This window comes from Melozone crissalis, unplaced genomic scaffold (assembly GCF_028551555.1).
Source record: "Melozone crissalis strain CALT ecotype California unplaced genomic scaffold, PUWL_Pcris_2 ptg000005l_1, whole genome shotgun sequence".
In the NCBI taxonomy this organism is placed as follows: Eukaryota; Metazoa; Chordata; class Aves; order Passeriformes; family Passerellidae; genus Melozone; species Melozone crissalis.
Genome location: NW_026535783.1, coordinates 15,826,004 through 15,970,182, shown reverse-complemented (window position 1 = coordinate 15,970,182; position 144,179 = coordinate 15,826,004). Strand labels below are relative to the sequence as shown.

Here is a 144,179-nt window from a genome sequence, read left to right as displayed (position 1 = left end):
TTAACCCTAACATTGTTTGTCATCTGAACTCTTTATAGTATTGTACCATTGTTGCATCAACTGCCTAAAATAAGAATGAGCTATTATTTTTAAGTAAATGTCTTAGAACTTGTCACTGCTTTGAAATGTTTTTAATATTTTAATCTTTTTAATCTCGATCAAAGACTTATGGCTTGATCTGACTTTTATTGTGTCTTTCTTATGGCATATTTTAAACTGACATTGCACATTGTCCCTCTCAATTCCTTATACACACAGTGAACATATAAATCTCAAAGTTGTGGAAGCACTGCTTTTCACATTACAGCAAACTAAAAGTTGCCTCCCTTTCCTCCAGATGCACAGCCATGCCACAGAGATCCACACTGATTGTCCCACAGGTTTGCAATGCCTTGCACCTGGAAATGAGCCTGCTGGATGGTGTGCTGGGCAGCACACTTTGATTCCAGCCCCTGGGAGCAACACGGGAATGTCAGCCAGGTGCTCAGATTTCTCAGGCTCTTTAAAAGTAAAGCCCAAACGTAGATTCCCAAGGCCTGTGAGGTTTGCCTTGAGATGTTGAGGGGGCTGATACTGACAATGCCAATATCCAGTCTCCTGGGTTTGGATAACAACTTTCCTATAGCTCTTGGCCAGCAGGCACACCTTATTCTTTTAGGAAAGAACATTCCCATAAAACAGTTTCTGATTCCTGCTTGCTTAGGGGAGCCAAAGTAACTGAGCAATCTGGTGACTGGTTGTGAGATAGCATTGGTATCACGGGGTTTGCCCCGTGACACAGCCTGGCTGTGGCTGCAGGTTCCATCATGCTGGGACAAACTGAAAAGCAAGAGGATCCAAATCTCCCAAAGGCACTGATTCCCTCCCAGATACTGCAAAATGCATCTCTCCTGCTAGACCTTTCTGCTGTGTGTTTAGCAGAGTGAGACCTTTTTTTGCTACCTACCTATGCAATGAATTTCAGAAAAAACTGGCAGCCTAGAAGCACAGTATATCAATCAATCAGTCAATCAATCAATCAATTAAAATGAAATAAATAAATAAATATGCATGCATGTCTCTGTTACTGCTTTAGAAGAGCTCTGGGACCACATTAGCCTGGGTGAAGTAGGAAAGAATTAACAATAAAGGTGAAAAGCAAGGTGATGTATGTAGGTGGCTAAATGGAATTAAATGTGTAATTATGTGACAGGATTCATACTCCTATGAATCACAAGTGGTGCTACCATTTTTTAAATGGGTGCTGTGGTGAAATAGACCACACTATTTTAAATTATGTAAGTGGGACTGAACCTTATTTGTTTCTATCAATCTTGGTTGACTATAACTTTTTTTTTAAGAAGTACGTAACTGTTAGGAATGCATTATGCTCTGTTTTTCAGAGGACTCTACTGCTGAAGTGTATGATGAGTCACCTAATTGAACAGAGACGTGTGTCATTACATAAGGAGAAAAATAGATTAAAAGTACCACTCAAATGCCAATGTGTACTCTGATTTTGATTAAATAGACCTGGAAATAGTTTTTTTATTTATTTTAAAAAATTAAATATGTTGAAAATTGGTTAGGGGTGGAAGTTTAGGGGATATTAGCTTAAAAATAAAAAAAAAAAAATCCCAGAAACAATATTCTTGCATCTACTGATCAACTGAAAATTTCAACGTCTTCTGGCATTTAAGAAAAAGAAGAAAATTCTCCTCTTTCTCAGCCACAAAAGAATCTGATCTTTTCATAACACAGAGAGCAGGTGATGTTTCCAGTACAAGTTAGAGACACAAGGCTGAGGATGATGTAAAAAGAATGGACTGTAGCCCAAAGGTAAAGATGGAGGCTGTGTAATTGCTTAGTTATATGACTGTGTGTGCCCATTAACACCACGGGGCTAATGCTAGAGGCAGTGACAAACAACAGCCCATTATCCTTTTGGTAAATCCATGACTGACAATGATGTCAGAGCCATTAAAAATAATGAGCTGCTCCTATCTCACAAAGAACTTTGGGTAGATGTAAATCCCTTATGCAACATTACCTGGGGGGATGGGAGGGGCAAGAAAACCTTTCTCCATGTGGGAATGGCTGGCACAGGGACTCAGCCCTGCCTGCCCCCATCCTCCAAGCATGGCCTTACAGCCTCACCACGGGCTGTAGGAAAGCCACCACCACGGTTAACAGTTTCCTTCAATGAAGCTGTCCCAGCAGAAAGCTCAGCCTGACATTACTTGAAGCCTGAATTTTCCATGCTGGACCACAGTGCCTTGGCATTGCCCAGATGCTGCATGCCTGATGCAGGTGGAAAGCATCCAGAGGTTTGGGACAGGCAGTCTATGTATGGCTCAGCTGGGAGCTATGGTGGGCTCAAACCACTGCTCATGGTCACCTGCCTAGCCATTCCTTGCTTGGGATAGGTCTCAGGATAAAAAACTTTGTAAAGCCCACAGTTTTTATTCTAAAATTGATTGTCCCTGCTTCCCACTCCTCAAACCAGTATTAGTGGCATTTGTAGGCTTACAAGGATGCTTTACACCCCGGTGGCACTGGAAACCCCAAAGTCATTTCAGGACCCAGCTGGAACACAGCTGAGTAAGCAGTGGCACGGTGCCCTGACAGCAGAGTGGAGTCTGCATGTCAGATGGGGTGAGCAGGCAGGGCACACATGAGGGTAGGCAGGCAAGAAGAGGTTATTGGGAAAGGAGATGACTCTATTTTTCAGCTGCCATTCCTCTCCTTTGGCTGGTCCTTGGAGTCTGGAGGAGAGCCTGCCCCAGCCTTGCAGCACCGCAGAGCACTCTGCAGGCCACAGGTGCCTTCCTCCCACGGTGACATGGACCCATCTCCCTCAGCCTCAGGAGACATCCACACTGCAAAAGGCTGGAGAAAGAAAAAGCAAATGGTAGACAGGGCTGGTGTGTGACTCTGGTTTTTGCTTCTTATGCCTGTTTCTCTAGAATTCATTTTCCTTCCAGTGAAGGAACCAGTGCTGCTCCTCTAACTGCTCTTTCCTGCACAGGAATATATCCCTCAGAACATTTCCACTTCCTGGGTTTCAGGTGGACTTGATCTTGTCTAATACAACTTGGCTGCTGTAGACCACTCCACTATTAATAACTCTTCAGTTGCTCGAGGTCTCTCATACTTCTCAGTAAGTTATATTTATATGGTACTTATGTGACGCAGCAAGTTTGTAAAGCAGCACAGCTGCAAAAACAGAGTGTGTTAGGATCAACAGATTGAATTCAGTCAAGATCCTCACTCTGCTTTCAACTCAGACTGCACCTGTTGACACAGATTACTGCTCATCTGCTATAAAGCAAACCTTACCTTAGAGAGTTTCACATTTAATAAACGTGAAGGAGAACATACAGACATTCCTGGGCATAACTATAGACATTCGGCTGATTTATACCTACATAGGTACTGAACCACATGAAGAAAACATTCAGAATATACATGAGCTGAAAACCATGCTGAAAAATGCATGTATGAGCCTGTGTGTGTGTGTTGTGTGCAGATCAGCATGTGTCAGTGTGAGGGCATTTGCGCACAAACACAGATGGATGGTCTGTGGTGCGCAGGCCTCGTACAGCTCTGGAGGGCTTGCCTTTTATGTTAGCTGGGCTAATATATAAATGTCAGGATCTAACTTTTGTATTAATGACAAAGAGTTACTTGTTTCACAATGAGCCTTGGTGGATGATTTAATTAAAAATAATAACAGTTTGCCAGCTGCTAATTAGGAAATTAATTAGTCATACAGTAGAGTGTTACTTCTGCATGTGAACGAGCTGACTTCAAGTTGTCTCAGAGGAGACTGGCTTTCAACCAGCACCATTAAGTATATTCACAGAAAAAAATAAAAGCTGACTATTGATGAGTATTTTCCTTTGAATAAGAGGAGATCCGTTCCCTCAACAAAATAAAACCCTCTTCATAGAAGAGATGTATGTTATCTCTTTTGGCAGAAAAGAGCTTCTGCAAGCTTCCAATGATCAAAATGGGAAAGGAAATGCATTTATGTAAGGTTAGTTTAATCTGCTTGGTACCGTGGTGTAAAAAGCATTTTCATTAAACCACTGCTCTTTGAATGGTAAATGAAACATTAAAATTGGAGATTCTATCAGTAACTTCTCACCTTTAGCAGCACAACAGCAAGTTGCATTTAAGGTCAACACCCTTAGAGCCTCCTCCTTGAAGGAGGAGGAAGGAATCTCTAAGGGTGTTCTCTAAGTCCACCATGGTACTCACAGTGTAAGGAAAGCGGACACTGAGCTTGTGGGTTACAAATTCTGTCTGGAGATGTAATAATTGGGAAAAGACTACCTCAATAACAGTTTCACTCCAGGCAGTCCAATTGAATTTCCTACCTAGGAGCCAACACAGTCTCGTGAAATGCCATGCTACCATGAAAATAACAATTGACACCTGTGAGGTGCAAGATAAAAAGTACAGCCTGTGCGTGAGGACAGGTGTGTTAATTATAACACCAAGAACAAAAATAAAAACACCAGCATGTTGAAGGCCCAGGAAAACAAGTGTCCCATGTACGAAGAGCTGAAGTTATTTTAGATTTATGAGATCTGATGCCAGTGCACCTGGGTGGGCAGCAAGCATACTTGCATTGTGCAGGGGAATGCCTCAGAGGAGCTGCTGTGCCCATGGCTTCCTCTGATTTCTGTAGGGAAATGCTGCAACTCTGTCCCTGGGGACAGTGGACCCAGCTCAACTACTGGGACAGGAGAAGGAATATAGTATCTGACTAGAACTGTGGAGGCCAGGATTTGGGCAGGATGTTGCCCTTAGTCCAAGATTACAGATAACAAAGACAGTTCATCCTCCATCTTTGTGGAGAGTCCCAGGGGACAGGGATGTGGCCAGCATCTCCACACCAGCTCTGAAGGGGAAGCTTGTGGTGGGTGCAGAGCTGGGACTGTCTGGGAGGGGAAACACACTCAAGCAGTGGCAGGGGATTTTCCAAGTATTTTAGTCACTAGGACGATAACAAAAAAATGTTACATAATGACATTTTAATGACATTTCAATTGGAGGTGGTAAAAAGGTTGTATCCTCTGATTTTAATATAAGAAGAGAGATACTGTCAAACAAAATAAAATTAAACTCTCAATAAATTCTCTTTAATGTAATATCTTCTGTAAGGTAATCTTTGTGGACAAAAACATAGCCACATGTGTTATTGCAGCTGAAAGGAAATATTTAATTTCCAAGGTCTTACCCAATGCTGGCACCAGGTCATCAGGAGATAGAGTGATTTCTTGCCCTCAATATTCAAGTTGTCCTACCTTTTATGCTCTAGTAAAAGAGGAAGAGAACCTGTATTAAAAATAAAAGGAGATCAGATTTCCAGCTATCACAAGCCAGAAACAGCAGTAGTGGATTGGTGAAGAGTCACAGAGACTTTGCCATGATAGGTGTGGATTTGCACTAGCCTGGCACATCGCTGCTGTGCAAGGCTCACCCCTCCTCGTAGTGGCAGAAGCTTAATACATTTCTTTCAATAAGTGGCTATTTTAGGATGAGCAGTTTTCTGTCCCTGGACTGATAAACATTCAGATCACCATACTTGTCAGTGGGATGGCAGCAGTTGTTTGTTTGCACCCATCAAGCAAAATGACAAAATTATATGTCAGAGCCCCTGGGTAGAAATTGAACCTTTTGTGACAGCTTTGCCAAGCAGACACTGCACGAACTGCTCTAGTAACACAGTAACAAGAGAAAGCACGTCTGAAAGTTGGTGATGGAAGATGGAAATGAGGAAACACAAGGTAATAGCAGTCTCAAAGGTGAGAGGGTTATGAGATTATGTTTTGTTTATGTAACACATAATTTTTTCATTCTCTGTTGTGACTGAGTCCTGGGAGGCTGTTGAACAGAGCTCAGAGAAGTTTCTTCCATGAACAGGCCTCATCTTCCTTACGGACAGCATGGTGTCTTCATGAGTATATCTGCTTTGGAGGGTATACTAATTTTGTGTGGACAAAAGTGATGCTAAAGATCTTCCAACATCCTTGCCAAAGCAGAGAGAAAAGTTGTGCTTGCCTCATTAATACTGTCAGGCTTACTTGGAAGCTTATGTGGGTAAAGTCTTGAGATATTTCTTTTCTAGTCCATCCTCATAGGTAAAGCTTCACTTGATCAATCTCGACTCTGCAGCATTTTACACCCCTGTGAGCTCTCTGCCCAGACCCAAGAGGGAAAGGAAGGGCCTGTGCACTCTGCAGTGGGGCCTTGGGAGGGGCTATGGAGAGCACAGTATCTTTCTGTTGATAGACTTTGTGATCCCTTTGGGGTTACAGTATCTTAGCAAATATTCCTTTAACCGTGTAGCTCTCCAGTTCTGTCCCCAAAACAAGGGAGCCCTAACTAAGACTGCTGCCCAAAGCCAGGTGTAGAACAAGAAAAACATCCCAAGGCAGACTTGTGTGTCAGTACTGAGACTCCAGGTAAATTAGCAGTGCTATTTTCAGCTGAAACATGGTTTCAACCAGCTTTGAGTGGTATGCTGACTTTTTGTTTTCCCTGTATGCAAATAAATTTTTCCCTAAAATCACATGCTAGCTAGACAAAGACAACTTTATTCTAATGTGCTTCCAATGCCTTTTGTGCAGGTTCTTAGGAGATTATGCTGAATAAGTGATTTCTGCTTATGCAAAATCTCTTACCATGCAGAAACCCTAGATAATTTCCTCATCATTCCCTTTGTAACAAAGAAATGGTGACAGAAGACAAGAACATCTCCCACATATTAGAAAAAAAAAATAGAAGAAGAAAAAGAAAAGAAAAAGAAAAAATTAAAGAAAATTAATATGTAGTGGAACTAAGAGAGATAGACAGGATCTTCTCAGACATGCAGCAGCTTCAAGAACCCCACGCCCCAGCTGCAATGCAGGTGCAGGCAGGGTCTGTTCCCAGTGGAACAGCAAGAGCAGCCTCTGGAAAAAGTAAGGGATGAAATCTGGTGACTTCTGCTCTATCCAAAGGTCTGTAACTATGCTATAAGTTCATGAAGTCATAGAACTGTAGTGCAGAAGAGTGATATGGGCTGAGAAGGGACCTTGAAGACTTTCTAGTTCAAACTCCCCTGCCACAGGCAGGGACACCTTCCACTAGATCAGGTTTTTCTGAGCCCCATCCAGCCTGAACCTTCAACAATTCCAGGGATGGGGTATCCACAAGTTCTCTGAGGAATCTGGTCACTGTCCTCAAGGCTGAGGAAACTGGCCGTGCTTTCAGGTGAGGTTTGGGCCAGCTGACCCTGCCCTCCGTGAGCCCCCCGGGGCAGCAGTGCCAGCAGCAGGGGACTCCCTGCACCAGGGGACAGTGGCACTGCCAGCCTGGCCTGGGGCTGCAGAAGTTCACAGCGTGCTGGGTACCTGGATCTGGGTGTTGGGGGCGCTGCCAGGGCCTGCCTGAGCCCCTGAACTACTAGTCCATGATGTTCTTAAGTGCAGACACCAATAACAGTGCTGGGAAAGCTGGAGAGCACCCAAAGGGACTACAGAGCTCTGGGGCAGTGGCAGTCGGGGACCCAGGTGATGCTCTAATTCCTGTCAGAGGGGGTTGAAAGTGTAAGAAGGGGGAAGGCAACTGGCAGGTTGACTGCCTGTCAACAAATATTTGAGCAGCAGGGTGTAGTTTTGGATCATGGGAGCCTGTTTGAAGGTCATCACCTGTTTGGGAAAGACACAATCTAGCCCAATAAATGGAGCAAACACATCTTTACAAGGAGTATGGTTGCCTTAGTAAGGAGAATATATACATGCATACATATGCATATATAAAAGTGCAATTAAAATCTTTGTTGAAAGGCATAAATATCTATTTAAACTCACACACATAATTTCAGAGAAAGAAGAGGAATATTTTTTGCAGTACAGAAGGCTGAATGCTAAACTAAACACCAAGAAAAACAAAGTCCACTGTCTCCGCAGACACACCAGAGTATATATTCCATGGTGTGACATGGGAGGACTGATTTGATCTTGAGGGCTGGGGTCTGTGTGCATGCAGCTCCTGGCGCCCCCTGCTCAGTGCCTGGGGCAGTGCCCTTCTCTCCAGGCACAAGACCTCTCACTGCCTGACCAGTCTGTGCCAAAAGAGGTCTGTCTCTGTGTCCTTCTCCATTGCACTCGTCCTGCAACTGGGGCTCTCAGCTTGCCAAAAAAAGCCAGGAGCAGGCCAGCCAAGGAGTCTCCAGCATCTCTGTCCTGTCCATCACACTGCAGCAAGTGCACCTGAGGGGCCAGGCACTCCAGCTGGAGCCCTCCTCCCAGTGTGAAAGGATTCCAGCCCAGCAGCACCACCCTCTCCAGGTGAATTGGCTGATTCCTTAATAAAGAAGGCAACAGTTAGTGCAAGCACTTCTGTTTTTCAGGGGTCAGCAGCAAACAATTGTACTTCCAAACTGGCATCTTTGAGAAAGCACCAGCTCCTGTGCTCAGCTTTCCAGCCAGTGTGGGGTTCTCACCTGGCAACTCAATTCCTGACAGAATTTCTGCTCCTTCCTGCTCCTCTAGCATGAGTACATTTACACCTTCACATATAAGAGGTAAAATTACGGGGGAAAAATATTTACATGACAAATTATTGTTTGATGAAATTGTGATCTAGTGATAACGAAAAAAAAAAAGATGATGACACAACCAATATCTTGTATTTTTCATAGTACTAATAACTTAGCATAACCCAAGTGGTTCTATTATTACTCCCAAGTGTGACTAATTAGATACGTAAAATTAGCTTTTCTCGTCTCTAGAATATTTTTGTCTTTCTAAAATACCCGTTTTATTTAAGATTTTTAATTTTGAGTGCCGAACATGTGAGGCAGAGCTTGACAGCTCAGAGGACTGCTTGTCAGTGAAAACTAGATAATTTTTGCAGAGTGGTGGGTATGACAGAGAAGGTTATTTTGCAACTTGAGTCCCAGTCCATGTTTGTGCAATGCCTAGGGTGTTGAAGCCTCCTGGCTTAAGGTTTGCTAGTGCTGCCAAAATGCAAGTACAAAGTCTTTAATTCTCATGAGCCCCTCAGGAGCAACAGCCTCAGGGCCCCATGCACAAGGGCACTGCACAAGCAGGCAGTGACACAAAAAGCAATGGGCTTGAGGGTTAATCTTTGCCAATGGGAGCTCTCTCTTGTTGTGCCTCTGTTTGCAGGGTCTCCCAGAACAAACCCAAAAATCTCTGCCTGATTTCACTTACTGTGGTAGGTATGAAATGAGAGGGTGATTTCTAGAGAAGGAAAAGGCTCAGAACTGAAGCAAGTCCATTGGTTTAAACAGAGCTGTGCCAGTTTGTACCAGCAGAACATCTCATCCAATTTAGCCCTGTTGGGCTGATGTTGCTAGCAGTGTTGTTGAAATGTCTGACAACAGACAGAAAAAAGTGCATGTTTTAAAATATGTGCCTATATGGCTATAAAGTGATGGGGGAGGTGTGGGAGGCGGGGGTGTAAAAAAGAAAGAAGACCTAACAAAAACTCTCAGCTTCAAATTCCCTTGCCTTTTTTTGCTCACTTCTATTGACAACGATTTTCTGATGCCCTTTTTTTTAAGTGGCACTAAGTTTATTACGGCTGCCACCACAACAGGTACTTGGCGTGCTTGTGTGCACTGAGGGAAGTGGTGGCTGACAAAATTTCACTACTGTGGATAAGTGTGGACAAAATTTCACTACTGTGGATAACTGTGGACTGGAGCAGAGCACACTGCTGGAGAGACACATTGAGTCTGAAAACACCCTGCCCTCTCCTACAGTCTTCTCCTAGTCCTCATGTTATTTTGGGGGTGATTCAGAATTTTCCAAACCCCTCACCAAAGCTCTGTCTAAAAAGCCACTTTCACATCATATTCTTTGCAGCATAAAAATGAAAACTGTCCTAAACCATGTGATAACAGGGGCAATTATTTCCTTGGGGCATCATAGTAATTATTAATGGTTAAACCCTCTCAGCTTTGGACAAGCTGAGCACAGGTATCAATTTCTGTTCCTTTCCCATTGCATCTATTAATTTTGTTCAGGGGAGCTATGACAAGTTGTGGCAGAGTAAAAAATCAACAGGGGCTTTTTTCGCCCCTTCCTTCCTGTTTTTTCAATATGGGTTAAAAGTTATCTTCCCCAAACACACAACATAGTGCTATTTGCTGACTCAGCCATAACTGACTGCGGAAAGCTGTCAGAAAACTTTTAATCCTTTAGATTTCAAAATTATGTCAAAAGCATTCAGTGTAATTAAATTTGCTGCATTTTTGTGTAACGGCTAGGAGCCTGTTTTGTGTATTTCATGAACATGCAATATTGCCTCTCATCTTCCTCTCCTCTTAGTGTACAAATATTGTTTTATTGAATGAGAGGTAGGAAAAGATTATCTAAACTTTAACTTCTGTCAGCCAGTCTCTTCCTGTACAAGGGTAAAGTTTATTCTGAAGTCATGCTGACTTCAATAATGTTTATTTGCCTGGGCAAAAAGCACCCAGGTCAGTAAGGGTGATCAGAACTATGTCCCTGGGTTGCAGCCTCTTTACATCTTCTGGATATTTGAAAGATATACTGCAGGATCAGGAGTAGACATTTAATTATTAACCTTTTAAATTTTTTTTCCACAACCCTGAGCAAAGTAATAGGACTTATTTTCCTTTGGCATATTGGAAAAAATTAAGGTCCACCCATGATTTGCCAGTGCTGACTTTTCCACATGTGCTGCACTAAAAGAAACAGATTTTGGCTTTATTTAGTGCTTTTCTTCTGCTCTCTTCACAAAATGTTAACAAATAAATTAAGTGCAGTGGGTCTCAAGGTGAAAAGGAGGAAGACACAGTGTACTCAACACTGTTTACACTCATCAGGATGTTGCAGGCTCTTTCATTTAACAGGGGAGATTTGGATGACAAGCAGCATCCTCTTGTAACAAAATCAAGAATTATTTGCCTTCATGTTGCTTCCCACTGTGGGCTTCTTTCAGTAGTGCCACAGAGATCACACATTCAGGAGTGCTGTGTGCCTAAGTGAGGCACCCAGCCTCACTCTCCTTTCACATGGGCAGCCTAAATCCAGAGGAAAAGAGAAGGTTTTCTGTTTCTTAGAAATAAGAATATAAGGGCAATAAAGAAGCTGCACTACCTTCTTTATTGCCCTTAAGCCAGGCTGGACTCCTCCCTGGGCTTGGAACTGGACCTGGAGATGAGGACAGCACATCCCCACCCCACAGAGGGTCTCTGGCATCAGCTCCAGGTGCCTCTGGCATCCCTCTGAAGCTCTGCCCTGTTCCATGGGCTGCCAGTGGGCCAGGCCAGAGCTGCTGAGCTGGAATGCCTGCCTGGGACACAACAGGCATGGGGAAAAAACAGCTTGTTATTTTTCTTTCTATCACACTAACGAGTGTGATATCTATCACACACTATCCTTTTCCTGCCTTCAGCAGGATGATCCTCAGCAGTGCCAAAAGCTTCCCATTCTATAAATTCTCTGTTGTCAAAGCTGCCTGAACAAGTCTAAATTGTCAGCTGAAAAGAGCCATTCTTGCATCCACAATGCCACATTTTAGCACAGAATTGGAAGACCCTCTTGCTTAGAATGCTCTCATCAGCACCAAACCCTGCATCTGTGTTAAGTCCCCATCCTGTGACACTTCTCATCACAGCCACCACTGCTCTAAAACTTTCAGCATAACTTGTTGTCAAGCAGGAACAGAATACATACATTTCTCTTTGGCCCACAAACTTCTTTGTCAGATTCAGTAATGCCAGCTTACAAGGCCAGCAGTGTCAGTAAAACCTGCATTTCTTTCCCTGGACCACCACAATACATTGCATCAGTGCCCCCTGCAACACTCATTCTGCAGTGGAGTGTCCCCAGTAAATATTACAGAGCAATTCAAAAGCCTAAAAAATGATTATTTCAGTGCAATCCTTTAGGACTTCCCTATACATATAATTCCTGGTGTGCTTGATATGCCTCAGTATGGTCCCCAAACTAAAGGACAGATGACATCATGGAGAGGAATATGTTGTAGCTTTATATTTAGTGATCTTAATCACAACCACTTTAAATATCTTGAGCAGCATATAAGGATGATGTTTATAAGGGATGTGCAGTCCTCTAACTCTGAGAGCACATTTACCTTGCTACACATCCTATTTGGATGTCCTGTAATGGCAGTGAAGCCCTGGTGGAAAAGGTCAGCAAATGACTGCACAGCTCAAAAAATTCACACATTATAATCCAGTGTTTCAGCTTCCCTCTTCCTCATGCTGTGCATTATTCATTGCCAGACAGGAGCATTTTCGGCTCTCTGCCTCCTGTTCTCTTCCTGCTGTTCTCAAATCAAGAGAAACAGACTCCCTTTTAATTAATTAAACTTGGTTCCTGTGATGCTGAACATGTAACATTTTATCAGAGAGCTTATATTTATAGAAATTAATTTTCTTAGGAAGAAACCTTCAAACTAAAATCAATACATTGCTCATGCAAGAAATAGTTAAGTCTATTTGGACAGTGGGGTGTTTTTGTCTGCAGCCCACACATCTTTCCAGCTGTGAAACATCATTTGGATGCTGAAGAATCTAGAAGGTGTAGTCAGTGAGGAGTGGGAAGAGAGAGGAAGGAAAAAGCCTCTGCAGAAAGAGTCTGGGTGTCCTGGTCAATGGCAAGCTGAACATGAGCCAGCAGTGCCCTGGCAGCCAGGAGGGCCTCCATGTCCTGGGGTGCATCAGGCACAGCATCACCTCGAGTGCTGGGGGCAGGTCTGGGTGCCACAACACAAAAAAGACACTGAGCTGTTAGAGAGGGTCCAAAAGAGGCCACAAGGATGGTGAAGGGCCTTGGGGTGAAGCCGTGTGAGGAGTGGCTGAGGTCACTTGGTCTGTTCAGCCTGGAGAAGGGGACACTGAGGAGAGACCTCACTGCAGGTACAGCTTCCTTGTGAGGGAAAGAGGAGGGGCAGGCACTGATCTCTTGTTTGTAGTGATCAGTGACATCCCAAGGGAATGGCCTGAAGTTGAGTCAGGGGATGTAAAGGTTGGATATCAGGAAAAGTTCTTCACCCAGAGGATGGTTGGGCACCAGAACAGGCTCCCCAAGAAAGCTGTCACAGCATCAGCCTGGGATAGTTCAAGAAATGTTTGGAAAAGACTCTCAGGTACATTGTGTGACTCTTCATATGTCCTGTGTTAGGTAAGGAGTTGGTCTCTGATGATTCTTCTGGATTCCTTCCAGCCTGGGACATTCTACAACTCTGTGATCTACAGCCTGACCTGTCAGCCTGCCCTCAGGGCCTGGCAAGGTTATGGAGCAGATCATCTTGAGTTGATCAAACAGAACTTACAGGACAGCCAGGAGAGCAGACCCAGCCAGCATGGGTTTGGGAAGGGCAGGTCCTGCCTGACCACCCTGATCTCCTTTTATGACCATGTGATTCACCTGGTGGATGCAGGAAAGGCCGTGGATGTGTCTGCCTGGACATCAGCAGAGCCTTTGATATCATCTCCCACAGCACACTCCTGGAAAAGCTGGCAGCCCACGGCTTGTACAGGAGCACTCTTTGCAGGGTTAGGAACTGGCTGCATGGCTGGGCCCAGAGGGTGGTGGTGAACGATACTGCATCCAGCTGGTGGCTGCTCACCCTGAGGGGTGTCCCTCAGGGGCCTGTGCTGGGGCTGGTCCTGTTTAACATCTTCATTGGTGATCTGGGTGAGGGGATGGAGTCCGCCAGCAGCAAATTTGCAGATGATACCAAGTCAAGAGCATGTGTGGATCTGCTGGAGGGTAGGAGGGCTCTGCAGAGGGAGCTGGACAGAGATCCCTCAGCTGGGTAGATGGGCTGAGTCCAGCAATATGAAATTTAACAAGACTGAGTTCTACACTTTGGCCACGATAACCCCCTGCAGCACTACAGGCTGGTACAGAGTAGCTGGATAATGAGTGCCCAGGCAGAGAAGGACCTGGGGTTTCTCTTTGACAGCAGATTGAAGAGCCAGCAGTGAGCTCACATGGCCAAGAAGGCCAAGGGCCTCCTGGCCTGTATCAGGAACAGTGTGGCCAGCAGGAACAGGGAGGTCATCCTTCCCCTGTACTCAGCACTGGTGAGGCCACATCCTGAGTGCTGTGTCCAGGTCTGGGCCCTCAGCTTGGGAAGGACGTTGAGTCACTTGAGCGTGTCCAGAGGAGAGCAACAAGGCTGGTGAGGGGCTTGGAACACAAGCCCTGTGAGGAATGGCTGAGGGAGCTGGGGTTGTCAAGCCTGGAGAAAAGGAGACTCAGAGGCGACCTTATCACTCTCTACAAGTCTCTGAAAGGAGGGCATACCCAAGTGGGGTTTGGTCTCTTCTCCCAGGCCACCAGTGACAGGATGAGAGGACAGAGTCTCTTAAGCTGTGCCAGAGGAGGTTTAGGCTGGGTGTAAGAAAAAAATTCTGTGTAGAAAGAGGGGTGTGGCGCTGGGATGGACTGCCCAGGGGGGTGGTAGAGTCACTATCCCTGGAGGTGTTTAAAAAAAGGCTGGACATGGCACTCAGTGCCATGGTTTAGTTGACAAGATGGTGTTAAGTCACAGGTTGGAGCTGATGATCTCCAAGGTCTTTTCCAACCTAATTGATTCTGTGATTCTATGATTCTGTGATCATATAAGACGATAAATGATCACATAAGATGATAAATGATCATATAAGATGATAAATGCTTCTCTTCTATTCTGCGGATTGCCCATCATCCCAGTTCCTGAGACCACAGTGTGCGGGCTTTCGGGGTCCTAGCTGCTAGCTCATCCGCACAGTCCCGGATGACTAAAGACTGCACAGCCAGGCAGAAGGAGGGCTCGGAGGCTCAGGTGCTGTTCCAACTGGCTTCAATGTCGGGAAGTCTGAGGGCACAGGGAGGGACGGAAAGCAGGGTACAGCCTCCGTTGAAGGGTACCGGAGCCAGGGTGCCGAGTCCCGGGCGGGACTGGGGTTTTTAAGGGGGAAGGGGTAGGCAGGATCAGGGTACACCTCGACCACTAAGGAGAGGGTACAGAGGGGGGCTTAGAGTGGGGTGACTGGGGGCACACCAATAGGAAAACGGGGAGAGGGTGTTCTTAGGAAGGGAGCCAATGGAAAAGTGGGAAGCAGGGAATTTTCTGGAAGGAAGGGGGTGGGTTACGGATGATTGATTGAATCGTCCCATGGTGTCCCAGCGTCATCCTCTCTGTCCCCTCCTCCCACAATAGTGCCTGGCTATTTATTCGGAAACATGAGGAACAGTAGGAGGAGAGTGAGAGCACAGGCAACCATGCTCTGCTGCAAGGGTGGCCTGCAGGTATGTCAGGTCACAAGGGCATTTCCTATCCCTCTCAGAATTTGACCCTGAATCACATCTTGTTCATGATGAAGCAGGGGCCTAAACAATGTAGATATAGCAAACTCTGTAGTAGTTTGCTTCCTTTTTTTTTTTTTAAGCGGAAAATACATGCATATTTTTACTTGTCAGAGACGTGGGTAAAGCTGGAAAATACAACATAAATGCTGCTCTAAATGTCAAAAAAACACCCAAACAAAAACCAGCAACTAAAAAGACCCCAAGCTTTATTTTAATCTCCTGATAATTTTTCTAGGTAGTTGTATTATTCTTCTCAGTTCTGTAATTTATAAACATCTGTAATCAGCATCAGTCACATCACTACAATACCATTCATCCGCTATGAGCTCCCATAAAGATGCTCATGTCAGGATGGAAAGTGACACAACCCAGTTCACATAGAGCTTCTCCATCTGCTCATATCTCTTGGGGCAACAGGTGAGGAGAGATGTGTTGAGAAGGATGACGCAGAAGGAATCTTGACTCCCTGGCTTCTTGTCAGATGTAATAAAGGATAAATGAAGGCATAGCTGAGACCACCCCTGATTCATTTGTCCTTTCTCCTGTCTACAGAAAGGAGCAGCTGAACAAAGTCAAGAAATAGTTGAAAGAGCCCTGAAAATGAGGGAAATCATCTTGAATAGAGGTAAGGCCTCTCACCATATCAGTTAAAATTGTTCAGGGACACACAAAGCCACCCCTCAGTGAAATCACTCATCTGGAGATGGGTGCCAGAACGGTCGGTTCTAGAATGAGCTCTTGTTGGCCACATCAGGTTGAATCTGATACTCTTCTCAGAAATGAACAACCTCTTCTCTGCAACACAGTAAACATTAACAGGAATTTCTCAGTCACACCATTCCCTGGCTATTATTGTTTTAAGAGCAGAGCTTACCCAGGAGGCAAATTTGCCCCAGTACAGGCTATAAAGTGCATCTTCACAACAGGTAATTTCTGACTCTTTGATATAGGATTAAGCCAAGCAAATTACACGGGTTAGCTATTAATTTGTTTTGTTTAATTGCACATTTTGGTGTAGCTGTAGGGTGTCAGTGTCCACAGCTGCTGGAGTTGGTTGCTGGCTTGAATACTGACCAAGTATGCAAGGTGTGGAGAGCAGATTTGCTCTTTTGCAAGTTCAACCTATCTCAGATCAGCAAACAAACAACCAGTTAGACACCTCCCCCTCCCAGAATAGTTGGATTCACTTTGAAGGCCTTAAAATTGCAATTTTTATTCTATCTCCTTTTGAATTTCCACACCTCTGTAGAGCTAAGGTTTTCATCACCACAGGGACATCTAGCAAGTAATTGTTTTAATGTGCAAGCAGAGAGTCAGACTGCTAGCTCATCACAGCTGTGGTTTCTCTGTAGGCCTGCAGCTTTCTTAGGGTCTGCATGTCAGTCAGATGGACTGTGCACTGTTCCAGCACCATTGTTAGAAGGTTTTGACCTTCCTCCCACTGAAACAAGTTAAATTTTTATGCTTCATAGAGACTACATTTATATTCAGACGCATTTAGCCTTGTCTTCTCTCTGCTTGAGGAGCGTATGCTTATAGGTGCATACACAGGTATGTGTGTGCATTTAGACTGGCTGGGACTGTCTAGACCCAGGATTGGGCAGCTCTACCCTGTCTGCTTTTTACCTCATAGATGGTACGACAAAAAGCCATGATGTACTTGAACTCCCAGTAGACTTTAGTCTCTATCGTGGATCTGAAAATCCATGGCAAATGTGAACTCTCCCTCAGGCAGATCATCAGGCTCAGGAGTGTGTGTGCTGTGGGGAAACACCAAAGCACAACACTTTAAACCCAGGAATACACCTCTCTCTTGCACAGATTATCATGGAGATCTTACATTTCCTTTGATCCCTAACTCTAAAAATAAGCATGGAAATTTGCACTCAGTATCTGTGCCCCATCTTGGCCCCTTTCCATTACCCCTGAGGGTTTGTCCACACCTGGTTATTCATTGAAAGAGCAACTCTGGATAATGACACTGGCTTTATATCTCTGTATCTGTCTAAAAGCAAGCAACAGAACTGAAAAGCATTAGATGGCTTTTGCCTGGATACAAAAGCAGATCAAAAGATCAAAAGATCAAATCTTGCCTAAAAACTTCTTCTCCTTTTCACTCATATTGTGAGTTCCCTCCTGCAATGGAAAGCTCCAGAGAGAACCATTTTTTTTCTAGCACTCCAGCAGCTCTCATTTCCGGGCAGCAGTAGTGAATATATGAGGGGACATTTTCCTTTTGTGATTCTTTTGAGATTACTGGATAGTGGTTTAGTATTTTCCGTCTAGTACATCTCAGTTTTTGCTTAATCACCTCATTACTACATCCTTCTTTTCACAGGCAGGCATAAACTAGCAAGCTGTGGGAAAATATGTCCAGTTTCAAGCTGTCTGCAATCAGCATCTCATCTTTAGAGAAGATCCAGGGTTTGGAGACAAATAATAATCTGTGATTCATCTTTGTGATTTTAATAGCCCAAAATTACACCCAAGGATGAAAACTCTGTTAAGAAGTAGGGTGCTTGGGACTAGGATCTATATTTTGCAATGCAAGTTCCACTTTGACATTTAAAATATTTTTACACTTGCTCATCTGAGTGAGATATTAAGTCCCTTGGAGAAGTAAAATGATACAGATAATTTGGTTTAATTTTTCACAAAAGGAGTTGCTCATGTGTTTTCTCTGTTTCCTTGGATACTAGAGATTTCATATCACAGTTCAGCAACACATACATTTATATTCCATTCCAGCACCTGGAATATGTATGAAAAATCCCCATAAATTGTTAAGACATGAACAAGACCTCAGGAGTAACCTCAAGCAGGAACATCATGATCAGGGTCAGATAGAAGTGGACAGGGAAAACAGAAAGTTCATCATCTGCATAGGCTTCCTAATGATGTTCTTGCTTTTTGTAGGTCAGGACTTACATGGGAATATTCTCTTCCCATTTTGCTTTTGCTTTGGCATTCATCTGAGTAGGCTCAAGAAATAATGAATTAGACCATGTACATAGCTTGGACTGAAAACCAGCCCAGTGCATTTTAAAACCAGTTTTCATAAGCATTTGCACAATCGTGTTTGACACTGATCAGAACCTCCACCCTCAAGGGTAAACTTAGGCGTGCAGATTGATTTACTAATCTTACTAACCATTTCCCATAGAAATTAAAATTCTTTCCATTTACTTCTGAATATTTGCCTAGCATTTTAAAGTATTTTGCAAGTCATAAATATTTTCACAGAAAAGGACAGATTACTGACTAGCTCCAAGGACACTGATATTACTAACAGAAAAGCTGGTTTAAATAGCCTTATAAAATATGACCAGAACACTTTCAATGACAGTCCTTTAATCTGGATAAAAGGGCAGGGAAGAACGAGAAAACATGGTAAGTTATTCTAATTTAAGGTGATGGGGAGTTTTTCTATTTGTTTTGGGGTTTTTTTTGCTTTGGTTTGGAGTTTTTTTGTTTTGTTTTGGGTTTTTGTTTTGTTTTGTTTTCTTAGTAAAAGCAGATGGACCTATCAATGTTTTGAGTTATTTTGAAAATCCAAACTTTTATCATTTTCATAAAAAAGCCCTTTTTATCATTTACAATGTCTTGGAGCAATGAGTGATTCAAGTTAACTGGTTTTTGTGAAGACCTACCTCTTGGGCTTGTCTGGAACCTCCTATGTTTATTTCAGTCAGTGTTGTTGAGGTAATGTCTTGGAAGAGCCCATGAAAAACAGCCACCTCCTTCAAATCACTCAATATATATCCTACAGTGAATAAAGTTGGGGGTTTTCTAAGTTTTTTTTCTTTTTTTTCTAGTGAGTATGGTTGAGTTCTGCCCCTTTCCATTCTGAAGTGTGCTAAATTGCTCAATTTTTTATATAGGAAAGCTGTTCTCTGTCTTCACAAATCTCACTTTTTTTTTTCCCCCCCCCGGAACTTCTCCATTCTTTGACTTTTTCAGAGCTATTTCAAACAAAACACAGTGTTCAATAGGAAGCTGTATCATAGCTAAACATACAGTGGCATAGTGGCATTCACTGCTTAGTCCTTTACCCTTTTATGAACAACTTGCCTCTTCCTTCCATTTTCAGAATGGCACTGAGAACCAACATTCCTTGCAGAGCAATCTGGCAGATTTGGAGCCTCTTTGCAAAGGCAACATCTGCCTAATATGAGAAAAAGAGAAAAAGAAATCAGAATCAGAAAAAGAGAAAGAGAATCAGCCTGAACCAAGTCAGTGTAGTGGCAGGCACTAGCAAAATTTCCCACCTGGATTCCCAGGCGTGTCCTTGCCCATTATGTAGGAAAGTGAGCTGGAGGGAACTACGACCCACTAGGGCAGGTCTTTTGTTTACAAAAGGCATCAAGGGATATTAATAAACCAAGGCTTGTGGAGTGGTACTTTTCTAGAATTGCATTAGAAATCACTTCTTAATTAGTCTTGTGAAGTTTATTTTTACTGAATATACCACAGTAGTACTCTTAAAAAGGATGATGGCCCCTGCTGCAAAAGAAGACTGCAAACTTGTTGTTGGAGAGGGTTCCTGCATTATGAAGCCTGTTTAAAGGCAGGATCATTAACTCCAATTCCCTCCCAGGAGGGAGGCCTGCTTCATGACCAACACTCAGCACAGTTAAGTGGCACAGCTAGAGTTCTTGGCAAAGCAACACATGGTGGTTTTGAGCATTGTAGATGTTTCATTGCATATGTTTTCCACTCTGTTACCTCACAACACTTCAGGCTCTGCTTGTCTCTGTTTATTATTTCTGTGTTAGTCCTTTAGACTTTTGTTTTCAAATGTTAATTATTTTGAATATTGACAGCAGAAAATTTTAATACAAGGATAGATATACCACAAATACATCTTTTTGGGCGTTTCTTGTAGTTGAGACTCCAAATTATGCAAATGATGCATATTTTTGATGACAGATTCTGTCTCTTCTTTCCATCATATTGTGCTCTCACAAGCTGGGGACTCTTTGTACAAAGCACCAAGGCCTTGGGTTCATGCCAGCTAGAAACTCAATACACTATTTGACTGCTGTGTTGTTTGGAACAACAGCATTTTCATTTGCTCAACTAGCCTTACATAAATAAGCTTGGTTCAGAGGCAGGCAGAAAGATACATAGGCACACAGAGCAATACAGCCCAGCAACACCGAGCTGGACATTGAGTTAGTACACTCTGTTTGTTCAGGGAACTCTCTGGAAAAGCCATCGTGATGTTTTCTGCAGAGTCTAAAGAGAAAGTCCCAGAACAATCCTTCTGAGTCACCAGTTTCCATTTGCACAAACCTGGTCTTAAATGAAATGATAGACAGGCAAATAATTGTTAATCCAGAAAAGAGACAAAACCTATCCGATTAACTTAAACAATGGTCAAATTCAGATGGAAAATGCCTCCCCCCAATCCACTAAAAAGGAGAAGGGAAAGTGGATTACTTTCTATTAAAGCTCTTTGTTACAATTTATTTTCTTACAAATTCACATTGCAAGCAGTTCAATTAAAAGTATTAGGATAGATATATCAGGTTATATTGCTGGCCTTGTTTTATCTGAAAATCTCATCTGAATCATATCTAATTAGCATAATTGTAGCTCTAAGATCTAGGAGTTATACAGGTAAAGAGTGTGGATTTCATGCTGCCTACATGAGCTAACAGATGCATATTGTAGAGAGGTGAGGCACTGGACCGGGGTGCCCAGAAAAGCTGTGAGTACCTCATGCCTGGAATTGTTCAAGGACGGGTTGGATGGAGCATGGAGCATGGAGCAGCCTGGTCCAGAGGAAAATAACCTTGCCCATCATGACTGGGTTAAAGAAAATTTTCTTTAAGGTCTCTTCCAACCCAAACCATTCTATGCTACTATGATAACTTGTTCACGTTCACAGGACTGATGCTAGAGTGAAATTGATTGCTTCAGAGAGGGTTTGTGGGGGGCAAACTGCACTAGCCTGCACTGCTGAGAATGGAGCAGCTTTCTTCACCAAAGAAGGCAGGTGGCTGTAACATTGGTTCTCTTCCCAAGACTGTGCCCCATTATTTCTTGAGTATACACTAAGGAACAAGGAAGGAGGATTTTTTTTGCAAGGAACTTCTTGAATTTCTAAACTTTCTGTCCATGGTACATTTAAGAGAGCAGCTTGTTGTATAAACCAAACAGGAATCTGCAAGAGTAGTGCTAATGTTAAAAGGCATCCTGCCCTGGAAAAAACGAGGACCTTTGATTTCTTTCAGTCGGCCAAACCACTGAAAAGTGATTCATGCCCAATCAGAAATCCAGAATGAAAAATGTAAATACATGTAGGGCACCACCCTGGCTCATTGGTGTCGCCCACAGCAGCAATGTGTGCACCTCCAGGAGAGCTCATCACTGCCTTTGCCTCATCATTCTTGCTCCCTGCAGAGATACTCCTTCCCAGAAGCCTTCAAGCTGCTGAAATAGTCCCCAGGTAGCCCTGCTACCATCCATAATGGACAGAGATTGCCAGATCTACACTGTGGATGGGGTGAGACCTAGCCCAAAATGAGCAGAAAGCAAAATTGTTTCACCATAATTTTGATCCCTACATTTGGCAACATGTATCCTGGATAGAAAACCTTAAGACTTTTTTGGGAGAGCACAGAAAACCCAGGACTCTCATGACCTTTGAGAAGTCAGAATGGGGACTGCCTTAAGTCCTAAGGCCAATGTCAGTGGCATGAAAGGAGCTGTCGTTCTTGTCTGAGCTCTGTAAGGGACTGGCTGGACATGACTCCAGCCCCACAGAAATCCAGGTGCTTTTCAACCCCTCTTCTGAAGACTTTTAAACACCTCAGGATAAAATACAATGAGTAAACACTCACAAGTGAGCTAAACTGAAAAAAAAATTTAAAGTTACATATTGCATTACACTGGGTCACCCAGCCACGTACTGACATCTATGAATGAGGAAATAGCTGAAGAGTAAATCATAGCCACTTAAATCAAACGGCACCAAATTCAGCAAAATAGCTCTCTTGAGGGTTCAAAATGAAATTAAATTGTAACTTTTGATTGCTCAAAAAACCCAATGTAGGCCTATTCCATCCACACTGTTGACTTTCTCTCCAACAACCACTTTTTTCTTGAATTTTGAAGTCTAGAAAACACATAATATAGAGTGCTTAGTCACTGCAGTATTGTCTCTGCAGTTTATTTTTCTTTATTTATGTCTATGTTTGCAATGTTTTGTGAGTTTATAAAACACCATATCTCTTAAATTGAGTTTGATATGGACTCTGTAAAGTACACAAGAAATACAATGTAGATAATTTTTTTTGCTTTAAGCTGATATCTAGTAACTTACACATGTTCCCTGATAACTGACTGCAGTTTGTTTGACTGCAGCTCATTTTCTGCTTGGGCAACACCTTCTGTTAATTACTTGTTTCACTCACTAGATAAGTTTGGGAAATTATGGGATATGATCAAAGTAAGGTAAATTGAGCAATGTTGCTTGTGGATGAACATTTTGACTGATGTTAAACCTGATGTTTTTGTAGTGATGCAAAGCTCATTTTCTGCAAAGCTGGGCTTTGTAGCCTAATGGTATTTCATTCTCTCACCTGACAAATTACAGGACTTTCTTCTGTCCTGTCTTTTATATGCATAAAAAAGGAATGCATATGTGATGTAAATAAAATCGGGAATCAAGTTAAGAGCACTGTCATTTGGAAGATATGTTCCCCCCCATTTTGCCTTCAGAGGAGGAAGCTTTGAGTAGCAGGTCTGCAGGAAGCAAATTGATTAGCTGCATATATTCCTGCTTTGGACTATAAATGCACCTATGGATTAGAAAATATCACGTGTTGGAATATTACTCTGTAATAATAATACCATAGTCCTAATAATGCTACCATGTAGCATTAACAATAATACCACATATTGATAGTAATGCCACAAAATTAAGAGATCATGGAAAAAATCAATACAAAACTGGATCCCCGTGAAAGAGGGACTGACACCGGCTGAATGCTTAACACATATTTGCACACACATATTCGCTCCATGTGGGCTTTCCCAGCTGTTCGGTTCATTCTGTTAACACCATGACTGACCTTTTCATTAATCATTCAATCCAAACTCCCATTATTCACCCCAAACATTTCCCCCTGTAGCAAAGCCCTCTCAACCACAAAAAAACCCCTTGAACCTGACCATGAACTTTGAACAATTCACAAGCCTGCCCCTCTTAGGAATTTCTCTAATCCTTCTTTCAGTATTATTTCCTGCCCTACTACTTCCCACAACACCCATGACAACACCCTTCCGCCCTCTAACTACAATTCTTCCTCTTAAATACGAAACAGTAATGATCCCACTAAACAAGGGACAACACAAATGATTTTTAATCCTAACATCACTAATAACACTCCTACTGATAATTAACCTTCTAGGCCTACTAGACTATACATTCACCTCAGCAATCAAACATTTCCTTATTGTGTATTTCATTGTCAAATTCTACAGCTCTGTAGTGCCCAAGCTACTGCAAGACCCTTTCTGTGAGACTGCTACTTTTACCAGATGAGAACACCAGCCTTTCAACCTGGCCCAAGGACACTCAGCAATTTCTACGCTGTTTTAGTAAAAGTCCTCTTCTGGAGGGAGATGTAAGAAAACACACAAAAACTAAATATGTGCTCTGGATTTTCTCTTGTTTCAAATGCCCATGGTTTCCCCATTGGCCGAGCAGGTTTCCTTCTTGGAAAATTAGTTTTTAGTTCTTCCCTCTTCATGTGCAAAATAAATATATCTAGCAATGAGTAAATACATAGCCACCCTGGGTAGGCCTGCAAAATGTTCCCAGTGGTGCTGAAAGCATGTTCTGAACAGGTATAGGAAAAATTTCAGGGCAGGACCTGCCAACTTGCTGTCATGGGCATCATCCATGGGCTCTAGGAGGCAAAGTGTGCACTACCAGCCCTCTGCCATCCATGCAGCCACAACCTCTGGGCACAGCTAACAGCCTGCCTGCACCTTCTGCCATTTCAGAAACATCAGAAACTGAAGACTCATTAGAAACTGATGACTCAGGGCATTTCAGAACTGATGGCTTCTTTCTACCTCTGTGACCTTTTCTGTGGCAGACAGTAATTTCACAGTACTTACATGGTACTAAAGGTATGGAAATGGTATGGCATTAAATAATTGGAAATACAACATGTATGTATTCTATTTTAAGTAGTAAGATGATGATCCTTTATCATCAAAGAGACATTCCTGCACAGTCTGGAGCCTCACAGGCAGCTTTAACAGGTGAAGTTGTGTCTGTAGCACTCCTGGCTTGCCTGTGTGTCATTTCAAAGCTATGTCATGAAATTGCCCTTCTAAAGAAGTGTCAACATTCAGAAATGTTGCAAGACTAAAGTTCTAATATGGTTATGCTCCTAGAAATTGCAGATTTATTGGCAGGTGTTTTTGTTTCAGGTTCATTTTAAAGTGTCCTCCCAATAAAACAGGACAAAACTGCATGCTACTTTGCATTTAGGTCCAGGTATCTGAAGGTAAACTTAATTTATATTCATGTTGTCTTCTTCTATTCTAGTAAATGGGATATGTACACACTTTTTATGAAGAAGTGAAATTTTCTAGGATGAAAGGTATAATGCAAGAGGAGGAAAGAAATTACCATGATAATACTAATTTGCGTTTGCAATATCTTTCATTTCAAGTGGCTTTACAAACCCTAGCTTTTGCTCAAGCTTAGTCTTTGTGTGGACAGGTCTAAAGCTCATACACATATTTGCAGTAAGGCCCCATGAATTTATTTGCATAGAATATGCAGAATCACAGGTATATTTAGTGAGCAGTAGAGTCACAGTTGTACAAAGGAAAGCCTCCTGTGAGAAAGAAGGGATTGCATTACTATCATTGTTTGTCAAAGTAGTGTTTTCAAACATTTCCTAGCTATTACTTGGCCCAAGGCTCTCTTTCAGTAAAGGACGATCCCTGAGTCCAGAAGGTGTTGGGTCAGGCCTTCCTGTATATCCTCCCATGTCACAATATTTGAAGCACCATTTAAATAGCTTGTTTTGTCTCATTGACATGGTATCTGCCTTTACAATCATCAACTCTCTTTGTGGCAGCTGTCTATTCATTCCCCAGAACATTGAACTAGCTCTAACTAGGGAGAAAGAAAGTAAAATTAGTGTAACACTTCAGGCTTCAGCAGCTGGGTCTTCAAATAGAATTCCTGGCAGATCTGTGCTTGTCTGTAGCACGTTCCTCTGCAGATGTACTGCTGCAGGTTGAACAGCCCTTTATTGCACAGTTTCTAGCTGGATCTACTAGATCAACTGTTTAAAAGTCAACAGGAGAGCACCAGCCAAAAAAGGTCCTGATTAAATCAGAGTTAGCCCACTACATGCAGAAAATCATGGTAGACAAGGGAAGATGAATATATACCCAAAAATTAAAACCCTGATATTGCTCAGTCAAGCTGGAGGAAGATACTTGGCACATTTGCAGCTTCCTAAGCCAGCAGAAAGACTGACCTGAATTAAATTATTTTATGTCTGCTGTGAACTGCACTCAATCAAAAGAAATAAAAATCATCCATGTTAAATAAGCGATCCTTCTTATTTGCTATAGGAAATATATATTTTACTTAGGAGCATTAGGTCTTCCCTATAACATCTAATAGACTTGGCCTCTGCTAGCAAAGCAAAATACAAAAAAACAGGTGAGAGAAAAGCTAAATCTTTTGCTGTTAAAGATATCAAAAAGCTACATTTAGAAGATATCATCCATAGCAAGAGCTATATGATGCAGAGAAAAACAATAGAGTCCATTTCTGCAAATATCTGTCAGATGCCTGACAGGCGGCCCCTGGCAAACACGTGCACTTGGGAGGTGTGCAGTCTGTACACCAGCTTTGGAAGCTATTTTGGGACAGCCATGTGTCTCCAGGTGGTCACCATCCCAAGAGCAGATTTCCAACAGAAATGCAACACTTCAGCCCTTCAGCAGCCTCTGGAGGCAGTGTTTGGATTTGTCCCAGTGTTAGCTTCCAGGTGATGGTGGGCACCCTGCCGCAGGGGGTTATTCCCCTGTCAGCTGTGGCTGTGGTTCACCAGCAGCATTTGCCTTTCTCGTTTCCCTTCCAGGCTGCTCCTCAGAGGCTCATCCACCACCTCTGAGGAATTTGCCACACACAAGAGCAGAAGGCAGGTCTTGTCTTCTCCTGTGAAGTGCCTCTTGTGACCCTAATGTGCATTGGGACAATAACTCCTGGTGTTGACTTATGCAATGAATCCAACATTTTAGTGTATGTTTAAATTTATATTAGCGTACCTTCAAGCTGCAAGAGTAAAAAACAAGCTAGAAAGCAGAGGTCTCTATATTTATTTGGATAATTTGAGCTCCTGCTCAAGCATTGTGGTGTTTGATGCACTTTAGAGCAGACATTATAGCAACATATTGATTTTATCTAGGTATTGTGAAAGGGTGCTAACACTTTTCTGCAAGATAAATTTCTTGAACACCTTTAATATACTGATGAAATGCCAGAAAAATGAAAATGTCCCTAGGACTAAAGAAACAGCTTGGATTGCAGTTTTAATGTTTCTCTTTCTGATTCACATTGTAATAGTCCAGGTGTCATATTCTTACTTGTCCACAGAATTTTACAACGATTTAGAAATAAAACTTTTACTATTGTCATCAAGAGTCAGAGGCCTGTACATTTCTGGATTGTGCATAAAACTTTCAAAAGGTGAGCATTCATTTTGTAGGAATAACTCAATATATTATCTGATTAATTTCTGTATCCATTATATATTTTCCTGTACCAACTTATTTTTGTTTCCCAAAAGACAGTTAAGACTTTTTTTAGTTAAAATTTTTATGTTAATCTTTTTTTTGGATTGCATTGTATTCAAAATATAAACATCCCTAACCACTGCTCCGCTAACAATATAGGAAATTATGAAGATAACAGCAGTTCAATGCCTTAATTCAATAAGCACCAAATATGTTTACTGCCTGGTTTCTGGCCCTGTCATTAATACTTTCAGAGTACACAGCTTTCTGGAGCAGTTCTGCAAGCAATGCATTAAATTTGTAATACTGACCCATGTCTGGCTTTTAGACAGCTGGCTTTTGCTCAGCAACTTCAAATGAAAATGATAAGTGCTTTAAACCAGGTTTTTAATCATATCTACTGGGATTACTAATGCAAATGCATGAAATGTATCAATTTACTATTACTAGTTTTTATAATCAGGGGAACATCTGATTTAGTCCATTTGGCTTTGGAACAAAAAAGCCTAAGGTGGGTCGCTCTCCCACAGTACTGGTTTCTGTAGAAAAGACAGTTATGATTTAACCCTAGATTAGCAGAGATTTTGAAAGGACTTACGCATGACCATATGTCCAAACTGACTTAGAAATGATATTTCTGCAGGGATAAGGTATTAATTCTTTAAGAAAAATAAATTTGATCCTCATATACTGTAAGCATAGTACAGCACATTTGAGACTCAGTGGTCATTGTCTCTATTCCACAAGGAAGTAGTGAACACTTTGTACTTTCAAGTAAAGTACAAGATTTTACTTCCTAATAGTCCTTAATCACTGTAATGAAAGGTATTTCAATTTAATTATCTCTTACTTTAAGCAGTAGGCCAGTTTTGTAAAATAATGTAACACACTGAAATGTAATTGAGTATAATGCAGAGAGGGGTTTGTAGAGACAGAGGTTACTGCCACCATCTAGGTACATGCACAGATACTGTGGGGCAAGGTGCATTCTGAAACTCCAGATAAATACTCGACAAAAAGGACAGTATAACACTCTGGTTTGGTTTTTTTTTTATTTTTATTTTTTTGGGGGTTTTTTTGTGGCTTTTTGTTTGTTTTGTGTGTTTGTTTTTTCGTTTTGTTTTGGGTGGGGTTTTTGTTTGGTTGGTTTTTATGTTTGGGGGTTTTGTTTTGTGTGTGTGTGTTTTTTGTGGGTTTTTTTGGTTTGTTTTTTTTTTTTTTTTACACTCTAGTACAGAAAATATATCTGAACATGCAGGGTGACCATCTCAGGGCACTCAGCAGTCGTGTCACCTCAGCAGCTGTGTGGCCGTGTGCAGGGCTGCCCCAAGCCAGGACAGCATGGGGGAGCTGCACAGGCACTTTTCTGCACACCCCCCCAGACAACACCCAGCAGATGGCAAACATGGAATGGAAATGTCCTCAGGACTGGAGAGAAAATGGCATTTACTGTTTATACTTTTCGGTGAACTCCGACAGCAGCTGCCATTTCAGGTGCTCCCCACAGAAAGCTTTCCACACATCAGAAGAAATGCTTAGACAACTGAAGCACAGGCCTGGAGTTTAGTCATTCTGTACAATTTTGTATTGAATTTTCTTCTAAATACAGTGTTTAATGCTGCATTTTTTTGGTCAGATGGGGCCTAACTGAGGAAAAGGGCCTATGGAGAGACATGGCCTAACCCACTGAAAAGCACACTATGATTGAAATGTTCAAAGCTTTACTATTATAAATGAAAAGCATCTGGAAAAATCTGATTCTTATGTTTTGGGTTAATACTAATTCCTGTGCATTAAGTTTCAGGAGTTACAGGTGGTTGCACAAGCATCTGTAAATTCCCTTGCCATTGTTTTTTTCCTTTAATTGCTGATTGTGGTCCTAGCAGTGATCTTTCTTTTAATTTCCTTGCTCTTCTGTGACCTTTACAAAGAGCATTTCAACTGTCTGGGAAACCAGACATAGCAAAATAAGTAAATATTTTGAAGACATACTTTTAAGAGAGATAAGATAGAGCTGTTAGACAAGGAATGGTAGTTAAGGTCATTTTTGGATGTAAAACCAGACCACATATACATATCAGCAGGTTCCCACAAGAATGTGTCCTGAGGCTATCAATTAGTATTGGCATGGGGATTGTGTTACATATTCCTCAGTACCTTGGAATCTGAGACCGCAAACATTTGTTTTATGGGAGACCTACTCAACCATGTCAAGTTATCTATGCATATACCTGGTTCCAGGATTTGACACTTGGGTTAGGATTTGACACCAACAGACACTACATGAGACAGGATAGAGCAGGCAGGCAAGGGCTCAGTCTGAATGGGTGTCTCCACAGCCAAGCCACTCTTATTTTCTGCAGATGGTCCAGCAGCAGTGCTAGAGAGGACTCTGTCAGCATCTGCCTCTTCATCCATCCAAGTGTAATCTCATCAGATAAAAGCTAAGCTATGTAGAAGTTGTATGAAATGAAAGGGTTACAATACATTTTGGTTACTTTTCATTTGCAAATTCCTGGGAGTAAGCTGAGATATGACACATAAAATTGTGTCATATTTGAAAGGCCCAGCATTCCCTTTTGACTTCATGGCTGCGGACTGTGCCTGTCCCTTAGCCCCTGCAGGAACCTGTGTAAGTGCAAACACAATCAGAGCAGTTGTGAAGTGAAACATAATCTGGCAGTCAGACACACACCACACTGATTGCATCCAGAGAGAGACTGAGGGCAGGATGGAAGGCAGAACTGCAGATGCTGATCTGCAGGTAAATCATGTTCTCCATGGTGGGAACTCATTGTACCAGATCCCCATCAAAGTCAGATATTTCCAGGTACGTGGCCTGTTATTTTGGAACAAGCTTTGACCCCTGGCTGTGGGGTTTCCTCAGCTGGGGAATGGAATAGACATCAGCTCATAGCCACCTGGGACATGGGTGCACTGGGAAAATCCTTCTGGGCCATTCATCTGGCTTTGGGAAACAATACAAAGTGACCTTTAATGCATAGCAGCATCTAGTGCCAAGGGCACAAAAGCCGAGTGTTAGAAGGGCTGCTTTTTTTTGAAGAGGTAGTGAAATGCTAGTGTGTATGGGCTGATGTGTTAACAGAGGCCTCTGACACAAAGATCATGCTAAATCCATGTATCTCACTGCAGGACAGTTCTCCAAGTGCGGGAACTCTTCAAATCACATTATATCAACATTGTCAGTGCAGGAGTGTGCCTTGGCTCATGTCCCTGAGTCCTAGCAAATGGTACTCATTTGAGTGTTCTGTGCATTGCTGTGACAAACCCCCACCAGTTTGCAAACCAAAACCTGAAAACATCAATAGAGGCAGAAAAAAAAAAAAAAAGAAAATTATTCTTAGGCACACCAGGGTCAGATAACTCCAAGTATTTTGTCATAAACTTTTATTATCCTCAGGCGCTGCAGGATACAATTGGGATACTAAAAGTTCTCAGCAGAGTGGCAGGCTCTTATTTTGTAATCTGTCTAGCAGGAATGGTCAGGATCCAGATTTTCTCTCCCTAAAAGAAAGTTTCCTGGAAATAGCTCTTGACAGATGTCAGAGGGAGAGACAGTGTATCAGTCCTCCTGGAGTTCTCCAATAAATAAAATGACACAGGGGAAAAAAAAGAAAAATGAACTTTGCTTGGAAATGGAGAAAATTGCCTGAGAAGTTCTGTCAGAGCATATAACATTTTGCTTAATGGTGGAATTGCTCAGTGAAAGTTTCTAAGCAGAATGTTGAACTTGAGGGATGTTTTCCGGCATTATCATGTACCAATCTAGAATATGCTTCCAGATGGACTATTGTATGCTCAGGCATTTAATACCTCTCACAACACAGCTTCAGCTAAATATCTGTAAAGGGCACGCATCTGTATTTTCTTTGCCTTGAGTAATAGCTGCTATTTATTTTTTTTATTTATGTAGCACTGAGAGTGTGTATTTATCGATTTACAGAAGTGTGCCTTCTGACAAGAGAAAAGTCCTGGCATCCAGCTGCTCATTTCTGACTCCCCATCCCATGGGTACTGAAGTGATGACTCAGACAGAAGGCAAGGAGGGCAGTGGCAGTGGCAACAGTGGCTTAAAACAATCTTTTGTGCTGCTTTAGCTAAGAAGTATCCTATGAAGATTTATGTGGGAAGTAGATTGAGCCCATTGAATACAGGAAGAAGAAGTGAAAACCTGTGGATGTAATTTTTTGCAATACTACAGAACAGCCTACACCTAAAAACACCAGTTTGGCAGCTGGCTTTGTGAGCATACTACTCTTACCAGCATTAAAACCACTTGTAATCTCACCGTGATCTTTAGATTTTAGGTCATGTGCAGCTAACATCATCTAATTATCCCAGGCTATCTGCTGATGAATTATCCTTGCAAATTCTCCTATTAACAGTCTGTTAATAGAAAACATATTGCACTACATATTTTTGTCCCAATCTGCCAGGAAGTTCTATAACATATATTCAAGCCTCTCACCTTTCTCATGCATGCGATTTTCTCTCAGACATTTAATCATCAGAAATACTCTTTCTTAAAGATTTCATTAATGGAAAAAAAATCTCATGGTATGACTTACAGCATTTCCTTATCAGTGCCTGAAGTGTGGCTTAGCCTGGTGCAAGATCTTGTTTGAGGAGAAATCAAGCATGTGTCATCTCACTTTCTCTTCTGTGCCCCACAACACTGTTTTTTTCCAACCAAATATATTTCTGATTCTGACAGGATTACCTAACTAAAGGCCACCATGATGTGCAGGCTCACAATCCATGTTAGCAAGAATAGCGTACTATACAAACACTCTACATATGATTGCATGGGTTTTTTCTCCTAAATCATGTATTCTAGACTCACTGCATCACCGTGCCTCTACTGGGAGCTATTGCACTCCAGCCATCTCCAGCACTTCGCATGTTTGATATCTCATTATGCATGAAAAGATTTTCTTCACTTAGATGCAAGTGACTGTGTTTTATATATTCTGATAGGCCATTCATTTTCACTGAAAACAGCTTGACAATTTGCAGTTCTGCCAACAGGCAGGAACTAATCAAAAGAGCTCTGCTTTCCTTTTCTGCTTTAAAAGAGATAAAATCTGGCATCTCAAGAAAAGCAAAGAACACAAATAGGAAAGAATAAAAATTGCAAAAACATAGTTACTGACCTCTGTTTGGCTGTGACTTTCTTACTAATTAAATAATTTTTAATCCCTGTTACCACAATCCTTACCTGACACTGAAGGTTTCCAACAGATGATTAAAAATAATGTTCCTTTGATCTATTTTCACTTTCTTGATAATTTCAACTATTTTCTAATTTGTGTCTACTGTAGATAGGAATCAATAATGACTATGCAGATCCTTCTAAGGTAGCTATGCAGGAGTAGCAACACAGTAAAAAAAAGGGGGTCTATGTCACTTTGTGCTTCTTTTTGGCTAAATATGGAAGGAGAGATCATTGTCTTCAAACACACCTGCAAATTCATTGACACAGAGTATGTTTCATGTTCTTATTACAGTGTCAGCTTCCGGGGGCTATGCTGGGAGCCATAGGACTGGCAACATGAGGTGCCAAAAGGTATTGCTACAGGCACGGTTTTGTGGCAATGGCAGCAGACTACCAGATCAGTCCCTGCGTTGGTAACATGTGCTATCTCTTCTTGCCCTCTTGCCCACCTGTTTCCACTTTTAAATTTTCTACTGGATGTTTTCTTCCTCTAAGTACTATTTTAAAATCAAGGGAAATTACAAATTAGGACAAGAGCTTAAGTGAAAGCCTTTAAAGGCTCCTGAGCTGTTTCCCATCTCACTGCTTGTCAATGCTGCTTCTGTAGTATTTGAGGTAGAAAAACTTATCCAAAACCTTATCAAAAGCATCAAGGACCATTTGTGCCAACTTTTCATACAGCAACATTCCTAATGACTTCACTGGGAGGTTATCGGGACAGAAATCAGGAGTACTTACCCCAGAATCATGACTTTGAGAATGTAGAGAGAGACCATGAAAGATCATTGAGACAAACAATATGTTGAGGGTCTTCACTAAATCCCTTCCTGTAAAATAGTACCAAGATCTTATCTAACACCCACAAAATGTCTTTATCATGTCTTGTGCACAAACACTTACTTGACTTAATATTGGCACTGACTGGTATATTCTTGCACATGTACTGTCACATTTTCCAGATTGTTCTGAGGCAAAAATTAGAGGCAATATTTAATATGGTCTGGAAGGTCACTCTTTGATAAATGGGTGTTGGTCAAAGAAAACTCAGTGATTGTGAATAAAATCTTCTAGCAAACTGCTGGTTTTCATTGCAAGAATAAATCAGTGAAAGCCACAATGTTTAACTCTGTGCTACTGAAATCTGGAATAATCTGTGAAACTGGAGTAGCCTTATGGTGGCCATGAAAGCAGTAAATGCTATCCCTATTTCAAGTTTATTTTTTAATCTGAATTTGGACAATATTAGGGGAGTTCTGCTGTAAGTGGACTTTATGTGTTCCTGTTTTAAACTACAAAGACATGTTAAATAGCAGTGGGTGTGTCTTGCAGCTTTCAGCCATATATCTAGAATAATGGAGGTGAAAATTGTGAAAATTGTGACTGTGATTGACATATGTGTGTTGCTGTGCTGGTTGTGCAGATACAGTCCCAAGTCACACACATGCTCTTTCAGCTGCTTAAGCAAAAGGACTTAGAGTAACTACAAAGAAAAAAATATAGAAGTACTACATTCTAAATTGCACCTTCTAATTCTGATCACTAATTTAATCACTTAATTCTCATACATACTGTAGCAATAGTATCTATTTCTCAGTATCTGGTAGGAACCAGAACTGAGGAAAAAAAAAAGCAACCATAAAACTTAAGGGTTTTAATGTTCCCATTAGAAACTCTCTTTTCTGCAGCACACACTTCCCTGGAGAACCTGCCATTACATTGGTAATGCATTCTCATTTATTTGTCTCTGACATATTTGAGGTCTTCAGAGTGCTGCACAGTGTGACTTGAGTTAGTCAAATCTTGGCCTTCAGGTGACAGGAGGAAAAAAAGTTCCCAACAGCTCCAGCTTTTTGCAGAAGCTTCAGAACAGGGCAACAAAAGGCCATAAGAAAGTCAATCACACTTGATTGCATTAATAACCAGTTATAGAAAAGCAGTATAGGAGCTGATAAATTAAAAACTCATGATGAAAAAGTGGCAGAGACAGCTGCTGAGTAAGGTCTTAAAGCCCCAGCATGACTGATGTAGTGGTGTGACCTATACAGTCTGCCAGTTCCCAACACAAGCAGCTGCTAAGGTTGTTGATTGAATGTACAAATGTGTACCAGGGACAGCATCCAACTTTTTGCTGTGTTGAGTTTTGGCCAAGACTAAAATCTTCTGTAATTTTGCCAGAGCACTTTTCTGTCCTCTGCTTGCCAAGATCTAAGAAGAGCAGTATTTTGGAACTCAGAGACTTGAACTTAGAACTAACACCTTCATCACATCCAGAATGATTTTCAAGAAAACCTTTGAGACTTAAAACACATTAGGAATTGTTTGTTTACTGCCATGCTTGCTATCTCTTTTTGTTTCTTTCAAGTACAGTTGTGGGAAACATTTTCCTCCTCCTTTTAGAACAGAAAAGGGAGATAAACGAGATAATTACAAAAGAGGCGAGAGTCAGAAATTATGTGAAAATATAGTAAAAATTCTCAAAAACTGAAAAAAAAAAGAAGGGAAGAATTGGAGGGGAAAAAGGAATGAATAAGATTAATAATTATTCAGTTGTCTTTTATATAGTTATAAATCAGGAGAAAGGGAAGAAAACTAAAATTATGTTTGTTTGGGACCCTTACATTTTTCCAGGGTTTTTTCTTTTCCCGTTTGGTTTCCATTTTAGTTTTAATGTGAAATCTAGATTTCAATGAGGGTTCAAACAGGGAGGGGAGGGGAGGGGAGGAGAGGAGAGGGGAGCACAGCAGATACCTCAGTGGACACTTAGAATACAGCTTTTTTATTTTTTTATTTTTATTATTCCTACCACCTATATTCTTCTATGTCGAGGTTGTTACTGGGTCTAGGGTCTCCAAAGAGACACGAGCAGTTGTTGGCTGTTATAAGGTTGTTTCTTGCATGAATACATCAGTCTCAAAGGCAAAGAGTTCAAGGTGTTAGAGTCTGTGTTAAAACCTTTCTAGCAAAACAGCTCCAAGCTGGAGCAGCAGCTGCAAGGCTGCTTTCTGGTATACAGTCCCAGGTTCTGTGCAGGAACAGCAGCAGCAGCAACAGTTGTTCTGTGGCACAGCGTCCAATGTCCCAGCTGCAGGAGTAGAGTCTGATGTTCCAGAGAGCACCAGCAGCAGGGACCACAACTTTTCTTCTTTCTTCTTCTGCCATCTTCTTCTTCTCGTGGCAGCTGATGTGTTGATGCTGTGATGATTGATGATGATGGTGAAGCTGATGCTGAAGATTATGTTGCCCATGATGATGATGATTGTATCCCACTATGGGTCTTTTCATTTATAAAACATCCAATCAGCTAAAAACACAATTCTAAAACATTCTTTCTAAACCAATCTGAACTTCATTCTAATGTGTGAAAGTAGTATGAAAGTAGTGTCAGTTCTTATCTGAAAAATGATGTATATAATATTATCTATTTACGCAAATGTACTGTCCGTTTTACTTAAAATTTACGTGAATAAATTTATCTATTTATGTGAATAGTTCTATCTATTTATGCATGAAGTTTTCTCTATTTTACGTGAATAATTCTATCTGTTCTAGTGGCAAGGTTCTGCTATGGTTTTTTTTATGTCTAGGACTAAGTTGCTGGACTTTCAACAAGGCCTAAGGGCCTTTGCTAGTTGATACAATTTCTTAAGGCACTTAAAATGTATTTCTACTTACTTAAAACCTAAAACTTAAACTTACTTAAAATTACAACTCACGCTTTTATTTACTTAAAACTTAAACCTACACTTCTACTTTATATCTATGTGGCTTAATATATCTTAGTTTCTCTAAAGGCTTTAATTCAACCCCTGTATTCATCTCCCTCTCTGAGGAACTCAGAGAGGCTTGCGTTCCAACACTCCTACAAACACATACTAAAACTAAGTTACTTACTCCAGGCCTCTTTTCATATCTAGTGCTTTTAGTTTCTTTGGAACATCTACGGGATACTGAACATGAAAACCAAGCTACCTTTCCTTGCCATCATGCCACCAACCAAATTCCCTTCTACCTAAAGCACAGCTTTACGCTAAAATGAGTTGGGGTGAGTAGAATAGGCACTCATTTAGGGAACAGAAAATTAATTTCTATGATGCCATTGTCAAGTTGCAGCTCCTTGACTTCTGGGGCAAGTTAGGCACTGGAAGGAGAAGGCACTGGGAGACACAGACACTGGTCTGTAGCTGCAGAGCCACAACCCCATCTACGTCCAGGCTGCCAGGTCTGCCAGCACTCCAAGTCAGGACTCGCAGGAAAGAGTGATGAGCACTCAGTCCTCATCAAATAACAGGAAACGGATGGAATCAATATGGGGCCATATCATGCCATAAAGAGGGATAGAGACAGCTGAAGTGCTGAATGTAGGCTCTGCTATCTACAGACACTAAAAGCTTGCTGTTGGTTTCTTAAAAAAAAACCAAAACCAAAACCAAACAAACAAACAAAAAAATCAAAAAAAAAAAAAAAAACCCAACAAAAACCCAACCGCTAAGCCTTCAGTAGCTATCATGTGTTTCTCAGATGACACCTAGTGGACAGAAGCTGAAGAGATGAAAGCATTCTGCCTTCATAGTGCAGAACCTTGATCCTTACTCACAACTGTGCTGCTGCACTTACTGCAGGTGCAGCTGTCCTCCATATTCTGCTAATCCACCCCACGCCCCCAGTCCGTTATTAGTTTCCCTGAATTAGCATTCATCACCCATGTATCTTCAACAGCTTTTTTTTTCAGCACTCATATCCATTTTCTTCCACAAATAAAAATACAGGGAAAGCCCCTGCTACCAGCAACAGGGTGCTTTTATGGTGTAGGATAACTAGACAATTTAATGAGTGCCTTCATAAGTGGATAGTTGCATTCAGAGGGTTAAAGGCTTCAGTTTCTTCTGATTATTAATTTACTCTTTTAAACTAATTCCAGTTCACTTCTGTTACAGTGTCTGTCTTTTCTGTAATTGCCCTAATGCATCCCAGTTGAGGTCTCAATATAAAGCGGGGGGGAGAGGGGGGTAGGTATCTGAAGAGAAACACATAGAAGTGTTTCTTATGGGGATGCTTATACCTTGAGGTTAAACAGGTGGTTTCCTCAAGGATCTCATGGATAGGAATATCAAGTTCTGGTGCAGTCCTGTCTCTCTATTTGGCTCAAAGGATTTCAGAAAATGACACATACTGCTGAATCAATGCTGTGACACATGAGGCCTCTGCCATAAATAAGGTGACCACAATCAATTGTTTGACTGCTGGCATTGCATCTTCTAGGATTTCTTTTCTGTTATCGGCTTTTTTCCCTGTTTTATGTGTACTCTATTCCTTTAAATGTTAACAACTGTATTTTTTTTCCTTGGTGTATTTCCATGCCTTTTTTTTCTGCCAAATCTTGGAAGATTTTATGAAGCAAAACGCACAGAGAAGACAGGGATTCATTGACTTCAAACACCAAGCTAAGCCGAAAAATAATGTGGTAGAGGTCAGAAGGAAATTATTACATAATTATCTGGATTGCTTCTTCCGGATCCAGATTATCTGTTTACCTGTTTGGCAAACAGGCCATCCAAGAGTTGTGGCATTGTATTTGGTCTGTCTGAGGTGGAGTTAACATCCAAACAGCTGTGCTTTGTGTTTGTAGCCACAAAGGCTGAGACCACCCCAGCGCTGGGCTCCTGGTGAGCCATGCTCAGGTGACATCAGGGCTGTCTCTCCAACACCTCCCTCAAAGACTAGCAGGTCTAGAGTGTGCAAGAGGCAGGGAAGGGGGACACAACTGGGACAGCTGGCCCAAACTGACCAGAGCAACATTCCATACCATATGATGTGTAAAAACAAAAGCCAAGGGGTGCTGAATTTTTATTATTAAGGTGTTTGTCTTCAAAAGCAACTGCTACATGTACTGGGGCCATAGTCCCAGGAAGTAGCTGGACATCACCTGCTAAGAGCAATTAGAGAATGGATCTCCTTGCTTCCTAATGTGGCCTTTGCCTTGATCTCAACCAATTGAGTTTTTCATCTCATTTTCTTCCTCTGTCCTGCTGAGCAGAGCAAGTGGTGGAGCATCTTTGTGGAGCCCTGGTGTCCAGTCAAGGTGAACCCACAGCAGGCATATCCTGGCTGAAATGAAGTTTTCTCCACAGAAAGAATGAATAATGCACTGGCACAGCTGAAAGCCAGGGTTCATCTTTATATCAGCGTTGCAACTTGATGTTCAAGTCCCTGCTGTCCAAAGCCAGAAGTAACCAAATCTAACTAGGTTCCGACACCTGAAATATCCCTTCATATGGTTTCAAGAACAACTCTGTAAAGTCCTCAGGATTCTGAGTAACTCACAAGTAAAGTAAAATAGTCATAATGATTGACCAGCCAGAAAATGGTGAACTACTGAGCAGCACCTGAGTTACCCTATGAGTGGAAACACCTTATTAAAGCACTTTCTGAAAAAAGGTGCTCTCTGCAGAGCAGTCCCCAACAAGTGACCAATTTGCTGCTCACAGCAATAGGAAACTTGGAAGGGCTGACAATCACCGAAAGAAAGCAAATGCTAACCTAACTTGCTTTTTTCTCTTACACCCAATAGTGAAGGCCAAGGCAAAGAGGACTTGGAAACACTGCTGAGAATACTTTTACAAGCTTTTCAGATAGCAATTTGTGAGAACAACACTCTTTATTTTATGCTGAAAAATATTTCCAGGCTTGGAAATGTTCACCTTTACTTTTTAATTCCTATTCAGCAAATACCAAGAGAACAAGTATAGTCATAAAATACAAAGAGGAAAATGTATCTGGAAAGTGCTCTTAAGAACATCAATTAGACAATACAACGTCTTCAGCATAGTCCTTTGGGTAGCATCTGTGAGGCCATTTGTGTCCTGCAGCCAGGGAAACCAGTTCCTAAAGCCTCTGGGGCAGGAAAGCCACTGGATAAATAATTACTTCTGTTCCACAGAAATGCTAAATGACCATTCATTTGAAAGTTTGACTTGCATACATGAGTGAGAAACAAGATCTTCAGAGCCCGCCCCCAAGAATTCATTGAATCATGTGGAACTCTCCACATTCTGACAGGCTAATGAGGGCCTATCCCTCATTAGTGTTCCCGAAGGAAGCAATCCCTACGAGCCCTGGAACATAGACCAGGCACGGCAACGGCACCTCGGGGAGGGAAGAAGGAAGGAAGGAGTTAATGGCGGCAGCGAGAGGCGCGGCCGCCCCTCCTCTGGGCGGGCCGGCGGTAACATGGCCGCGCTGGCCCCGGCGCTGGCGGCGGCGGCCGGGCGGCTGCAGGTAAAGGCCGCTGGCACCCCGGCCTGGCGGGGCCGCGCCTCCGGAGGAGCCCCGGGCTGCGCGGGTGTGTCGGGCTGGCCTGAGACAGCCCTTCGGTGTGGCGGACTCGGCGTTTCTCTGTTGAACAGTGCATTGGTGTGTGCGGGCGTGTCACACCCCTCACTCCACCTGCGTGCCCCTGCCGCTTAAATTTACCTGCATCGCGCCAATTGAAATCGAGCTCTGCACTGTGGTGTTGTCTGCTTGAAAGTACCGAGCATTTAAAAAGACAAACAAACAAACAAACAAAAAGGTTGTTAATAACAATTGATTTTGTTATCTACAGAATGAGAGCTGTTCCAGTACTGCAGGTGCTGGCCGACAGGTTCAGAGCTGGAAGATCAAAGCTGAACGAGCTAAGAAAGTTGAATTCATAAGAACTGCAGAAAAGCTAAAAGCTCAGTAAGTTAAACAGTTTATCATAAGTATGTTTTTATTCTGTTCTGGAGGTAACATTATTAACTCGAGGTTCAAAGTAAGAATGTATGATAATGAAATCTTTAGGCTAAAGGTATCTTTTTCAGGAGCTCAAATTATTGTGGTTATTACAGTAGCTCAGGATAGGCTTATGAGCTCCAAAATGCCCTGTTGTTTGAATTACTGTTTGGACTTACGCCAGTGGTGTAGTAAGACTTTAGTTCAAATTGATGCTCTCAGGTGCAACAGAAAAGGAAATGTGTGAGGCACAATTGAGTTCTCAGTCTTCCCACTTAGCTGTGCTTACCCTGTAAAGACCTAAAGCCCTTAAGGCATGCTGACAAAAGGGGAACTGCAGCAACTGCAGAAGATTGAAAGACTTCATCTAGAATATCTAGGCCACTGTTTTGAAAAACAAGGCTTCAAGACATCCCAGGCACAGAAATGATTTAAACCTGCTTCCCCACATCTTGATCAAGTGCTGATGACAACTGCAATGGCAGCTAAAAGAACGGGGAGTTTTCTTCTGGAACAGATGAGCTTTCTGGGGAATAGCTAATGTAGCCATCTGACTGAAGGAGAGTTTTGCAGTTGTGAATCCTGATTTAACCGGGCACTTTAGTCTCACATCGGTGTTTTACACTGCGTGTCTGGATCGAGTTCACCTTGATTACCCTGGATCCTGGGTTGTGGTTGAGAATTTGACCGCTGGGTAATTTAGATGTTCCCAAGCCGCTTGAATCGAGGCATGCCATTTAACTGTGGCTCAGTGTCCCTCTGTGATGTTGTCTGTGCTGGGGTTCCATCTAGGTGTGCCACTGCATTAATACAGCCTGTCTGCCTGCACTTCCCAGGGAACAGTCTGGCAAGGCTCCCAGAGAGAATGCATACACATAAAATTTCAGTGTGTAAACCGATGCATGCCACTGAGGTGATTTCCTTGTTAATTTCTTGTTAAAGTTCTTGGGTTACTGTGGTGTGTAGTCTTATAGCTGCAGAAATACTTTCCTTGAAAACAGTTGTAGAACACACCAGGGATTTGTACCAAATCTAAGACAGTCCTGTTAACACAGCCTGCCCACTTACCTTGGAAAATCTTGGGGCTTTGCTGAGTGTTACTGAGAAAGGCACCCTTTCTTCCTAGGCTTGCAAATATAGAAAAAGACAAAACTGGACACCTTTATAACAGGAAGAGTGATTCCAGGGTAGAATACAGATTACTTGAGGAACTGGAACACAGCATGACTGTCAGCAGGAAAATGGAAAGTAAGTGAGGTTTTATTTGGGTTTATTTGCTTTTTTAAAAATATTATGTTGTTTTTGTAAATGGTTTAAAAATCAGTAGTACAGAGGGATCAGTTTTGATGGAAGATGGATGCTGGTAAGTGTGGTATTTCACCATGTGATTAGAAACAGACAGTTCACTGCAAAATTCAGAAGCATAAACATTTTGGGCCTCATATCTGTTATCTTTTATCTTTTGTTATCGTTATTATATTTATATTATTATATTATATTATCATTATTATATTTATATTATTTATTTATATTATTTATATTGTTATTATATTTATTATACTATATTTTGTTATCATTTTGTTATTGTTATCTTTTATCTGTTACTGTTATCTTTTAATCTTCAGTGTAAAACCACTGTGGTGGAAAGGTACTGTTCAAGAAACTTGGAATCAATTTTGTGTGTATATTTGTGTATATTTGTGTGTCCAGCTAAGGTACAGTAAAAATATTCTTACTTCAACATTCACACACTGATTGTTGCCTTTAAATACCCCTTTAAACTGTTCTATGTTTGCATTTTTTGAGTTTTTGGGCAATGAATATTCCTACTTCAGACAGTACTGTGAGATGGTAGATGGTAGACAGTCTGTCCTACAGTATCTGTTCCACTAAGACATTATAGTATAGTTCAAGAAAAAAAAGTTACTCTCTTTACTCACAGTACTTGAATTCTTTCAACAATAATCGCATAAATCATGCTATGCTATCTGATACAGATCAAAATGAGTTGAAGAAAGTAAAGGAATGTAGAAACAATTAAAAGTATACTTGCTTACAAATTTGCGTGTGTTCTGATGTGCGCCTTTTATTTAAGGAATCTTAGAATGTCCTTTACATCTTGCAGTCCTTAAGAAATGTACATTTTTTGAGGAATGACTAAGCTAGTAAGTTCAGAAGTTTTTTCCATGAGTAAGAAGGGAGCATGACATATGGATGGAAATGATGCTATGAGATAATAAAGAGGACAGTGATGAGAGCACTACATGTCAGATGTGAAGGAGTATATCCTAAAAGATAAAAACGTGTATTAACCCCCCCCAATTCCCATTTTACTATGTTGAGGTCTTTCAGCATGATCTGTATACTGTAAGATTTTCTGTGGTCTCAGGAGGAACTTGTACTTTCCTTAATGCAAATCTTTTAGGATAGAAGATAAAATTCCTTAGTATCTAAGATGTAGCCAGAATTTCATCCTCTTCAGCAGTGTATGTATGGACTCATGAGGAGCCAAGTGGTAACAATACAAATAACTGCACACATGCTTGGAGCACATGAAAGCATTGCATTGATTCTTCGCTATTTAACCCCATGAATAAATGAATCTTGTTGAAGTAGTACATTCATATACACTTCAAAGTTTGTTTTCTCTTCATAAATGGGTGTTTTGAAGCCTAGGTCAAAGTCTGCCTCAGAACTCTAGAACTATCACTTGCATAGGCAGTATTCTCCAAGTTCCCCTTTAGAAATGGGAGCTACTAATTTTAAAATCTGCTGATGCTGTGTAGGGAGCTAACATGGACCATATGGTCAGCTACATGCAATTACCAGTTGAAATGCTTAGTACTATGGCAGTTTCTTAACATCAAAAAGAATTTGTGTCCCTGCTTAGAAGAAATCCCTGGTTTATTTTGGTCACTTCACTGCTGTTGTTCTTTTACTGAATACAATGCACAAAGAAACCGTCAACTATCAGCACCTTATTTTATTTAACAGAAGCTAAAATCCTGCAGCAACTATCAAAAATACAAAACAACGTGAAGAAACTTCAGCAGCAATTGAAAGATGTGAAGCCTACACCAGAGTGTAAGTCAAGATGACAGGTTTAAAAACATTTTCTTCTACAGACATGTTTCTTGCACAGATATCTTTCTCCTGCAGACTTCGGATACTCCTCCAGTCTTTAAGATGTTGCAGGAATCTGGAAAGGGAAGACTAAACCTAGAAATTATAAAAGACTCTGCAGTTCTGTGTGGAAACAGAAACTCACTTGTCTTATAAGTGGTGTATGTTTGTTCCTTGAGGTTGTTGAAAGTCCGATTTCCTACCTGTAACATATTTTGCCTTATGCAAAATAAACCTGGTATTCTACTACCATGCAATTCCCTTTGATCTGGTAAGAGGTCACAGAGTAGGTTCTACAGGGAATTAATTTCTAGCCACTGGTTTGAAATGTAGACTGGAATATTCCACAGAAAATGCTGCAGCAGTTTGTTCAGTTTGGATGTTTTAAAGCTTTTCGGAAACAGGTTCTGAAAGAACCATGTCGTGTGGTACATACTACTTTTTGCGAATCTCAGGTTGAGAGCCTCCTACTAGCTGAGGGCTTTCTGATGCTAGATAAAATGCATCCCATTTCATTTATTCAGTGCTTTATCTATTAAAAAATCATTATCTACTTAAACTGTCAGGTAAGGTACTGAGGCATGAAAGATGAAAAATCAGATTTAGTTTATATAACTTTACCAAAATACAGGTTAGTTGAATTGCATTCAGTGTGCCCACAGAGATGTTGGGCTGATTTTTTTAAAAGAGATTTTAGTCTAATAATATAATCTAATCTAATGGGTGGATTTTCTTCCACTGCAAAATATATTTTCTCTGGACAGCTGTATTATCATCTTAAGTCAGGACTACAGCATGCTGACAGTACAGGACAAAGTCTGACTCTGATGGTTCTTTGTCAGCTTTGTAAAAGTAGTTACCTGCAGGTTAAATAGGATTGCTGTAATGTGGAATAAACCAGAGTTGAGTGTGCTTAAGTAATTAACTGCATTGCTATAAGAAACACAAGTGGAACTCTAGAATAAATCTGTCTTAGTTTGGGCATCAGTTGAAGGTTAGTCAAGGTGAGACTTCTTTAAGGGAAATAAACATTTATATTGGCATTTGCATCTAGTTAGCTAAGTCCTTTCATAAACACACCTTTTGGATAAATAAGAATTTGTCTTTTAAGGCTGTTTGAGATGGAAATGCATGGTTTTTTGTACAATGAGATACGTGTCCTGAAAGTCTCCACAAGTCTTGCATTTCTGGATAGTGCTTATATGCTTTTTTTCTTCTTTCCCTTTTTTAGTTGTTGACAAGATAAAGGAAATGATGGAAGAAATAGAAAATGCAATCAATGCTTTTAAAGAGGAACAGAGGCAAATGTATGTTTATATGTGCTTCAGCTACTAGAAAAAGGGCTGTTGTAAGACACAATGAAAACTTTGCATTAATCTAGCAAACTGTTCTTACGATTTACTCTTTTGGTAGTGATTCCTGAGGTATATAAATCGAAGCACAAGCTGTCAGAGTTAGCATCTTGATAAACTGATTTTTAGAGAGGTTGTTTATACAGCTATTGCAGCATTCCAGCATAACAACGATTTGCCTATGAATAGGCTTTTTAGAAAGGCTGTAGAAGAGATTAGATTGTGGTTTTTTTTGTTTTGTTGCTGTTCTGTTTTCTAATCGGGTTTTGGGGGTTTATTTTTTTTTCTACTGGTGTCAGGAGGGGATTGAGTTAATTGTATGCATGCCATAAATGTTTTCTTTCAGTAAAAGCGTAACTTAATTCTCATTTTGTAGGGCTTTATTAGTGGATCATTACAACTGTGCTGTTACCACTTCAGTTCTTAATCTTTGAAGAATAGCTCTTGTGTGGCATTGAACAATTCCAAAATTCATTTTTGGTGAATGGACAATGAATACTGGATTTTTTTTTCTTACATTTCAGTGTTTGTCTCTTTTCAGATATGAACAGCTTTTGAAAGAGGAGAAAGCTGTCATTAATGAGCTCAGTCTCTTTGAGAGAAAGGTGGAACTGTGGGCATTAGGGAGCTCAACAGCAGAAAAAGTTTGGAAATTACCATCAGCCAGGGTCACAGTTGATAAAACACTGGAAAATCATCTACCCGAAGAAGTAATAGAGTTTGAAAAATTTCTTCAGCGAACAGGGGGGCGGCAAGGAGGCTGGGATGATTATGATCATCAACATTTTCTGAAAATACGGACAAAATACAGAGGAAGGCTGTCTTACATGGATGAAGCCCTTGAGTATTTCAGCGGAAGAACAAAAGAAGATATAGAACAACATGACAAATGGTATCAAGAATATGTAATTTTACATGAAAGAAAGAAAGAGGTAAAATAAGCCCTCTAAGGCTTTTGAAGATTTCAGAAAATGTACTTATTTTTGAAAGGCATAATCTCTTGTTTTTGTATCTGCCTCTCTGGTTGTAGTGCTAGGCAGATTTCTGTTACAGTTGATGGTATACAACTGAGGTCTTTATCATCCCCAACCTGCCAAAGTACTTGTCTTTAATAAATAATTACAAATAGGCAAAGACCTAACAGCGCAGAGAAGTGGCCTGTTGTATTGCCAAAGTATATTAGAAATGCTTTTGAAGTCAGTGATCTTGCAAGCTGGGTGCTAAGCCCAGAGCAGTTACTGATCCTGTCTTCCTGTTATATTTGTCTCTAAGAATGTGTGTCCCACTGTATAAGCAATACACCTAAGACAGACTGACATGCAGAATTATGATTCCCTCAAGAACTATCTAAGTAATAAAAGGCATACTGACATAAGAACTACTATGAAACAGTGGGTTAATTGGAAAGAAAGCAAGAACTGAGATACATTTGCATTAAAAAAGCATATTGTATCAACATTCATAACTACCTGAAGTTATTACGATTGCTGTAACTGTTTTAGCAGACATATGTTGGGGGGAACATGTTTTAGCAGACAAATAGGGGGGAAAAAAAGAGAGGAAACACATACAGATGCTTCTTGGTTTTAGGTTTTGCCTTCTATAGACTTTTAATTCCTATGTGCATATTTTGTGTTCTTGGAACAAATGTCTTCATCAGATTGAATCCATGTGAATATGTAAAATTTTCATGAAACTTTGGATTTTTTTCTTATGGTCTCTTGCAGTCAATTAAAAAGTGGAAAGAAAAGCAGCAGCAAGAAAAAGAAAGAAACTTGAAGGAAAAAGAGAAATTAGAAAAAATGCTGAAGGAAAGATGGCTGCAGCATGAAGAAGCTCAGAAGCAAAAAGCAGAAGAAGAAAGAAAAAGAAAACATGCTGCAGCTGAAGTCTGGAAGAAACAGAAAGTAGTAGCATTTGCAATAGATCAAGCATCCCAACTGAAACTAGAAGAGAAAGAGAAAAAGCAGCAAAAAGAGAGCCAAAGCCATGTGAAGTTACTGTTGGAAAGGAATACCTTGCAAAAAAAAGTAAAGGAGGAACTTGAAAAGCTTGAAAATGAGAAGAAAGAGGAGGCTGAAAAGGAGGGAAGGAAGAAAATTGCTGCAGAAGAAATTTCTAAGTTTCAAGAGCATGTGCGTAATTTCACCTCCATTTTTGCATGTCGTTGTTTTAAATTTGATATGTCCTACTACAATATAATCAGTTAAACAGGTTTAAGGTCCAAGTACTATTCATCTAAATCCATTATTGATTCATTACAAATAACAGCATCTATTGCAGATAAAGAGTATGAAACTTGATTTTAGACAAAGATGCTCCTTTTCTTCAATAGATATTGAATTCTACAAGATTACTCAAGATATTTCTTTATCCATACAGAAGTGCTTTTATTTCTTCACTAAATCATTTTTTTGAGAAAAACTACTTGAGCTATGCTGCCTAAGAAGAATTCAGAGGACCTGAGTGCTCTATTCAGATGGGAGGTAGAAAGAGTTGTTGGAATATCCTGCAGGTTTCAGTATCTGTTAGGCAAAGTCAGATCCCATATCAATGTAAATGCAATTACTGGAAAGTTGGTATTATTGTCAGCATTCATACTGAAGTTTTATAAACAGAGTATGAACTACTACTGTTTAATTTCCAAGCCACGTAACTATAATTTGTTTGTGCAAGACAATCTATAGCATGTAGCTACCTAGTGAAACCTTATTTTTTGCTATTACAATAATTTCAAAGCAAAAACAAACAAAAAAACCAACAAAAAATAAAACAAAAAAAGCTGTGAAAAGGCTGCATCTACTTTTTTACATCATTTGTCTTACTTAGGAAGAAAAGTTTGCTTTTTCACTCATTATGTTTCAGGATCTACATAAACTGGAGCTAAGGGTTCTACAGAAACACACTAAAGAAACAGAGAAACAGGAAAAAGAAAAAAGATTGGCAAAGTTTAGAGAGAAGGTAACTTTTTGTTTGTTTTAACCAGAGATGTGTGGAGCTCAGTGGTTTAAGCAGACTTTCTTTTCATTGATATGAAAGGCAATTGTTTTAAATTATTTAACTAGTTGATAAAGGAAAACAAAAAGTCATGCCTTGTTACCAGTAGACAGAATTGCAGTAGGCATAGTTGTTCCTATTTAAAAAAAAATGGGGAAAAATTCCTAGAATTTATATCTCTCACAGTAGTATTTCACTGGGTAAGGCTTATAAAAGCTCCAGTATGGGTGGTGGCTTTCATTTTTCATATAGTTTTCTACCATTACTTAAATAAGTAGGCTGTCTCCTAGAAGCATTTTGCATATACTGGGTTTAAAAAGAGTTTAACCTTTTAAATTACTAAAATTTAATGTGAGCAAGCGGTGTCGCTGTCTTCTACAGTGAAGACCCAATGAGCGTCATGAAACTCCATATGTGAAGAACGAAAGAGGCTAATTATTTTTGATTGTTTGTTTCACTCCGAGGTCGAGGTTCGGGTGACCAGAGACCGATCCAGGTTGAACAGACCTTCCAAGGGCTGGGAGGAACGCAGTCAAGAGATGGCACCAGCAGCTGCAGAACCGCTGTTGCGTGTTTCTCAGAGGTGAGGAGGGGACCGATGGATGTGCAGCATGACACAAGTGCACTTTTGTATTTTAAGCCTTTCTGTTTTCTTGTCAGAGCTGTCCCAGCCTGGAGAGGAGGGTCCTAGCTGCGCATCAGCCCGTCCCAGCCGCAGTACGGAGCAGCAGCCGGCACTTCCCGGCACAGAGCCGGCCTGACCCATGGCGTGTATTACCTCTGTCTTTTGCGAGTGTCGCGTTTGACACGCCGGCTGCCAGACCGGCCGGCTGTGATGTCCCTTGGCATTAAAAGCGCGTTTTCCCCGCAGCTGGTTGTGGCGGCCCCTTAAGCGTGGGGTGGCCACGCCGGCCCCCGCCGCAGTGCACTGAGGCGCCCCTTCCCTTTCCCCTTCCCGTTCCCTTTCCCCCCTGTCCTTCCTTTCCCTTCCCCTTCCCTTTCCCGCTGCTTCCCCCTTCCGTTTCCCCGCCCCGGGGCGGGCGCCGCGGCTGACGCGATCCGGGCGCGCCGGGCGCGGGCAGCAGCGGCGAGATGGAGATGGCGGCGGCGGCGCCGTGCCCGGGGGAGCCGGAGCGGCTGGACTTCCTGCGGGAGCGGCACGTGCGCTTCTTCCAGCGGTGCCTGCAGATCCTGCCCGAGCGCTACTCGTCCCTGGAGACCAGCAGGTAGCAGCGGGACGGGCGCCGCCGTGTCCGCCCGGCCCGGCCCGGCCCGGCCCGGCCCGGCCGCGCTCCCCTCCCGCCGGGCGGTCGCGGTGCCGGGGAGCCTCTCCCCGAGCGCTGCCGTCTCCCCCGGCCGGGAGGAAAAACATCCCTATAAATCTGCCCACCAGCAGACGGCTCCCAAAAAATACGTGTTAGTGTAGGGGTGTAGTCACCGCTCGCGTAAACTGCTTGACATCCACGAGGGAAGACTTGTTGATCCTTCTAATCTGTTTTAAATCTAGTGCTTCACTCTCTTAATCTGCCCTGGAAGCCATTTTAAAATAAATCACCTAAGCTTCGGCACGCAGGAGACTCCTCTTCATGTAACAAATATTTTTAATAGTATTACCTCGTATAAAAGAGAAAATACTAGTGAAATATGTTCCTCGCTTTGAATTGGAGCAGCATTTGTTCCTTTAATGGCTTCAGAATGCCTTTATTTGATATTCTTACATCGGAAGCGTAAGAATACCGTAATGTGATTATCAAGCTGCACTTGGTAAAATATTGGAGACAAGTAGATGGTTTAATAATCTTATTCAGCCAATAAAATGTAAATTCTTTCCACTTTATAATGTCTGTGCAACAAGCTCCATGGCTTTGATCAGGTCATCCTGCTTTATTTTGGTTGAGAGCGCAGATACCTGGCATAAACATGTAAGGACTAGAACAGGTAGTGCTGAGCTGTGTGTGAAATAATATAACTTTATATTGAAAAATTAGAAGTGGAACTACTGGAGAGGGGCCAGCAGAAGGCTTAGAAGATGTTTAAGGGACTGGAGCATCTGTTCTGTGAGGAAAGGTTGGGTCAGCTGGACCTGTTCAGCCTCAAAAAGGGATGACTGAGAGAGGGTCTTACCAATGCGTTCAAGTATGTTAAAGGGTGGGTGCTGAGAACATGGGGCCAGACTCTTTAAATGGTCCCTGTGACAGGGCAAAGGGTGGCAGACAGAAACACAGGAAGGTCCATCTCAGTGGAGAAAAACTTCCTCGTACTGGGCTGATCACTGAAACAGACTGCTCAGGGAGGTTGTGGAGTTTTCTTCCTGGAGATATTCAAAACCTGCCTGGACACAGTCCTGTAAAAACTGCTCTGGGTAAACCTGCATTAGGAGAAGGGAGTTGTATGAGATGATCTCCAGAGGTCCTTTCCAAACCCAGGTATGCTGTAATTTTGTGACATTTTGATTGCAGAGCTGTAGATCGTTTATTCATTAAAAATTAGTTGGTGTTTCAGTCTGCTTTCTCATTTATTGTAGGTGACAGCAAGGGGAAGTCTAGGCATCCTATGCCTAACTGTGTATAGGCCTTAAAATGACCACAGCATGCAGATGTACTAGAGCAATAACACAAATAACTTACCTTAGCCCCACTGACATTTGAAAAGAGTTAAAGAACTGGGATGTCTTCAGCCTAGAGAAGGTGGGATCTAATCACAGTCTTCCATGGGTGGGAAACCACTTCCAAAGAAAGATGGAGGTGTGCTGTTAGCAAGGGATCATGGTGACGAGGCAGGAGGCTGTGGGAATGAGGTACTTGGGGGAGAATTGTGTGGCTGTAGAAGAAATGTCCTTCACTGTTAGAAGAGTTAACCGTAAAAAGCTTGCCCATTAAAGTGATGGAGTCACCTCTGAGGATGTGGCTTCTCAGGATCCTGGATCATCTCCTCTGAGGCCCTGTGTTCTAAAAGTGGCACCAGTGATCTCCAGAGACCCTTGACAATGTAGACGTGTTCTGCAGGGCTGCGCACCTGTCTGTTGACAGATTCTGATTGGGAGATTGAACCACAAATGCATAATTTACAGCTTGATTTCAAGGGTATTTAGTTTCCCTTCTTGCCAAGTTCAAGGTCACTGAGTTCAGCAAACCTCTGGAGCTGATTCAGCTGCAGAAAGAAATGCTGTTACCCTTTTATTTATATTTCCCCTGTTCCTGAATTGGAGTTGTTCTGTTTTGAGTTAGATGGGGAAACTCAACTAAATTAAAGAGAGATGTGTTAAATAAATAATTTGTCAGATTTTTTTTTTTTCACTGCACTGCAGTAGAAAACTGTGTGTGTTGTCACCAGACAAGGATGGTAGAGGAATTTTCCTCACTGTGATGGTGCATTCCAGCTTAAGCTGTCGATTGTCAAACAGTAATGGAGATTAAAGAAAATTCATTTCATGTTCTCTACTCAACTTCTTGCCTCAAAACTCTTTGTAATTATTTTTATCTGTAGTTACTCACATGCAACAGTAGCTGCCGCAAGAGTAGTTTTTAAACATTCTGATTGATGGTGTTTCATACACATTGATTGTCAGCACTCTGAGGTTTTGCAGGAAAATGCAACTTTCTGGTCTCTGAAGTCTTTAAGATTCTGGTACTTCCTGGTGCTCTTTGTAGCACAATCAGTTTCTCAAATTTGTCACTTCCAATGCTTTTTGAATTCTTCTGTAAAACTGTAGTCTTTGTCCTCGCTTGAAGACAGAGGGGTTTGGATCTGCCATCCAAAGTGTCCTGGTGGCCATCCTCTGTGGAAATGGCTATAGATAAAGTTTTACATTTCTTGGCGTGTGTCTGTCACCTGAGGTGCTGCTAGGAGTTGCTTTTGCTAGGACTTATGTCTGTTAATTTTCTGCGAGGGAGGATAGCGTATGGAGAAAAGATGCAGTACCTAAACAGCTGTATTGCAACCTGTGTATGACCAGTGCTGCCAGACACTCTTGCCTACCATAAATAAATTCCATCACACTACAGGCTGTTCTTTAGTAAAGCTGGAGACAGTCAGTCAACTCTGAATAAATGAGCTGAACCCTAACTATACTGAAAACTACTTTTTAAGTTCATCTATCTGACACGTGCATTTTCAACTGTAGATGAGATTTGCTGTCTGTGCTGTATGTATAGCCTTGTGGTTCTGGACTTTGCAGCAGTTTCTATTGTGGATGTTGGCATGTTCGTACCTCATTGGAAGTAACTTAGCTGGGTAAGATGGAGTGAAAATGTCTTTTTAATAGCTCTAGTAAAAGATTGTCAGTGTTCATGAAAATCGGAACACACAGGCAGTGTTTCAAAGAAATAGTTTATTGTAGCTGAACGTTTTTTTAAAATAAAAGTAGTGATTTTTTTTTTTTTTTTGTTAGTTAGTTATTACCCAGGGTCAAATTCTGGGTTAAACAGAAATCTGATCAATGGGAAAAGTTGATATAAGCCTTGAAGTGTTCATTTTACACTTTGAAAAACAATTTCTTAGTCATCAGAAGGGTTAAAATATACTCTTGTTCTACATAGAATACTTTTGTGTGCAAAATACTTTTTCTGGCTTTCTCTACTCAAAATTTATTTGAAATAATGACAGTGAATATACATATTTTACTAGCCTGCTGGTAGGAATGTCACCTTAGGAGGTTGTGCCACTGTATTGAGATTAACATCTGCTGCGTTGCCATTTGGCTGCTGTGTTTTAATTAGAATAATTCCTTTGGGTGTGTGCTTTGGGCTGACTCACATGGTCTTACTGTTTGTGGTTCTGATGCAGAACCTCATGCAGACATTAAGTGGCTGTGGTGGCTCCTGTCCACGTTTGTCTCCTCAGAGGTGCCAACCTCTGGCCAAGGTGGCTCACCAGTTTGTGAGGTAAATACGAATTGCAGCTTAATCTTAAGGAAAGTTGGTATTAACTGTTGGCTTTCGTTTGCATACTGAATTTTAGTTTCTGCATGTGTAGCAGTTGTTTCACAATCCATCATCTTATCTGGTGTATGGAGAGCAAGAATTTCTAGAAGGGTCAGACAAGTGTGGGTGGCAAAATAAACATCCAGCTAATTTCAGTGAGTCAGAACATCCAAGGTACCATTACAAGAGCGTTTTCTCTCACAGTGAGTGCTCCCAAGTTCCTAACCCAGTGCTGTTGCTTTGGTGCTCTGTCAGAGTGAGTAATGCACTGCTGGAGGGCCATGCCACGGGTGGCTGCAATGGTTTGAGTTAAAACAAGCCCAGTAAAGAAGGTGTTAATTAGCAGGTATGATAGCACACATTCATGGAAGAAAACAAAATGTAGGAAAGAAGGACATTCAGCATGCTAGCTACTCCGCTGCTTTGTGGGATACTTGAATGTGACATGCTTGATTTTAGATGTTTAAGTGAGGTAGTCATCTAGCCTGCTTTACACCCAGGGACCAGAAATAAGTACCTCTAGATGTTAATTCATTCTATATGCCTATTTATGCATTGTTTGCTTACAAAGTAGGCTTTGCTGTTTGACATTGACATCTGAAATTGGGTTTGAGACATAATAAGAGGCAGCTTACTATAGTTAAGGGTTACCTTGCATGTCTGCCTAATGCATGTTTAGGGAATTGTTCATGTAAGAATTCTTCACAGAGAACTAGTGCTCCATATGTTAATATCATAACCTAGTTTACTTCTTAGTGGGTTGTTTTGTTGGGGTTTTCTTTTGGGTAAACAGGCCCTTACATAAATTTTTAATTGACATATCATTATTATATAAAAGAAGGGACAGCTTATGTGAAAAACCTTGATGAGGCAGAGAAATGTTTTCAATACAAAGAACATTATTTTGTCCAGTAGATGACTTTCATGTATTCTAAGCTAGGCTCTGTGTTGCACCACTGTCAAAGGCTGGGAATTCATAGATGTGTCTGTTGCTGCAACCGTTTGTTAATTTCCCCATGATATTTATGGTGGGAAGTGTAAGTCTTATCTTTTTCTTTTAGGTTGACAATTGCATTTTTCGCACTCTCTGGTCTGGATATGTTGGATTCCTTAGATGTGGTGAACAAAGATGATATAATAGAATGGATTTATTCCCTGCAGGTCCTTCCCACAGAAGACAGTGAGTGAGTTTTTAGTTTTTTTTTTAATTGATATTAACATTTTTACTTTTGCTTTTTACTTGGGGAATAGTGGATGACTCTTGTTTTTATAAAATACAAGGTTGACCTTCCTGAAGTACAGTCCTGATAATTTCAGGTAGTGATGTTCAGCAAATCTTGGGTATAGATCCCTCACAAGTAATAAAGCTAGAAAAAGCCAAAATTAATTTGAAGATCAGCCAGTAGAAAATAGTATAATAAAGTTATTTTTATATATATATATATATATGCACCTTTAGATATTTCAGAGGATGTTTCACCTGCTTTTCACCTGCTTCTAAAAGAAATGCATTTGTTTTAAAAGTATTAAAAGTGTAATAGTGATTATATTGACTTCCACTTCAATGCCAGGAGCTGTGAGCACAGGTGTGGTTTTTTACAACAGGTTTTGGAGATTTGGAGGTGTAAGAGCAAGAAGCAAAAAGGATAAACACAGTCCCTGCCTGATGTTCCTTAGATCTGTGAAGGTTGAATTTACCCTAGGTTTTGAGAAGGAATAATGCTGCTGCTGAATCCCAGCTGTCCTCAGAATGGCAGGTGCATAGCAGAAAAGCTGGCAAGGGAACTCGCAGGAATGTCCCTTTCCTGGTTGGTTGGACAGAAGTTAGGGAGGTGCTGTTCCTGTGGGCTAGTTGGTGTTGGCAGTTTTTTGTGCGGCCGCCCAGGCGAATGGCTGTCAGCCCTACGAGGGCTGGGAAGGAGGGAGGGACATGCAGGTGCGGCACCGCTGCTCTGTGACAGAAGGGGCTGGCGTGTTAAATGCTGCTGTGGGCATGGCTCCAGGCTGCTGGTCTCTCCAGTTGCCTGTCTGTAAAATCATTCGTACATCCATCCATGTACTTTGGATGGATATAGGCAGAAAATTCAGTGTTTCCTTCTGTTATTTGTTCTAATTATATACAACAAATGGGGTCTCTAAATACAACAAATTAGGTCTCTAAAATTAGTTTTATGAAATAAGCATATGGAAGTCAGGACTGCTGATGCTTTATTTTTACAGTAATAAAAAAAATCCTTTTTCTTACTCTGGAGATTTAGAAACCATCCGATCCACCACAGGAACTAGTTTTGATGGATTTGTCGTTTCTCGTATTGCCTTCCAGGATTGATTTTTGAAAAATAGGAGTTTGGATTATATAAATAATCCTACAAAGTTTTTTAATGATTAGAAGGTTCCTGTGCCTTACTGTTAAGAAATCTTTCCCCAGTGTACATGCTTTGTTTCTAGGAGTTGCTCACTTTGTGACTTTTACACCAGTCTTCAGGATTTAATTCTTTTTTAAATTTAATTTAATTTAATTTAAAAGAAGAAGGAAGTTTGCAAGAGGAGAGATTAGAACAGGCATTTCTGTTTGGTTGTTTGTCTTTGATAGTATGCAGTAATTCTCTGGGGATTCTACCTGGTCAGTGTTTAGAATATTGTCATTGTCTGGAGCCTCCTAGGGAGGGCAGTAAAAATATAAATGTGCAGACGTGCAGGCTGACAGTTTGGCAGAGATGTGCTCCTTCTTTTTCTAGCAATCATCCCCTCATAACTGAGAGGAGTTTTGGGGAGGGCACTTTTGGCAGTGCACTCTGTGCTTTCCGAGTAATAAATCTGCTTTTCACTAGAAGAACAAGCTGCCCTTCAGTTCTGTGTTTTTGTATCATACTGTAATAACTCTTGTTCTTCCTATGCTTTTGGTAATAACACTGCTCTTATCTGGTCACTTGACCGCTAAAACTTTAGCGTCATTTGTTTTTCCTTTTTCTGGTGGACAAAATGTGCAATAGAAAGTGCAAAATGTAAATGATGCTGATAGCAGCAGGCTAGATATTGAATGACTAAATGTGAAGAAGGAAACACCTACACTCTGGTAATGTCTACTTCCAGTAAAATGTATCGGCTCTCTGGTTGATAATCCTGAGTGGGTGCAATGCTTGTTACTTGGCAGCCTCCCAGCAGCAGAGCTCCTGCTCCCTCTTTCGGCCTCTTTGGAGAAGTGGCTAAACTGTGGTAGGCTACAGCACTGAAGTTTTTGGTTTCAAAGTGCTTGTGCATCTCTAGTTAAAGAGGAGATTCCTAGCTTGATGGATTGGAATCTGTCCGGATCTAAAAAAAAAGAAAACCAAAACCAAGAAAGCACAATGTTTTACTTTTAAAGAAACATGCTATTGCAGTATTTTTTTCTCATGCATTCTGATAAATGTCTCTTTCCCTGGAATATTGATTTATAAAAATTGCATCAGTGGTTGAATTTCTAAAATTTGGTATCAGTCAAAAAGAGAATTCCTGTAATTCTTATTAGAAAATAAATTTCTTTGCTTTTCATGTTTGTCCCGCCAAAGGTTTCTTTGTGCACAGCACTTAACTTGATTTTTATTTAAAGCATTTTTAAGAGGGTAAATTCATATTATTTTGAGAACTACTGCTGCCTTAGAGTCTTCTTTCCACTGGATGGGAGACAGAGTAGTTGGTGCTCCACAAACTTAGTATCTGTTTGTTTTTATCAATAACTGTTATAGTGGGTGCACTGGCTGGGCTAGAATTAATTTTTTTTACAGTAGCCTCTAATCTGCTATGTTCTGAGCCTGGTACCAAAAGAGTGTTTTAGTCTTTCAGCTATTGCTGAGCAGTGCTAGTCAGGGCTAGCTCTTTTTGCCTCCTCTGCACTCCTTTTCCAATGGCAGATACCGCAGGGGACACAGCCAGGACAGCTGACCCAGGCTGACCTCAGGACTATCCAGAGGGACAGTCCATAGCATCTAGCATCATTTTCAGCAAAAAAAAAAAAAAAAAAAAAAATTTAAAAGCTTGGGAAGAGAAGGAGAAAGAGGGCAATATTCATGGTTCTGGCATTTGTCTTCCTGAGTAACCCATTCACTTGCTGAGGCCTTGCTTTCTGGGAAGTGACTGTATACCTGCCCAGCTGATGGGAAGTAGTACATGAATTCCTACTTTGCTTTGCTGTGCACCCACAACTTCTGCTTCACCTATCAAACTGTCTCTGTCTCACTCTCTGGGTCTTCTCTTCATCTCTCTGTTTTCTTGCCTCAGCTGCTGGTTGGAGTCAACCCACTACAGCAGAGTGTTACAGAACCTGCTAGAAAATTCACAGTTTGGTGGTTTAGAGCGCTTCTTAGATAAAGTCTCGCAATATCCTGTGATAGTCTTAAGTGACATGTTTGTATTTACTGGTATGTAGTATGTCTGATGGCTAATGACAGCTTCACTTCAGAGGTTTGTAGTTTTGAAACTAAAGCACGCTAATGTTGAGATCTTGATCTACTGAGTAAGAAGGCAAACATATGCTCTGTCAGCCTAATCAAAATGCACTTGAGGAAGCTGAAGATTAGAATCTGTCAGGATAGAATATATTCTTCTGTGGGTTTATTGTAGCTGTGATTCAAACAGAAAATGTCTTTTTGGTACCATAAGTTTAGCTCAACTCTTCCAGAAGCTGGCTCAATACCACTTCTAATTAGGAGGGAATGGCAACACATCGCATGTGCAAACTGAGCCTCACACAGAAACACATACTTAGCTCAGTGCTTCCACTTACTGCTGCCTTCTGCTTGTTTGAAGGATCCTCGTCTTCTGTAACTCATGCTGAATAGTTTGGTTTTATCTTTGATTTTGGCCACTGTTACCTTTCCTTCCCTTTTAGTGAATGCTTTACTTAAGTGCATAACTACTGTGTGGTTTTGTTTTCTTTGTGTGGTCGCTGCAAGAAGACCTAACTATGTTTCTTCTTAGAAAGAAGTTGAAATCTTAAAAAGTGCTTTTTTCTTTTTAATTTTGTGGAGGGTAACGTTCTTTTACAAGCCTTGCCGAAATGATAAATTTTTAGATTAAAACGCTACTTTTTGAAGTGTTAGTGAAATTGGGAAAGGGTTGACAAAGCACCCTCTTTTAGCTAGTTGCTTGTTCTTAAGATCATGTCAGTGTTTTACTGTTTTTCCTCTCATAGTGCAGCTCCTTGACAGAGCTATTTCAAGTTTATTTTAACTAACTAAAGTGCAACTCGTACAATTTAAAAATATATATTCCAGTTTCTTGCAAGTCACATTCAGGGCCAGTTCAGCACTTTTAAAAGAGAGTGAATCCAGAACTTTGTACTCAAATAATCTAATTACACAGTGGAAGCACACTGCTTGGCCATGTTCATCTACCATCGTCCCCCATAGGAACAGTGGCGTTTGTTTGACCCTGCTTGAGAGCTTGCTGCAGTGGCAGAAAAACACGCATTTATTTATCTCACAGAAGGTTAGCTTTGTGTTGCGTTGGTGAACTGTGTTGATTGGGAGCGCCAATGCCAGCCCACTATGGGAGAAGGAAGAAAATTGTACTTTTTGACAGCTGGATGCTTCACTAGCTTTGCTGTACTAAAAAAAAATGGAACCAAAAGGAATAACAAAACATATGTTATTTATTGGTCTGAATCCCCCGGACCCATGGATACTACACTGAAAACCAGTATGATAAATGACAGACCTAAAACGTACTTCTATCAAAGTCTAAATTCAGATTTGTATTAATGATTCTTTCTTCTTATGTGGCATTACTGAAAAAAATGTATAAAATGGCATTGACTTTTTTGAAATCATCAATACATGTGAGCTTTCTGATCATGAGTTTCTTGAGCAAAAATGCAAATTTTCTTCCAGCATGACTTGCTTTTATGGCTGCATTTGAAGTGTTTATCTAGATGTATAATGGGCATTTTAGAGAATAGAACTTTGCATTTAGTGACATCCTGTAGTGCTTTGATTTACAGGGGCAATTACAAGCTCTAGTTCAGTGAGAAGAGCTTATGCTTACTTTTATCTGGATGTATGGACTGAATCATGATTAAAGCTGTGATTTTTTAAATATATTATTTTAGTAATGTGTGTAAACTCCTGTAGTTAGCAAAAGGAGACTAGTCTTGCAGCCAGAGGAATGCATGGATAATCTGAATGTTAAAAATTAGTGGTAAAAGTTTATCAATTCTTCCATGCAATATAAATAACAAATTCCATAAAATATAAATAACAAAAATTCCCTGTCTGTAAAAAAAGAGCTCACAGGATAAGTTGTCTGTGGTCATCACTTGAAGCTCTTTTACATATCTTAAGGACTTTCTGGTTTAAGGACGCATAAGTAACATCTTTTGCTTCACTGGAAAGTTTCAGCTCTTGATTTAGGCATTGGAGTCTCTTGGTTTTGGAAAAGGGTCCATTTTCTTTAGTTGTTAAATGTGAAACATTTTTCCAGGTGTGTCTTTTCAGCTTTCGAACCACCAAAAATGGTCACACAGCAGTTTATGAAGTACTTGTTACTTTTTGCTCTGTCTTCAGCTCCTGTAGGAGGTGGCTGAGCAAGGTTGGTGGTGGGAGTGAACACCAGGTGGAACCATTTCTCAGCTGCAGTGGAGATGGGGCGCAGCAAACTCTGCTGCAGCTGAACTGGCCACTCCAGCAGTTTTTCCCCAAGGGACATAGGCTGCGATCACGGCCTTTTAATTTGTTTCTGTTTCGTTTTTAATTCCGTTTCTGATTCTGACAGCCCATTTTTGGTTCAGGAAAGAGTTTGATTAGCAATACTAAGCTATTACATAAAACAAGAAGTACAAGTAAATTGCAATAAAATAGTAAAGCCAGCTTTACAGAAGATGAAATTTCACTTTGTAAAGTTTCTTTCATAAACTGAAAGACAGTAATTTCCTGTAACTTGCCTTTGGTTTTCACTTGATTTTCAACTAGTATGCTCACAGGATGCTAAAAAACCATTTTGAGACGCTACATCAGTGTTCCAGAGTCATGTGGTTAAAAACAAGCTGTTTTCACTTCCTGTTTTAATGCTTCCTTTATCAACTCAAAACTCTATTTTTTACTTCATGTGCTGTGACTAGAGATTTAGCAACTCCCTTGTAATAGTCTAGGAAGGTCTAGGAAGCATCTATTGCAAGCACATTAATGCATTTAAGGGGGGAGATGATCAAATTCCCTGCAGAGTTTGCCCTAAAGTTTTCCTAAAAGGGCATGCTGGTCTTCTCTTTTTCCTAGGAGCCAGTGTATGAAGTTTGGAGTGGGAGATGAGAAGTACTGACAAAAAGTGTCAAAATAGATTTTTAAATTCTTAGCAATTCAGTTAAAAATCCAACTTTAAATCCAGTTTTAAAACTGTGAATGCTGTTTTCTAGTTGATAAAAGTTCAGTAGTAGAAGAAAGGTTTTGAAATACTACATGAAAATTGAACATCTAAAGGGAGTAATGCATCATGATTTCATTAATGTACTTTATTTTTAGTCTATTTGTATAGCATCTGTGAACTCATAAGGGAATCAGACTGACCCACTAACAGCACACAAGCTTGGGTTTCATGCTGCCATTTCTACCTTGATAATGAATTATAAGCTACACTCCACAAGGCCAGTGATGGGGATTGGTATTTCTGGGATGAACCGTTCCATCTATCAGCTGTCAGCTGAGTTCTGGTTCAGCTGCAGAGCTGTCTTAATTGTAGCATGTGTCCTTTGCAGTAGGCCAGAATAGCTGTGTTAGTAGCATAATATCTCTTTTCTAGGTAAAGGGTTTCCATACCATTATCATTTCAAAGTGAGGATTCTAGTTTGCTTAAGCCCTTAAGACACAGGTTCATTTTTACTGAAAATGAACGTGAATGTGATTTTTCCCCCCTCCCACGATGTCACCTAGGAAATCTGGAACTTACCAGGCAAGAATTCTAGGTCTTCTCTTACTGATTTGTTCACATTGTGTCATTTTTGAAGTTGTGATGCTTTTTTGGGCAGTGTTCTTTGGGACCTTAGATTAGTCTTTAAGACTCATTTAATTTTTTATGCTTTCCAGAGGCTGAGGTGACATGAAATGCAAGTTTTTGACTCTGCAAGTGAATAGACAAATGTTCTCTGCTAAAAATGTTTATATTATAATAAAATAAAACAGATATTATTTTTTTCTTTTTGTTTCCTCTGTGTGGATCAGACTATGGCACACCAGCTTTTAAGCAGGCTGAAGTTGCTTTTGTTACGTGTGTAGAATCATTAAGAAGTACTTTTACTGAGCTGTGGAGGAAGTGGAGAATTGCAGGTGTTTCAGTCTATGTCAGTTAGCTCCAAAGACTTGTCTGGCAGAGAAACTTGCATACTTCAGGCCAAGTAGAAATTCTTAAGCTAACAAAACCTTTCTAGTTTAAATTTTGCATATATACAGAGTATGTTTAGAATTAGAAGGTAATATGCTGCTAAATTATACCAGAGCTTGTAGGCCGCATTGCATATGATGTTGCTTAGAGCTTTCAGCTTTATAACTATTCATTCTTATTTATTCTGAGGCAATTTTCTCTAATATCCATGAGGATTTTTAGCTTAAAGGCTGAATAACTTAAAAGAGGTCAATAGTATTTAAGAACAACCAGCTGCTGTTTGACTGTGGCATTCATTAGGTTTTTAGTTTCAGACATTGACCAGTAAACTGAGGTTTTGCCATGCAAAAGCAAGTCTGAGTCCTGCAAAGCTATACTTAAACTCTTGACAGCGTTTGGTTCATGGTTCTTTGTGCCACATGCTCAGGTATTGTGAGGCGTTTGAAACAAATTACACTGTATCACTGACAGAAATGTTTGATAGCTATAATGTGCTTAAAACTGCGAATTGTTTATCCTTGAACGTGTTGTGAAGTATCTTGAAACAGTTCTGCTTGGGAACAGATGGTATTACCAGGCAAGAATCCAGACAGGAACAAAAAAAATATGTTAACTCTGGCCATTTTCCCAGGGGAGCAGTCCTTTTCTCTTTTTTTCTTGTGAGCATGGAAGACAAGTCTGTGGTGACACAAACTGTATTTCCACCAAATTAAAAAAACATTAAAAATCTAATGCTTTGTGTTTTGTCACTACAGCAATAAGTAAGTTAAGTTTGCTTGTGGTTTTCTATTTTTTTTTTTTTGTTAATGAGAGAGATACCAAACTAAGGTTGGGAAATGAGAGACACATGCACACTTTATTAAGCCTTTGAATAGTGTTGAACTAATGGGTCTTGATCTCATTAGATAATTACAGTTTATAATAAATGTTTCAACAAAACAAGTTAGTTGAGTCTTGTTTTAATCTTTTCCAGGATCAAATATGAATCGCTGTGGATTCAGAGGTTCTTCATATTTAGGGATGCCATTCAATCCCTCCAAGGTCAGTTAAGAATGTGTATGTGAAATGTTTTCAATTAGGCAATAAATTATTTTGTGTCTTTTCTGTGATATTAACTGCATAATTACAGAATGTCTGGACAGCAGGGAATTTTGTACTGTTAATACTGAAATGTTTGCAGAACTTTTAAGAAACGTTCATAAAAAACATATTAAAATGATACCTAGAACTTAAATTCTCACAGCAGTGAAGAAACTGACACACAAATTATGGCTTATCTCAGTGCAGTCTCTTCCTTCTCTGGTCTTCTCCTAACAAAGGAAAACTTATCTAGCTGAAGAATTGTCATGAGTTAGAGAAGCTGGCCAGAATAGCCCTAATTAAGTGGTGCAGAACATGCTGTTCTTTGCTATCACAGAAAGGTTCAGGCTGGAAAGGGCCCTTAAGATCATCTAGCTCCTATCCTCTTGCTGCAGGCAGGGACACCGTACACCAGACAGATTGCTCAGCATCTCATTCAGCCTGGCCTTGGATGCTTCCAGGGATGGGGATTCCACAGCTCTGGACAGTCTGTTCCAATGCCTCACCACCCTCACAGTTAAGAATTTCTTCCTAGTACGTGATCTAAACCTGTCCTCTTTCATTTTGAAGCCATTCTCCTTGTCCTGTCACTGCATGCTTTGGTAAAAAGTCTCTCTCCATCATTCTTGTAGGGTTCTTTCAGGATCCGGAATGCCACAATTAAGTCACGTCAAAGCCTCCTCTTTTCCAGGCTGACAAATCCCAACTCTCATAGCCTTTTTTTATAGGAGAGGTGCCTCAGCCCTCTAATCAACTTAGTGGTCTCCTCTGAATGTGTCCCAACAGGTTCCTGTGCTCCCTGTGCAGAAGACCCCAGGCCTGGACACAGCATTCCACATGGGGTCTCACCAGAGGAGAGCAGAATCCCCTCCCTCCCCTGCTGCCCACGCTGCTTTGGACGCAGCCCAGGGCACGTTTGGCTCTCTGGGCTGTGGCTGCCCAGGGCCAAATCGTGTCCAGCCTCTCAGCCAGCAGCATCCCCAAGCCCTTTGCTCTCCATGACTTCTCTTCCTCTCCCAGTCTGTACCCTCCCAGTCTGGGGTTGTCCTGACCTGGGTGCCGCACCTTGCACTTGGTCTTGTTAAATCTCATGAGCTTCTCATGACGCACTTCTGGAGCTTGTCCTGGTCCTTTGAGAAAAGTGAATCCCATCTGATGCTGCCAGTGTGTCTGGTGCCATGTAGGCCATCCCACTGTCAAAAAAAACACCTAAAATCTTGGCAGTGACACCAGCCAGGGAGGCATGTATTAATAGACTAGGCCTGGCTGTTTCTTCCAAAGTGAGTGTCGGCAACTGGTATTTCTCTTCCTGTGTTGAATCGTTCATATTTGACTGCACCTGATACCACCCAGACTTAGGCACGTCTGTTCATCCCTGTTTGTCATGACAATGAGAGCAAATGCTTTGAAGCCCAGTTCAAGAGAGTTCTTCCATGTGAAAAGAAAATGCTTTTAATAAAAGACAGAAATGAGGTTAGCAGAGGCTAGTTTAGTGCTTTCACAGATTTTTTCATCCACTTTTCAGTACAATTTGATGCACTCTCAAACACAGGACAGAACTACTGTACTTCTTCTGGCTCTACTGGCCTCTACTTTCCTTTTCCAGTTATATCATACCTTTAGCAGCTGTACAGTGTAGTATTTTAAGTTGTAGTAATAGTGCATAATTTTGGAAGCCTTTTTCAAATCCTCCCCAGTGTATGAAGCTAGAAGAGTTTATTCTGGACATAGTTCTGAGATCTTGTAAAGGGCCATGAAGTCAAAAAGTCTGTAAGATTGGCAGAGCATTGTTTTCTCCTCCCAGCACTTTCTGGTGTTTTAATTTAATTCTCTCCTTCCAATAGTAAATGCTTCATACTGAAATATTATCTTTACTGGAAATATGTTGCTGTCCACTGGTGTCTTAGAATGTGTTGGCCACTATACATATGAGATAAAGGAGTGGAATCAAGTTATGTGTAGAAATTAGCTACAAGGTCACTATCTCTAGAAAATTGTTTGCACGTGGATGAGGTTTTTATTCAAGCATTGCAGTACTTTCTTCATTGTATCTGCATTTGAAGGATTGCATCTGTTGGCAGATAAAGGTTTAAAGCATTTCCAGCACTGTTGCCTGAAATGTCCTGAAATAATTCAGAAAAAAAAGAGTTAGAAATTCACTGCCATGACTCTGGGATGTGTTTACGGTCAAGTCATTTTTCTTTTTTCATTATTTAAAAGTGTTCTATTAAGTCTGCCATAAAAAATACTTTCTGAAAAATTCTGTAAGCATTTTGGATTTGCATGCACATTTGCTATCTATTACATGCCACTACAGTGATGTCATTCTTGAGCTCTTAAGAAAGTGATAGCCAAATCTATTCAGTCAGTAGGGGCCCTTCAAACTAATAGAAAAAAATGAAGGTTATGTTAGAATATCCAGCTTTACTAAATCTCTGAAGAGCAGGTTATTTGGGTTTGATTTGGGAGTTGTGGTATTTTAGCTGTTGCCTTTGAGGTGTTTGACAGCAGTGTGTTTGCATCTTTTTGGGACAAAAGCAAAAGTGAAACAAAACCATATCCACTTCACCAACTCACAACACAGCCCTCATGAACTGTAGCAGTCTTAACTGTGAATGAATGCTAAGAGTGACTCCTCTAGCTTCACATTCAAAACATGATTGCTTTTAAAATTAGAAAATAATTTTATACTGAAATGGCCCCAGATTTTGAAGTGTCTCAGATTTGCTGTTACTGCAGTTTAAACTAGCTTTTTAATTTAGGGCTAAACAGCCTCCTCAAAGTTTCAGGTAGGCCTGGGTATTTTCAGTATGTTGAAAGTGTTGTGATTAAATTTTAGTACATTGAAAGCATTGTGAATCAGAATTTTGTTTTCAATAGCTGCAACTTTTATGTAAGATTGTGGTAATTAACATGTCCTTTCACTTGGGGGGAAGAAAGATATCTTTTGTGTTCCTGACACAACATTGTATTTTCTCAAGGCTGCAACACTGATACTGGTGAAGGATGAATAGTTATAAATATTTTGCAGAGTGAATCACAGAAAAGATAACAATAAATAGAATATAAAAGTAAATGTAAGATAAAAATAAGTACTATAAAGACCCAGGTAAGCCTGGGTCAAAATATCTCTGTACTAATATTTTTTTTTATTTTAAGCAGGCATCTCTGTATATTTTAAGGGGTCCTGTGAAACATGGTCTACTGAAAAGTGTCTGTCCATGGCAGGGGAGTTGCAGCTAGATGACCTTAAGGTCCCTTCCAGGCCAGGCCATTTTGTGGTTCCACGAAGTGAGAAACTTAACAACAAGTCTTGCAGAATCGTTTTGAAACTATTAAAGAGATTACAGAAGCAGAGACACCTTGAATTTAACCACTAATTATTTGGCAACAGCTAAAATCTTGTACTTTCAATGAACTTAAGAACATGAAAAAGATGCCTCTAAAGCTGAGGCTACCCATGTTCAAGTGAAGACCCCTACCAGCTGAACACCTGCAAAATGTGTTGTGAAATACATCAAAGCATGCAAAAGATAGATTGTCAAATAGCTATTGAGTAGGCATTTATTTAGAAATTAGGTAACTACATGTGGTATTCACATGCCCTCTGAATGGTGAAAAGCAGAGAAAAGAATTACCTAAACAATTCTTACCTCATTCGTTGTTCCTGTGTTTTTGGACTTCTGGAATGTGTTGGAAGATTATTTACCTAAAGGGATTGCTTGATTGGATTCTGGTGGACACTGTTTGTGTTAATTAGCCTATCAGTCAAGCTGTGTTGACTGTCTGGTCAGCAGACAGTCATGAGTTTCTTCAGTTTACTATAGTTCTTGTTAGTGTAATACAGTGTAAAATAGTTATAGTATACTATAGTATAATAAAGTAATTAATTAGCCTTCTGATGCGTGGAGTTCTGCGCATCATTCTTCCCTGTGTTGAGGAATCTTCATAAATACAAGAACTACATACTTGCGTATTTTGAAAGTATAATTAAGTTCTTGCCTGTAACCAGGTGTGTTGGCTTGGTGGACTTAGCACTCAGCACACACCTCTGTGCAAATGTGTCAAAACCGCTTAGCTCCGTGTGTGGATTGGCACCTGGGTGAAGGAACCCTGTCTTGAAAGTGGGACTGTGCCAGTGCTGGTGCATGTTTAGTAGCATTCTTTATTAGTGTTTGAAGAGATCTTGCCCATGCTTCTGCAGGAGAGTTTCTTGGCTCTGCAGTGGTCACTGGGAATTTTTGGTGGCCATGAGTTATGTTTTAATAGCTGTTTTAATTGATATAGTAGGGAACACTGCCACATCACTGAGCCGAGTTTAGATGTTTGAAAGCTTCCCCCAACTTAAATTTTTTAAGTGTTAATTCTTTTAAAAAAGGCTGAGATTGTGAGGAACATGATGATAATTCCAACAGAACAGAACTGTTTACTCCATCTCTGAGATCCAAGTAAATCTATTTCCTGTGGGACATACAGACTAATTCTTACAAAAGGTAAAGTGCATGGAGAACAGACCCTGGCCATACCCCCTTTGTGGTCTTCTCGGAGCATACTCTGCGCCAGTGCATTAGCTGAGGTCAATAGAGACCACTTAACCAAAGCAATTTAACGTGCCCTATATGTGTATTTAATGTGTAGGGTAGGAGGCAGGGATGGGAGTGGGAGCTGTTGAAATTTGTGATGCCACCTCAAGAGAGGGTCCAGGACTGGAAGAAAGGGAGAGGAGGTGCAGCTCTCAGCACATACACTCCTGTTCTCCTCTGTTACGTAGCTTTTTCAGTGCTGCTGAACCCAATTCACCCTGTTTTCTGCCTCCCTTTTCCAATTGTCTCTGGTTCCCTTGTGTGAAAGCAGTCTCTTGCTGTCTAGTGGGTAATAACAATTTCTCTCCCAGTTTCTTACTAGAAGAAAAACCTTTTGGCTTTGGAAATAAGCATGACTTGTCTGAAAAATAGCAATTACACATAACATAATATTAAATTTGGTTTTATACTGTTTTTTCCTTGTGTTTTTAGGATTAATTGCAAAATAAGAATTGCAACTGATTAGGCAATAATGCTAGTAAAATATCATTTAAAAATCTATCTCTAATACTCAGTATTGAAATAATTTTATTGTGTTTAAAATAGTTATCTTCCAGTTGCTCCAAGCTGAACCATCCCAGGTATCCATAGTCATCTTGTTACATGTGGCTTCTGTTTTCATGAAGTAGTACAGTCCAGGATGGGCCCTTAAAATACCATAAAGAAAAATAGTAGTTTTAGCATAGCTGTATCAATCCCTTTCCCATTTCTATGAGTTGTATTATGGGACTACTCAGCCTTTAACTATAATTTTGCTTCTCAGTGATCCTTGTGAGTCCTTTCCAACTCAGAATATTCTATGTGTCTGTGATTATTTGGTATGTAAATACTGTGTTTGAACTCTAATTATTATTTTAAAATAGAGATCAAAGTAGGTAAGTGGCTAATTTGGTATTGCTTCAGTTGACAGAGAGATTACTAATAATCTCTCACACTGCTTTCTCCTTGTAGATCCTTATGTTGTAAAATCTCGGCTGAGGGACCTCCAGAGTTAGGTTGTTTAAGAGTGCTTACCCAGCTGCCAGGAAGCTAATGCCCAGTGGTGTGTCAGGACAAACTTAGGTACAGGTGAAGACATCCCCTTTTTTCCTTAATTGTTCCTCAAATGGAGTTCTTGTCAAAGCTTTTTTCTGACCAAGTGTTTACAAGAGCAGCCGAGTTATGCAGTAACTTAGTTTGATAAGGAAAGCTGAGCAGAGTTTGGTGAGGAAAGCTGAGCAGGATACCTTCAGTTTAACCATAATAAGTAAAGGGAAAAGTAATTTGTTTACCTCTTACCTTAAAAAAAAAAATTTACTGTAGTGTAAGCTCTTGCGATGTTTCAAAATTTCTATTTTTTTCTCCTTTTTTAGGGTCCAGGTATATGTCATCCCTATGACAGTGGGCACATAGCAATGACTTACACAGGACTATCATGTCTGGTTATTCTTGGAGATGATTTAAGTCGAGTAAATAAAGATGCCATACTGGCAGGACTGAGAGCTCTCCAGCTGGAGGATGGAAGGTAAAAGATGTTTTATATGCTGCAACTCCTACTACCCATATGTGGAATGGAATGTAAGAGACATGTTCTTTATAGAAGTAGCTATAATCTTTTTGTTCTATTAGAAAAATAGTTTGATTAGGAGTCACTTAAGTCATAGAACATGTGCTGGCTTCTTGGAAATGGTTAAGTCATCAGAGGGTACTAACTGGCTCTTCTAACCAAATGGAGGCTTGCCAAGCAGCAAGTCCTAGAAGAAACAATTAAAGGTGTATTTATTGTCACAGGTAATTCAACCATTTACCTAGTTTTGTATATCATGGAAGCATTTAGGTTGTAAAAGACCTTTGAGATCATGAAGTCCAACTCTTGAACCCAGCGCTGCCAAGTCCAGCACTAAACCATGTCCTTAAGTGCCACATCTACATGTCTTTGAAATACCTTCAGGGATGGTGACTCCACCATTTCCCTGGGCAGCCTGTTCCAGTGCTAGACAACCCTTCTGATGAGGAAATTTTTTCTAATACCTAATCTAAACCTTGCCTGGTACAACTTGAAGCCATTTCCTCTGTCCCACATGGGAGAGGAGACCAACCCCCAACTTGCCACCTTTCGGGTAGTTGAGTGATAGTTGTTCTCTTGGTGTTTTTTTCTCTGTGGCTCCTTCAGCTGCTCCTCATCGGATTTGTGCTCCAAACCCTTCCCAGCTCCACTGCCCTTCCCTGGACACACTCTAGCACCTCAATGGACTTCCTTGTCTTGAGGGGCCAAAACAGAACTCAAATCTCGAGGTGTGGCCTCACCAGTGCCCAGTACAGGGGGGTGGTTACTGCCCTGGTTCTGTTGGCAGGGCAGAATTTTCTGATACAAACACCCAAATCAGGGCATCCATCGTCATCTTAAGAGTCTCTGACATTGTGCCAAAATAACCCAGATATAAAAATTTTAAAATATTCATAGAGTTTGGTGCAATTGTAACAGTAACTAATTAAAAACTGATTCACCATTTGTATTAGAAATGGTAGTATGAGCAATTGCCTTCATACATACCTGGGAAACTGGTCCTCAAGTTGCAGTAAGGAAAGAAAGCCTTGTGAGCTATTAGGATTCCTAGGAAGTCAAACAATTCTGCCTAAAAGAGGTAAAATGGTAAGTCATGTATCTGTATATACTGTAATAGGTTAAAGACTGTAAGTATAAACATCTTGGAATAAGTAAGCACCAGTATCATTATGTTGCTGGAAATAGTTACTCAGGCTCCTAAAAGTTTAGAGGCCTATGCATTTTCCTTGCCTTAGAATCACATCTTCTAAAAAGAAAACCTAGTGTAGCTTTGGGTTATATTTATGAGACTCCTGTAAACTAATCTTTAGAGAAAACACTGTGCAATTCTTTGAACCCCATTTCAAATTTTCTGGTGTAACAGGCAAAACAGTGTTTAAAGACAGAAATGTTTCTTTCAGTTTCTGTGCAGTGCTGGAAGGAAGTGAAAATGATATGAGGTTTGTGTACTGTGCTTCCTGCATCTGCTACATGCTCGATAACTGGTCAGGCATGGATATGAAGAAAGCAATAGACTACATTAGAAGAAGTATGGTGAGTGTTCACAAAATGTTGCTTCTTCCTATGCTTTCAGGCTTTAAGCTTTTTTTCTTAACTGTGGCTTAAAAAAAAAATCTGTCCAAACTGTATTACGGTAATTTCTTTTTTTTTTCTTCCTGCTCTAGCGAGTTGAGAATTACAAAGTACATTGGCTTTTTGCATTTGTATTTTCATTAAAATATGTGTGCTAGCAAGATAATTTTATTTGGTGTGTTTGTTTGCTTCAAATTGTATTAAAAAGCCTCTTTATTTAAAATAATTAAGCATTTAAAAGCAAGGTTTTGAAAACTAAGGTGTGATGTTTCTGTTTAGAAAAAGTGCAGAAAGCACTTTGGAAAAGCATACCAATAAAATCCTCATATTTCATTCAGCTATAGTATTGCTTTTTAAAAGATACACGGATTCCAATAAACTAATAGTTGACATGAGTCCATCCTTAAGTCTTTCCAGTCATGCACTTCATAATTTATTTATTTGATACTTGGATTGAAAAAATGTATTCATGAGTACGTGCACATTTTTTTTCTGTGTCTGTGCAATTTGTCTTCATATTCGATTGGAGTAAAGGAAATTTCCTTTTTTTTCATGTTGTTTCATTCGTTTAATTGAGTTACATTTTCAAAGATTGAAACACAATTTTTTAAGGAAGCTGAGCAAGCTTGAAAATTGCAGTTCCTTTAGTGTGGGTAAACACAGGTTAAATTCTTGTGGTCCACAAAGAAGACTCAAATTTATGATGACACACAGCTTCTGTTGTAAATGACTATTTTCAGTAGTTGCTGTCAGCAGCAAGATTGTACAATTTATGTGAGAAACAAGTTTAAAAAAAGACTTTAAAATCTCTTGCTTCAGACCAAGTTGTTGTTTATTTTTAAAGGAGGTATTTGGATGTCTTAGTATTTCTTACTGTACACCTCAAGAAGTTTTCTGGCGCACTGCCAGAGTCCTGGACAGACAGAGATGATCAAGGCCAGGGCACAGTCATACAAGGATATGGACCTGCAGTCTGTTCACATCCTAGTAGCACCTTTTATCCCATTTTCCCCTCTGTTTCCCCTTGTTCTTCTCCAGTCTGCTTTGATCTTTCTGTTTCTTACCATTGGCCCTTTCCCTAGCCATCCCATAGTAAGTTATGCTTACCCCTGCATTCCCCAGAAAACAGTCCATGATAAGGGGGTTTCTATACAATCCTAGAATCTTCCTCCCCTGCTTCCCATAAGAGCCCTTCTCCCATAGCTGGTAGTTCCCCTTAGTTAGCATGGGTTCTCATGAGAATATCCCTGCTGAGTCCTTTCAGTGAATTTCACCCAAGGATGATGATTTATCCATTCTGCTTTCAGTCTGAGAGAGGAGCTTAGGCAGAGTGCTTGCTCTTACCAATTAGGCAGGGAACATTCTTCATCCTCTGACCATTAATGTTTGCTGAGATCAGTCTTTAGTAAAATAGCTTAGCAGAGTTACAATAGGATAATCAAGTGTTAAAAAATAATAGAAAACAAAACCCAAGAGCAAAATCCTCGTTGTAGTTCTGTACATCGCATTGTCTGTTAGTTGTGAACATTTGAGTGCAGTTTTGATCCCAAAGGAAATGGTGGAACTAGGAAGGGGACAAAGAATGTTGACTTGAACTGTGGAAGCTATTAATCAGCTTGTGTAAAAGGAGTATTTCATATACTAGGAGTCTTTTTTCTGGAAATGAGATTGTTAACTGGAGTGTGACAGAGATACATAACGTAACAGGCAGCACTGAAAAAATAAATAGAGGGAAACTGAAATAGAGATAAACTGTTTCTTTCTAAGACAAAACAGACAGCATCAGATGAGGCCATAACAGAGCAGACAAGTGGAAATTTTTTGAAAGTTTAGAGCTTTGAAGTGGTACTGGAGATTTATTGTGTAGTGTGATCTTGAACCAAATTTAAACTTTGCTTCTAGAGCTTAGCATTAATTGTTGGACCTGCAAATTCCAGTCATTATGTTCCTATTGGAAAAAGAGATGCATTTTTAAAAAAACCTCTAATAATTGAGGCCTTACCATGGCAAGACATCTTGGAAGGCCTCCTACTAATACTTCAGTTCTACTAGTAAAGTAGAACTAAGTCTTGCTGTGGTCAAAGTTCAGAAGACACTGTGGCTTATCACAAAGATTGTGTCTCTTCCTGGCTAGCTTAATAAGTAACTTAGAGAGATCCAATAAGCAGTGCTCTTTAGGGAGCACTCATTCTAGCATGTAGAAATGTGCAGCAAGACACGCTGTATTTTTGTCCAGGTTTACTGTGAATTAGGTTAACTCTACACTGTGTTCAGTGGGACTTCTTTAAACCACTTCTATGCTGTGAATTCACTGAAGAGTTGGCATGCACATGTACACTAGTTCTGTCTGTGTTTGCTGGGTTTTCACTGCATGGCCAACCAGTATTTGTGTGAATTAATTCAGTTGCAAGGTGTCTGGCAATTCTGAGAAAAGACACAAAACTTTTGCATCCTGCTTGGTCACATTTAGAGCTGCAAATATGTCTGAAGAAGTCTCAGACATTCAGGGAGCAGCCCATTGTGAAGATAATTTCACAGCAGTAGTTGTTCTTTCCTTTCATTCATTCATCTCTTTCCACCACTTTCCTTGAGATGTATTTCAGTTTAATTACCTATCACACGAGCCAGGTATTTCTTAAAGTGTATCTCATAAATAAACACAACGACTGTGAAATATGGCATCCAAGAATGTTAGCTTGATTTCTCTCATTAAGATTTTGTAGATGGTGCTAAAACTAGCCTATAAAATGGAACAATTAAAAGTAAATTCTCTTTGAGGTTATTTCATTTGTTGCTCCTTGTGTAATTAACTATACAATTAATAACTATAGGCTTTATTGTAAATGCTTATTCCTATTTTGTAAATGCTTATTTGTGTCACAATGCCACAATGTCACCTCATTAGGTGTCACTTTCTTTAGTTGTAGACAAAAAGGGATTTCATTGCTCAGTACCAAACTGCTTTTACAGAAGGGTGTGGTTTTGATTTACTATTGTATGTCATTCGTGTGCACCTAGATGAAGCACATGACAGTTAACAGAACTTCTTTCAGTTTTTCAAATTGCCATACATGTGAAGTACAACTCATCTGGATTGAGAGTAATGTAACTGGTTGACCGCAGTACTGTTTGTAGTAAGCTTTGGAATTTGTTACCTTTAGTGATGCAGTATAAGGATTGTGACATACAATTCAATACAGCTGAATGAGGGAGTGCATTTGTTTAGTTAGGCATTTCAAGAACAGCAGGAGATTGGAACATAAACCATGTTTAAAATGTTAAAAATAATTCAATCTTCATACAGAATAGATAGCCTTCTTGTTGTAGTTCTACTAAAGAAGTGTTTATACAATGCTGATCACAAAAATAATTCCAGGCCAGTTTTATTGTCAGTAAAATTGTCAGATTTCAACACACAATTTTTAGCAGTGTAGATTGACTCTTGTCTTTTGCATTCAAAACTTAGATATATCACTCATCAAAACACAACAAATACTAAGATGCTGAGATTTTGAATGACTTACAGAGGCTCAATAACACTGTTCTTTGCAACAGTGCTTTTTTTTAAATAGAGATTTTGCAAGAAGCTTTAAAAATATCAGCTGCTTCTTCTAGTATAGTCTTCCTCAAATGCGCTTGTATTGGTCTGTTGATATAGTTAAGCTGGTTGTAAAACTTGTAGACTTTGCAGTGAAGATTTTACCAAACTGGATTTACACATTTCCTGAAGATAGTATTTAATTATACAGTTGTCATGTTGCAGTAATCAAGAGCTCCTTTTACATACGATTTCTGGAGTCTTTTCAAAAGGACCAATGAAAGTATTCCCTAGCTCTTTAAGGCACACAAGTCCCCCGAGAGCAGCTGCTGTCTGTAAATAAATAGGTGTCAGTTTGCCCAGGGTCAGCTATTGTCTGTTAAGAGTTTAAAGCTAATTGTACAGCACAACATAGTAGTGTCTGGGATGCACACTTAACAGCTTTTCTCCAGAGCTAATTACTTTGTCATACATAAAGCAAAACACCTCCTCTTAAAATTGCTGTTTGTAGAGTTAATTAGCTTTGCCAGCATAGCTTTGCTAATCAGCTTGCCTTTTCTTAGCAATTAATGCATCTGTGGAGTGTGGTAGCACATTTGTATTGCATTCTCAAAAGGCAGTGAAAAAGGAAGAGTTCACACTGTGTGCTTTAACATTCAGAAGTTCATAGAGATTACTAAAATTTACTGGTTCAAACCTGAGAAATCAAGCTGCAGCTTGAAGTGTATGTGTCAGATATTAGTATTTTCAGTTGCTTCAGCTTTCAGCAACAATTCAAAACTAGGAATACAGTTTTAGTGTAGCTTCTGTGTCTTCTTCTGTTTACTTTTTTCTTCTCAATGTCAGCTTTAAAAGCAGATGCACAAAATAATTCTTAGGTAGTTTCTAGAGATACAATAGTCCTGTAGCCATTCTTTGATTAGGACTATGGGAGTCATTATTGGTTTGTCAAGGTGTCCTGTATCTACTAGCCACTGTTTTAGAGAAAATGTGAGAAATTCACAGTCAGCACCTGGAGGATGTGGGAGAAGGATTTTTAGTGCTTTGTGTCTGATCAGATACTGATCCAATCATTAATTGAGCAGTTGATGTAGAATACATAGGGCTGATGTAATTTAACTTCAAGAGTTACACCTCATTTTTCCTGCTAAGCAATTTGGTATTTGTTCAGAGATAATTCATTAGGTATTCCATGAACTCTTGTAAAATAAATATTTGCTATTTTATTAATAATTTCTTACATGGTCTTTTGTTTCTTTTCAAGTAAAATGATTTAATGGATTTTTAGGGAAGAAAGATTATTATTCTTAGATATACACGTGTCCATAGATTGCTCATGACAGACATGAACTATGATATTCTTGGTGCTTTGTCAGACTTCAGTTTCCCCTTCTGTTGCGCTTAACAGAGTGATTTTTCAGCACTGTAATGGTGTTTCTTAACAGTAATATTTTATAGGCCAATTTAAGTTTATTCCAATGTATGTTATAATTTTCTTCTTGCTTCTTGTTCCCTTCGCATTGTTTTTTAAAGCCTGATGTACTTAATTATTACTAAAGAATTGCTTGGATTTGATTATTCTACACACAGTAGTACTTTGCATTTTGGCTCTTTTTTTAATGTTAAACTGCTCTTGGATTAGAGACAGTTTAAGTTATCTATTTAATTCTGTTTTGTTTTGATTACATAGCCATTTTTTTCTTTTTATATCTGCATTACATGATTTTTTTCTTTGTTGCTTACCCTTTTTCAGGTTTCTAACTTGTGTCACAACTAAAATTAATTCCATGAAAGTCTTAAAAACATCCTGCATTGAAAAAGAGCTGATTTGTTAACTGTGTTGTGGCAAGAATTTTTGGAGGTTCAGAATTTCATGACGTTCAATCATGGCAATGATCTGATGATAATTTTGCTGGTAAACTAAGAAATTGTGATGTCAAAGTGCTGTGGTTCTAAATTAACTGCTTTTTGGGATTTTTTTTTTTCTTCAGTCTTATGATAATGGCCTGGCACAGGGAGCTGGACTGGAATCTCATGGTAAGAATGTCAAAGTGCTCTACACCTTTCAGAGTGGTATTGAAAGTGCTGTAGCAGGCGCAGGGTATGCCATACCTTTCCTTCTTTTCTAAGGAAGCTGTGTGAGGAGGAGCAAATCCAAAACATGCCTCCAAATGTCACTTCTTCCTTTAGATCTAGCTTAATATCTGAACAGACAGGCTTTTTTTAATCACTCCCATTAATTTTATGAGTGTTTTTGTTGAAATCTTATCTCGTGTTTTGTTGAAAGGTGTTGCTTTTAGTTCTCAGCTGTTGCTGACAGAGCAAACTTTTTCCACGTGTCATTGTTACTCTGAGGATTTTATCTGCAAGAGATTTTGTGCCACATAACTGACTGTTTCCAATTTCAACAGCTTTGGTAAAACATAGAAGCATTTCCTCTGATAGATACAGAATCTGTTGTGGGTTCAAATCTTGAAGCAACAGTTAATTTTTGTAAAGAGTTGCTACATCTGAAGATAGGAATCCCCAGGAGACTGCTATTTTTAGGCAAAACGTTTCTGTGCCATGAAGTAGCAGTCTGCTTGTGACAGAGGAGTTTTTGGCTTTTAGGTGACTCATACTAAATCTAGTGCTGTAGTCTGTTGGACTGATTTGTCCAAGGTTAGACTTGATGATCTTGGAGGTCTTTTGCAACCTAAATGATTCTATGATCCTATCCAACGTTTACCCTTAGTATTGAGCTTTGATAGGATTTTGTCTGTTTCCTTCTTGCTGGATCAATAAAGCTGAAAAATTTAAATTATACCCCTAGATATTAAAACAATTGGTTAATTAACTTTCTGTAAATTTATAGTGATAACAAATAGCAATACTTCAGCACTGCATTTCAGCATCATAGTGAAAATAATCTTAAATCTCCTGGGGTCTTCCAGCACCAGGATATTGTAAGGAACTTTGGGGCCCAAGTCTCCTGTCAGCCGCTTGCTTATGTTCTTTCCCAACTCTGATTTTATCATATCAGGTATTAGACTCAAAATAAACTTGGATGGGCTTTAAAAAGTGGTGGCTGGGCTACACAAAGATCATACGTTTATCTTTTTTACCATACAGTTTCCTTGACAGCAAAAAAATCCTTAGAAGCACAATTTGTATGTATTACAACCACGAGAGTCCAGGAGTATTTTCACCATATTAAGTGCGCACGTTGTTTGGGATTTTTTAAATAATTTTAGTTTGAATTTTTTATTCTCCTTCTGCTCTCCAGACACTTCTGTCTGTTTATATCCTCTGGGGGATTGTGTCTGAGGCTGGCTTTGGCATCTCTGCCTCAGTCTGATTGCTGGCATTCCAATAGCTTTCTTTTTTAGTTACAAGTGAAGAAATATTTCTGTTGCAATTCCTTTTACTTGTTTCTGGACTGCTGTGTAGTGTAAATTGCACAGCAATGTGAGAAGAAGCAGCTTTAAGAAAATGAACTGGTTTATTTCTACAAGAGCTGCGTTGAGGGAGTTCCTGAGTTTCCCCCCCCCCACCTTTGACATACCCGCTGAACTTGAGTGTTCTTATTTATTTGGATTTTAGACTCAAAATTAACTCTTCCATACTTTTAAAAATCCATTGATTTCATTGCTAATAGCTTAGTTAAAGTTCTGACTGAGATCATACAGGCTTCAGCAAATCTGTGTATCAAAGCATAGCAAACCCTGCTTTCTCTTCACAGAAGCAAACCCTTCTCTTCTCTTCTGTAGGGGGCTCTACATTTTGTGGTATTGCATCACTGTGTTTGATGGGCAAACTGGAGGAAGTTTTTTCAGAAAAAGAACTGAACAGAATAAGAAGATGGTGTATAATGAGGCAACAGAATGGCTACCATGGACGACCCAACAAACCTGTAGACACTTGCTATTCCTTTTGGGTGGGAGCAACATTGAAGGTAGTGTACAGAACAAGTGTAGGGATAGCTATTGACTTGTTTTGATTTCTTTAAGCACTGTTTTCTTTGCTTGAAAGCGTTAGATATTTGACACAAGTGCACCAATATGCACCAATGGCTATAAATGTCTTTCGTCTTGCAAAAAATGCAGGAAATGGAGGTTTACCAGATTAGTGCTGTGCTGTTACTGCTTATCTCAAAAATAGGTGCTATATTCTAGTGTTAAAAATATACTAACACTTAGTTAAGACTTAGTGTTAAAAGTATACTAAGACTTATATTACTGTTATAATCCAATTTCTTTTCAGCTCTTGAATATATTCCAATATACAAATTTTGAGAAAAACCGAAATTACATCCTGTCAACTCAAGATCGCCTTGTTGGTGGATTTGCCAAGTGGCCCGACAGCCATCCAGGTAAAATAACTTCTCAAAATTGCAATGAGTATGTTCTAAGTAAGAAATAAATTCCAGCAGTCAAACATCTGAGAGGTGTAAGGGAAACCATACCCTTCCAAAAAAACCCCAGAAAAACAAAGAAAACCAACCAACCGACCAACCAACCAACCAAACCCAAAAAAACCCTCAAAATATAAAGGGGTTTTCATTCTTGAAATGGAAAGAGGGAGATTAAATTTGTCCTTGTTCAGCCACAAAGGAAGTGAATCTTGTTGTTTAGATTACTGTTAAAAGAGTATCACTGTGTTGGGCAGTCACGAGTTTTCAGTTTAGAAATTAGAAGTAAGGATGATGTGGTATAGTACATATCTCTTTAATACAGTATAGTATAATAAAGTAATCAATTAGCCTTCTGAATCAATGGAGTCAGATGCATCATTCTTCCCTGAGGAGGGGGATTGCCTGCTGATCCAGTATATGGCACCTGATTATTTGTTTTCCTTGGTTGTAATTACTCAGAGGTGTTCGAATATGGGTTGAAAATTGGCTACTACAGCCTGAAATTTTTTTTTTTTCCTTTTCTGTCTTTCTTTCAGATGCTTTACATGCCTACTTTGGGATCTGTGGTTTGTCATTAATTGGAGAATCTGGTATTTGCAAAGTTCATCCCGCCCTAAATGTAAGCACAAGAGCATCAGAGCGTCTTCACCACCTTCATCAGATCTGGAAAACACGGACTTTAAACAGCGTTCAGATGACACACACCTCTCTACATGACTGATTTAGACTTGAATTTAGTTCTGGTAGCATAACTGTAGCCCAGGGTTAAAAGCCATGTATAACCAATGTGCTCTTTTAAGTGCTGGAGTCATACAATCAGATCTGTGTTGCTGGCATCACTTTGATAGGGAGTTGCCTTCAGCAGGTTATTCTGCATTGTGAAATGGGGAATATTTTGATTATATAGAAGTTTGTCACCGCAGACTGTAAATGGCTTTTCAGATGGCTTTACTTCTAAGAAATCCCTTGAGGCATTTAAACTTCATTTTAATTTTATTTTTTTAAATTTGTGCATACTGTGTCAAAATATATAATGGGGAAGTATTTTCAAAATTGTTTACATATCATACAGTATAGCACAGAATGGTGAAGTTCTTTATAATCTTACTGTTTGACATATTTTTGGGTAGAGAATCTCTCATATTAAGTCTCAGTTAAAAATTACCTATTATCATCAACTTTCAAATTCCATAAACTTTGTTTTTCACAAACAAATTAATTAAATACAAATAAAATTATTTTGTTCAATATACTGGACTTTTAAGGTTGTGTGGCCTTACTAAATGGATCTCATAATTCTTCTGAGTAGATTTTACACAGATGCAGTGGATTGTTAGCCAGACAGAGTTTTCATCTGAAATAGTTTCTTCACGTGAAGTTCACTTAAGAGTGTGGCATATTGATGTGCATCAATAAGAGATATTCAGCCCAGTCTTTTGGAAGCATACCTGTATGCAAGAGTAGCATTAGACCCTGCTTCCAAAGACAAACCTTTGCAATACATTGAAGTTGTTTGAATTAGAGTAATGATGAACATTCTCAGCTTCTTTAGTGCTTTACTAGTGCCTTACTTTGTATGCTTGAAGTGCTGTTCAGAGTTGAAGGAAGTAACTTTGCAGCTGGTGTGTTTGTGGCAGGTCAGTTTGTGCATTCAGTAGACACCACATCTTTCAACTTGCCAGTCATTAACAGCACTTTTTTTTCTTAAAGGTTCCAAAGATAACTGAAGACTTCCTAAGACAGATTAGGTGCACCATTTGCTGTTGGAATCCATAAAGTTAGAGGGTTTTTAGGAAATGGTTAAAAAAGTATAGGCCTCAGACTGAAGTTTTGTTAGCATTGCAAATACAGCAGAAAAGTTTCCCAAGCAGTAGAGCATACGTGACAAATAACAATAGGCCAAATAAGATTGGATAGATTGCTTGTCAATATGTGTTGTTTTATGTATGATTGGCTGAAATCTAGACTGAGATGGTTTTATGTTATTCTGTAATACTCCACCTCCCTGCCATTCCCTGTGGATCAGCGAGCTGTTAACATCCTGTCTCCATTGTCTAACAGTGTCCTGAGACTGATGTGCTGAAAATAAAAAAAGCTCTTCACTGGTCTGGTTTGTCCAGTGTTGTCCATATCTGGACGTAATTGCCGCGGCAAGTGGGTTCCTCTGTAAAACGTGGGTTCCTGACCCTCGCATTTGCCACTGCTGAGCCCAAAGAAACAGGATGTAGATCTTTTTGGCTAGCAAAAAGAGCTTTGGGGATAAACATGATTCCTGTTTTGCAATGCAGGGCAAGTGGAAAGGGTAGTGTAGTGGTACCCCTAGCACACATGTCAGAGAGGTCCAGTAGGTATCTTTAGGCTACCAGAACAATCCCCTTGTCCAAACCTGTAGCAGCCTTCCTACCTAAATAGATAGGTTTTATTTCTGTAGCAGATTTATTTTCATGGCAGCATTGGGAGCATGACTAGTGATAGTTGTCTGCTTGGAAAAGCAGAGGACGAGTGGGGCGGGGTGTGTGTGATCTGGACATGTCCCAGTAGACACTTTACTTGGAGGAGGAGAGACGCAGTAGTTGTAAAAACTGGGAAGTCTGGAACCAAGAGAACTGCGAGGCCAGTGCTGGAGAGGGGGAATGAGGTGCTTGAGTAGGACTGTTGCAGAGTGAGAGAAATGAAAACTGGGAGATACTGAGGCTGGAGGCACCAGTGAAGAATATGGAGTAGTAATGGAACCAAACTGGTGGAAAGGATTTGAGCTGTGTAGGGTAAGACTGGGGAGCAAAAGAAAGGTACTGACTCAAGGAACATGAAGGAGATAAGGAGCAAAGATAGAGTTTGGGAATTGGTTTTACTGACCACATGCTGAGATGACCAAAAATCCAGCCACAAGTAAAAAGAACTAGCAAGATACCTGAAAGAGAGTATCTCCCAGGCAGGGGGCTCACTACTGCAGTTCCTGTGGGAATCCCATTTTCCTGAATAGGCTGAATGGGATGTTGGTCAGCAAAGGCTGAAGTAGCTTCCCTGAGCAGAAGTCTCTAAGGTCATAGGGGTCTACCTAGAAAAAAATCCATTTAAAACCAAACAATAAAAATCTTGAAGTAAAAATTGATCAAAAAAACATGGTATTTTCTTGTCTTTGCATCAGATGATGATGACAAGTTGACTTCATGGTAGGATAGGATGGATTTCTGGTGTAGTTACAATGAAGGTGAGATGTAATTGTAGCTATCCATCCCCACCACTGCTGCTTTGCCTTGCCGGTGAACCATCTTTGAGTTTTTTAGTTTTTACCACATACCCTGGTAGAGGGAGTAGCTTTGAGTTTCAGAAGAGATGAATAAAGTATTCTGAGTCTCTGCTGGGAAACAGTCAAAATATTTGTTCTTTCTTAGCTTAGTGAAAAATGATGTATTTTACTATGGTGAGGCAAATCCATACTTGCAAAATGCTGAGCTATGGTTCCTGAGTTGTCCTGTGTGTGACCACATTCTCATCTGTGAGGGACATCGGGGTCCCTCAGCAGAAAATATGGGGGTAACAGTGAAAAATCATACAATGTGAATAAGAAAAATTCTCATGGAAAGTAGTTTAACAGTTTTCTGTCTCAAAAAAACAGGTAAAGTTTCTTGCTATGTTTTCTGTAAGCTACCCTAGGTTCTTTATATGGATTTTACATTTCTTATCTCCTTGGCCCCCAGTCTACAACATCTTTTCAGGCTGCCTGTTGACTGCAGAGCTGGCCTTTCCTAAAGGTTGCATAAGGTGTATTTGTTTCTCATTAACCCAAAGTTTGATGAAGGCAGCAAAATACCTATGCTTTCATCTCACACTGAGTATCTAATTACTTTAATTCTTTTGAAATCTTTAATCTTTTTTAAGTTGATAAAAATCAGTACTAATAATCAACTCTGCATATATGATTTGCCATTCTGAATGTCCCAACTTATGTCAGGCAAACAAATTATGAACATTGAATGTTCTTGTAGCAGACATCTGGATTCTGAGTGTATTGAATTGTCTCTCTGATTTTTGTGGTTTATTGTGTCTTTTTACTAGAAAAATGTTAAATGAGAAATCAGTGGACAAGAGTTTCACAGAAGTCCATAACCTAAAATCACTTTTAAAGGGGATACATCAAAATAGAGCTAAAACTTAAATGTGAACTGTGAAGTTTAAATGTAGCTAGAAAAAGTAAACCATGTGATTATTACCTACCTCTAATAATTTTGTGTTAACCACAGCTTTACATTGCTGAGACTGAACCTACATAAGAAATTCATGCATTGAATGGCTTTACCATGTGCTTGAGGACGAAAAACCTCTTGGCTATCAGGCTGACAAATGTGAGTGCCTCTATCCTATCTGAAACACTCCCAAACTCTGTGTGTGGCCCGAGTTTCTCTTCCAGAAAAACTGCTTTAAAATGGTATGTTGAACAAAGGAAGTCAAATGTATCTTTTGCATAGGATGTGAGGACTGGGGATTTAAACATTGTCACTAGATTTGTACATAGCTGCTAACAGATGTAACACCATTTTGGAAGGCTGCTTCTAAGCATGTTTGTATTTATAAATTTTCATATTGAGAACTATTTTTTCTAAATGGAACAATCATCATCACTGAAAAAACTAGCAAGTAAATTGGGTATTGCAGAAATACCTGACATGCATATGCTGAAGCACATATTAAGAGTACCGTGCTCTCTGCTCTATTGCCCAAGGTAAAAGACAACCTGAGAGGAGCTGAAGAAGCTGCCTCAAATTTGCTTTCTCCATGGATGCCAGTATAGAAATTAAATATTCTGTAGAAACTGTTGTGTTCCCTAAAAAACACATTTCAACTTTGTGCCAAGTGAGCCGTTCAGTGTGGGGTTGCCTAATATAGAACGGAAGAAACAGTGGTTTCCAAAGTCAAAGCCTTTTATGGACAGCCCATGTCCTGGCATTTTGGAGAAACTTGCTATCAGTGTCCCTGTGGAGGTCAAAGAGGTGTCAGGACATGCATAAGAAGCAGAGAGACCCTAAGTAAGAAGATGCTATTGTTACAACTAAATATGAGACATCTCCAAAATTCATCATTGAATGAGATTATTGGTCTGTTTACGTTGATGTTAAATACTGTGGTGGTTCTGAAAAGCTCTTTTTTTGCTGTTGCAAGAAAAGACCACTCAACAAGTTTTCCTCACTTCAGAGGACACTGGGTGGGAAAAAGGAAAGACTCAACATCTTTATACTAAATGGTTATTAAATTACTCCACTGAGTGGTTACAATGTGTTGTAGATTTACACTTTCTGTTCACCATTTTTATGCTTTTGTGTTCCTGGATCTCTGTTTGCCTGGTTAGTTTCTGAGTTTAATAAAAATCGATGAGCTGTTGAGAAAATGTGGGAAAACTGTAATTTCTTTTTAACTGTAGCTCTTGTCATGTGTTTTTTCCCAAGTTACATGTTCTGGGTGAGGACCTGTCTTCCTAAGGGCACAGAGCACGACAGCCTCCAAAGCTGAACCCATCAAAGGCAGCAAACCCTGACACTACTGCTTTATTTTTGAGGCACTGGAGAAGTGCTTGTTTGGTAACTACGTTGTGAGAACATAGAATCACGGAATGGTTTGGGTTGGAAGGGACCTCAAAAATCATCCAACTCCACTGCCAAGGGCAGGGAGACATGCCACCAGATCAGGTTGCTCAAAGCCCAATCCAACCTGCATTTGAGCACTTTCAGGGATGGGGAATCTACAGCTTCTCTGGGCAAACCTTTTCCCAATGCCTCATCACCCTCAATAGTGAAGAATTTTTTCCTAATACCTACTTTGTCAGTTTTAATCCCCCTTGTCCTGTCACTACGTGCCCTTGTAAAAAGGCCTTCTCCAACTTTTTTGTAGGGTCCCTTCATGTCCTGGAAGGTGCTGTAGGTCTCCCCAGAGCCTTCTCCTTCCCAGGTCAGACAGGCCCCTCTCAGCCTGTCTTCACAGGAGGGATGTTCCAGCCCTCTGATCATCTTCGTGGCCTCCCTTGGATGCACTCCTGAAGGTCCGTGTCCTTCTTAAGTTGAGGATCCCCAGAGATGGATGCAGCACTCCAAATAGGATCTCACCAGAGCAGAGCAGGGCAGAGCAGAGGGGCAGAATCCCCTCCCTCCCCTGCTTTGGATGCAGCCCAGGGCATGTTTGGCTCTCTGGGCTGGGAGTGCCCATGGCCAGGTCATGTCCAGCCTCTCACCCAGCAGCACCCCAAGCCCTTCTCAGAACAGCTGCTCTCAATCCATTTGCTGCCCAGCCTGGCACTTTGCTGTACAAAACTCCTCCATGAGGTTCACACAGCCCCCCTTCTCAAGCCTGTCCAGGTCCCTCTGGATGCTATTCCTTCCTTCTGGTGTGTGGATAGCACCAAGCAGCTCAGAGTCACTGGCACACTTGCTGAGGGTGCGCTGAGTCCCCCTGTCCCTGCTGCCCACAGGGTTGTGGAGCAGTGCCAGTCCCAACACCAGGCCCTGCAAAAGGCCACTCGTCACTGGTCTCTGCTTGGACATTTGGAGTGGTCAACAACTCTCTTGAGTGAGACTGTACTGCCCATTCCTTATCCATTGAGTGGTCCACCCTCTCCAGTTTGGAGCAAGGATGTCATGTGGAACAGTGTCAAAGGCTTTACACAGATCCACGTATATCATGTCAGCTGTCCTTACCACATCCATCAGTGTAAGCCCATCTGCGAAGGCCACCAAAATTGTCAGGCACTATTTGCCCTTAGTGAAGCCATGCTGGCTGACACAAATCACGTACTTATTTTCCACGTGCCTTACCATAATTTCTAGGAGGATTTGCTCCATGATCTTGCCTCCCACTAGGGTGACGCTGGCATCCTTTAAAATGTTTCATCTGCAGATACAGGCTCTGTACTTGGGAATAGGACAGGACAGGCTGCTATCACTGGAGAACAAGTAGAATTCTGAGGAAGAATATGGTCCTCACTTGCAGTAAAAAGAGAAACTTCATTGAGGAAGAGAAAGTCTGTGAAAACAATCTGCATGCTCTCTCATTTTTAATTCTCTTGAGAATTCTCTTGAGAATTAAAAATGTTCTGGAAAGAGGTTTCAACTTGCCACACAAGTTGTTTATACTAAATTTACAAATGCAAGGAGGGAGATATGAATGTAACAGCTGAGTTTTGATACTTTTATTCTGTTTGTGAAAGTGACTTCCAGACCAGGAGCTAATCTGTTGTGTTGAGTCTGGCTGAGTTCATTTTCCCTTAGCAGCCCCTCACAGTGCTGTGCTTTGCACTGGCAGCTGGAAAGGTGCTGATAACACAGTGCTGCTCTGGTTGCAGCCGGGCAGTGCTGGCACAGTGTCAGTGCTGTCTCTCCAGCACTCTTGCCTACCCCATCAGTAGGCTGGGGCTGGGCACGGTTCTGGGAGAAGACACAACCAGGCCAGCTGATCCAAACTGACCCAAGGGATATTTCGTTGCATATGCCATTAGCTCAGATACAAAAGCTAAGGGAAGGAGGAGGAAGTAGGATGTTTTTATTTACAATGTTTGCCTTCTGGAGCAACCACTCCAGGTGCTGAAGCCTTGTTCCTGGGAAGTGGCTGAACATTGCTCGCCAACGATGGGAAGTAGAGAATAAACCTATTTTTTTCCCTTTGCTTTTGCATGCGCAAACTTTCACTTTTGCTTTAGTAAACTGCCATATCTGAACCTGTGAGTCCTTTTCAATCTTACTTTCTCTCTCCTGTCCATCTGGGAAGAGGGTGATAGAGTGGTTTGGAAGGCATCTGGTGCCCAGCCCAGGTCAGCCCACCCCACCCCAACCTCTTTGGATGCTCAGTCTGGGAGAGCGTGGAGGCTTTCATGAGGCTGTTTCTGCAAGATCCAGCCTGAGTTCCATCAGAACTCTCCCTGTGTTCCCTTTGCTCCAGACATGAGACAAAGGCTCTGTCTCACCCTGGGAGGGAGGATCTCACCTTATCCTTTTACATGAAATCTGCAGAAGAAAAATTTGAAGTGAAAATGAGTCAAGATTTTCTGTCATTTATCGCTCTTTGTGAGTGCTTGTGGGGCAGGTGCTTATGCTGCCTGGAAAACTAAATATGCAAGAGTGCTGTTGAAATTGCATGCTGCTTTTGTTTAATTTAAAGGTTTCCCTAAGCACAGAGCTATATTTATTTGCTGTTGTGCTGTCCAGAAATCTTTGTGTAACAACCTTCTTTAAATTACAGCCAAGCCTTACTAAAATAAACTCACTTGACCAAAGTGAAGTTTCATCTTTTTTCTCAACATCCATTCTGCTTATTTTATCATTAAAACCTCCTTTGAATTCGGACCCTAAAATGGGCAAAGGGATCCTCTGTGTAAACCTGTTGCCCAGGGAGCATTTGTCAGGGGTGCTCTTTCACAGCAGGTTAGACTAAGAACTGTTGAGCATGGTATAGGAACAGTTGATCCTGCCTTGGGGCACTTTGGTGGACTATTTCTTACAGTTATTTAGATTCCACTTTAATTTATTTTTTTTACCACCCCTGAACCCCAAACCTGTGGATTCTTAAACCAAAGACAGCTTTGCTCTGTTGGGACAGTTTATTGTAGAGCCAATCTGTGAGGTACATAGATGGGAAGGTGGGACAGGGGGAAGGTTTCTACAAATAGCACAAAAATATTCCAGAAGGAAATCAGAAATCTTAGTTCGATTGGGCATACATGCACTCTGGTCTGTACACTTGTGTTTTACAGATCAGCTGTCCTCAGGAGGTACTTGCTGTCTAGCATCTTTCCAAAACACCCTCTGAAATATGCAGTTCTCTGGTGAGGTCAAGGACAGGAGTCTGCTCAAGAGAAGTCCTGATGAGGCTTTCCAACACAGGCATGGGGCTCTTCTGTATTTTTGTATACAGCTCTATATATAACTCCCTGTATGTGGCCAGAATGAGTCCTGCAGGGCGGTGATAACATGCCCTCTGTGACTTCCCAGTTGCTATAGATAGCTTCCTGTGCACACCATGCAAACTGCTACTACCACCAATTTTTTTCTGATGGCTCCATGCCTTGACATCTGTTTTCAGTGTAAAGAAACTCCAGCCTCCAACAACTTAATTCTACAGAATAAGGAGCTGCTAATGCAAGTGAGGACTGTGATGGTGGGCATCTGAAGAAAAGGTGTTAACTGCTTTGACAAGGTGAGCTTCCCTGGCCTTAAGACAAGTCCTGTCCCCTTCCCTTCTGCCAGCTCTGGTTTATCCTAGTTTTTATTAAACACAGGAATGAGGGAGCAGCAGAGGCACATGTTTACTCTGCCCAGGATGCACACTTCTCCCTGCTGAGGGGCGTTGCCAGCTCTGACACGAGCTGGGAATGGCAGCTATCAGTGGGAAAGCTGTTCCCCAGCCTTGTGACAGCTTCTGAGCTCAGTGGCCACCAGCACAGACCTGGCCAGGCATCCCAGCCTGGGCTGTGCCCCATGGGCCCTGTGCACAGCAGCAGGAATGCTCCTGGCATGTTTCTCCTTCTGCCCCTGGATGGTCCTAACACTGCATTTCCCTTGGCCTCTACCTGTAACCCCTCAGGACTGTTGAAGGCTTTCTCAGCTCCTGTGACTGCAAGTCATGGTCCAGAAGCCACAGAAAAGGCAGGCATCACAGGTCCCTGCATAAAGCAAACACAAGCACACTGTTTTTGGCTGCAGCAGAAACCTGAGCAAACACACAGGCATCTGAGATGTTACGCAGCGTCTGTTCCCCAGGGAGAGCAGTTTCTTAAACCAAAGGCTCCACTGACTTTGGAGAGCAACAGTTCCCACAGTTTCCCTTCTATAAAAGGAAATTAAATTCTGCAGCAGCTGTTGATATGATAGCCAGTCTGGACTGGACTCCCTCCCATCCCCTTACTGGCTGCCCAGCCTACTCCAGCTACCCACAGGCCACTTGTCCTGTCAGAACAAATTGAGCTTTCTGGTGCTTTTTGATGCTAGCTGGATTTGGGGTCAACACGGACATAAAGAAAGATCTTTTTTAAAAAAAAAAAAAGTAAATGCCCCAATCTCAGTCACTTCAGTAAAGTTTTGTGCTCTGTAAACACTGGAAAATGAAGATTCAGGCACTTTAGGTGTGCCTTGTCTTATGGGTTGAGACAGCTCTGGCCTAAGCACTTCTGCTCGTCTACTGCTGTCACTCAGGAACAGATTTTTCTTGTTTGCTTTAAAGTAATGGTAAAAAAAATTAAGCCAGGCTCAAATGTTCAATTTTGCCAACATTTTACACACCTCAGTGTGTAACATAAATGCAGTTCAACATAAATGCAGTAAAATTGTAATAAATAATACAATATTCCAAACTAGTATGAGTTTGTCTATCTTTAACATCTTTGAAATCCTTGCCTGACAAGTTATTTGGGGAGGGGACTGAGAGGGGTCACCCAAATGCACACTAACATGCATTTGACTTTCCTCTCCACAGCAAGGCAAGGCGGGTGTGCCTCTGTGGATTTAGTGTGCTGTAAGGGAATTGGAGGGAAGTCTGTTCTGCCCAGTTAGGCTGCTGCGTCAGGGAGGCCTGATGAGAACTGCTGTACTTGTCAAGCAGTCGTAGAAGTCAAAGGAACGAAACGAAATTTTCATGGGAATCCAGGGAGATTTCATTTCCTCGAAACTTCAGAAGAGAGTGTAAGTGCTTGTAGGCCCATGGCAGGGACTCATCATGGGAGACTGTGCTGCTGCAGCCTGTGACCTGTGAGATGAAGGCGAACAAGGCCACACAGCAAGGCTGACAACAGCTCGCTTTGCTCGGTGGTATCTGTGGGACAGCGCCTGGAGCCACGGCTCTCTGCCTGGCTCTGCACCTCGTGGTGCTTTGCTTGCAGAGCAGCTCACAAGGGGAACCAGGCAGAGCCATGATTTGGGGGTTTGGACCCCAAATACTGCTGGCCAGGAACAAATTTATGCCCCACACTCCACACAAGGGGACCAGGGAGTAGGAGTGTCACTGTACTCTACCCCTGGCTTTTTATTAGCACTAAAAGGAGCAATTCTCTTTGCAGTGACTCCAGACAAAGTCCCCCAAGTGACATTTCTGACCTTTTGCTCTGTGATGCACATCCCTTTATACACATAAGCCAACTTTGTCTGAGCCACTTGTTCTTTGACAGGTCACCAGTGCCTTTGTCAGCCTTGGAGGCAGAAGGAGGCTCAGGAATGCAGTGCTGCCTGCCCAGAGGCGGCAGAGTCACTGCTCCTGCAGGCAGCTACTCCAGCAGCGTTCCTAAATGCTGATCCCAGCTGAGTACTGGTGTTAAATGGAGCCTTTGGGGGTGCAGTGGGGCAGTGGGGGTTCTGGAGAGCCTCAGGTGCCCAGCGGGCGCACAGGTGAAGGGGCAGGCTCGCTCTGGGGACACAGGAGGGTCACACAGCACCCTCGGGCGCAGCAGGGCCTGCACCCGCCTTGCTCTGAGCACAGCCAGTCTGCAGGGAGCTTAATCCACCTTCAGAGGGGATTAAAGACTTCATTAACCCATGGGTAAATGCAGGCGATGAATTTCAGTGTAGGAGCACAGCATGCCACTTTGAAAAAGGAAAGTTAATTCAAACCTAATCCTGGTGTAGTTAAGCTGAAAGAAAAGTGTAGGAGCCCAGCTGACACACTTAAACCTTGAAGGCATGAATTGGACAGGCCTTGTAGAAGGGTGTAATAGTCTCTGAAGGCCAGCTGAGTCTAAAAGGCTTTCATGTCTATGCTTCATTCTTCAGAGCCTTCACAATTACAGACCTGCCCCTTTTGAAAAACACACAAAATTACTAAAACATACATGACAACATTTGCATGCAGATCTCAGCAGTGATCATCTTTCCCTTATCTTTCTCTGATTTGCATGTCTCTGATTTCTTCATTAGACGCATTGTTTTAAGTAACTGAATAGAGTCAGTAAATTAATAGACTTAAGCTTGCTGTGTTTTGCTCAATTAATATTTGTTAAAACTTTAGATAGCCCAAATTCTCTTTGTATTGTCAAACTTGATTAACAGTAGTTGCAACAAAAAATGGCAATTACATGATATATTCATGGTATGCATAATTATGTACTTTATTCCTCATAAATATCTAATAACATACTCAATACATTAAATATTAATAGTGGTCTACATACTTAACCCATATTTTTTAAATGAGCTTGTTCCCAGGGGCATGTGATACTCTTCTAGTGTCACATGGGCAGGCTAGGAGGAAATCATACATAAAGATAATTTTTCAAACAGTGCAGATGCAGTTTTCTCTCTGTACTTTATTTTGTGTGCTTGTGTGTGTCTCAAAAACACTGAATGAATATATTAGAATTTGAAAAGAGGTCTTTAAAGGGAGCAAGATAAAAAAGCCTAGGGATAGGTATCTCCAGTCAAAAGGTTTGAGCACAGTAGAACAAATTATTTGGCTCCAATAGATCATGGATTTGGAATTCACTTTTAAATTTTATTACATTTGCCAAGGACTTACAGCCAGAAGAGAAACAAGAGGGACAGGCAAAGGGTGAGAATCTTTCTTCTGGCCATTAGCAACCAAGTGGATTGTGTTAGCCACTGCTTCAGTATCTCATGTTGTTTAATTGCCATATTAAGTCCTATGTGTTTAGTGACCTTCACGTTTTTGCTGTTTTCTATTAAAGTACATGAAAATAAATAAAACCCTATTTCAGTCTGCGATGATCAGGGATAAAAACGAGATTACTAAGGAAGTTTAGAGACATTGAAAGGGTAAAAATCAAACTCTCCAGCAGAAAGTGAAGATGTGTTTTGGCAGCTGCATCATGTGAGAGATCTGGGGATCCCAGGCTAAATCTGGATCCTGAGTGGAGTTCATTAACATGGTTGTTAGGGTAAAGGTGCAGGAGTTGGCCACCTTGAAAACAACATCAGTTAAAATGTGGAAGAGATGCACAAACAGACAGTTTTCTGACTGCTTGTCAAGAGACTTTGGAAAGTTTTGCTTCTCTATTTACCTGAGAGCAGCACAGGTGGGGAAAAAATGGCAGAAAAAATGCCCCTGTGGTGCCTAGGAAAACTAGAGATGGGGTTCATTGCGGGGAGAGGTTTAGGTCTGCATGCAAGTACTCTGCTCTTTGAAATAGTTTGGTCTCACTTGGCCTGCTTGCAACACCTTTCCAGCCAACATAAGGTCTCATCTGTTCCATGGCAATTTTCTTCTGGCAGTGACAGTTCACATCTACATCACTCCCTGCAGAAGGAAGGAGTTTATATAAAATTCATAAACTATTCACATGGATTCTCTTTCATATTACTCAAGCAGGATGCAGGCTCAGAGAATAAAAGCAGGTCACAGTCTTTACCAGAGACATGCACACTCTCCTTTCAGAGGTGTTTCTTCCGTGATTTCAAATGTTTGCTCACATGTACAATTCAACAGTGAAGCACTTCATGTCGAACACTAGCACAGTTTTCCACTAGTGATCTTTAACATCCCCTTTCTTGCATCTCCATTGTTCAGTGACATAGGAGTTGTCTGAGATGAAAGTACATCTACGCAGATCCCTGCACCCTATAAAATAGAACTGCTCTTTCTCTCCTTAATACTGAATTATTTAGCTAGCCCTTAACCATACCACCTGCAACTGGTTTCAAACACCCTTTAAGCTGATTTCCTCAGGTGGTGATGGCCAACAGGTTCAAGTGTATTTACAGGAGCACAGTGGGAGAAGACCAACCTCCCCATGGTGCTAGACAGCTACTGAGGGTGTGTGCTTGGCTGGATTCCCTGTGCCATGGAAATGGGAAAATACCTCACAGTCCTAGGGGAACAGAAAGACAAAAGCATCTGAGTGAGCTTTACCATTCAGATTTAGTTTAGAATTCAACTAAGACAGAGAAACAGATCAAAGAGAAAATCTAGAGCTGTCATCATTGTCCTGGGAGAATCAAGGTAATTCACAGGTCAGGAAACACAAATTTCCTTTGTGTTTTCATTTGTGTACCAACATGCCACAACAGAACCTTGTGCTGCATGGCATTTCAGGATTAAAATTCAGGACCAGTTTTTCCACTGATATAAAATTATACTGAATATTTTATACAATTTGGTAATCTGACTGGTGTCCTTATTATTTTTTGGAGACCTGCTTCAAGTTTAAGTAACAGAAAACAAATATGATTCTGCATGTTTCACTTTAACATAATATGATGTACTCTTAGATAATTTCATGACAACAGAAGGTTTGATTTGATCCTGATTCCTTAGAAAGGAACCGATGTAGAACACAAAACAAAAGAAGGAAAAGCATGAAAAGCAATTTCATATCTTGTATTTACGTGGAACAGGTGAGGAGCTCCCAGCTATTTTCAACATACAGCCCACCTCAGCAAAGGTTGTGTAAAACACAGCCATCAGTTTCCAAGAGGGGTGAAAGCCCCTGGGCCACCAGCTGCAACTTGAAGCTTCCCCATCTGTCTGCAGCCTTCCAAGTGTGCATTCCCCTGTCAGCCTTCTGCCATTCAAGGCAAAGGCTGGCACAAGCTGTCTGCTATCCAAGGAGAAGTAAACAGGGGCCCTCAGAATGGCTACAGGAATCGTTATCTTCTGCAGAAGATAGTCCCAAATTCCTAGCTAGTCTGGATATATGGAGAGAGCTTGTGTAAATGACACTGAACGGGCTCTGCTCAGGCTTGCTGGACTTGCAGAAAAAACACTTTTCTGCAGGCCTGATGGCAGAGCGCCCTGTCATGCAGGGGCCAGGATCATCCTGGCTAGAGCTGCTTGGGAGGATGCTATTGCTGAAGCTGTGAAATCAATGCAAAAGTGGTTTGTGGCTTCCTCATGCTTAACTATCACTGGCAGCCATCTGAACCTGGAGCGCTAACAGAGCTAATCCTGAAACAAAACCACTCCAGGAAGAGATCATGAAAGAACCATCAGCTTCTTCCACCTTCTCCTGTATCCTTTTTACCCTGGCTAATTTCATGACTTGAGCTACATTTACATCTCTTTACATTTACATTTACATTTATCAATTTATGGAAGTGGGACATGAGGAGGTGAAGGAAAGGGGACAAGGAATCGTCCTTTTTTTTGTCCTAAGTCCTTGAATTGCAGCCCAGGCTGGCCATAAACTACAAGGTTTGGCAGAAATAGAAAAAAAAGCACACAACCCAAACCCAACTGTCAAAGAAAAAGCATCATGAGACAGCAGCCAGAAATTCAGAGCACACAGTTCACAGTACCAGTGTGGCTGGTGGCTGAAGAACACCAGACAGAGCTCTGATTTGGAGCAGATCCATGGTGCATGCACAGGAGGATGCTCTTGTCTCACACTCTTTGGCTGGTGGCTGTTGGGGTTGCTTGACCAAGAGATGACAAAGCTGCAGAGAGGCCCAGTGCAGGCGTGCCTTCCGCAGAAAGCATTCCAGGGAGTGAACAGCTTGTGCTGTGGAGCTCAAAGGGTTGTAAATTCCCTGGCTTTTCACACAGCCTGTCATTAAGGAGCTGTAGGGTCAAAGGTATGTTTGCTCTTGGTGCTGGTTATGGTTTGGAGATTCGCTCTGATATTGTGGTACAGCCTTCCATGAGGCAGGAGTGCTGCTGGGGCTAGCATGGATTGCTGCAGACGGCTGCTGGGCTGGAGCAGCTTGGGAGAAGCAAGGTACTCCTTAGGCAGCCCCTTGTCCCAGCCTCAGCCAGCCCTGCCCTCTACCAGCACTCCACACTGAGACAAAGAAATTAGTGAAAACTCTCTACATGACTGCCATTTGGTGAGCTGAAATCAAATCAGGAAGCAAAATATCTCACACTGAATTCAATTATATATGGAGGACTGCTCAGCTGTGTGGGCGATGACATCTGACTGTCCCCAGTGCCACTGCCTATTGTTTATTCCTGGGCTGTTTGCACAAAAGCAAGAAGTGCACTGAAAGCCTGTCTATATCATAATAATGAGCTATTTGAATAATGAGTAATTTGATAGACATAATTGTGCAATATCTATTAACAGAAAAGTCTCAAGCTATTCATGAGTCCCGTTTCCTGAGAAAGGAAGGATATACTATTTCAGTGAGTAACCTGTAGAGAGAATTTGAGATAACATTACTACTATATCAATATCTTAGGAAATGCAGCCTCTGAGGGGATACATTATACTGTTATAAAATACTCTTTGGTGTGTTTTCATCACACAGGGGTGATGTGCTCCATGGGATACCTGATAGCTACAGCGTAAGAAAGGCTTGTCACCTTCCACCCCTCAGCTTGGAAGAGGACTGGTGAGACAGCACTGGGCTGGCCATTCACCTGTGCTTCTCCCCCAGGTCTTGCAGGCAGCTGGGACCTTTGTGTTTGGGGAAGTTTGACTCCAGAACAGGAAGGAATGAGCCACTGCTGGCTGAAGCAAACTGCAGTTCCTCCACCAGAAGGAAGGTGTATATAAGGCATGGAGCAGAGTGTGATGTCTGCCACGTGTCAAAAATCATTCCCCAGCTGTCCTGTGGAGCTCCCTTGCCCACTGTGTCTGGGTGGTTGTGCAGGGCCTCCCTCACCTGATAGCTGATCCTCATGCCTGGTGTGTACATTTCAGTGGGACTGATGGTTGCCTTCATCAAGAAGAGGATGGTACTCGGCTTGCTGGGACCAGTTTTTCTGCCACAGTTGTATACAGGCATGTTGTATCCATCTCATCCGTAAAAGCTTCATCAGGCCTGGGATGAAGAAAAGAGCTGACAGGAAGATTTCTTCCTGTTTGAGTTACCCCACAAACACATCACCAGTAGAGTGCAAACACACGAGAGAGATCATGTATGCAATGATGCACATTAGTAGGTGTCCTCTTTCGAGACACAATTTGTCATTTAAACAAAAGCTTAGAAGTTAAGAAAGCCAGGTGGACCCTGAGCACAAATGCCTCATTCTGTTCCTCAGCATACATCCACTACAACCCGTGCTTTGAAAGGAGGGATGCCCACCTCGGGTGTTGCCCTGTGGGGCATGCACAGCCACCAGCCCAACGCCACAGGCTCGGTGACTGATGCAGCCTCACTCAGTTCGGACGAGACCTCCAGCAGGTGCAACTTTGCCCACTTTGGCACAGCGCCCGCACCTGGGCAGAGGCGGTGCCAGCCGCCAGCCCTGTCGGACGCTCCGGGATGAGGCGTTCTCGGCAGCATCCCGAGCCCCGTGCGCAGGTGGGCGGGCAGAGCATCCGCGGCTCCGGGGCGGCCCTTCCGCGGAGCGCCGCGGCACCGGCGCCGGGCAGCGCGAAGGGAGCGCAGGGGCGGCCCGGGAGCGATCCCGGGGCCATGGAGGCGGCCGCGGACAGCGCCCGGTTCGCCTACATCCAGGAGCTGCTGCGGCGGGACAAGGTACCGGGACAGCGCGGGGCACCGCGCGGGGCGGGCGGGCAGAGCCCGCGGGAGAGACCGCTCCCTCCGCCAGCGGTTCGTCGGGTTTTCAGGGGAATATCGGGGGAGGAATGACTCGTCTGTACAGCTAATGTACTCTGGAGGCTCGACTAATATTTGTCACACACTTCCGAGGCTACGGGGTGAAAACGTTAAAAAACAATTTCCACGCGAACTCCCCCGGCCCAGCACAGCCCAGCTGGGCACGCATCTGTCGAGTCCCAGCCGCGCTCCTGCTCCGTGCGCGGGGAATGCCCCGCTCCAGCGGGATGGGATGGGCCTGCCCGGGGGATGCTGCTGCTGCTGCTGCTGCTGGCCACCGCCTGCGGGCAACGCTGCGGAGAGAGCTGCCTTCCCCAGGCTCCGATTCAGGGCTGGCACGTATCTTGAGGAAAACTTGTGCGCGCATTTCGTAGGAAAAAAAAAAAGAATAAAAAGAAAGAAAAATGAGGAAATCCAAATTCTTGTACTGCTGAGGTGCTGATATGTGGGCAACTTCTTGTACTGCTGAGATGCTGATATGTGTGAAAACTAGGGAGCACCAAAGATTAAGGCACAGTGGGTTTTTTTTTAAAAAAATGAAGCAGCCACAAGTTTAAACTATTGTTTAATTATTGTTTGCCGCAATTATTTTTAAACTTAAGAATAATTGTGGCAAACAATGATGCTATCAGAAATATTGCTTATTCCAGACTCATCCTGATGGCTTTCCAGCACATCTCCAAAGGCTGCCTTCACAGCCGGGTCTTTGTACACATCCTTCTACCTCTCCCTCTCCTCCACTCCCTCTTCTAAAAGTTCTGGAACAACATTTAGAGCAGGTGAATGAGGAGTTTCCTGGGTGATTTTCTGATTCTCCTTGCCTGAGCATAATCATGAAAAGGAAAATTCAGTCTTGTTCTGTCCATTTTACACACCAAAGAAAATCATAAAGTGTTTCAGGCCAGAAACGCCTTGTGCCCGGAATGTCGCTGCAATGGGACAGTGCTACATCTGTCCCTTATTCCACAGTCAAGCAGTTTGTACTTAATTCAGACACCCTCTGCAAGAGCATATGGCTTGATAGACAGCAGAGTTGGCACAGTAGTGTGAAATATGCATGTTTATCACAAACAGTGCTGTTGTTTATACACAGACAATGACATTGCCAACTGCCATCATCACAGACACTCGATGTACATGAAGAAAAGGGGAGTAAGATCAGTTGTGTGACTCCCACAGACTTCCCATGGTAGCAGTCACTGCTTGAGCTTCTCCAGCTCCCCGCTCTGGGACCTTTTGCTCTCCACATTTTCCTTTTGCATTTTTTGAACCTTCAGACCGGGGTTTTAGATTACAGCCTCTTTGTAATTTATTGATGTTATCCAGCAGCTTGGAGGTATTCTGCTGGGATAATTAAACTGCTTTCTCAGATGACATAAATCATGCCAGCAAAAGGACTCTTCTGCATGCTAAACTGTATTTGCTTGGGGTCAGGGTATTGCTGCTTAGAGGTTTCAGCACTCCAGTCTTCCTGTTCCCACTTCCCCCCATCAATAAAGCTTTTTCAATAAAGCCTGGAAGCATTAACATTCTCTGAGTTAACTGCTAAGCATCTGGCTTTCACTGAACAAAGATCTATTAGAAAATCAGGACACAATAAGAATACTTTACACTTGCACACTCACTCTCAATGTGCAGGGTCCCTGCAGTACGGTGCATCAGCTCTTGGATCCTGGGCACATGACCCCTTTTGGCAAGCATGCTGTTTTTCCACTTAGCTGGCAACCTCCCTCAGACCTCTCAAACAGGGCAAATCATTATATATCACTTTTCCCCGGGGGAATGTCACTTCAAAAACCTGTTATCCCTTTTAATGATCTGTACTTGTTATTCTCCTGTGACTCCCCTCCATACATACAACTTGCACATAGTACCTAGAACAGAAAGATGCATGTAGCACTTTTAGTTCCAACAAGACACTCCTTGTGTAATCCATATATCCACAACATCTGTTTAGGCTCACTACAATACTCTCTGAGATATTCTGGGCCTCCGTGGCACCTGTCACAAATGTCACAGTAGCATCTGAGAACTCCAAAATACCCCTGAGAGACAGATTAACAACTAACTGCATTTTGTATCAGAGGCACTGGTGCAGAAAGAGATTGTATGACCTTCTTTCAGGACTCTGAAATCTCAGTTCAAACCATAGTCATCTCTCTCAAAATGATACATTGTTCCAGAAATGGTCTCAGGTTGTTCCAACCCTGCCTCTTCCCCACCCTCCCCCAAATTATTCCCGGTAAGTTTACTTTTGCAGTAGACAAAATACACTCACTCCTACCCCAGCTATTCACCCAAACTCCAATTCAAATTGGTTTACCTTCATAGGTGTGTGGCACTTCTGTGCTGAGAAGACAAACAACCCTGAAACAAGGGATTAGGATATTTTTGTTTTATGATGAGATACTCTGGCCATAGTTGTGTTCACTTTGAAACACCCAAAGTCTACAGATCCATGCTAGCTCTTCAAGTGGAAGGTCAGCTGTTGTGAAGAAAAAACTGAGCCTCTATTCCTGAGCCAAAACAGACACATTTCTCTGAGGCAGCATAAATTCCTGCCTTACTGTGCCTTATTTTTTAGCCTCCATGACTGGAAGAAACCTGTGGGTAAAAGTCATCTTCATTAGGCTCAGCTGTTCAGGAGAAGAGAAGTAAGTAGAGAAGCAAATTGCATCGCTGACAATTTACAGAGAGTGGAATGAGGGCTAACACCCCTCTGAATTCCTCCTGGAAGAAAACACATTGCACAGGGAGAAAAGTGTTTGTGTGTCAGGACAGTCAGTCATACTAGCTCAGGAAAAATTCTGTTCTCATCCTGCATATCTCCACTGTGATGTACTGGCTCCAATAATATTTTCAGTCAGAGGAAGGTAGACCAGCAGGAAATGGATTCAGTCTCAAGCTGTGGTTGCAAAATCAGCATTAAAATGTCTTGAAAAGCTTTGGTTTGAGGACCTTCTGAAGGCAGGGGAGGTGTTGGCAGAACCTTTCTGGTGCTTTGGGACAGGCTTGTGTTTTTTCCTGCAGTAAGACTCCAGCTGCACTGTTTAACAAGTGTAGGATTTTTACAGCTTGTTGGAAAGCAGTGCTTGATCCCTCTTCAAACTATCTTAATAGTCAATGCAAATGAGCACTTGGGACATTTCTGCATATCAATTATTTAATTAACAAGCATATTTAACCTGAGGTAGGGTGGAAAAGAGGATGCCAATGCCCACCCATCCTAGTTACTGTTTTCTTCTGCTGTCTTGGGAGCGCAGGGCCTGCTGTAAATCTTGGTCAGGCCCTGTCTGCCAAAGCAACTGGGCTGAATTTTGAGGGATGTGTAGAGCTGCTTAAACACTACCCAGGCATTACTCCAGGCAAAAAGAGTCCCTTGTGAGCAAAACGGGTGTACAATTGATGCACATCTTTGGCTGGAAACAAAGCAGAAAGATAGGCCTGACTTCTGCAGTCATGCTGATCTTATTAACCCCCTTTTCAGAAGCCAAGGACAGGAGTCTTTTCTGACATTGGTTTGTGCTCTTATCTTTTTAATGTATCCATCATTTCTAGCTGTTGCTTTTCCTCCCAATACTTGAAGCTGATGAGAATTTTGGCACTGCAAATTTAGTAGTCCCGAGCTGGGGGAGGATCAAAAGGCTAGTAAAAAGGTGTAAGGGCAGAAGAGGGAGTTTTGCCCTTTGGAGACCTTCAAGGATGTTTTCTTCCATGCAATGGAGGTGGTAATTAAAATCTTGCTCTAAACCACCCTGAAGCCAGAGCAAACAGGTACACAAACAAGATAATACCTTAATGCCCTGTTAAGAGGTTGAACAAGGAATAATTCACAAGTCCTGGCAGTAACAGTAGCTGGCACTTTGGTCCACATGAAGACTTCAGGAGGCCAGGGGAAAATGTGTGCTCCATGTTTGTCTGCACTAGCAACATCTACTGTGCTGGCATCTACACCTTTGGCACGGAGCTCAGAATGGTTTTCCTTGCTGAGGCACCAAAGACAAAAGTTCATCCTACTGTTTCAAAGGCAGCCTTACAGCCCAGGGGTCTTTGTCCTAGTCTGGGGCTGATTGTTTGTGTGGCCCTGCACCAGCCACAATCAGTGGTGGGTAGCATGCTAGTGCAGACAAGTGCTCATTAAAAACTGGTAAGCCTGCTGGTAAGGAAAGCTGGAATCAGGGAAGCTGGGGAATAGCAGAGTTAGGTAAGAGATAATATCCTTATTCAGAGGCTTGCAAATTAGTATTCAAAACATAGTTGGAAGGCTGACAACATATGACCTTACCAACCTGTTCTCCCCACGCCCAGTTAAGTGACATGTTTCAGTTTGAATACACACACTGTACATTTGCTGGCATTATCAGAATAATTTCAACCAGAGCACTCTGTATTTTTATGAAACTGGTTACTAAAGTAAATGCTAAATAATATCTTTATAAGTCTTCTGGAGAAAGTTCTTCTTTGTTATACTGGAGATGTAAAAAATTACCTCTGTCTTCATGATTTGTGAGTGTAAATTTCCATTCAAGTTTCACATCCAGGCCCCAAAACCCAGGTGTAAATAATGTCCAAGCAAGGCATGTCAACAGTGTTTGTTTTATTGACTCATATGAAAAGTAGTTTTCAGGGGAAAAGGGAACTTCTTATCCTGATGTTTTTCTTCAAATAAGCAAGTAGGTCAAATTTGGTGTTTGTCAAACTGGCAACATTTCATCATTCATATAATCCAGGGTTCATGTATTTTAATTAACTAAACCTCCTTCCCCTGTGTAATGTGAGGACAGTGCATGCTTTCACTCAAAGCTCTCTAACTGGTTCTTTCTCCCTTAGCTTAAGCTATGTTAACTATTGCCACTGCAGTGGTTGTGTGTGCACCCTTGCCAAAACCTGAAAACGCTGGAAATTTAAAAGTATTTTTAGTTTGTTCTGGTGGATGGTGAAAAGGGTATTTACTACCACTTTTCCAATGGCAACGTGCTGTAAGGGAAGGGTAGGAGGTGCTGGCCATCATAACCACTTCTTCACCTCTTTTTCATCCTAGCTGCCACAAAACCTGCCTGGTGCATGCCCCTGCATGATATTTGAGAACTCAGGGCAGTCAGGCAAAGCCCCCAGTGACAGGAAAAGGGGAAACACCACACCTATTTTTGATTAGGGGATGAAGGAAGGTCTGGGTAATTACAGACTTGTGAGCCTTGCCTTGGTGCCTGGGAAGATCATGGGACAGGTCCTCATGGAAAAATGTTAATGCACATGAAAAACAAGGAGGTGGTCTGAGACAGCCAGCACAGCTTCAGAAAGGGGAAATTGTGCCTGATCAAACTGGTCGCCTTCTGTGATGGGGTGACTGCAGAAGTTGACAAGGCAAGACCGAGAGATGATCTCTGTAAGGTCTTTGACACAGTCCCACATGACATACTTATCTCCAAATTGGAGAGACATGGATTTGATTGATGGACTATTCAGTGATAAGGAATTGGCCAGAGAGCTGTGATCAATGCCTCTGTGCGCAGGTGAAGGCCAGTGATGAGTGGTTTTCCTCCGGGCTCTCTCTTGGGACTGGCACTCTTCAGTATCTTTATTAATGACATGGGCAGTGAGATCCAGGGCACCCTCTGCAAATCTGCAGGTGGCACAAAGCTGAGCAGGGCAGCTGACACAAAAGAAGGAAGGGATGCCATCCAGGGGGACCTGGACAAACCAGAGAAGTGGGGCCATGAGAATCTTATGAAGTTCAGCAAGTGCAAGTGCAAGGAGCTGCACCTGGACTGAGGCAATTCCAAATGTGAGGACAGACTGGGAGAAGGAGTCATTGAGAGCAGCCCTGAGGAGAAGGACTTGAGGGTTCTCAGGATGAAAAGTTGGATATCAGGCACCAGTGTGCACTTGCAGCCCAGAGAGCCAATTGTATCCTGGTCTGCATCAAAAGAAGTGTGGCCAGCAGCCTGAGGGAGGAGATTATCCCCCTCTCCTCTGCCCTTACTCTATCCACCCAGAGTACTGCATCCAGGTCTGCGATTCTCAGCACAAGACAGACACAGATCTGTTGGAGTGAGTCCAAAAGAGGGCCATAAAAATGATCAGAGGGCTATTGCACCTCTCCTGTGAAGACAGGCTCACAGGGTTGGCACTACTGAGCATGGAGAAGAGAAGGTTCCATGGAGACCTTACCATGGTCTTTCAGTACATAAAGGGGGCTTATGGAAAAGACGGAGAGGGAGTTATTACATGGCCAGGTAGTGTAAAAAGGCATAATGAATTTAAACTTAAAGAGGGCAGGTTTAGATTATATGTTAGGAAGAAATTCTTCACTGAGAGGGTGAGGAGACACTTGGCATAGGTTGCCCAGAGTAGCTGTTGGTGCTACAACCCTGGAGTAAGGCCAGGTTTAAGAAGGCTTGAGCCATCCATTCTGGAAGGTGTCCTGGGGATTGGAAATAGATGTTTGGGTTGAGAGGACACTGTCTGAAGCTGCATCAGGAGTAGTTTAGCTTGGACATGAGAGGGAATTTCTTCAAAGCCCAGGGAGGTAGTGAAGGTATTTCAGGAAAGACTGGATGTAGCTCTTGGCACCAAGGTCAAGTTGACATGATGGCTCTAGGACACAGAGTGGACTCGATGGCCGCAGAGGTCTTTTCCAACCTGGTTGGTACTGTGATTCTGTGATCTTCGAGGTCCCTTCCAACCCAAGAGATTCGGCGATAAGACTCGGCGATTCAATCACACGGATACCACGGGGGGTGATCAATGGCTGGGCGGGAGAGCCCTCAACACCGCCGGGACGGGCGGCATTTCCGGGGCCGCCTGGCGAAGGACAAGGACCAGGACAATAGCAGGGCAGCGCGGCGGCGTCCCGCGGGGCGCGGGCGGCGGGGCCGGCTGGACAGCTCCGCTCTGCGGCGGCAGCGGCGGCCGCGCCCGCCCCGCCCCGCCCGCGCTGCCCCGCGCCCGCCCGCCCGCCCGCCCGCGTTCGCCCGCCCGCCCGCGCTGCCTCCGCTGCCTCCGCTCGCCATTTTGCGCCGGGCGCCGCCGCGGGCGCTGCTCCTGCGTGTCCCGAGCGCCCGCCCGGGCTGACGGCGCCCCGGCGCAGGAGGAGGAGGAGGAGGAAGCGGTGCAGGGATGGAGAGCGATCGGCTGGAGAGCCCGGTGAGCGCGGGGGGAACCGGCGGGGCGCGGCCGCCAGGGCGGGGTGCGGCGTTGCTCTTCCTGCGCCGCGGGGGGCTGTGGGGTGCGCGCCTGCCCGTCAGTCCCTCAGCCCGTCAGTCCCTCAGCCCGTCGGTGCCCGCGGTGTGCGCCGGCACGCCCGGCCCCGCGGGGCTGTCGGCGCCGCCGGGACGGCGGGCAGGGCTGGCGGGGAGCTCCGACGGGCGCGGGGCGCGGAGGGGAAGCGCTGCCCGAGGGCGCCGGGCCGGGAGCGGGCGCTGCCGACACCGCGGCTCGGCTGCCGGGGGCGGCCGCGGGGGTCGCGGAACTGCTGAAGAGCCGCACCTACCCACGGGCGGCTCTTTGTGCGACAGATAAAAGACGTAAATAAACATAGAAATAAATAAATAAATAAATAAATAAATGATGTTCCTGACTCAGAATTGTTACCCCAATGAAGTCAAGGCAGTTTCAGCCCTTAAACGTGAATTACACGTCAGGAAAGCCTGTTGTTTAACCAGTCTGACACCTAATTTCCATTTTTCCCCCCTTCTCCCTCTTAGTAAGCCAGCGAGCAAGCTAAACATATGGACTCCTATTGTTGAGAAGTATGGTTGCGTTCGGTTGCATTTCACTAGGTCCTTGAGTGGAATTAAGACTACTCCCCTCCTTTCCTCCCCTGCAATGCAGACATGACCTAAAGATGAACTGAGTTTGCCTAGTGGCAATGTTCACTTCAGTTGAAATGAATGCTGTCAGTGCTTTCATAAATGTTAATTGATATTTGTTTTATCCAAAGAAGTGCCTCAAACCAGATAAAATTGTGTGTATTTGTTGTGCAGATCTGGGGTTTGGTGACATAGAGTAGTGCCATAAGTCTTGGTGGCTCATGTTTTCCTGCACTTAGACTTGTTTCTCCCTCTTTCTATCATGAAGATTGCCATTAAGGGTATTGAAAGAGAGCTTATCTGCCCAGCCTGCAAGGAATTGTTTACCCATCCACTGATCCTTCCCTGCCAGCACAACATCTGTCACAAATGTGTGAAAGAAATACTTTTTGCATTTGAAGACTCCTTTGCTGATGGAGGCTCTGAATCCTCTAATCAGAGTAGCCCTCGAATTAGAATCACTGCTTCTAGCATGGACAGAATTGACAGGATTAATAGAGCAGGTATGTATCAGAAATTGTGCATGTTTTCCTGATTTTATTATTAGACTGGCTTAAGTGGAATGGTGTCTGCATTGTATCTTTGTCTTCCTGGTACTCCTGATGCAGTTATAGAGATAACTTGGGGATAGTGCTACTCTTGTTAATTTTGTGTCCAGAACAATGGGAATGTTTTTAAGGACAATGCACTCTGTTCAATCTTTAATAGATTCGTCTTTGTGGCATTCTGTAAATCTTTATAACCATTGTGTTGTTTATTTCTGCATTTCAGTTACATGGACATGTAGTAGCATCATGTTCAGTAGCATGGAGATGTAGATTTTGACGATTTCATTGCCTGCCATGGTTTGCTCTGGTTTCAACGAGCCCCAGTGCAGTACTTCTGACTTCCTTCTGAGCCTGTGTAGACTTCGCAAGCTAGTTTTGTCCTGCCCACTTCATTATGCATACAGTAAATAATTTTCCATTGGTTATGATTATTGCACGGTTGCAGATTTGAAGGGCAGATGACTGGAAGCAGACAGCCCTAACAGCCTCCTTCTTGCTTGAAGATTGAAGGAGTGCTTAGCTTTAGGACTTCTCATGCTCTTTGTGGTATCCTGCTAGAAACATTCTTGCAGTCTTTGTAATCCGTGGATGAGTTGGTCTGCTCTCCTAGAGATGCATTGAAAGTGCTTTGTGCATGCTTTACTTCTTGAAAGACATCTAATCTTGGCTTTCAGGCTTTTTTCTGACATAATTATCCACTTTAAAACCATACTTCTCTGTGCTCAGGAAGAGTTACCAACAAGAGAAACTCCAAAGCTTTATCTTTAAAAGGCTAATGCTGGTTCATAGCTTCTTAATGATTAGGATGATATTAAAGAGGATCAGCTTTGGTGAGTGGGGTGGATTCTACTAAATTGGTATGAAGCTGTGGTTGGCTCCAAAGATTTCTGAGCATTGTCCGTAGAAAGCACCTGGTTTGGAGGCAAGGAAGGAAGTTTGGTTGAGGTGTCCTGGAATTTTACACCTAGGCTGGAGACAGCTCATGGGTTATCTTATATTTCACGTTACTAAAGTTCATCCTTCGCAGTTTTCGCAGATCAAACGTGCAATTTCACCTGCTTCTTTTAAACAGCTATTTAGTTCTGTTTAGTACTGAATTGTTAATACTGGTACTCTTTCAAATAAATTTGTTAAGCAAAAAGCCACTTGGTACTTCTCCTGCCACCACCACCCTGTCCTGAGATACATGTACACAGGTTGTTGCAGGAGTTGTAAATATTTAAATTCGCTGTGTTCTGCCACAGTCTCAGCAAACTGATGGGAATATATCTCCTGATCTGACCTGCTAACAGGGAGGTGATGGCTTTCCTGAAGACCTGTTTGATGAGTAGCAAGAGAGGGTTGAGATTTGGAAATAATGAGCTTGCCCCCTCTTACCTCAAAGAGCTTTGGGCAGATGCACATCACAGGAAAATTATAATCTCAGACAGTTCAAATTTACAGAATGAAAAGCATATGGAAATTGAAGCATTAAAGAATAGATGTTTAAATTCAGATTATACTGTTTTTGCTTCTAATGTTATAGGCATTATAGCTCCATTGCTATGTCAAGTGTGAGATTTGCTCTCTGTCCAGTTTGGTACCAGCAATGCTTGCCAGCTTGCAATTTACATTTGCATAGTTGTTCCCTTGCATCTGAAGAACTCATGCTGTGCATTGCCTTGCTAAATTGGCTTTGTGATCTGTAGGGGAATTTGCAAGAAAACAGCTCCATAAGAGAGATAATGCAAGGGAAACATTCAAAGTGGGGTCTCACATGCATAACAAAAATCCACTAGAACTTGTGGGAGGCTTGTGCAGGGCATGTCAGTGTCAAGACCTTAGTGTCACATTTCAAAATGCATATGACACCTTATTCCCACTACGGGGTTTCTTTTTTCCCCCCACTTAAAGAATCCCTGATGTCTCTGTAAGGAATAGAATCTATTTAAAATGGGTTGGCATTTAAATTCTTGGTATGCCAGAAGGAGCTGGTCTGTATTTGGTCGTGCTCTGTATTTGTTGTGCACACACAGCTTGCATTTACAAGTACAATTTATCTTAATGTAAAAGCGACAGAACTCATTGAAATGGAGTGTATGTGCTGCTTAAAAACCAGTGTATGTGCTGGTTAAAAATACTCTCCTGTTTGTATTGTATTTAAAATAATTTTTAATTAGCAAAGTCTTGCTGTATATAACATGAAAATGAAGGCTATTTCTTATTGCTGTTCAATTATCTCTAATGTTACTGTAATTACAGTGTGGGTGCAGTTAAAGCGTGTAATGTGGTTATGTTGACGCTCATGTGAAAGTTTGAAATATCTTTCCCTATGCCCCTGCCCCTGCCAATGCCTTATTTCTCCCTTTTCCTGTTCTGCTTAAATCTTACTGTTGTTTGATATGCTAGGAAATTAAACATTCTTGCCTTTCAACCCTGCAGGAGTTAAGCAGCCACAGGAGAGAAAAGAGTTGGTGCTTTTCATTTGAACCATTGTAAACCAATGGTATATCTCATTTTTTGATGTCTAAACAGCTCTCTGTTCATTGTTCGCAGCCTCACAGAGGAGGTCTTTTGGGTGCAGAGGTAGAAATGCTTCACTTCTTGTGTTGGCTAGAGATAGTCTAGCATTTAGATCTCGAGTTAAATATTGTCAATTAGCATATAGCTTTTTGTCAGTGGTCAAGTCCACAAAAATTCTTTTGCAGTGACTAAAGGTACAGCAAAGAAGTTCTATAAGGACAGCTTTTCATTCTGTGCAAGAATGATTTAAAGGTCAACTGGACTGGAATTCAGTTAAGGATTGGATTATATTTTTTTCCTTTTGTGTATATGACTGAGTATACATCGGTGGGTACCAAAATGCACACAGAACCCTAGCAATCACCACACCGCCTCCTCCACCCCCTGCTTTTTAATTTTCAGGAGTTTATATACTCAAGTTTCAATGAAACTGTCTTACTGGTAATGAAGTGTGATTATTGGATTGATCTTCCTTACGTTTACGGGTCGTGTTTGGCCATCACTGCTAAATGGAATGTAATATTGATTCATTATTTTATTTAAACCTGCTTAATTTGATGAAGAACAGATTGAAATTTACATCATGTTGAAGTGAGTAGGTAGTTATGAATCTCACAGTTTATCACAGCACATGAATGTGTGAGGAAAATGAAACATTTTACACTTAGACTTGTAGTATTTGGTGTGTCTAATGACACAATCTGATTGAAGGATAGTCAGTCTTTTAATTATATCCTGTTTCCAAAATTGAGCTTTGTCTGAGCAGCTCAGCCACTGTGTGGACTTTTTTAATACTGACTATAATTTTTAAAATGTAATTGTTGGCCAAAAATGGGAGAAAAAGTCCCCGAATTCTTTGTTGCCACAGTATTGGCAGACACATGAGTAATCATAGAATATGGTGTCCTTCAAGACAGATGTGGAGTGAGCTAAACGCAAATCTGAATTTCACACTCAGTGGAGGACAAAGCAGCTGATGGGAAGAGGAAGTTTAAATTGCCTCAGTTGAAGGCTGAAAGTGTCATCAAACGGAGATACCGTACAGCACCATCAGACCTCTTGGAAAGCTGTCCATGTCTGCTCTTTTTGCAGAAAGCTCTTTTGATTTGTGAAAGACTAAAGTATCTGAAAGTAACATTTTAGCTCTGCTGGCTTCTCTTAGGAGGCCTCTCCCCTTTCCCCTTTCCCTCTCTCTTTCTCTCCCGCTTCCCTCTTTACCCCTTCCCCTTGCTATCCCTGTCCCCTTTTTTCCCTTCCGTTTTTCCTTCCCCCTGAAAGCCCATCCAAAAACATTAACTGAGTTATGGGTAGCATATATATTTGTATTTTAAAAAAGAGAATCCAGTTGCAAGAGAATCCAGTTGACTTTTAAATCTTTTTTTATTAGACTTTCACACATTAAATGTCCATGTCTTCCACAACCATAGAATTCTGGTAATACTGTTTACTTGAAAAACACAACTTTAAGATGTCTTATCCCTTTGCAAACCATTCACTGCAGCTTGGACTTTTCAACATTTTGAGTGTTGGTACCTCTCCTTGCGAAGATGATGTTTAAAAATTGTCTTTAAAGGACATACTTAAAACTGCTTTTTGACTTGAGTCTTTGCAATCTGTATGGTAATACTTGTGAGTCTGAATGTATGTTGTGATTTTTTTTTTTTGTAAACTGATTGAGCAACTTATTGCAAGTGGAGCAATCAGTTTACAAATCACAGTGGAAAATTTCGTGTGGTGATTTCTAATATTTCACAAAATACATATTTGCTTGTTGTAAACTGAATTGGCAAGTCTAAAAGAGAGTGTGGGTAGGAGCTAACTTTCTCTGAGCTGCACATCTAAATATGTCTACAAAATCCAAGGGTTTTTTTTCTCCTTTTTTTGTGTGCTTTTTTTTGTTTGGATTTTTTTAAATATAACCAGAATTTAGTTTCAGCAAGTTGGACACCATACAGATAGGAAAGATAGTGTCCAAAGTAATTCACTACTTCACCAGTGCTTTCTTCTTAAAATATGAGTATAGAAATCCTTTAAGCAGAAAGCAAACTAGAGTGTTAGTATTTTAACACTCAGTAGGCAAAAAGAGGATGTATCTCCTTATTTTTTATTATTGAAGTGGCAGGACACGCCAAGCAGCTTAGCAAATAAATTTCTAGGATTTAAAATGGGAAAAAAACCCCAACCTAGATTCTCAGAGTGCTGTCAGTGAAAAGGGATGAGACATCTGAAGGTGTGCAGGACTTCCTTGATACTGGATTGCTTTCCGTAAAGAATGTCACCAGTCTTGGCAGAGCATGGCTCATGATGAGACAGTCTCATTTCAGTCCACCACTGGCAGAATGAAAGGCCTCCATTGGGATGGATAAGAATTTCAGATTGTATTTTTAAACTTGACCACTGCACCATGGTTTTTTTCCTTGTTTTCTTGCTTTGTCATTGTTCACTCTCTGCTGTAGCATACTACTTGTAGGCAGTCCTGATATGTGCTGCATTGTGTGATTATTTTCATAGTGTCAGCAAATGTGTGTATTCTAGATCACTTTTTGTAGCTGTTTTCTGCATGGCACTGCATGTGAAGTCATCTTTTTGTCTAGGACATTGTAGAAGTCTGTATAGAAGATTTCTCTGTGTTCCTGTGTGCAGTGCTAGCTTGGAGCGTACACTGAAAATACAATTTGTGTTTCACTGTTGTTGCTGTGCCTTGCATGCGTGTGTTGCTGTGTATGCCAAGTTGTAGGTGCTGCAGGATGTGCAGTAATTAATTCATTTCAAGTAAATATGAAAAAAAAGTGAAATCAGGCAACAATCTCTGCTCCCTTAGGTAGAGATTTGCATACCTGTGCCTTGTGTCACCCATCTTCTTCTGTAAATGCAGCCTAGTTGTGCTGCTCGGAACTTACAGAAAAGCATGGGACCAAGCTGGGTGGGAGACTGTCAGTGCATGCACACTTATCCATGCTCTGATTGTGACTTCTTAGCTGACAGTCATACATAACTGCCACGGGTTAAATTTCAAAGATATTTAAAGGAACTGATTCCTCATAGGAGGGTTGGTTTGGTGTTTTATTTGAAGAGACTGGAAAGGGCATGATAGGAATGGAGGTTTTGGATTGTTAGGTGAAGGAGCAGGAGAGCAGTTCAAGGCAAGTCTATTTTGGGTAGCAGTACAGGACACTTCAGAAAGAAATAAAGCATTGGCAATTTTGATGGGAAAATACTGATTAAATACAGAGAAGAACAAATTTCCCTTTCTGAAGAAGAGCCAATTTCAACACTAAGATTTCAGCTTTAAGTAATTTAAAAATTTGTTAGTGTCCTGGTTTCGGCTGGAATAGAGTTAATTGTATACTGGAGTATATATTGAAGGGATAACAAAAATAAAAAAATAGTAATACAGAAGAGAGAGAGGAATAAAATCCAAGAATAACAAGTGATGCACAATGCAATTGTTCGCCCAGTGCCCACCCTGTCACACCTGACTGCCCCTAGTTTATGTCATGTCCAGGCCATGTTATGGTTTGGAATATCCCTTTGGCTGTTTGGATCAGCTGTCCTGGCTGTTCTCCCTTCTGGCTTTACATGCACCTGCTCTCTGGTGAAACATAGAAAACTGGAAAGTCCTGGATTTAGGGTGAGCACTACTTAGCAACAGCCAAAACATCAGTGTGTAATAACCTCATACTGAATCCAAACCACAGCACTAAGAAAATGATCTCTAACCCAGATGAAATCAGGACAGTTATACAAATATGCAGTGGTCCTAAAGAGATCTTAGAGCAGTGCACCAGCACTACAGAATTTGGGGTTTTTGGTTCTTTGTAAGGGGAAACGGAGAGAATACAAGTTAAGCCTAAAGACTGTCTTAGCCTGCTTTTGAAATACATAAAGGATTCTTTCTGGTAGTTGCAGCTTGTGGGTTCATGAGTGAGACAGGATGCACTCCTGATTTGATAACCTCAGGAATATTACCTTGAGTCTGTGTGAGCCATCTCCTTACAGACTCAAAAGGCTTCTTAAATTAGTGGCTTTGCTTAAGCCTGTGATTTTACTTTGGAGAGAGGGGGAAATTTGTGTGTAGCTGCTTGGTAGGAGTGCAGCTTCTCAGCAGCTCCCCCTTTAGAAATTAATAGAGGTAGATGCATGCTGTTTAACATCCCTGTGGAGATCTATGGTTCCTCAGCTGAGGGTAGAGTAACTTGAAGATAAACTACCTCAGATTCCCCTTTGGTGTGCAGGGCTGATTTAGCAGCCCTCCTTTATTGAGGCCTTCCAGGAGGGGCCAAGTGAGCCTCAGCATTTTTTGATGAAATTATTTGGCTGAGATGATGCTGCTGTTGAGTAAGAAATGACACAGACTCACCAGAAGGCTGGTTTGCACAGCATAGCCGCTTTACTTCAGATCCTCCTTTTTATACCTTGTTCCAATACAGATAGACTTGATTGGTCAATTAATCAATACATTTCACCTGATTGGCTAATTAAAAAAATGCCTTTCTTATAAACAATCTTTGAGAAAATCAAGAAAACAGAGAGTAGGAAAGCAACTATATTTTTTTAATTAATAAGCTTTTTTTTTATATTAATAAGCTATCACTGTTTCTCTTCAACTTGCTAAAGTCTCACAAGCTGAAAAACTTACCTAGTTTTCTGGCAAAATTTATCTACTTTTCTTGCTCTCTGACCAGACTGTCACATCTACAAGATGTCACACTGTTGCCTCATTTTCCATTTTTTTTGTGATGCCTCTTGGGATGAGTGAAGTAAGTTTGAACTCAGCCAAAGCAAGTATCAGGGATCTCAAGGTTAGCTATGTGTTTCTGTTGCTCTGGGAGTAAGCATCTTTCACTTCAATATGTTAGGAGGCTGCTGCTCTCTCTATGGGTAACCAGTTAGTCTAAAACCACTTGGCTTCCACAGAGTTTTGTGTTTATTGTTTCAAAAGGTTACAGCTTGAGTGCATCCAAAACTAGATAAAGAAAGTGGAATTGGAAGAGCTAAATTTATCTTAACATAAAATTAAGTTTTTGGGTAGTAGTTTGTAATGTTCTTTGGAGTCAGACATTACACTACCTTGTCAGGGCAATTGTATTCTCTTTGACTTGGCAGACTACATATGAATTGGTGTTGTTTGGATGATGTGCTACAGTCTGGAATTGGTTCATAAATTCCTGTGCTTCTTTTTAAATCTAAACCAGTTTGGTTTACACTCATCCTAAATTGGGTTTTGGTGTCTACACAGGCAGAAAACGCAATTCACTGACTCCTAGATCAACTCTGTTTCCTTGTCCGAGTTGCCAGCGGGATATTGATCTTGGGGAGCGTGGCATCAATGGCTTATTTCGCAACTTCACTTTGGAAACCATTGTGGAAAGATACAGACAGGCAGCCAGGGCAGCCATTGCTATCATGTGTGATTTCTGCAAACCTCCAGCTCAGGAGTCCACGAAGAGTTGCATGGACTGCAGTGCAAGCTATTGCAATCCATGTTTCAAAATACACCATCCTTGGGGAACAGCGAAAGCCCAGCATGAATATGTAGGACCAACCACCAACTTCAGACCCAAGGTAAGTATACTGTACCTCACAGAATTCAGGTTGCAGCATTCTCATGTAGCTGCATACATGTCTGTGCAATGATAGTTGCTTTTTATGACCATGATTGCTTTATTGACAATTGCTGTTATTTATTGAGTGAACCACAAGCTTTTGCTCCTTGCTGTCATTGAAGGGGACATTGAGAACATACTTGAAGGGTCCCGTAAAAATAAGGGTTTTTACTTGGTGGAATGGATTGTGTTACTTGTGATCTGAGTCTTTTCTTTTTCTTTTCTTTTTTAAGGCTTATTGATCACAAATAACAGAATATTCTAAGTTGAAAAGGACCCACAAGGATCATCAAGTCCAGCTTTTAATGATTCATAGAGGGATTGAATCCATACCCCCCTTGGTGTTACTGGCACCTTGGTCTTGATCACCTAGAATGGACTGCCTAGGGAGGATGCTGTGTGTGGTAAACTTAAAAACCCCCACACACCTGGCCTCTTCCATGCCCCCTTTAGGTAAATCCCCTTTGGATGCTTTGTGCTTGAGTTTGATCCATCACCAAGCATCTTCTTTCTCTCCTTTCTTGCATCTAACAAGAGCAAAAGATGGAGTTATGTTCTCCATTGTTATTATACCTTTTTTTTTTAATCTATAGCAGAAAAGATAAAAATGCTCTGGCAAAAATTCTACTTTATAGCCTGGTGCTGCTGTTACTGCATTCAGGCAAAACAGTGGTAATAAAATGCCACTACCTTTGTGTCTCATGCTGAGCGTGGTGCAGTACATGGCAGTGCCTTATTGAATTTGTTAGATCACAGATGTTACATGTCACAGATACTATCTTGCTAACCAGGGACCACAATAATGGCCTTAATGTCCCAGCACAGGTTGGGGGACATGAAGGGGCATGTGCCTGTGCCTCCTTGCTGGACATCCCACAGGTGCCACAAATGCTGATGGTAAAGGAGTCCTGATTAATTATTATTAATTTAAGTAAATTTGACTAATGTGCAATGTGTAAGAAGCTCTTCACTCCTGGTGTACTTTTCTTCTGAGACTGGAAAAATTTGAGCCTCTAAAGTTAGCAGGCTGGGAGATACTGAACGTCCAGAAGTCCACTTGGTGGTGTTTTCCTTGAGTCTAAAACACTAATTCCAGTTAAAAGTGAGCATGTGCTTCATATGCTTTCAAACGTGCTTGTACATTGTGTGAAATGTCCCTCTATTGGATAAATGAGAAAGGTGAAAGTTTGCATGCTATCTTCCAGCTCTCGCTTTAAAATGCTATGCAGCTCCTTAAAAACTTTTCTTCTATGGCATCTAAATCCTCACAGCTGCTGTGGTGCTATGGGAAAATACCAAAGGCATCCTGTGATCCTTGTGCACTCCTAAAAGTGCCCTGTGATGTTACTACATGCAGACTGAATTCAGGATTAAAAGTCAGTAGGTGAATTCTCTTGAAGCAGAACAAAATGGGGTGAAGTGGTTTAGATTATTCTGACACTGATGTATTGAGTATGTGTGCACGTGTGGGATTTAGCATTTCTAATTGTATGTGAAGACAGGAAGAGTGGAAAAAAGGAGAAAAGCACAGTATAGGTAACTTTAGATACATCTACTTGTTTTGAAAAGCTTCCCAACTGCAGCAAGCTGATCCTTACTGTGCTCTTATAGAAACTTTTCTGAGGACTGCTTGAGCTTAATATAAAGTAAGAAAAGTGCATTTTTCATTGCTCTGCAATTTTAAGACCTGAGCTGAAAGCATGAAGTATTTGTTGATTCCCTAAACAATGTCCTCAGTCACCACTTTAATTTACAACCAGGCTGGAGAGCACTTTGTAGAGTGTGTGGTGGGGATGGGAGAAGCACATACTGGGCTGATTGTTCTTGAGTTTTGAGAGAAGACAAGGCAGTCTGCTGACCTCTGCTGTCTCTTGCTTGCAGGCTGTAGTTCTTGCTTATATGAGGAGATGAATAAAAACAAGGATTTTCTGTGAGGTGTGGAAAATTTCCACACTGCTGTGTGGAAAAATTACTTCCACAGATTAAGTGAATGACTGTAGCTTTTGGAGATGTTTGCCTGCACAGCTGATTTTCTTGGCAACTTCCTTTTTTCTCTTTTTTATTTCCTTCCAAATCCAGTAGTCAATCCAAATGGGATCACTAATTGCATATTTCGTTTAAGGATAGTCTTAACGTGCTGGTGAGCCTGGTGCCTTTAACCATTCCTTAGGATAACATTTGAGATTTGAAAGCATCATTGGTTTCAGGTTTTAGCTTATTGTGTCCATATTTGTGATGCTCACAATTTTCTATTTTTATGCCCTTTTCTGACCTCTCTTGTGTGGGAGCATATTGAAACTAAAAAGCTTCCTCAAAAGTTCCTCTTTGGTAACTCCTATGTAATAGATGACCCAAATGTTGTCTTTCAGTGATCTAGAATGAGGCAAAGCAAGCATTGTTTCTTTTTTTAAACAAACACACACACACACACACACACACACGCACACACACACTTTATATGTTTAATCTGCTGCTGGAACTTGGACTTGAGCAGCACTTTTTTAACTCTTTGAGCATTCATTTCAACAAGTTCTGGTTTTGAAAGGTGATTTTTTTAGCAAACTCCAGCTTTCTTGCAATGCTGTTTGAGCTAATCCTGGGAGTAGCAGCCAGTGTGAACAGCTTCTAATCGGAGTCAGACAGAAAAATTAAAACACAAATTTGAAATTTTGTCTTTAAAATGACTGTAGCTGTAGGTGGTGGCTGCACTTCGTGGCTCCAAAAGCAATGGCTATGTGGTTTATTAAAATGTAGCTTGGACTTAAATTGCTGCAGTGTTATGTCAGCTCTTGCTTTACGGATCAGTTCATAGCTCTTGCAAGAGATGCTGGCATGAGCATGGTTAAGTTTGATAGGCTGAGTGTGTTATATGTTGCATTTACAGCTCTGAGCTGGAGTGTAGGGTGCTGGAGGGATTGCAAACAACATGGGCAGGGTTTAGCAAAAGATTGATTGCTACATGGAGGCTACACAGACACTGCTAGAGGCTTACTTACTGTAAACCTTGTGAAACTGTATGTGTTCATGTGCTGGCTTTCAATGGCCTTGATAAATATAAAAGGTAGAGATAAACTGACTATAAAAAATTCACTGATGAAGTCACACGCTGCTTTGGGTTCATTGGATGTTTTGATTTTTTGTTGAGAACCTCCATTTTTGGAAGTACACCTGTACTGTCTCTGCTCTTTTTTTTTTTTTCCCCCCCACAGATTTTGATGTGTCCAGAACATGAAATGGAGAGAGTAAACATGTACTGTGAAATCTGCAGAAGGCCTGTTTGTCATCTTTGCAAACTGGGTGGAGGTCATGCAAACCATAGGGTAACAACCATGAGCACTGCCTACAAAACCCTTAAGGTACAAGAAAATGTCATTGGACCTGGCCTTAAGAAGGGAAAGAGTACTTCTGATGTGAGGGCAAACTCCCACTGGATAGAAGCCAGGATGTGTGTTTAGGAGACTCTGGACTAGTTTTGAGCCCTGTCATTGTGCAACATTTGTTAATGTATATATTAATGTGATATAGGGCATATTTTAGAAACCAAACTGTTTGCTATGATGCTTGAAATATAACTCCAGAAAAGCACTGGCATCTTATTTCAGCTAATTGTACAGCAGTACAGACAACACAGAAGGTTTAAGTAATTAATCAACTTTACAACCAATTTTTTTAAATATAAGTGTTCAGGTAGCTTGTGGTAGAGGATACTTGAGAAGCCGGTCTGAGAAATGTGCATCTGAAGTATCTGTTGATATCTTTGTATTTTTCTGAAGCTGCATAGCTTCAGAATGTTAATTTCCTAAGCAAAACACAGTAAAGACTTGCAAACATCAGATAGTTATTGAAGGCAGCACCTACTTCCTCTTCTTCCTTTTCTTCCTCTCTTGCTCTCAGGAGAAAAAAAAAAGGAAAAAAAAGATCAGATTAGCCTACCTTGTGCTATTTGGCCTCCTCACCAGTTTGCAAGGCTTTTCCTGTAACTCTTGCAGCTAAGGAAGCACTGGGACAAATCTGTGATTTGAACTACTCATTTTTCTAGCAACTCGTACTGCAAATGAGTTAATAACTATCCTTTCTGTAAGTTTAATGTCCTGAAGCCTCTTTTTCCCTATCCAAGAGAAGGTGATTCCTGGGTGATTGGGAGCCAGCTGACACTGTTACCTCTGACCCTTCAGCCTGTGCCAGCAGCCGCTCTTGGAGTTGCTTTGCAGTACTGCAGGTCACCAAACAATTCTCCACAGGACTGCTGCTCATAACTGGTGTCATGCTTTTGTCCTTGTGGCTAGATAAACTGAGGATAAAACAGGATGACCTGCTAGTGCTGGTTGTCAGTTTGTGTGAGATGTCCTGTTCTTGCTGGTTTACTTCAACAGGAGAAACTTTCAAAAGATATCGAGTACCTCATCAGTAAGGAGAGCCAGGTGAAGGCTCACATCACACAGCTGGACCTGCTGATGAAAGAAACTGAGGTAAGAGTGGCTTCAAGGCTGTCTGGGGTTGGCCTTTGTACAGTCACAGGAAGGATTCAAAACTGTTTTCAGTGAAATGTTTCAAACTTTGAGTTTTTCAGTTAAGTAGTAAAACAATTTTTGAACAGTTTGTGGTAGACTGAGTCACACATGGTAAGACCTAATCCTGCCAGTAGGGGAAGCAGACAAAAGGAAGTTTATGTTTGTGTAAATTTAAATAAAATAAAGCTTACTTGATACCTTAACCAAAGTGGGTTACACGTAGGGTATTCGTGTGTTTATGATGGTGCACTATTTACACTGCCTGTTTACCTTGAGAAAGGCAGAATTAAGGACAAAATCTCCCTGCAAAAGAGTCACATACAAGCTGAAAAGCACAAAGGCAGAAATTAAAGAAGCTCCTAGTACTGGTGTGGCTTGATTGCAGACTGCCTCTGAGTTTTGCAGTTCCTTTTATCCAGGGCAGTATTCAGAGGTTCAGAGGGTGTACACGAGAAGCTGGGCAGGACCCTCACGTCAGGGTGGTTGGGGAAGGTGGAAGAGCGTCTAGCACTTGGGCATGAAGACTTCTGAGACTGTTTTTACAGTGCTTTTTCATGAGCTCTCTAGACAAATGTAATGCATAACTCAGGGTGTAATCAGAGGAATACTTTCCTGCTCTTCATTCTCTGTTAAAGACAGCAAATGCTGGCTAGCTTGGGTGGTGTGCTGATCTCATTTTCAGTGCTGAATAGCATAACAAAGCTCATTAGTCTTACCTGTCAAATGGATGACTAGATTACTGTGATATCTTGAACAACCTTAAGTATGTTTCTGTACAGAGTCACAGTGACGTAGAATCTGTCTGAAATGTCTTTTGTTTGCTCCTAGTGCAACAGTGAAATAGCTAAACAAGAAGCATCTCAGAGTTTTGAGAAATTATATTGTGTCCTGGAAGAGAAGAAATCTGCAGCTCTTAGGGCAATTGAAACTTCTAAGAATATAAGGTTGGAAAAATTGCAAACACAAGTGGAAGAATACCAAGGGCTCCTGGAAAATAATGGCCTTGTAGGATATGCTCAAGAAGTGCTTAAAGAAACAGATCCCTCTTGTTTTGTTCAAACAGCAAAACAACTTCATGTCAGGTATCTTAAATATCTTCTGTTTGAGGCACAAGTACTGTTCCAGGATGTCTGTGCAGTTGTATTCTTGGGAGATGATCCTGGTTTAGCTGGAATTCCTGCATTAGAGTGTGCCTTAGGAAACAACACTCAGGAGGGGAGTGCTCTTGTCCTGCCACAATGCCTAGCCTTGCTCAGTGGGACTGAAGTGGGAGGGCAGTCTGTTTAGCTCCCTGACAAATTCCTTGTCTCAGAGATTTTATCAGGTATTTGCAAGTTAATCTACCAGGACTCTTCTGGCTTTAGGCTCTTTGATCTTTGTGTTCTCTCCTGGCACCCTACATCAGTTTTGTTCTTTGAACGTAATGCTCCAGATTATTTAAATGCTTTGCCAACTGAATGACTACCTGTTCATTATTTTTACACTCATGTACAAAAGGCCTTTAAATTTGGCATTTGAGAATCTTTCTAGAGATTCTAGAGAAAATTTCTGGGAGACATCAGTAAGTACATGAAAGCAAAACTTTTTTAAAAGCAAAACCTGGCATTTTTACTTTAAGGAATGTCCAACTTGAATTGCCTTTTTTTTTGTGCTATCCCACTTTTGTGTTTTCAGAATCCAAAAAGCTACTGAGTCTCTGAGGAGCTTTATGCCAGCAGCTGCAACTACTTTTGAAGACTTTGTGGTGGACACTGCCAAGCAAGAAGACATCCTTGGTGACTTGTCCTTCCATTCCAATGGTAAATTCTGAGAGCATTAGGTCTTTCTCAAGTTTAAGCTTTAAAGGCTTATCTGGAGAAAGGCAGAACTTGCACAGGGCAGCAGTTGCAGAGCTCAGTGTTGTGGCTTGCATTGTTCCTTCTGTCTCCATGATTCAGAAGTCATTACCTGGCAGCAGTGTTAGTTTCAGCTTTCATAAAGAAACTAAAATTACATTTCCTTTCCTACAGTACCAGTTTGCACTGGCTTCCAAAATATTGTATTTACATCACACTCAGTCTTTCTAAAAGCTTTTTATTGCATGACAGAAAGAAATAGTTTTTAAAGCTGCCAGAAAAAAAAGGCTCAAGTCTTTCAAAGTAAAAACAGAAAATAGGGGATTTATTTAAGTGTATGAAGAGAGAACCATCCTCATCTACTTCTTTTAATTGGGAGAGTCAGATTCCCCCTTTAACAGTGCTATAGCTCAACAAAGGGGTTATCTCTTGGTTTAAGACAGTTTTAAGAGGTGGATGCTTTAAAATGTGTTTTCTTCCAATATTGTTTTAACCAATCCCTTTCCACCAATAAGGAAAAAAAACTATGAGTAGATAGAAGTGAAGAATATAACATTTTACTAAAAAAACAAAATAGCAATGGGCCAAAAATAACTGTAATAGTCCGTAGTTACAAAGTGGCTGAAATCTCACTGGGCACAGCTAGATGTGGAATACAATAACAGTTTGGGTTACCCAGGACTGGTTGTATGATTAACTCCAAAATAACATGTATCTAAATTTCAGAGCCTTTTTTCTCATGTGTTTCAGGTCTAGAAATACCAGAAATCAACGAAGAGCAGAGCAGAATGTACAACAAAGCTCTGATCAGCTGGGAATGCTCTGGGAAGACAGATTCAGCTGATATCTATGTCCTTGAGTATCATAAACTTAATAAAGAAGAGGAGAGTGTGACATGGCAGAAGACTGAAGTGTGTGGCAAGAGCAAGGTGTTGTCTGATCTCGATGATGACAGCAGCTACGCCTTTAGAGTTCGAGGTTACAAAGGGTCCATCTGCAGCCCTTGGAGCCGGGAAGTTATCATGCGTACTCCTCCAGCTCCGGGTAGGGGGTTTTCTTATATCCGTCAGTGTTAAGAGCTGAAAGCAGTTTCCAGTAGCTCCCAGATAACTCCTACACTGTTACCAGTTTCATAAATGTTTAGAAGCACTGTTACAGATTAAGTCAGTAACATACAGAGACTGTTAGCTTGCATGACAGTCCTGGTAGCCTTTAAGAGTGGCAAATTCTAATGCCTGTATGACTTAAAATGTAGTTTATAAGCACAGAAGGCCAAATACATAACTAAGCAGAATTTTTCTCTGGGATACTATTTTTCAGTTTTCAGTTTTCTTTTTGATGACAAATGTGGGTACAACAATGAGCATCTCGAGCTGAACCCAAGAAGAACATCTGTGGAAAGTAGGGCTGGATTTCCTCTGCTTCTGGGATCTGAGCGCTTGCAGGTTGGATGCTTCACAACCCTGGATTACATCATTGGTGACACTGGGATTGCCAAAGGGAAGCACTTCTGGGCTTTTAATGTTGAAGCCTACTCATACCTGGTGAAAGTGGGAGTTGTTCCTAGCAGCAAGATACAGAAATTGTTCCACAATACCTCTGATGTTATCAATCCAAGGTAAGTTGCATACTCTTGCTTTAATGCATGTTTTACATAAGAAGATTTTTTTTTTAAAGTAAATGAAGAGCAAGTCTGTTTTCAGTTAGTACACAAGGTGAACCTAACCAGTGAAAAGTTTGAAGGATATTGTGTAAGCAGTTTCCCCCGTTATTAGCAGAAAGATGTCCTGATTATCCAGAGTCCTATTTTCTTTCTTTTTGGGAAAGAAGTCAGGTTCCTGTAGATGCCAAGGAATGTCAGTTAAAGCAAGAAGGTTAAAAATAAGTAAGTTTTAAGACTGAAGCAATACTTGATTATCAGTAGTAAGGTTTTGCCTTAATTCCCTTGGCATACAAGGTTTGGCAGCCTTTCAGAGGAACAGTATTCACTGTGCATATTTGTATGTTTTTGCACTAGCTGTGTCACAGTGGATTCCAAGTCACTGGCTTACCCCAGGCTACATGCTTGCATACTGCATTGGAGTGCTACTGAGCACAAGCCAAAGTACAGTGGACAAACCAATAAAAAGATTTCCATCTCACAATTAGAGTTATAGCAAGCCTGCACATATGTGGGAACTGCAGGCAGGGAGGCTATCTCCTGGGGACTCTTATTTAGAAATTTAGAAATGTTTGACTTCTTCCTGTATAACACATGGAAAATGTGTCAGCACAATCTTGAGCTGCTTGAAGCCAGATGGAGCCATTTGCAAAGTGAGAAATTAGATCTAAATTTCCTGATTTCTTTTTCCTTCTCCGCATAGAGAGCTGTAAAATTTTAGCTGACACAGAAAGAACTGCCCCCACAAGCACCCCAGAACTGAAATCTTAAGTAGGGAATGTCTCTACTGAAGAATGTGTGCTTCTCCATGCGTCTTTATCTGAGGACAGAGGTGGAGAGAAAAGCATGTAGACTGACCAAGTATGTCTGCAGACTCTCCAGTAACCATCTGAGAAACTTTCAGGGAAGTCTTCAGACAGAGCACTTTAAAAAAAGCCACCAAACTTAAACCACTAAAACACTACCTTTTGTTTTGTGAATTTTACAGATACTGTAACATAGCAGCATCATGGAAAACTCACAGGACATGTTCTTGTCTGTAAGGATTGGTCATATTTGCTAAGTTACTTCTCAAGTTAACTGATTTACTGTACCTGTAGATTCATTAATGATTGCCTAGCCTAAGTACATTTAGATACATCCACTCCTTAGTAAAGCCTTCTGTGGTTTTTGTCCTTATTGGAGTTCAGGTGTTATTAATTGTTTGAAGTAACCCAAGTGAAATCCCACCTCCTAAATGCCTCTTCCTTCCTGGCTAAGCTATGTGTCACTGGTGGGATGAGTGCTGTGACTGGAGTGCCCTGTTGGTTACAGGCTCTTCAGAGGGACTGGGGGCAGATGAAGTGGGGGTGCCACTGTCTGTAACATGGTGCCTGGAATGTATGGAGCCTGCAGCTGGCAGTGCTGCAGTTAAGAACCTCTGGGTAAGGATTACGGCACAAACAAAGTGGATGTCCTTGTGAGAATCTACTACAGGCTACGCAGCCAAGATGAGGACACTGATGAATTATTCCTTAAGGAACTAAGGAATATCTCTACATCAACCACCCTTGTCTTTTAGGGCACTTCAGCTTGGCAGATGTTAACTGAAAGCACCACATAGATGATACAAAGAAGTCCAGAGGAGTCATAAAAGACCTGGATGATAACTTCTTGGTATGGGTTCTAAGGGAGCCAGCTGAGAAAGGTGCTCTCCCTGATTTTTTCTGAGTCAACAGAGAGGATCTTGTGAGCAAAGTGGAGATGAGCAGCCGTCTTGGCCACAGAAACCATGAAGCAATTAAGTTTAAAATCTCTGTTGTCAGGAGGAGAAGTGCCAGCAAAACTTCAACTCTGGTCATGAGGAGAACAAACTTCAGGCTGCTGAGGATACTAGTCAGGAAAGACTGGGAGGCCACTATTGAAGGTGCTACGGTCCATCAGTGCTGGTCACTTTTTAAGCACCACCTCCTAAGGACACAAGAGCAGGCAATTCCAAAATATCATAAGTCAAGCAGGTGGGACAGAGGGCTGCCTTGGGTGAGCAGAGAACTTCTAGAGCTGAAGCTAAAAAAAAAAGGTATGGCAAATAGCAGCAAGATTGGGCAGCGTGGGAGAAATAAAGAGATGCTGCTTGACATTTGAGGGGAAAAGTTCATGTGGTCAAAGCCCAACCGGAATTGAAGCTGGCCAGAACGCAGGGAACAATGAAAAGAGTTTTTTAAAAACACAATAATAGCAAAAAGGAGTCAGAAATACCATTGGCCTGTTACAGGAGGAGGATGGTCACCTCACTAAAAGAGACAGAGACAAGACAGGAATGTTTAATGCTTTATTGACAGTTTCAACACAGTAGTGATCTTTGGGGGTCCCAGAACTCAAAGACCATAGCTGTGAGAATGATAAACTCCCAGCCAATCCCAAATTTGTGCAGGATTTGCTGTTCCACCCAAATCCCCATAAGTCTGTGGAGCTTGATGGGATTCTTCCTAGGGTACTGAGCTGACTGATGTAATTGTGAGACCTCTCTGATGTTTCAATGGTCTTTGGAGGTGCCAGTCAACTGGAAACTGGCAAATGTTGTCCTAGTTTTCAAGACTGGCAGGAAAGATGACCCTGGTAACTATAGGGCTGTGAGTCTCCCTTCAGTGACTGGTAAATTTATGGAGAAGATTATTCTAGGAATTACTGAACAACACCTGAAGGACAGTGCAGTCATCAGGGGAAAGTCCTGCTTTAGAAACTTACTTTCCTTTCATGACACATGTAACCCACTGAGCTGACCAAGGGAAGTTGATGTAATCTCCTTTGATTTCAGTAAAGCTTTTGATGCTGCGTCTCCCAAGATCCTTCTGGATAAACTGTCCAGCACACAGCTGGATAAAGACATCACGTGATGGGTGAGCAACTGGTTCAGGGGCCAGGCAGAAGGGGTCACAGTGAATGGGGTGATACCAGACTAGTGACCTGTCACTGGCGGTTCCACAGGGCTCCATGCTCAGCTCTGTGCTCTTTGTCTTCACAAATGGCTTGGACACAGGACTGGAAGGGTTACTAAGTAAGGCCACAGATGATACAAAACTGGGAGGAGCAGCTGACTCCCTCAAAGGCCGGAAGGCCCTGCAGAGACACCTTGAAAATGAGAGGGCTGGGCAGGCTGTATGAAATTCATCAAGGGCAGGTGCTGGGTTCTGACCTGGGATGGGGCAATGCTGGTTGTACAGAGAGTCTGGGAAAGGAGAGGCTGGAGAGCAGTGTTCTAGAAGGGACCTGGGTGTCCTGGTCAATGGCAAGTTGAACATGAGCCAGCAGTGCCCTGGCAGCCAGGAGGGCCCCCATGTCCTGGGGGGCATCGGGCACAGCATCACAGCCAGGCAAGGGAGGGGATTGTCCTGCTCTGCTCTGCTCTGGGGCAGCCTCACCTCCAGTGCTGGGAGCTGGTCTGCGTGCCACAACACAAAAAAAGACACTGAGCTGTTAGAGAGTGTGCAGAGGAGGGCCATGAAGATTTTGAAGGGTCTGGAGTGAAAGCCTTATAAGGACTGACTGAAGTCACTTGGCTTGTGCAGCCTGGGGAAGAGGAGATGGAGGGGAGCAGAGAGGAGACACTGATCTTATCTTTCAGGTGACCATTGCCAGGACCCAAGGGAATGACATAAAACTTTGTCATGAGCTCCTTAAGCTGTATATTAGAGAAAGGTTTTTCACCCAGAGGGTGGTTGGACTTTAGAGCAGGCTCCCCAGGGAAGTGGTCCCAGCACCAAACATGCCAGAGCTTAAGAGGCTTTTGGACAATGCTCTCAGGCACATTGTGTAACACTTGGGGTTGCCCTGTGCTGGGCCAGAACTTGGAATATGATGTTTTTAGTGTTTTCCTTCTAATTCAGGATATTTTATGATTCTGTGATTTTTTTTTTTACCACCCAAGATTTTTGGGTGATCATGTGGTGTCGCCTGTCTGACAGAAATGTTCTTCTCCTGTTCACATCACTGATCCCACTTCAGCATTTATCAAAAGCACGTGGGGTTTTTTTGTGTTCCAGATACGAGCAGGACAGCGGTCATGACAGTGGGAGTGAAGATACCTTCTTCGACTCATCGCAGCCTTGCACACTGGTCACTTTAGGCATGAAGAAGTTCTTTATCCCTGCCACACCTGCTGCTCCCAAGGATCCAGCCAGCAGAATCCTTCCTCTGCCGTCGTGCTTGGGCGTCTGCCTTGACTGTGACAGAGGCAGGGTGGGGTTTTACGATGCAGGCCGCATGAAGTGCCTGTATGAGTGTGAGGTGGATTGCTCCGGCCTGATGTACCCAGCGTTTGCCCTGATGGGCAGTGCGGCAGTGCACCTTGAGGAGGCTGTCACAGCCAAGGACAGGGAGTACCACGATGACATCTAGTGCAGTAAACTCTTACCATTGCTGTTCTGAGACAGAAAATGAAAGCAGAAGAATTCTACCTTAGCTTTTAGTCCTGATAAATTATATTCCACCTGCAAGTTGCTCACAAGCCTCTGGCCTGTGATTTTTTTAAAATAAATGGTGCAGGCACTTCTGCACCAGAGGAATTCTCCTGCCTTACTTGTGATCTGTGCAATGCTGTTCTCCACAGACTTCTTTTCCTGGGGGAAGCAGGGAAGAAGTCTGACTAGCAACCAAAATTTACTTTTCAGGACTAGCAACCAAAACTTACTCTTCGGGGTAGAAATCTGCCTTTTATTTAACTTAAGTCCTTACGTAGTCAGTTTTGTATTTAATGAAGTCAAAGCTGACGGTGTGTGATTGCCATTCTCCTTTTAAGAAATCTGCCTGAATGCCTCTGCAGGGTTAAATGCTGTCCAGTTAACCCCTGAGCACCAGTTCGGCCTTTCAGCACAGAATAGAATATAAAAAAAATAATATGAAAGAAGAAGAAATTAGAAATGGTGTTGAATGTTTAACTTATACTTGGAATGATGAAGGTAAACTTGAATCTCATTGCATGTTGTATACCCTTAATGTGATTGTAAGTTAAAACTCAAGTTCTGACACTCAGTGTCATATAGTTGGTGGCACAACGGTAAGTTTCTTTATTCTTCTAGGCTTTTACTATAAGCTATCTAAAATAAAGTGCAATTCTACCTTAAATGTCGGAATTTTGAATTAAAAATCAGAAATGTTTGCATGTGTGAGTAATGGTACCTGGTATTTAGGCAAAAGGAAGTGAGTTGCTGACATGAGTAATTATATGTGAATTTAAAAAATTAACCTATAAAAGCAAGTATTAAAGAAATATCTGATTTTTTTTTAATCTAGTAGCGGTTTGGATTTTTCTTAGTAAGAATGTTAAAAATGCACTGGTTAAGTTTTGAGACCTAATTTCTGCCTTAAAGGATGTTTCCCTTCAAATTTCAGTTCCTCTAATGTTAAAACTGTATCACATTAGCAGAATCATAGAACCATGGGAGCAACTTGAGTTCGAAGGGATCTTTAAAGACCATTTAGTTCCAACCCCCCTTGCCACAGGCAGGGACATCTTTCACTAACCAGGTTGCTCAAAGCTGCATCCAACATGAAATTGAACACTTCCAGGGATGGGGCATCCACCACTTCTCTGGGAAACCTTCTCCAATGTCTTACCACCCCTATTGTTAGAAATTTCTTCCTTAAAAAAAAAAAAAAATCTCCAACCGAAATCTATCATCTGTTAGTTCAAAACCATTGCCCTTTGTCCTGTCTCTCGAGGCCTTGGTAAAAGACTTCCTTCATTTTTTTTTTTTAAATCCTTTTTATATATTAAAAGGCCATAATAAGGTCTTTCTGGAGCCTTCTCCATGCTGAATAACTCCATCTCTTACAGCGTCTTCACAGGAGAAGTGTTACAGCCCTCTGACAATTTTTGTGCCTCTTCTCTGGAACCACTGTACTGGGGGCCCCAGAGCTGAATGCAGTGTGTGCAAGCACACGCTGCTGGTTCATGGCCAAGTTTTCATCCATCAGGATGCCCAAGTCCTTCTCTACAGAGCTGCTCTCTATCCTTCAGTCTGTATTGATAGTGGAGATTTCCTGGATCCAGGTGCAGTACCCTGGTTGGTGAACCTCATGAGATCCACATCAACACCAGTGCCAGGACAGACCCTTGAGGGATACTGCTCATTACTGGTTTCTGCTTGGACATTGAGCTGTTGACTGTGATTCTTTGGGTATAGCTATCCAGCCAATTCCTTATTCACTGAACAGTCCATCCACTTAAACCCTTCTCTTTCAAGTTTGGAGATAAGAATGTTGTGGGGGATCTTATCAAAGGCCTTACAGAAGCCCAGGTACATCTCTTAGCTCTTCCGGTATCCACTGTTGCAGTCACTGGGTCACCGAAAACCAGTAGGTGAGTCAAGCAGTTCTTGCCCTTGGTGAACTCATGTGGCTGTCCCTGATCACTTTCTTGTCTTCCATAAGTTTTGACCTATCTTCCAGGAGGATCTGTTTCATGATCTTACTGAGAATGGAGGTGGACTGCCTGTCTTTATAGAAACCCATGTATAAAAAAAAGTAGGGTGTGTGAACTGTTGACTTATGGAAAAATAAGGATCTAAAGTGAAGGATGTTTCTAGTAAGTACTTGGTGCTTTCTAATTTGGGGATATGCTTTCTAATTTGGGGATATGCTTTCTAATTTGGGGATACTGTTGCATCTTGATGAATGTGCGTGAAGGATGCTTACTAAGTACATGGATATACAGCTTCAGAGCTCTGAAATGGACCTGAAAATCACAATACAGTTAAGTGAATGTAGGTCATAATGCAAATCTTTTGCAGGCTTTGCTGTCTGAACTGATCTGACCTCGAGTCCACCTCTCCCAGTGTCTTCTCTCTTAAGCCTCTGACTGTGGCCACTGTTGGAAAAAACTGTCAGAAGCAGTTGTCTATACCAGCCAGAAAGGCTGAGCAACCGCAACTTCTTTTCTGCATCTCATCTGCAAATGTTCTGTCTTGATGAGACTGTGTGCAAGTGCACTCCATAAATTCACTGTGAGTTGTGTGAGAAACACACAGCACCAGGTGTGGAGTATGGAGAACCTTTTGGAATTTTCTCCCCCAAGCGAAAAGACAAAGGGTGTCTCACTAGTTAGCCTTTTTAGTAACTTCTGGTTTAGATGGTTATCATGATGAAGCTTCTTCTGCATTGTTTTTCACGCAGTCCTGATGGTTGTGCAGGATGTGGGCAGGGTTTTCCCCACTGGTGGGCTGTTTTGCATTTGTTTATGTCGATCATGCTTGTTTACCTAGTCACTGAGTTCTGAGGGTCTTCTGCAGCTCTTCAGTCGCTTCTAGACTTGGATGTTCCTGAGTAGCTTAATTGGAAACACAAACATGCCCATGTTTTTGTTTGCTTTTCCAGGTCTTGGAGCAAACTGGTTGTAGTGAGACTCAGATGATCTCTCCGCTGTTAAGATTTTTGTTCCTTCCACTTCATTTCCCCATCCAATATTTATTAAACCCCAAGTCAAGCACTGAAAACTCTTACATTAGTATACTCTGCTGAGTATTATGTGTGAGTGCAGCAGTCAGAGAGAGCCAGGAGAAAGGATTCTCACTTCAGTAGCTGTGACTTCTCCCCTTGTATAACTGGCATGGTCAGTTCATCTACCACACCAAGAATCGGCTTAGAGCTGTAGGTTGTAGGGCTGAACTTTCTTTTCCAGACCAAATCTCCTTCCATAGACAAATGTTTCATTTTTGATTCCTCTGTTTCAGAAACTGGTCTAAATTAGACGCTTTATGTCATGATTAGCACTCCACATTTCCACATTTAGATTTTTTACAAGCATCTGGATTTGTATCCCCAGACCTTTTTTTACGTTATGGAAATATTTGTAAATGGAACAGTCTATTGCAGATATGAAGACAGTGTCTCAGACTCCATGATCTAAAAAAAAGATTATTGGTTTGAGACTGTAGAAGTAAGAAATTCAAAATTTAGGGGCCTTTTCTACTAGAGTTTCAAATTCGTTTAACATGTGTTCTGCTATGCAATTACTCTACTGGACAGAAACTGATGCTACTTTAAACATTTATCTACCTTTTGATATATCTATATTTATCTCATCCTGAGTTTAAAAATTAATTTGGCTTTTGGTGTTACTTGAATACTTAGTATGCATTCCAGACAGTACTCTTTGGTGCTTACTCCAGCTTATTAAGTAAAAAACACACTGTCAAGAGGCACTGACAACATGCTGTGATATTTTTTCAACTACTATGGAAGTGTCAACTTTCAGAAATGCAGTTCAGCAGTACTTGCCTATCCAGATAATTATTTTTTCAAGTTTCTCCCTATGAAACAGCACTTTACAATGTAGACTAAGCTAAAACTGGTGTGGTATTGTGTGGATCTTTGTGCAATATAGCTGTTTGGTGATTATGATGTGACTTGCAAAGCTTCATACAGGTGTGAATCATGTAGACACTTTTTAGATACCTAAAGCTTTAACAAAAAAAGCCTTGTTTGAAAATATTCTGAAATGTAAAAGTGATGTCCTGTTTTTTTTTTTTTTAATAAAAGCTGAAATAAAGTATCTTAGTCATTCACATTATTGCATCCCAGCTCCTGAGTATCCTGGTTGAAATAATTTTTCCTACAAAACATGACAATAGGTAACTTGTGGGGAGAAAGCATTGCTTTGGTTCTCAAGTGTGCTCATATACCAGTATCTCTGATTTTAGGAGGACTAAAGAGTAGTTTGGACTGACCGCCAAGCTTTTACTTAAGATGCTGATGTTAGGATCTTGACTGCCTGAGCCTCCCTCCCTAGTGAGGTAAGGAAAATGTGCATCCAGAAGGAACTTGGCTCTTGAGCATTTTCAAGGGAACCTACCCCTTCCTTAGTAGAGGAAGCAGATGCTTTAGCTCTTCAACCTGTACAGCTCAGCCAGAAGACCTCAGGTTGGGTGGTCCTGCCACTGCTTAAATCTGCACTCCTTGTTTAATTCAGTGTTTACATTAGTTGATGCTGTTGTTTGCAGGGTGTTTTAAAAGTTCCAGCTTCCAGTGGTTGATGCCTTCAGGCCAGCTGTGTGCATATGGAAGCGAGAGAGGCTGTATCCACAGGGAATGTCCCGTGAGCTGTGCCAGTGCAGTGAAAGCTGCCAATATGTAGATGTGTATGTTCTAGGAGAGGCAGACTGATACTCCTGTGAAAGCAGGAGTATTGAAACCAAGAGCAGTATTCTGCTGAATTTTCACAGAATCACAGAACAGTTAAGGTGCGAAGGGTCCTCTGGAGATCATCTAGTCCAACACCTCTGCCAAGGCAGGGTCACTGTCATGGTTTAGGATTGGTGTTCTTCAGTTAAGTGTTCCCAAGGAAACAGCCCATACATGTGCTGCTTTCTCCCTTCCCCACTGTGGCAGGAGGAGCAGTGGAGGCATAAAGAGGTAAAGATCACAGGTTGAGATATGGAGAATCTACTAGGAAAAAACAAATAAGAAAATTACCAGCAACAACAGCAATACTAATAACAGAGTATACAAGACAGGTGAATAATTGACATGGGATTGGTCAGCACATGGAACCCGGTGCCACCCGAGGGCACATCCGACACACCTCGGCGAAAACCCCCACACCCCTCTGTCCCCACTGCACAGGGCCTGAGCTGCTATAGAATAACCTGGCTGTGCCATTCATGGCTGCTGCAAAAGTTAACTGCCTGGTGCAACCAGGACATTCACCCAGAGCCAGGGAGAACAGGAGCACTTCCAGGTTGGTTTTGAATGTGTCCAGTGATGGAGACTCCACAACCTCCCTGGGCATCTTGTTCCAGTTCTTTCCCAGTCTCAGGTGAAATTCTTCCTCATGTTAACATGGAACTTCTTGTGTTTGATTTTATGGCCATTATTCCTTGTCCTCTCACTGGGCACCACTGAAAAGTCTGGCACCATTCTTTTGTCTCCCACATCTGAGATGTTTGTATTTATGAGGTCCCCTCTCAGTCTTCTCTGCTCTGGACTAAACAGGCCCAGCTCCTGCAGTCTCTCATTGTGAGAGAGATGCTCCAGACCCTTAATCATCTTTGTGGCCCCTGCTGAACACTCTCCACTAGCTCCTTGTTGTTCTTGTACTGAGAAACTGGACACTACAATACAGATGTGGCCTCACTTGGGCTGAGAAGAGGGGCAGGATCACCTCCCTATTGACCTGCACTGCTGGCAGTGCTCTTCCTGATGCAGGATCCCATTAACTCTACAAGGACATTGCTGGCTCATAGTCAGCTTGTCATTCATGAAGACTCCCAGGTGCTTCTTAAAAGAGCTGCTCTCCAGGTCAGGCCTCGACCTGCGCTGGTACTTAGGGTTATTCCTCCCCTGTTGTAGTACGCTTGCCCTTGCTGAACCTCACTAGGTTTCTGTCTTTTCGGAACTCTCCAGCCTACCAAGGACTCACTGAATGGCAGCACAGCCTTCTGATACACCAGCCCCAGTTTCATTCATCAGCAAACTTGTTGAGGCTGCATTATACACCTTTGTCTGGATCATTGACAAATAAGTTGAACAACACTGGATCCAGTACTGATCCCTGGGGAATGCTACAGACCACAGGCCTCCAACTGGATTCCACTCCACTGACCCTCTGAGCTCTGACATTCAGCCAGACCTTTCTTCTTGACCTGCTTCACTGTCCCCTCCCCTTGTGCACATTTCCTGAACTTACCTACAAGGATGTTATAGGAGACAGTGTCAAAAGCCCTGAAGCCAAGGTAGACAACCTCCATAGCTCCCCTCACCAATTCATGCTGCCATGCCATCACAGAGGCCATCAGACTAGTCAAGCATGATTTCCCCTTGGTATATCCAAACTGACTTCTCTTGATCATCTTTTCTTTTACATGCTTGGTGATGACTTCTAGAGAAAAGGTTCCATCACCTTTTCAGGGAGGGAGGTGAAGCTGACTGGCAGGTAGCTTTATGTGTTCTCCCTTTTTGAAGATGGGATAACACTGGTCTTTCTCCACTTATTGGGAACCATTCTTGTTCTCCATCATTTTCCAAAGATGATGGAGAGTATCTTAACAGTGATATCTGCCAGCTCCCTCAGCTCCCAACCCTTTTTGACCATAGTGAAATCTTCCTTTTCCCAGCTTTCCTCTCTTGACTCTGAGGTCAGGGACTCCTGAGAACCAGCCTCAGCAGTAAAGGCATGCAGTAATCCTTCCTGACCTGTGTCTTCTGTCACTAGGACACCCATGTGGTTCAGCAGCAGCCCCATATTTTCCATAATTTTCTTTTTGCTGCTGATGTACTTGCAGAAGCTCTTTTGTTGTCCTTGATAGCCTTTGCCAGATTCAGTTTCAAGTGGACCTTTTCTTATTGCATCCCTGCATACTCTAATGATGTTCCTACCATTCTCCCATGTGGCCTGTCCCTTTTTCTACATCCCATAAACGTTGTAGTGTGTTTTTGTTACATTATTGTTTTCAATAGTTGGTTTTGTACCCCCCAACTCCCCTGAGGCATTGGTTTAGTCCCAGCTGTCAGTCCTACCCCTTTTCCTAGAGATTTCCCTGTCAATTTTGTATCCTTTGATGCCTCATTGGTTTAGTTAAACCATTCCCCGCCCCTGTAACTCCCATTGGTTTTAACATTGTAATCTCCACTTTATGTTCCACCCAAGTCCCTTTGTTATTGGTTTCGTACCCTAAACTCCACCCCTGTCCTGTCCCTTAAAACCCACTACCCCTGTTCAGGGTCCTTGCCCCTCTTCTACATTTGAGTTATGGATGGTTTTGTATTCACCCTTATGCTTTAATAAACAATCTTCAGATAAACAAGCAAGGCCCATCTTGCTTTTCCACATTGATCCTTTGGCAAGTGCTTAGGAGGTTCGGGGTTCTGGGGAGGTGTCACACCCCCATCAAGTGCATAACACTGAGCACAATACATCATATACATTGCTTTCTTCTGTTTGAGATTGACTAGAAGCATCTTGCTCATCCATTCAGGTCTCTTGCCCACTTTGCTTGAATGTTTCATCATGGGGACACACTGGTCTTGAGCTTGGAGGAAGCGATTCTTGAATATTGGACCCCTTTATCTTGTAGAGCCCTAACCCATAGAGCCCTTAGAAGAGGCTGAAGTTAGCTCTCTAGAAGTTCGGGGTTCTCGTCCTTAGTGCTTTGCTTCCTCCACGAAGAATCCTGAGTTCCACCATCTCATAGTCACTATAGCCAAGACTGTTCCCAGCCTTCTTATCTGTGACCAGTCCCTCCTGGTTTGTTACTACAAGGTCCAGCAACATACTTTTCTTCTTGGGTTCTCTTTCACTTCTGTCAAAAAGTTACTGTCAATGGTCAACTTCCTGGACTGGGTGTGCTGAGCCATGCTGTCCCTCCAACAGTATCAAGGTGTTTGAAGCCCCCTAGTCTGTGACTGTGAGGCTGCTTCCAGCTGCCCACAGAAAGTCTCATCAACCTCCATCTCCTGATCAGGTGGCCTGCAGCAACTACCCACTACAGTGTCACCCTTGTCAGCCTGCACCTTAATTCTCACTCATAAATTCTCAACTCTTTCATCTGTCCCTGGGAAGTGCTCAATACATTCCCAGTGCTCCCTCACTTAAGGAGCAATGCCATCACCTCACCATGCTGAGTTGTCCTTTCTATAAAGTACACAGGCATCCATGACAACATTCCAGTAATGTGAGCAGTGACATCAAGGCCCTGTTTAGGTTTCTAGTTCCTTTTTGTTCCCCATGCTGTAAGCATTTGAGTACAGGCATTTCAGAGATGTGATGAAGCATCCAGGTTCCCTAGAAGGGATTTACCAAAGCCATAGACACCTTGATGTAGTTAGCCCTGTGGTTCTCAAATTGAGAGGCAGCCAAGGGAGATTTGTCAATGTGCTGGCTCCCCAGGAGGAAGCAGTGGCAGGAGCATTGCCACTTCAGACACAACACATCCCCTGCCCTCAATCCTTCCATTTAAAGCCTGTCTCACCAAACAGGCCAGCCTGGTGCCAAAGATTCTCTTGCCCCTTTTAGACAGGTGGTTCCTGTTTCTCCCTGACAGGTTATCATCATTAAAGTACAGCCCATTGTCATGAAAGTCAAAAACTTCTTGATGGCACCAGTCATGAGGGGATTCCAATTTCTACTAACTTCTTTTGCCCCCTCAATTTTCTCCTTGTCCTTTTCCTCTTTCTTCAATTTGCAAATTTTTTATACTTTCGTCACCTGTGGCCTTTTTCTGCAACACGAAGCATAGACTAGTTGCTAATTGCACATTTGGACTTCCTTGGGTTCTTAAATGCTGACTCAATTGGGAGCACATCCACTGATCATGTGTTTCATACCAAGGCCACTCTCCCTGTAACTTTTAACTTTGGCTGGACTTCTGTACAATAATGAACCATCTTGATTTGGTCTAGGCTTTTTGTGGCCTCCTGAGAATCCCACTTGTCTAACAGCTGCTCAAGTGGGCTATCAAGGGGGATACTTCTCACTTTCTTGTTTCTTCTTAGGCAGCCTCCCTCTTTGCTAACACATTTACCCATTTTTTTAAACCAATAAACTAAAACTTCAAAGGTGCCCCTACCCAAACAAAAATATACTGACAGGCAACATAAGTTAGTAAGCAATTAAAAATTTCTTGACTTCCCTTACTTAACTTACTTTACCTTGAATCCTTAACACTTAAAACTTAAACACAAATCCTTTTACTGGTCTGAACTTAATGCTTTTTCCACTACTCCTACACCTTTCACACATTCACTCTCACACAGGGAATAGGGTATTGGAATAAAGGATAGGGCTTACACACTCTTCTTTCACTCACTTTCTCTCTCCTTTGCCCGGGCAGCCTCTACTCACACTTGGTTGGCCCCTATGGCAGTCCCCTGCCTCTGCTTCAGCCAAGGGCTTGGATTTCGTGCTGATCCCTAGTGACCCAACCCCCTATGTACCCCCATGCCTCACCTCTGAGACTCTGAGCACACTTTGTGGTGCACGATGGGGTCCCTAGCACTGGGGTCCTCTCCTTAGGCCCCAGGACCTTCCATGCCTAGCCACCCTCCAAGCCAGACCTATAGTCCAATCTCTGGGCTAGAACCATCCTGTCCCTAGTGCTGTCTCTCTCCTGACTTTTTTATGCAGAGGTAGGAGGGCACAGGAGACTCCGTGGGGTTACCCGGATCAACCCAAGCGGGGTCCAACCTCTTCGCCTTCCATCATGTCTGGCTTGGCTATCCCTCCCCTGGCAGAGTAGCCTCAGCGAAAGGGACGATTGTGTGTATGTATGGTGCCCGCCTTGCCCCCAGCGCTGACTCCCCACCCCTGTGCTCTCGGGCCATGGGTTTGTGGCCCCCCTCCCTGGGACCACGGCAGTGCACCACCTAAAACACATTTGGCCCAGTCCTGGGAAGCAGGTACCTTCCTGGGCTCTTGGTATCGGCAGTGTCTAGGGGACGCCCTGTAAACCCTGGTATGGTCTGCCTGCCCCTCCAGGGATGCCGTGACCCACACCACGCCTAAGGCTCTCCATGTGCCTGCAGCCACCTAGGCCGCTACGGCCTTACCAGGGGAGGCCTAGCCCTAATGCGTGTGGCTCACACTCAGTTATCCCCTGCCCTCTTTTTCCCCAGGAGGCGCCTCACTCACCAATTTCTTTCACTTCCCCCTGTTCCCAGCTGCGCTCCTCGCGGGAGTCCAGAACCATGGTACGAGGTGTCCACACTCGCTTTCAGGGTCCGAGCTGCCGGCCCTCATCTCGCTCACGCACCACCCGCACACCTCCTACACCCGCCACCGGAATTTCTTACCCTTCGAGTGCTCCTCGACATTGCTGGTCCTAGGCTGATTTCTCTGGTCCAGATAGCCAGCTGTCCTGGAGGCCTAAGAGGGCAGGTGGCTGTTCTGTCTCTGGTCCTCTTCAGGCGAGGCTATCCCAGACGAGTCCCCAGCTGAAATAAATGGGCAAGGAGACCTGCTCCTCTTTGATGCCTTTATTGTGAAATCAGCTCTAGGTGGGGACCCGAAGGGTCACACACACCACTGCTGCTCCCTTTGGCGATGTGGAGGAGGTGGTAGGCAACTTTGTTGTATAGCAGAGCTGGGGCTTCTGCCCTCATGAGCGTGCCTAGGAAGACACTTTTGGGTTTGTTGTCTAAGGTCCTCATCCTGGTCCAGTTCTTGCTGGGTTATGGTGACAACCTGGAATTACGCCGATGGAATAGAGGGACAGGTCTCAAGCATGACAGGTCACTTAGTCTCTTGAACTGCAGGTTGGCTCATCTTTTCTAGGGTGTTATTCCTCTGAATGGTACCAGGTGTCTCTCAATTTACATATGCGCCTGTGATGTTACCTTCCTCTTTATAACTAGGACCATTTTGAGAACTAGTGGGGGTAATACTTGATGGATAAAGAAAAAGGGTACAGGTAAGGGACTGTTGGGTAGGGTGATTACCAATATAGGTAATTAACAGAATCAACACATTCAACCTGGTGATTAACATTTAACAACCAACAAACATTATAACTATTGATTAACTGAGTTAACCTATAAACTTGTTCATAACAAAGCCAGATCTTTATCTGCACTATGTCTGCTTCTCTGTCTCTCTCTCTGTCTATTCATTTCTCGTCTGTATCTATTTCTCAACTGGTAGCATAGATGAGAACAGGTCTTGGGGCACTGATATTTTCCACCTGCCTCACCAGGAATTCACAGTCTTCCTTGATGCTGCCTATTTTTTGGCTTGCGGCATGATTTGCACCCACATGAAACAGTAGTAGCGGCTACTTGGCAAGTTGGGCTGCTCTCTAGGCATCATGGATCTTAGCCTCTAGCAGGCAGCACAGATCTTCTGCCTCTCCATCAGGCTGGCAGATGGGGCATGCAGTGCCCCTTAATAGAGAGCTGCCCACTATGGGTAAGCTTTTTTCATATGGCTGCCATTCTTCAGTAGGTTGTTCAAAGGTATGAATGACACATTTGTTTTTTGACTGAAATGTAGTAAAACAGACAGAAGGGTGTCTGAAGAAGCACTTGAAAAGGGCTGTGAAGAATATTTTGAGTACTCCACCAGCACATGAATGCAGAGCTGTCTGGTGCTTTCCAGGGTGTTTGCCATCAGGGGAAGCCTGAGATGGTTTGTGGTGTCTTTGGCTCAGTTCCTGCACAGAACCAAGGTCTGAAAGCCTATTTTGAGGTTCAGAAAAACAAATGGTTCATCTGTGTGAGAGAGAATTTCAGTTTGCACTGAGTCTCAAATTAGAAAGAAGTAGCTTTAATTCGGCCTGAAGGATATTTCTAGCTCCTTGGCAAAATAGTAAGGCTTTTTGTCTATTTATTGCCTAACTATAAACATTGCACTGAGAAAATTCAAATTAGCCTGAAAGGATCCATTTGTTTTAGCAAGCCTGCCTGGTTTGACAGGCTTTGTTCTTGTTCTTAACCCTTTTATTCCTCCTGTATCCCATAAGACACTTGCATGGGAGAAGTGGGGGGCTTAAACACTATAAAAAATACTTTTCGCAAAAATTAATTTTTTTTTCCTGCCTGTTTGTTAAATTCTTCCTCTTTTTTGCTCTATCATAGCTGCTTTCCTGCTCTTTTCTCAGACCTGAAAACAACTAAAGCAACTAAACACTAAATATTCTGCTCCTCTGTTCACTCTGACTGGTGAAGAAAGGAAAGAAATAAAATACCGAGCTATATTTAAACTAGATGAAGATGGAGAGAAAGTGCCCTAGGTAGAACAGAAAACTCAACTTGGTAGGAAAGAAAAGGAAAGAAAGGGCAAGTATTTTCAGAAGACAGGAAAAATAATTATTTTCTTCCTTGGACTCTATGAGTGACCATTCTGCATAGATGGTTGAGCACGGAAGAGGAGGCTCCCACCGGTGCTGCTAAACATGGGCAGCCCACGGAACAGCTTGACATATTGTCCAGAACTGTTTCTGGGGTTGATAAGCCACTGCAATCTGGTGGGCTAAAACAGGGGAACATTCAGTTTCTTCCTATATGGTATAATGTGCAAGTGGCTTTCTGTCTGTCTGAACTTGAATAAAAAGAATATATTTAGACTATGTTAGCTGATTTAAAAGATGTCCATCTCCAGCAAAAACATTGTTTCCATATGGATATATATGTATCCATCCATTCTTAAAAAGAGAATTGTGGTATAACTTTTAAGAGTAATATTATAGCAATCTAATTTAAGTGAGTCATCATGCTTTGCTATATAGCACGCCACAAAAACACCATAACTAAATTGGTGAGAGAAAAGAGCTTGAGAAATAATCTCATAAATACTCCTTCCAAACCAAGATAAGCAATAAATGAAGGTTGAAAAATGAGAATTCATTTGAGAAGTCATTTCATAACGGAATTGCAGGGATTTGAACTAAGTACTTGGCTAGGAACAGCTAATTTAATTTCTCATAGAACCTACCTCTCTATATATCTTGGGTAAATGTGCTTATGTTTGTGCTTAAGTGCGTGTATCTTTTTTTCTGGAAAGTTACTTGACTACTCACGACATTTTTAGGAAAATCAGAAGACAGCAGGACTTACGCAAATAATCCTGAAAATTGTTCTTAGGCCGATCTTACTCAGAAGTGTGCATATTGTTGGACTAAGTGTGCTCACTGCAGCCAGGTATTTACATCATGAAGATGGCAGAGGATGGCCCTTTCCTTTCCTCACTTGGGAGTGAACAGGGTGAAGGGACTTGACTTGTTTACTTGAGGCAGAAGGGGCTGGGTCTGTGCATCCATCCCCTCCACCTGTGAACATTAAGCCAAAAGAAGGTGTGAAGATGTGGCATTGTACCTCAGTGGAGCTGACAGGATTACTTTTCCTCACTTTTTTCCTCACCAAACCTTTAGACAATACAGACACTTAGATCTCCCTCCCTGCCGTTTCTTGGGAGTCATAAGACTCTAGAGTTGGGAATGATGTTAGGGAGCACCTTTCAAGCCCAATTCTTGTGTATCTCTAACCTGGTAGAAATTCTCTGTGGCTATGTCCACATGATTCCCATTCTGGAAGTATCTGGAAGTAACTTTGTTTGTAGACTGCCTGGAAGTTAACTAGCAAAGGAAACAGGTTTCCCACAGACATTCCAGACTTGAGCTGAATTTGTCACTTCTTTCCCTATTTAGAAGATGCTATAAATCAGGCGCCTCCTGGTTCTCTGGGTACTTATGCAGGTGTGAATTCATTCATTCTGTTTTATTGTGAATTTTTCCTGCTTCCACAGGGAAACAGTAAAACAAATCCTTACACAAAGTAAATGTAACCCAAAGTGCCAGTTTATCTTTTTTTAAAATGACAATAGAGATCATTTTAGAGACTCATTGAGACAGAAAAATAAGGATGAAAAAGGATAAGACTGGGATTTACTATGAGAAAAAAAAAAATCACATATAGTACCAGGTTTGTACTATTTTAATTTTATTTCAGAGCCCTTCATTTTTTTCCAGACATAAAAAGGAATGAGAAATGTACTTCCAAGACACTAGAGAGAAAAGTAAGATTTTTCTATGTAAATCCTATTTGTTGTCCAAATATCGCAAATCCTTTGCAAACTCAGATTTTTCTTTTCTTTTTAATTTTGTGGGGGTTTTTTTGTTGTTTTTTTTTTTTTTGTTTGTTTGGTTGGTTGGTTGGTGGGTTTTTTTTTTTTTGGTTTTTTTTTTTTTTTTTTTTACTTAATGCAGTTTGTATTTTGTGAGGCTGCATGGAGGCAAGCTGGCCAGCACTAAGTCCCATCCAGTTCCCCGTGCACTAGCCAGGCACGTGTGCACCTGGCAGGCACAGTGCCCACAATGGTGCCTTACTGCTCTGAATCAAGGGGCAATAACACCCAGCATGCAGATTCATGGTGTAAAGGCATTCTAGAGTAACTGAGTAGGAGTTTATCTTCCAGCACCCCTTTTGTGACTTGCTGTGAGAGCAGTGAGTACAACAGGACACATTGTCTTCTTGAGCTTTCCACAGGGCTCTGCCGTGATTTTTTGTTGGGTCTCGGATGCTGATTTTGGAGCAGAGCAGATACCCTGGCCTCTTATCCTGGCTGCTTGTGCTCTGCTGTTGTCCTTGCTGGGGGATGGCCACTGTCCCTCAGAGTTTCAGCTCTCCCAGCTCAGGGGTTTGAGATCCCTCTGTTGGTACTAACACTGAGGTTTTGACAGTTTATGACAATTCCCCAAGGTGCACTGGTGTGATCCTCTACTCCACGACATGCATGCCTGGGCTAGCTCCAAGTTCACCCTAAAAAAGCCAATTGTGTGTACTGGTGAGCCTGGAACACATAATAGGGCAGCAAGGAAGAAATACTGAAATATTTTTAAGAATGCACAGTCAAAACATATTGATGGATAAGCAGAAACTAAAATAGTTAGGAGAGGTGGGCTATCTGTTTTCACAGCAGCCATCAGCAGTTTTTTCCTCCTCTCCCCTGGGAGACAGGCTGACCCTTCTTTGTTCTGCTTCATGTACAGTCAGTGTGTGCTTTGCTTTCTACAATCTGCAATCTCACAAGTACCCATTTACTTCTCAAAGGAGACGACAAAGATTTAAAGCTGTGTGAAGTGCTCTTTGACTTGGGACCAAACCAGGCTTTCATGTAATTTTCCAGTGCTGCTGGTAGCACTGGGTTGTCCTCAACAACCACACAAGAAAGGCAAAGGCACAAGGGCTAGCTGCTTTGAAGTAAATCTGGGAAATTGTTTTTGCATTTCCCCTTTGAAATGCAAACCCAATGGCAAAGCCATTGCTCCAGTGACTGCCTCTCTGCTCCCTTTGATAAGGCACAATACAATGCAAATGTATTCTAGAGAGTGACTATCAAAAGGTTTTGAGAAGCAAAGGAAGAGAGAAATCATATTCTTATTTTCCACAGCTATTACGTTAAACAACATTCAGCCTGTTGAAATAGAGTTCAACAAGTAGGTTTGCAGAGACCAACTTGTTGAAAATTGAGTTAAAATCTTGCCTGTCTCCAGAGTGACTCAATGGATGATTGTACTGTTTTTCTCTGTTCACATCAATATTGTTCCCATTTGCAATGTTTTTGCCAGAAGAAATTCAGGTTTGGCTTCTGCACTGAGAAATCTGCTCGAAGTCTTTATGTCATCATTAGGGAATTTGAGAATAATATTCTTTATGAATACAAGGAAGTCAACTTAGTCATTAAGTTGATTTCTTAGTTGCCGTTTGTTATTGCTGTGGAATTAGCAAAAAAGTGAATTTTTTACACTTGATTATTTCTTTTTGAAATGATACAGTACTTTTTTCTCCCCGTGATTCCCTCAATTGTTGAGAATAAGAAAAAGAAAAGCAGGTTCTATTGAGAAAAAAACAAATGGACAAACCTACATTTTTTTCTAATTTCAAAACAAAATTAAATTTTGCTTTAAAAAGGACAAAACTCTAAGTGATCTATTAATTACATCTTCCTGAACTGAGACTAAGGAAGTAGATATCTGATGCAGACATAATTATTTCTCCTTTTCAGGAGAGACAGGATTTTAACCATGTTCTTCAATCCAGCATATCTGTCTTTCTGGCCTGAATTTTCCCAGTTTCCAAAGCAAGTTTAGGTTTCATTCACACATTTACTTTGTGTGTGACTATGATGTTCAGTCCAAAACTGGTTGAAGCTCTAAACTAGACTTTGTTCCATGGCTTGCTGAAGAAAGTAATAGATCAGGAAAAAAACAGCTTTAAGCTAAGATACTGAAAAATGAATAAAGGAAATGATTATTAATACTGCAGAAAGATTAGGTAATGTTATAACTTTGTAGTACAAGAACCTGCCAATTCTACTTCTCTTTTCTGTAATTAAGTTACCAGAACATTTTTATCTCTCTGCCCTTCCCCTTCTTCTAAAAGATTTAGTCTAAATGCCTTCAAAATATTGTATATGTTGACATAAATAACAGATAATTAATGTTAGTTTGCTTTGTTTTACAGCTAGGGCTTTCTATCTTAACAAACCGTTTCACATCTTCATTAACAAGCTCTGATCTGATCCTTGGGTAGCTCATTCAACACATTTAACATCAACAAGATTGCAATTACTTAAGTTTTGTGTTAAATTTTTTTTAATTTTTTAAAAAATGGTTTTTTTAAATTTAAAAAAAAACATTGCTGGATTCAACAGAAGAAAGAAAAAAGCCCATGTGTTGAGCCTTGGCAGTGAAATACCAAATAATCTTTCTCATTTTGAAACACAGCTGTGTTTCAAAAGTAAAGTCCTTACTTTAGAAAGTACTCTATTAACAAAATACTGATTGATCATTTCCTTTTGTGAAAACTGTTCCACACAGCAAGGCTGTCAAAAACACAGCCAAGCAAATGGAACAAAAACAGCTTTGAGAAAGTAATTTGAACCTGTCTTGATTGTATTAGTTTCACGACCTTACCACTGAGCTTTCATATCTTCATAAATTCCTCAACAGACCCCAAAAGAGGACAAGAACAACACATTTCATTAAACTCCAAACTAGTTTTCTGCTGGAGAGATGCAAGTGTATGCCCGCATGGATGTCACAGAATGGTGAAGACCTTAACATCAGACCTGAAAGCATATCATATTAAAAAGAAAACCTAGGTTCTTGCAAATAAATAAATAGTCTTGAGTTTCTTTGTGTTTCAAAAAAAATCTCTGCCATTTCCCTTCTCCCTCACCTGCATGTTTTACTTTCCATAGCATGACTATTTTTACACACAGTTATGAGAGGTGGCTGGAGTTTTAACCTCTGATATCACAACAGTTGTTAGCATGATCATCTCTGCTTCTACTGAAACACTCAGGTTCAGTTTTAAATAGGTATTTCTTCAGCCCAAAAGCCTGGCACTGTGCTCTACGCAGCCTTCCAGATCTGACAATTAATATAATTTAGTAGTGAGCTTAGTTCCATTAAATTGTTGTCATTAAACCATCGGCATGGCGATCACAGCAACTCTTGTGAACTATTGTGGGTACAGCCCAGAGAGAACTCTTTCAAACAGTGTTTTAGTGAAGTATTTAGTCCCTTACTCTTCAAAATGGTTATATTTTCATTAAGTAGTATAAAGAAATAGGTAGAAGCTGTAAGTTAGTGCCTTTTCCTATTTTTGTAAGGTAGTGTCCTGCACTTTTCCTGAGGAAAGCAAGCAGCGAAGTCTGCTGCAGGAGGACCAGAGTCCATTTCCTGGGCTACTGGCAGGATTGTTGCCCACTGCATGTTGCATACAGAAGTTGCAGACCTTTGCCCGGTTGGTTTGTCACTACCATTTTCACTACCAGGCTGAAGTTAGTGGGGGGCAGAGCGGTCCATGGTGGGCAGGACGGATTATAGTGGGTGCCCTCCCAGAGTGTCTATGGAGGAGATGCATGGAATGAATTATGAGAGAAAGATTAGTTAGAGTCATGGGAAACTCTTCTGCAACTGTACCAGCAGGGCCCTGCCTGTGTCCTGGCCAGCAGCTAAGGCGTACTGCTGGACCAGGGCCAGGGACCCCTTCTCAAGGGTCACCTGGAGATCCAGAGAAAGGCTGTGGATTTGTGCAGACAAGCAGCTGAGGTTTAGATGTGTCTTCTTTCTGCTTGACCTTATGACAGACCTTAATGCCATAACGAGGAACCTTGTAAATGCCAAGGAACATCTATTTCTACTTGGAGTGCCATGAAAGGCAAGGAAAATGGGATAAGAAAGGGGAAGCTGGAAATAGGATACCTGCTTAAACGTAAAACTTACAGCTGAAATTAATATACTGCTAAAAGTAAGTTATGGGATTGCTGCAGGTGGTAGAGATATAGATGTATTAATTTGTGCTGTAGGAATAGAGGAAGCTCTCTGTTAGGGTGTATTTCAATGCAGACAAATGTAAATTTGCTGCTATAAAGGCAAAAAATTTCTAAATGTCAATGAGGAAAAAAAGAAAAAAGTACTTAGAAGGTCAAAACTGACTATCTGAACAGTCTGTGCAAAAGAGTGTCTGGTCTCAAGCACCCACAGTACCAATCAGTTAAAAACTCTGTTGCTTTACAGCAGAATATATTTGCTTCAACTTCCATGTGTTTGGCCATCCATTGGGATGAGACATGTGGGGTTTCATGGATGTGGCCCTTCCAGCGACCTTGGAAGGAGTCATGTGAACAAAGCTTGTGGCCCCAAACACCTCTTGCAGAGAAGCGCCCGAAATGAAATCCTGCCATAGCCAGAGCCAGCTGTTCCAACGTGTGATCCAAGGGATCCAGCCAAACGCCAGGAACACCCAGTAGCAGGTCTGTAAGCGTGGCAGGAACTCCTGCCTTGCAGCAAGGGGTGGCAGCCATGCCTATTGACTCAAACCCCCGTGCCCAAAAAACTCCCACCACCCAAACCACAACACGAACCAAACAAAACCAAACCAAACCAAACCAAACGAAAACAAACTAAACCAAACTAACGAAACCCCCAAGCAACAAACACTGTCCAAAACGTAACCCAGCAAACCGAACGCAATAAACGCAGGCAGCCCGGGCAGGCGGGCCCGGCGCGCTGTGGCGCTGCCGGCAGAGGGCAGGCCTGCCCCGGGAGCCGGGAGCAGCTCCCGGGCTGGGAACGCGCGGCGCTCCCGGGCCGCTCTGCCAGCGCCAAACAGGCTCCCCCACTGCCCAGGGACACAGCCGGGGCAGCTGCAGGGGGCTAGCGAGCGGCAGCAGAGGCGCTGGCTTGCCAAGTTTCACCTGTGTGCTCGCTGGTTGCCTTGGACCGGGGAGATCCTCAGCCCTGTCAGAAGCACCAGGGAGTCCTGCAGCCCCTCCCAGAGCTGGGCAATAGCGGAGGAATGCTTTGCCAGCCGGTTCCCAGAGCGGAAGACAGCAAAGGCCAAGTTGATTGCCAAAGACCTGCCGAGTCTTTGCTTACCCAGCTCCCCATGCAGAAGTGGGACAGGCGAGTGTGTGATCCGTGTCTCTGGCAGAACTGGGCACTGTCGTGGTCTGGCCATCTCTGGGCCATCTAGGTGAGACAGAAGATGCAGTATTACCACCTCTGCACCGTGCCTGCTTTTGTTGCACTGGTGCTAAGAGAACTGCTGCCAAGTGCAAGAACAAACTGTAGGATGCATGCACTGGGTATGTGCTAGGTACTAGGCAGGATATATACATTAGGCATACATGTTACAGTGGTAAAAATCTGCTGTGCCCTACAAGTTGATACAAATAAGAGATTTCAAAGGCTAGCCAACAGGCAAAACCCCAAGACCGATGTAGTGAAATAAAATTGAGTAAAAAGCGTATGTGTTCACTTGGCAGTGCTGAGGATCAGGCCTATATACATAAAAAGACGTTTCTGTCTGCTCTCGGTTAATGCATCTACCAAACATGCTTCAGACGTACAGGTCTGATCTCTTTAGAAATGCCAGAAGCACTCACCTTTGTGCCACCATCACAGGAACAACTAAAGTGGAGTTCTGCACTGGGCACTAGGTCTATTTTCTTGACTGCTGTTTCAGCAGGTGGTCGGGGGTTGCCTGTGTGAGTACATGTGCCAACCAAAAAGATTACACACCTTTTCACTTTCTAAAAGAGTGCTGAGTTCCAGGCACGCTTTTGAATCACCATTTTTTTTTCACTCAGGATTAAATTCGAATAGATGCCAACTACCTTCCCTTCTACATCCTTCCCACACATGCAGCTGAGTGGCAGTGTCCTGTTCACTGTGCCTAGGCAACGCCTGCACACTGCTTTTGCTCTCCCGGCCCTGTGCAGGGGAAC

General features: G+C 41.8%; 3 protein-coding genes across 4 annotated transcripts; all 3 read left to right on the top strand.

Moving 5' to 3' along the window:
- Nucleotides 1–39,598: 39,598 nt before the first annotated feature.
- CCDC112 (coiled-coil domain containing 112) lies at nucleotides 39,599–48,345 on the top strand. The gene is made up of 10 exons (XM_054286454.1): nucleotides 39,599–39,657; nucleotides 39,983–40,098; nucleotides 41,258–41,379; nucleotides 43,126–43,215; nucleotides 44,486–44,561; nucleotides 45,148–45,538; nucleotides 46,334–46,741; nucleotides 47,472–47,567; nucleotides 48,068–48,186; nucleotides 48,264–48,345. The coding sequence occupies exons 1-10, from the start codon at nucleotides 39,610–39,612 to the stop codon at nucleotides 48,292–48,294; spliced, it is 1,497 nt and encodes a 498-aa protein (XP_054142429.1). The 5' UTR covers nucleotides 39,599–39,609; the 3' UTR covers nucleotides 48,295–48,345.
- Nucleotides 48,346–48,681: 336 nt separating this feature from the next.
- On the top strand, nucleotides 48,682–79,338 carry PGGT1B (protein geranylgeranyltransferase type I subunit beta). Its single transcript, XM_054286462.1, is given in 10 exon segments — nucleotides 48,682–48,829; nucleotides 53,587–53,705; nucleotides 61,845–61,912; nucleotides 67,887–68,038; nucleotides 69,481–69,613; nucleotides 75,182–75,227; nucleotides 76,940–77,124; nucleotides 77,433–77,541; nucleotides 78,120–78,254; nucleotides 78,257–79,338. Coding segments are annotated over 10 exon segments (1,125 nt in total). The 5' UTR covers nucleotides 48,682–48,695; the 3' UTR covers nucleotides 78,301–79,338.
- Nucleotides 79,339–94,862: 15,524 nt separating this feature from the next.
- On the top strand, nucleotides 94,863–123,959 carry TRIM36 (tripartite motif containing 36). Of its 2 annotated transcripts, none has more exons than XM_054286671.1 (11): nucleotides 94,863–94,925; nucleotides 103,086–103,320; nucleotides 105,901–105,930; nucleotides 111,107–111,432; nucleotides 114,683–114,829; nucleotides 115,847–115,942; nucleotides 116,813–117,066; nucleotides 117,659–117,783; nucleotides 118,570–118,863; nucleotides 119,140–119,437; nucleotides 123,502–123,959. In XM_054286671.1, exons 1-11 carry the CDS (start codon nucleotides 94,863–94,865, stop codon nucleotides 123,854–123,856), a joined length of 2,223 nt encoding a protein of 740 aa, XP_054142646.1. In that variant the 3' UTR covers nucleotides 123,857–123,959. The 2 variants fall into 2 exon arrangements, with proteins under 2 accessions (XP_054142646.1, XP_054142653.1); XM_054286678.1 differs by lacking the exon at nucleotides 94,863–94,925 and adding an exon at nucleotides 102,126–102,152.
- Nucleotides 123,960–144,179: the final 20,220 nt, after the last annotated feature.

Coding starts and splice junctions, on each gene's coding strand:
- CCDC112 (XM_054286454.1), top strand. CDS start 39,610: ATGGCCGCGCTGGCCCCGGCGCTGGCGGCGGCGGCCGGGCGGCTGCAG. Junction 39,658..39,982: donor CGGCGGCCGGGCGGCTGCAG/GTAAAGGCCGCT, acceptor TGTTATCTACAG/AATGAGAGCTGTTCCAGTAC. Junction 46,742..47,471: donor TTTCTAAGTTTCAAGAGCAT/GTGCGTAATTTC, acceptor ATTATGTTTCAG/GATCTACATAAACTGGAGCT.
- TRIM36 (XM_054286671.1), top strand. CDS start 94,863: ATGGAGGCGGCCGCGGACAGCGCCCGGTTCGCCTACATCCAGGAGCTG. Junction 115,943..116,812: donor TGCTGATGAAAGAAACTGAG/GTAAGAGTGGCT, acceptor GTTTGCTCCTAG/TGCAACAGTGAAATAGCTAA. Junction 118,864..119,139: donor GCGTACTCCTCCAGCTCCGG/GTAGGGGGTTTT, acceptor ACTATTTTTCAG/TTTTCAGTTTTCTTTTTGAT.